Genomic DNA, 123449 nt, shown 5'->3' with positions numbered 1-123449 from the left:
TCATGGACATCGCTAATGTTCAGTGTGTGTGTGTGTGTGTGTGTGTGTGTGTGTGTGTGTGTGTGTGTGTGTGTGTGTGTGTGTGTGTGTGAGATGTGTAAAATTTAAAAGTGAAATCTGGTGTATTGTTTGAAAGGAACAGAGGGTTGTCAGTCACGCTTGTGGCGTGTGAATGCCTTGAGGTCAGACGGCGTAGAGATCACCCTAACATTTTTCTTATGATAGCCCATGATGACAACTGGCACTTACTGCAAATACTGGGATGTTGTCATCAGGGACAGTTCACCAGCAATTAATTCAATTCATAAACCGTAGTTTGGAATAAAATCAGAACAGCTGGAACAAAGTTCAGGGACCTCGTCGAGAGACAAGCTTAGACAAAAACCTTTCTAGACACATTTAATATTTTTAAAAGGTACAATCCTTAATTACATAAAGCACGCACTGGGGTGGTTTGAAGCTGAGTGTGAAATGGCCGGGATGAGAGTCAGCACCTCCCAGTCTGAGGCCATGGTTCTCTACTGGAAAATGGTGGATTGCTCCCTCTGGGTTGGGGACGAGTTGTTGCCTCAAGTGAAGGAGTTCAAGTATCTCGGGGTCTTGTTTGCGAGTGAGGGTAGGATGGAGTGTGAGATTGACAGGCGGATTGGTGCAGCATCAGCAGTAATGTGGACGTTGTTCCGGACCGTTGTGGTGAAGAGGGAGCTGAGCCGGGAGGCAAAGCTCTCAATTTACCAGTCAATCTTGGTTCCAACCCTCACCTATGGTCATGAGCTTTGGGTAGTGACCGAAAGTATGAGATCGCGGATACAAGCGGCTGAAATGAGTTTCCTCTATAGGGTGTCTGAGCTCAGTCTTAGAGATAGGGTGAGGAGCTCGGAGTAGAGCCGCCGCTCCTCCGCGTTGAAAGGAGCCAGTTGAGGTGGTTCGGGCATCTGATTAGGATGCCCCCTGGGTGCCTTCCTTTTTCCTTTGGAAGTTTTCCGGGCACATCCAACTGGGAGGAGACCCCCAGGGTAGACCCAGACCCAGAACTCGCTGGAGGGACTACATGTCCAATCTGGCCTGGGAACGCCTTGGGATCCCCCAGGAGGAGCTGGAGGGCGTTGCTGGGGAGAGGGACGTCTGGAGTGCCCTACTTAGCTTGCTGCCACCGCGGCCCGACCCCGGAGAAGCGGCTGATGATGAGATGATATGAGATCCTTAATTCAAATGCGAACAAAAGGCGACCATCAAAACACAAACCACAGGACAGGAAGCTGCTGTCACTCCCAGATTGATTGATAGGTCTCTTAATACAAGGACTAACAGTAAACAGCAACTAAATCTCAGTTTCTGATGCTTTCTGATGCTGAAAAAGATTTGTTCACAACTCTAATGGTTGTAAAGATGGGCGTAAAACAGACCCACATTTTGTATTACCATCTGATGAGAAAGTCCCAAATTCTTATTTTCAATCTATAACTCAATGTATATGAATATACACTACCGTTCAAAAGTTTGGGATCACATTGAAATGTCCATATTTTTGAAGGAAAAGCACTGTACTTTTCAATGAAGATAACTTTAAACTAGTCTTAACTTTAAAGAAATACACTCTATACATTGCTAATGTGGTAAATGACTATTCTAGCTGCAAATGTCTGGTTTTTGGTGCAATATCTACATAGGTGTATAGAGGCCCATTTCAAGCAACTATCACTCCAGTGTTCTAATGGTACAATGTGCTTGCTCATTGGCTCAGAAGGCTAATTGATGATTAGAAAACCCTTGTGCAATCATGTTCACACATCTGAAAACAGTTTAGCTCGCTACAGAAGATACAAAACTGACCTTCCTTTGAGCAGATTGAGTTTCTGGAGCATCACATTTGTGGGGTCAATTAAACGCTCAAAATGGCCAGAAAAAGAGAACTTTCATCTGAAACTCGACAGTCTATTCTTGTTCTTAGAAATGAAGGCTATTCCATGCGAGAAATTGCTAAGAAATTGAAGATTTCCTACACCGGTGTGTACTACTCCCTTCAGAGGACAGCACAAACAGGCTCTAACCAGAGTAGAAAAAGAAGTGGGAGGCCGCGTTGCACAACTGAGCAAGAAGATAAGTACATTAGAGTCTCTAGTTTGAGAAACAGACGCCTCACAGGTCCCCAACTGGCATCTTCATTAAATAGTACCCGCAAAACACCAGTGTCAACATCTACAGTGAAGAGGCGGCTGCGGGATTCTGGGCTTCAGGGCAGAGTGGCAAAGAAAAAGCCATATCTGAGACTGACCAATAAAAGAAAAAGATTAAGATGGGCAAAAGAACACAGACATTGGACAGAGGAAGACTGGATAAAAGTGTTGTGGACGGATGAATCCAAGTTTGAGGTGTTTGGATCACAAAGAAGAACGTTTGTGAGACGCAGAACAAATGAAAAGATGCTGGAAGAATGCCTGACGCCATCTGTTAAGCATGGTGGAGGTAATGTGATGGTCTGGGGTTGCTTTGGTGCTGGTAAGGTGGGAGATTTGTACAGGGTAAAAGGGATTCTGAATAAGGAAGGCTATCACTCCATTTTGCAACGCCATGCCATACCCAGTGGACAGCGCTTGATTGGAGCCAATTTCATCCTACAACAGGACAATGACCCTAAACACACCTCCAAATTGTGCAAGAACTATTTAGAGCAGAAGCAGGCAGCTGGTATTCTATCGGTAATGGAGTGGCCAGCGCAGTCACCAGATCTGAACCCCATTGAGCTGTTGTGGGAGCAGCTTGACCGTATGGTACGCAAGAAGTGCCCATCCAACCAATCCAACTTGTGGGAGCTGCTTCTGGAAGCGTGGGGTGCAATTTCTCCAGATTACCTCAACAAATTAACAGCTAGAATGCCAAAGGTCTGCAATGCTGTAATTGCTGCAAATGGAGGATTCTTTGACGAAAGCAAAGTTTGATGTAAAAAAAATCTTATTTCAAATACAAATCATTATTTCTAACCTTGTCAATGTCTTGACTCTATTTTCTATTCATTTCACAACATATGGTGGTGAATAAGTGTGACTTTTCATGGAAAACACAAAATTGTTTGGGTGATCCCAAACTTTTGAACGGTAGTGTACCTCCCTTTGATATGGTCACATAAATCACATATATATAAACACACATACAAGGAAGTTCATCAGTGACGCCGCAACTCAGACCAAGGATGAATTTCAAGTGGTCACAATTCAAACACCAGTTCACAATAAAAGCTCTCTCATGCAAATGTGAGTGCCCCAACATGTCCAGGGCTTGTCGCTCCTTGTTCAAAACCACTGATATATCAAATATGTGGAGATTGATCAGATACAGGTATTTCTCGCTGACCAGATGATCCACTCACCAATCAATCAATCAATTAATGAATTAATCAACCAATCTGTGAAGCAGTCAATCAATCCATAATTCCATTGTCCCAAACGGGACGTTTGTTGCACCGTCAGGATTAAAAACATACGTGACAATCACGATACACTTGAGGACATCCACATACGATAAAGGTTCACAGTATCAAAAGGAGAAAGGAGCAGCACCACATTTTACAGTAACTGTGCAAAAATGCATCATGTGCAACGTAGCAAGACAGTAGTATTTACAGTTGAGGAGGTTAATTCTCCTGATCCTGATCCCTAATTGTCCCTGCCTCCAAACCAGCAGCCTGCCAGGTGGTGAAAACACTCCTCGAACAGATGTAAAATGCAGCGTTGATATTGAAATATTAGATAATTTAAATCAGAGTAGAGGCTAATGGATGCCAAAAACATTAAGTAATTGGGGATTAGTTGTTGCATCAGATAAAGGGGTTCAAGTATCTCAGGGTCTTGTTCACACGTGAGGGTAGGATGGAGCAGGAGATTGACAGGCGGTTTGATGCAGCAATAATGTGGACGTTGAACCGGACCATTGTGGTGAAGAGGGAGCTGAGCCGGAAGGCAGAGCTCTCAATTTACCAGTCAATCTCCATTCCAACCCTCACCTATGGTCATGAGCTTTGGGTAGTGACCGAAAGGGTGAGATCACGGATACAAGCGGCTGAAATGAGTTTCCTCCATAGGATGTCTGGGCTCAGCCTTAGAGATAGGGTGAGGAGCTCAGACATCCGGAGGGAGCTCGGAGTAGAGCCACTGCTCCTTTGTGTCAAAAGGAGCCAGTTGAGGTGGTTCAGGCATCTGATCAGGATGCCTCCTGGGCCCCTTCCTTTGGAGGTATTCTGGGCACATCCAACTGGGAGGAGACCCCGGGGTAGACCCAGAACTCGCTGGTGGGACTACATGTCCAGTCTGGCCTGGGAACATCTTGGGATCCCCCAGGAGGATCTGGAGGGCGTTGCTGGGGAGAGGGACGTCTGGAGTGCCCTACTTAGCTTGCTGCTACCGCGGCCCGACCCCGGAGACGCGGCTGATGATGAGCTGAGATGAGATGAGCATTAATTAGTTTGTCGTCATTACTTTGCAGTTGTCATGTGAGTTGAATGTAACTCTGTTTAAAGACTACATCTATCTTTATACCCAAAAGTAAGGAAAATATATCTAATTCAGCCTCCACTGAATCAGGTGGGGTGTGAAAGACCCTGCGGTACCAGGTGAATGATTGTAGATGATAGCTGTGTTATTGGCTGTGCTTCTTTTTTATCGAATTTGCCGAGTTTTGTCCTGAAATGACATGTAAAAGATACTGACAAGTATTTGTATAATATAATTACTGGTATAAAAGTAAAAAGTCACAATGGATTATTTTTTACAAGTGCCAGGGAAGTTCTGCTGCGCCTTTACTTTGAAATGTTAAACACATCTCTGCTTTTACTTTGTTGAGGGATGAATTTCAGGCTTGTTTTTACAAAAATGAACATGTACCTTTTAGAAGGAAACTCCATTTGTGGGGACTGGAAACACTGCAGTGTTATGAGAGATTTTTCTGTTATCTGCTAACATCTTTACCTAGATATTTTGTCAAGAAATGGTTTCCGATTTGAAACATCCATATCTGTTTCTTTAAAAAAAAAAACACTTTATCGGATGCATGGCTTGATTTAATCACATATATGTCGGTTTAGAATTATTTTACATGTTCTAATGTCAAAAATTAGTCTTTCTACATATGAAAAGGGGCCTTGAGTTCCCTTCCAAGAATGTTAAATTAGACCGTCTTCTCCATGTTTTATCCTTTTTAATATCGAAGTTGATGTCTGATGTTATTTTCCTAAAGCGTGTAGAGGGGATCCATCTAGCAAAGGAATTGGTAGGGAGTTAGTGGAGTGCCTGCCTGAGGAAATGGGGGTTAATTCAGTTTTTGCTGTTGAGAATTTTGCATTGAAAGCATCACATTACAGTTATGATACAGTATAACATTACAGTGTGTTGACCATGTCTAGTGTCATCTGATACTTCACCACACTTGGATATGGATTTGGATTTGGGTATCGTCGATTAACACCGCGTTAGTTACCATTTTCTTTAGAGGCGTGACCCTCATTCCTTATGCTGAAATACATGAAACATTTGCAGGTATAGCAAGTGTTATTAAGTGTTGCCATGGACATGTATGAAAAATCAATTTACGGCACATGTTTTACTCTGACTACTATAAAGTAAGAGCATTACGACTCAAAGTTTAAGAAAAAGGTGGGGCGTCTGATTTTTCTTTGCAAGTGAGTGAATAAAATGCTCTTATGAATAAAACACCATTTGGGATACATATACTGGTCTCTAATTGGCTGGAGGGTGTGCGTTAACCCTGTATAATACACAACTATTATACACAACAACACCAGCTTCCGGTGTGGGAAGATGGCAGTGCGAATTCACATTTGTGGCGGCCTCACCCAATACCGTCCATGCAGTGTTTTTGTCCACGTCTGTGTTTGTGTTCGTTTGACGGCTGGGAGAGCTGGCGCTGGATCGGCTGGGAGAGCTTGGTCTGCTGCATCCTGTAGGCCCAGGGACCACGGCTGAGGGCGGTCTGACAGGATGCGGAAGCGGGGCAGGCTAAGCTAACTGCTAGCCCATGCAGACCAGCAGTTCCGACAACACCGAGGGCGATCTGGCAGTGGCCTCGCCTAGCCTTGACTTTGTTTTTGTTGTCGTTGTGTGGAGTGCGGGGAGGTGAGTCGAAGGTGTCTGGCTGGGAGAGCTGGCATTGGATCGGCTGAGGGAGCTTGGTCTGCCGCATCCTGTGGGCCCAAGAACCACAGCCCTGACCGGAGCTGCGCCCAAAGAGGAAACACCGAGGGCGGTCTGACAGGACTTGGAAGCGGAGCAGGCCAAGCTAACGGCTAGCCATGCAGACCGGCAGTTCCGACAGTCATCCTGGCTGGCGTTCGCTCCCCTGGACAGTGATTTTTCTTTTTTTTGTTTGTTTAGTTTAGATATATGTGTTAGTTTGGAAATATGTGTTCTTGTAGTTTTTGTATACATTTATTTCTAGTTTTTCCCCTTATCCCACCCGATTAACCCAATGGCATATGGCCGGAACTCTTGTCGAATAACTCCCCTGGCTCACGTTTCCACAGGAAGGAAATAGGCGTAACACCAGCTTCCCTCAAACTCGTGTCGGCTGCTCTCGCTCTTTTACGCGCTGAAGCCTCCTCGCATGGACTGCATCACCTTCAGGTGGCGAAGGAGGCGTAGGGAGAAGGCTTTCAGTTGCTTGGCTGCAGGCGCCCGGATGGGCCAGAGGGGTCGCTGGAGAACGACGAGTCCCCGAATACTACACCGATCTACACCCACTAATCCCTCGGGTAAGGGTGGCCTAATCAATGCCTTACCCCGTGGACGCTCTGGCCGTAACCGGTTATGGCGAGTCTGGGATACGAACCTCCCAGCCACGTGACGAGCGGGTTGCAAGAACGGCGGTTTATTCCACTCGGCCACCAGAGCGGCGTTCTTGTAGTTTTTGGATGTGTTTTTGTCTTGCGCTGCGGGAAACGTTTCGTTTCATGTCAAGTGCATGAAATGAAATGACAAAGTGTTTCGGCTCAAGTTTGTTCGCTGTTCTAAATTCATACGCCGGACACCACGTGTCTATGTAACCACAGCAACACACTGAAGCAGCAGCAAGCCCAGTGGACAATCAAAGCTAGCTTAGCGGCTAACTTCTGCTTCGCAATGCAGCGAATTCGGGGGGCAGTCCGGGAACCGCCACAGCCGGGACGCGAACTCGTATCTCCCACTCCGTAAGCGACGACGTTAACCAGTCGACTAAAGCAGTGGTTCTCAACCTTTTTGGGGTCCTGGACCCCCTGCGTATTTTTGATCTAGCCTGAGGACCCCTCCACCTGATCTTGGGGGAGGGGGGTTGCAATTTGATAGAAACAGTAGAAACTGCATTTTAAATTGCATTATAGCATTTATTCACTCTTTGGGGCAAAAATAAGAGCTTTCAGTTGTAACTTAGATATAGTTAACAAAACAGAATCCTTATGCAGTAACTTTCAGATATATGTAACAAAACAGAATATGTATTCAGTAACTTTCAGATATATGTAACAAAACAGAATATGTATTCAGTAACTTTCAGATATATGTAACAAAACAGAATATGTATTCAGTAACTTTCAGATATATATAACAAAACAGAATATGTATTCAGTAACTTTCAGATATATATAACAAAACAGAATATGTATTCAGTAACTTTCAGATATATGTAACAACACAGAATATGTATTCAGTAACTTTCAGATATATGTAACAAAACAGAATATGTATTCAGTAACTTTCAGATATATGTAACAACACAGAATATGTATTCAGTAACTTTCAGATATATGTAACAACACAGAATATGTATTCAGTAACTTTCAGATATATGTAACAACACAGAATATGTATTCAGTAACTTTCAGATATATGTAACAACACAGAATATGTATTCAGTAACTTTCAGATATATGTAACAAAACAGAATATGTATTCAGTAACTTTCAGATATATGTAACAACAGAATTTTTATGCAGTAACTTTTAACAATGCAAACGGGAGCGAGATCTCTTATTAAAATACAATAAATTACACTTGTGAAACAGATGTAATTAGAGAAAAAATTCCTGTTACCCTTTATAGTTTAGGTGGATAAAGGTCTCGGTCACATTTGAGTAAAATAATCCTATTTCTATAAATGTCATAGGATCTTTTTTTAAAGATATTTTATTTTCACGGACCCCTTGCAATTACACCACGGGCCACTAGGGGTCCGCGGACCCCCGGTTGAGAAACACTGGACTAAAGGGTCCGACCCGTTAGCCAAGGACCAACGTGTCTACTTCCCCATGCACGTTACAGTAACCTTTTAATTCTCTAGTCCAGAATGTTCTGACAAGGTCCCGTCGTGAACGCCCCTCTGAATCGGTCCTTTTAGGCCGCATGTGCATATGGAGCTTCAGCAGCTCCCACAAAACATCCTCAGCTGAGTGGGTTCGAGTCTCGGCCGTGTTGACTCGCTTCTCCGCTTCTTCCACCCTTTTGTACATTTTATTAACATCTTGTCTTATCGCATTTAATTGCGGACTGCGGTCCTTCCTGAAACCACGTAGCTCTTTCGGGATCAGGCCCAGGTTAACGTCGCTGTTCGGCTCCAAATCCGTGACCGGCTGCGCGTCGTCCTCCATATCGGTCCTTCGCTCGTGATGTCACAAGGCCTCTGATCCTCGATTCAAAAGGATGTAGAGACGTGTGAACGTCTGGGCCCCGAGGCCCCGAGGACACAAGTTATTCATGTCCCACAGCAGGGAGGGGATGAACTCCTAAAAGGAGAACAAACGTCTGGCTGAGGAGTTCCCGGTGAGACGAGACGCTCTCACACGTTGAGATGCTGTCAAAACACCAAACGATGGCTCACACACACACACACACTTGTTCTCTCCATTCCCACTTCACCTTTAAAAAAATCACACATCCGCACAGACACGCACACTCCATCCTACCTTAAAGATCACACACCAACAGCCTCCAGCATGTGAAAGCAAAACCGGTGTATTCACAAACAATCACACTTCAGTTGCTGGGACATTTTTTCCATTATGCGAACCGCTTATCCTGCTCTCAGGGATGCTGGAGCCTGTCCCAGCAGCCATTGGGCGGCAGGCGGGGAGACACCCTGGACAGGCCGCCAGGCCATCACACACACACACACCTAGGGACAATTCAGTACGGCCAATTCACCTGACCCACATGTCTTTGGACTGTGGGAGGAAACCTCCCACAGTCCAAAGACCACCCGGAGGAAACCCACGCAGACACGGGGAGGACCTGCAAACTCCACACAGAGGGCCACCTGGGACGACCCACTCCACACAAAGGACGACCCCGGGGCTCGAACCCAGGACCCTCTTGCTGTGAGGCGACCGTGCTAACCACTGCATCGCCTTGCTGGAAAATGTTCTCCACCGTCCCCAAAGCTGTTGCAGGCAGAACCTGCAGCGGGAGGACCGGCTCTGTTCACATGGCGTTCAGACAAGACTCTGACAGTGGAGGCCGGGGGGGCGTACTAGGATCAGGATGTTAGGATACGCTTTATTTGTCCCCAATGGACTCTGACAAAAACAATGACACAAACGCAACAAAGCAGCATCAGTAAAAACAAACAAAACAAGACAAACAAACAAAACCGTGACATCCATTTGTAACAGTTGTGTGCCCAGACACAATGAGTCATGTGATCACTCTGTTTTTTTTAATATACTTTATTGATCCATTCATTCATTATCCAAACTGCTCATCCTGCTCTCAGGGTGGCGGGGATGCTGGACAGGCTGCCAGGCCCTCACAGATTGCTCTCTGTGGGGAATTTCCTGTCTGCATTTAACCCGTCCTAGCCGGGTAGCTAGAAGCAGTGGGCAGCCGCCGTGCAGCGCCCGGGGACCAACTCCAGCTCATCTTGCCGTGCCTTGCTCAGGGGCACAGACAGGTGTATCAACCCTAACATGCATGTCTCTTTGATGGTGGGGGAAACCGGAGCACCCGGAGAAAACCCACCCAGGTACGGGGAGAACATGCCAACTCCACAGAGAGGACGGCCTGGGACGACCCCCAATGTTGGACAACCCCGGGGTTCCAACCCAGGACCTTGTTGCTGTGAGGCAACAGCGCTAACGACCGCGCCACCGTGCCGCCAAACTAAAAGCAAACGTTCATTAAAAGTCTCCTCTAGCTCTGGCGTCTTCGTTTGGGGTGTGGAACCAATTTCTCTGTCCTGAGTTAACGACCAACTGGTCCACACCCCGCTCTGCCAAAACCACCGTCACCACTTCCCCACTCTGCCTCAGAGTCGTTCCACTTTACCCATTCAGTCTATTTACACACTTGTACTTCTATTGTACGTAGCAGCTGCTCATTGTATATGTGTATTTATTGGGATATACCTTCTATAAACTCCCTGGACTTTTTTTTTTCAAGTTTGTTTCAAATTGTGTTCTATTTTCATCTTATTCTGTATTATTATTGTTATTCATTTCTCTTGTTGCACACTTTTGGAGTTGCCAAAAAAAAATGTCACTGCTTACTGTACTTGTACATGAATCTTGAATCCTAAATACGTCAAAATCGCAATTAGAGTCAGATTTATTGGCCAATTATATTTCCTCACAAAAGGAATTTGACTGACTTTGGCTCAGATAGATCACGCTAGACAATACACAATAGAATATACAATACACAACAAATAGACGACAAACAATATTCAGCCCGCAGCACACATGATACACAACTGCAGCAGCAGCAAAAAGGCTGAGGCTAAGGCAGGTTAGACGATGATAGTAAAGGCTGGAAGCATGAGGAGACGGTGCCAAATACACGATGTTAAGGATTTCTTCTCTAGAAGAAGTGGTTCTGTTTTACTCACCACGCACAAAACTAGCAAATAATAACAAGCAGAGCAGGTTGGAGCAGTTTAAACCGTGGCTGCCGTCATTTCTGCCACGTTGCTCCCATATTTATACTACAGCGCATTTGATATTCAACCACCACATCACCCCTGGATACCACCATGCCTTATGCTTTATAATGGCTAAATGCTAAGTGTGCACTTGTCTTTTTACTTGCAAAGAATCCGGAATGACGCCATGCGTTTGGTTTTCAAACCTGACAAGATGGGCACACGTCATCTCTATTTGTACCCTTTTACCGGCTCCCGGCTCACAAAGTTCAAAACCGCCTGCTGCAGGCAGAGGCTAACAGTAAGCACTTTATGATATTCCTATCAGTCTCACGTCAGCCTTCTTTCAATTTCTGCAATTCTTACAGCAGACCTTGAAATAACTTGTTCTGAGCTTGCCTCTAGATATTTCATTATTCCACTACAGAGCTGTCTGCAAACAGTAGGGCTGCGTATTGGCGAGAATCTGGCGATACATATCACGATGCAGGGTTATGATTCGATATATCGCGATATATCGCGATACTGTAAGAAAGGCGATTTATTGTGACTTCACAGGCCTGTGTTCTTTGTGCTTCTGCTGCTTCCTGTCTCAGTTTACGTTGTTGGGTTGGAGTGGAAGAGTCACATGGCTGAAGATAGATTACAACACTGCCATCTAGCGGTCGTGGGATTACACGCAACACAAAATGTTTGTCACAAACTTTTACATGTAAACAATTGAAAATCGATACAGTGGTTTTGAGAATCGATACAGTAGCACACAAGATAATATCGCGATACTCCAGTGTATCGGGATTTTCATACACCCCTAACCGTCATACATTAAACAAACAATGCTGATGGATTGAGTACAATGTTTTATATTCTTTTGAATTTGAACAGGATTATTCATTTATCAAATTAAATAATTTGCCAAATGATGTCTCCTTCACTTGATTGCACAATCACATAAGCTGCAGGTGTCTTATAGAATATATTGCACATTTAAGAGAACATTTGAGTGTCTCTCCCCAAAGATCATGTAGTACTACAATGATACGATTCCTATGGAGCCAATGTAGGACTACTGTAACCGGTTATTTTCTTGCCCGGTGCGGGATTCGATACGTGTGTATTGCATCACAAGGCGACATCGCTAACCGCTCGGCGAAAGGGTCAGACCCGTTAGCAAGGGGCTAACGTGTCTTATTAGCAGTTTACACTACTACTACTATTTCATATAGTACTGTAATGCCGTGAGTACTACTACGTAGCGTTCTCTGCGTGGGGTTCTGTGAACGCTGTTGCTGCCGGTAACAGTGGAACTTAACCGCTAATTACCCTCTGGGTAATGTCGTGTAGTCGGTTCATTCATTGCTCATGCGTTGCAATACCACCACGCCACCAGAGGGCGCAGTAGCCTAACGATTGTTGCTGAGTGTAGTACGGTGCTGAGGGTGATGAAGAAGTGAGATAAAAAAGAAAGGAGTTGAAAACGTACGGCGCTCGTCTCTTGCCTCGTTATTATTTTACAGCTATGCTAATGTGATAAAGTCTAGTATAGGACGGGTAATTTCATTTCATTTCATAAATAGGGAAACATAACCGCCAATAACAAATCTAAACGCAGACGTACACGTCTTTTTTTTTGTCGTCTTCGTCGTCGCCTCGTCCCAGGCCAGCGGGGGGCGCTGTGACCATTCCGTTGACTCCGTCTCTGTTTACGGAAGTCGGCGTGACGTGTCAGCGTTCGGCGCCGAGGCATTGTGGGAAAAGGTAGCGGAGCTGGGCGACGGTGACGGCCGACGGGGCACGAAAGGCGCCGCTGAAATTGCGCGGAGACCCTCGGTGGCGAGTAGACGTTGCGAGCCGGCGAACGTGCGGGAATGTGGCGGTGTGACGAGGCGGAGGAGGCCGGCGGGGTGTGACGCGGAGGAGGAGGAGGAGGACGGGGCGGAGGAGAACGAGACGCCGGTGTCGCCGCTGCGTCTTTACGCACACGGGCGGTTAGAAAGGGAATATTGTTTTGTGTGTGTGGCTGGACGCCGGCCGGCCGGCCGCCGATGACCGCGGCGTCCCTCCGGCCCTCTTCCGGGAAGGCGAGCACGTCGGTCGGGTCGCGGGACTGCACCTTCTAGCCTTTTCGGCGCGCTCCCCCCCCCCCGTCTCCCGTCCCCCCCCCCCCCCCCCGTCCGAAGCGGTGTTCCGGGCTCCGGTGGAAAATGTCGCCCAGCAGCCCCGAGGCGGTGAAGAAACTGCTGGAGAACATGCAGACGGATCTGCGCTCCCTGTCCATGGAGTGCAAGAAGAAGTTCCCTCCGGTTAAAGAGGTTCGTGTGTCCGCCGCCGCCGCTCTCTGTGGCGTTCGCTCGGCTGTTTGTGTGTAGATGGCGGGTTGTTCGCCACCAAGTGTCGTCGGGTTTTCCCCCGTCGTCACTTCGTATCTTGTGGGCTAGACCCGCTGTCCCGGGCGGCGAAGCTGTCAGGCTGTCAGGGCTGTAAGGGCTGTCTGGGGTGTGTGTGTCCGTGTGTGTGTGTGTCTGCGTGTGTGTCTGTGTGTGTGTCTGTGTGTGTGTGCGTGGCCTGAAGGCACAGACAGCCACTTGTTCCCCCGTACGGTTAAAAACGTGTATGTGTGTGTGTGTGTGGGGGGGGTTAACAACACAAAACTATACAGTAAAAACGGTGTGTGTGTGTGTGTGTGTGAGGGGGGGTTAACAACACAAAACTATACAGTAAAAACGGTGTTTGTGTGTGTGTGTGTCCGTGTGTGTGTGTGTGTGTCCCCGTGTGTGTGTGTGTGTGTGCCCTGAAGGCACAGACAGCCACTTGTTCCCCCGTACGGTTAAAAACGTGTATGTGTGTGTGTGGGGTGTGTGTGGGGGGGTTAACAACACAAAACTATACAGTAAAAACGGTGTGTGTGTGTGTATGTGTGTTTGTGTGTGTGTGTGTGGGGGGGGGTTAACAACACAAAACTATACAGTAAAAACGGTGTATGTGTGTATGTGTGTTTGTGTGTGTGTGGGGGGGGTTAACGACACAAAACTATACAGTAAAAACGGTGTTTGTGTGTGTGTGTGTGTGTGTGTGGAGGTTGGCTAGTCAGACAGCAAGCTGTCCTCTTATACCGGGGGGGGGGGGGGGGTCGACAACCTTTACTATCGTAAGAGCCATTTTTGGCCAAACAAATGTGTCCGGGGCTGCTTTGCATATTTGAGCATCACAATGAAGGAAACACACACACACACCACTAAGTCTTAATTAGCCCGTTGACATTAGTAATAGGTCTAAATGAGCATCATTAAGTTTCACCACATGTGGCTGCTCTGCAGTGGGCTGTTTAAGATTATTTGGTGCTTTTTTAGCTTTGCGTTTCCTTTACAGTGATGCCGTGTTTTGTTACATTTATGAGATTATAGAACTGCGGTGTTTAAGAGTGTTGTGTTATTTTCATTGGGGGGACGCTGTTACCAACAACACACAGAAGTCCAGCTCAGGGCGAGGTAATCCTCTTCCTGTCTCCTCAGCCACGTATCAGCCATCAGGCCCGAGCATCAAACACAACTGCTGAGGGTCATTCACTTCATCGCAACAGAATCACAACTTGCTAAAACAGACACTTGGTTGCTAAATAACAGCCTATTAAATAACAGCATACTAAATAACAGCCTATTAAATAACAGCATACTAAATAACAGCGTACCAAATAACAGCGTATTAAATAACAGCCTATTAAATAACAGCCTATTAAATAGCAGCATACTAAATAACAGCCTATTGAATAACAGAATACTAAATAATAGCATGCTGTTATTTAGTATGTTAAATAACAGCCTATTAAATAACAGCTTATTAAATAACAGCCTATTAAATAACAGCATACTAAATAACAGCCTATTAAATAACAGCTTATTAAATAGCAGCATACTAAATAACAGCCTATTGAATAACAGAATACTAAATAATAGTACGCTGTTATTTAGTATGTTAAATAACAGCCTATTAAATAACAGCTTATTAAATAGCAGCATACTAAATAACAGCCTATTGAATAACAGAATACTAAATAATAGTACGCTGTTATTTAGTATGTTAAATAACAGCCTATTAAATAACAGCTTATTAAATAACAGCCTATTAAATAGCAGCATACTAAATAACAGCCTAGGAAATAACAGCCTATTAAAGGGCGGCGTTCTCACCTGTTCAGTGTGATGTCTGTTTGTGAGCATCACTGCAGAGCTTCTGTATCAGGGCCGTCCTGCAGCCTCTCGTCTGAGAGCCGGAGGCGATGTTTGGATTGTGGAGTTCATGGTCGAGGTGGGGAGACTCGAGACTAGCCCCGGCTATTCAGGTTTGGCAAAAATACGCCGGCCGTAGACGTAGGCTATGGTTACACTTCAGTTAACGATTTAGTTAACGGTGGTTACACTTTAGTTAACGATTCGGCGTGGAGAAGAGACTTTACGCCCACAACAATGATGTATTAAAATGATAAGAAATAAGCGTTATTCATTTCCATATAGCTTTTGTCAAAGCTATACGGGAGCCTCGGGAGAGGAGGGGGGGCACATGTGGCTCCGGAGCCTCAGGTTGCAGACCCCCGCGGTACACATATAGAAAAGGGGGGGGGACTTAAGATCAGGTGGCTGCAAGGCGTCCTGTCAGTGTGTGTGAGTGAGTTGTCAAGAGAGGCTGGGGTGATGTGCGCCTCCACATCACACGTTGTTGGGTTGTGTGGTAATGTCAGATGAAGCTGCATGTCTTCCAGTGGTCCTAATAGAAGGGAGTCCAGGATGGGATGTGGGATACTGCATTCCCACCAGGGAGGGGTGAGAGAAACGTGTCTGCTCAACACTGGAGCAACTCATTTTAGTGGGGAGCTGTTTCGTGAGGGCACATCAGAGGCAGTATTCCAAGTGACCTTTTTGTCGTTTGGTCCATATAGACGCAGTATCTCACAGGACAGAATAGTTTTCTAACAGTCTAGTGAGTTTTGAGCATTTTTGTTTGAACTGCATCTTGGCAGTATTGGAGATGTGTGAAGGCTGCTGACTGACCTCACCGTCCTGTTTTGTTTTTTGTGTGACGTCATGGCTAACCCTCAGAACGGCATGGGACATGTGACGTCACCAGGGCCGCTTTCTACAGCACACTCACTGTGAGCTGTTGGTCATTCAGAGAAGCCAAGCGTCAGAAAACCTTTTACTTTGCTCCGCTTTGCCAGAGCCACACAGCCCGCTTCATGACGTGTTCTGCAGGTTTTATTTAACCAGACTACAATCCAGTCTACAATGTTCAGTCAGTGCGTCAACGTCACAAATGCCTTCACTTCTAAACCTGAAATTGTTGGCCAGAAAATAAAGGTCTTGATGTTATTTTAATAGAGATTATTACTGGTGTGGTTTGGCCCATGCCATAAAGACGTGCAGGTGTTTTTTTGGGCGGTATTACTATCTACACAATATGCTGATGATAATCTGCACAATATGCTGATGATAATCTACACAATATGCTGATGATAATCTACACAATATGCTAATGATAATCTACATAATATGCTGATGATAATCTACACAATATGCTAATGATAATCTACATAATATGCTGATGATAATCTACACAATATACCTATGATAATCTACATAATATGCTAATGATAGTCTACACAATATGCTGATGATAATCTACATAATATGCTGATGATAATCTACACGATATGCTGATGATTATCTACACAATATGCTGATGATAATCTACATAATATGCTAATGATAATCTACATAATATGCTGATGATAATCTACATGATATGCTGATGATAATGTACATGATATGCTGATGATAATCTACATGATATGCTGATGATAATATACGTGATATGATGATGATAATCTACATAATATGCTGATGATAGTCTACACAATATGCTGATGATAGTCTACACAATATGCTAATGATAATCTACATAATATGCTGATGAACACAATTGGTCGTCTCTGCAGGTGGGAAGCCGGATATGAGTATGTGTCCTGGTCGCTGCACTGGCGCCTCCTCTGGTTGGTTGGGGCGCCTTTTCGGGGGGGAGGGGAAACTGGGGGGAATAGCGTGATCCCCCCACACGCTACGTTCCCCTGGTGAAGCTTCTCACTGTCAGGTGAAAAGAAGTGGCTGGTGACTCCGCATGTATCGGAGGAGACGTGGTAGTCTGCAGCCTTCCCCAGATCGGCAGAGGGGGTGGAGCAACAACTGGGACGGCTCGGAAGAGTGGGGTAATTGGCCAAGTACAACTGGGGGGGGGGGAAATAATTTATTTTCATAGTTTTTGCCATCGTGCATATCAGCTGTGGTATCATGTAGTCACCAACTTGTAAATACGTGGTTAGATAACTGGGTTAAATTGGACTTGTTGAAAGATGTTGGGCACTTGTTCATTTGTCCCATATGACGCTGTTGTAAAGCTGAGTCCAGCCGTGGTCCCTCATCCAGAATCTCCCAAATGAAACTAGCGAGTAAAATGATATCACGACCGATATGCAAGACCACACAAGCTGTGAAAACAAGACCTAGGAAACAGAACGATCCCATCACGTCACACAGCAACACACTGTCATCCTGGTGCTCCATCAGTGACTCCACACTGATGGAGTTATGAGGAACCAGGAAGGCTCTGATTGATTTTTCAGCATCGTGGCATCACGCTCCACACCCCTCCTCCTCTTCTGAGGGCTGGTCGGTGTGAATGGGGGAGTTCTGCACCGTCTTGCACTGATTGCTTTTGTACTGGAAAACTTTCTCTCTCTCTCTCTCTGTCTGTCTGTGCTTCGTCTGTCTTTGTCTCTGAGATGAGCGAGCTTCCCACCCTGAATATACCTGTAGTCTTGACGATAAAAGCATCTTGGAGTTCTATTGTTTGGCACACTAAAGCTCTGCTGGCTTTCCCACACAAGTTGCGTACGCCGCCGGTATCAGAACAGCTGTCTTGAAGGGAGAACCACAATGATCTGACAGTAATTGTTAAAAGGTCGCCTTTAACGAGGCTCTTAATGTTGCGCATATTCATTTCCAAAAAGCTGCTGACCTCACGGAGTCTCTCCCAGCGTGTGTCTAAAAAAAAAAGAAGAAGCAGTCTTTGAAAAAGATAAAATAAAAAATAAACCGCTGCGCTGACATCGCTTTGCAAAGGAATGAGCTGACATTTACTTCACAGGTCAGAACTTCTGAGAGGATCTCTGCACAAATCAAGGCTTTGAGAAAGCACCGAAATTTGGTTCTGATGTGCCAGTGGCTCTTATCAAATAATATTTCACTTGTTTTTTTAGTCTGTCAGAATTGCAATCATGGGCATCCGGGTGGCGTGGCGGTCTATTCTGTTGCCTACCAACACGAGGATCGGCAGCTCGAATCCCTGTGTTACCTCCGGCTTGGTTGGGCGTCCCTACAGACACAATTGGCCGTGTCTTTTTTAGATACTTCTTCAGCTCACATTCATTTACGTGTCCCCAATGCACCGACTGTAACTACAGACATGCGAGTTGAAGATCATCATCTTTCGGCTTGTTCCCTGTTTCTCAGGGGTTGCCATAGTGGATTTTTGCCCTCCATAGCTTTCTGTATGATGCATCCTTCTCCCGCAGTCCAATCCTCCTCGTGTCCTCTAAATGGTCGCCATATTTCCCTTGGTCTTCCTCTTTTTCTTTTACCAGGTATTTCCAGGTCCAATACTTTCTTTCCTATATAGGCTATATGTCTCCTCTCTATACATGTACAAACCATGTCAAACTAGTCTCTCTCAACTTCTCATCCATTCCTCTGGTCTTGAACGTAGCTCACACTTCTTAATTTCTCTTCCAGTCTTTTCTAGTAACTCCAAGGACCAACACAGCATATTCATCTTTGCTACCTGTAATGTAGATTCTGGCCTCTCTGTTGTTGTCACTGCTTCCATACCCTACAGCAGGGGTGCCCAACTCCAGGCCTCGAGGGCCGCAGTGCCGCATTTGTTCCAACCATGCACTACACCACCTGATTTATCTAATTGGCTCACCTCTTGGACCAAGGAGGGAAAGGAATTAGTTAAATCAGGTGGTATAGTGCATGGTTGCAACAAATACCTGCAGACGCTGCAGCCCTCGAGGCCTGGAGTTAGGCACCCCTGCACTATACCACCTGATTTAACTAATTCCTTTCCCTCCTTGGTCCAAGAGGTGAGCTAATTAGTTAAATCAGGTGGTGTAGTGCATGGTTGGAACAAATACCCGCAGACACTGCGGCCCTCGAGGCCTGGAGTTGGGCACCCCTGCCCTAGAGCTTGGCAGGCGTGACCATTGTTTTGTATACTTTGCCCTTTACCCTCAATGGCATTCTTTTGTCACAAAGTACTCCAGCTACTTTTCTCCATGAATTCCACCCAGTTGTGTCCTCCTCTTGACTTCCTTCTTAACACAATCTTCTGTCTGTATTGTTGATCCTCAGTACTTGAATTCGTTAACTTCTGGGACATCTTCTCCCCCTAAGGTCAATCCTGGACTTTTTACTTGCTTATTTATACACTGGTACTCAGTCTTTGTTCTGCTGATCTTTAGTTTTCTAATCTCCAGCGTTTCTCTCCAGTCTTCAAGGTCTCTCTCCAACCATTCCTTGTCCTCGTTTGCTAGCATGATGTCATCAGCAAACATGCTCCATGGTGGCTCTTTCTTAAGATGTTCTGTGAGGCTGTCAATCAGTATCACAAACAGGAAAGAGCTCAACGCCGATCCTTGATGCAGTCCTACCTTTACCTCAAACTCACTTGTTGTTTCCACTGCATATTGAACTACGGTCTTACAGTCCCTGTGCATGTCCTGAATTATGCTGATGTAATTATCTGCCATTGCCTTCACTCTCAGGCAATACCACAACTCCTCTCTTGGTACGCTTTCATGTGCCTTCTCTAAATCAATAAATACGCAGTGCAGTTCTTGCTGTCCTTCAATGTATTTTTCAGCTAAGTTCCTGAGTACAAATATTGCATCTGTAGTACTTCTTCCAGGCATGAATCCATCTTGTTCTTTCCCTATAGTCACTTCTTTCCTAAGTCTCACTTCAGTCACTCTCTCCCATAACGTTATTGTATATCCCATCAATTTTATCCCTCTGAAGTTGTTGCAACTTTGAGCATCACTTTTTTTTCTTGTAAATTGGTACCAATATGCTGTTTCTCCATTCATCTGGCATTTTCCCAGTCTGTATTATGTTGTTGAAGAGTCTAGTCAGGAACTGTATGCCAGTGTCGCCTAAGTATTTCCAGACTTCTGCTGGTATATTGTCCGGTCACACAGCTTTTCCATTTTTCATTCGTTGCAACACTTTTATCACCGCATCCCTTGTAATCTCTCCCGCGTCTTCTTTATTCCTTGGTGGTTCATCTGTCCTTCTTTCTTTGTTATTGTCTTCATTCATTTGGTGATTGAAATAATCCTTCCCATCTCTGTAAAATATCCTCATCTTTTGACAGTACTCTTCCATCTGCATCCTTGATCAGTTTTACTTGTTCAACATCCTTGCTTGCTCTCTCTCTCTCTTTGTGACTGTTCTAGTATATATCCTTCTCTCTTTCCTTTGTATCTAGCCTTTTGTAAAGGTCCTCCTATGCTCTTGCCCTTGCTATCGCTCTCTTAGTTTCGTTCTTTGTTTTCTTGTATTCATTCTTGTTTTGCTCTTTCTCATTTTTGTCCAGCTTCATTTTGGCCAACTTTTCCTTCTTTATGCGGTGCTGCACTTCTTCCTCCTTCCTTCCTTCCTTCCAACTTTACTGTCCCATCTTTTTATCCCCTTGAGATTCTCCTAGCGCTCACTTGCCTGCTTCCCTTAGTCCTTCTGCTGTTCTATCCCAATCTAGTGGCAATCTATTTCCCAACAGCTCTCTTACCTTCATCCCAAAGCTTTCTCTATAAGGTTCCTCTTTCATCTTCCACTATTGAATCGTTCATGCTGCTGATCTTTGCATTAGATTACATTACATTACAGTCATTTAGCCGACGCTTTTATCCAAAGCGACTTACAATAAGTGCATTTAACGTTTGCACTTTTCTCAGTTTGCTTCTTGTCTTTATTTGGCATATCAGTGGTCTGTGTTGTTTTATTACACACTCGCTTGGTATTACTTGGCAATTTACAGCTTCCCTTAAGTGCCGCTTTTTGCATAAAATGTAGTCTGATGTGTAGTTCTACCTCCACTCTTGTAGGTTGCTGTCTGATTTTTCCTCCTTTTGAAATATGTATTAACTATAGCCATATCATTCCTTTTAGCAAAATCAACTATAGACTCCCCACCTGCATTTCTCATTCCAAACCCGAATTTTCCCATGACATTCTCATCGCCACCATTTCCTTCTCCCACGTGTCCATTCAAGTCTGCTCCAATGAAAAGTCTTTCATCCCCTGGTATGCCTGCCATTACATCGTCCAGTCGTCTCCAGAAATTCACTTTTTTTTTTCCTCATCGCAACCCACCTGTGGTGCATAAGAACTTACACAATCTCTCGACCATTAAAATCCGCAGATGGAGCCCTGCTGGTTATTCCCAGGTCTCGGTTTGTCACAAAAGGGTGATCGGGCTTTTGCTGTTAGAGCCCCCACACTATGGATCTTTCTTCCTATTGAACTAAGACAAACCAAGCCTCTAGCTTCCTTTAAATCTCTTAAAACTTTTCTTTTTGTGAAAGCTTTTACAAATGTTTGATATTTGTTTTTTATTTATTCATACTGTTTTTATTTTTACTCTCATTTAATTTTGTGTTATTCTTATTTTTGCCTTGTCTGGTTTTATTGCTTTGCAAAGCACTTTGTAACATTGTTTTAGAAAAGTGCTATATTGTTATTATTATTATTATTATTATTATGTTTGCCAGAAGTCCATCCAAATCAGCCTATCCGATTCCCTGTTTACTGCTGTGACTTCCTGTTATAGGTCTCTGTGTATGATTATTCCCACACCATTCCTTTTACTGTCTGTCCCATGGTAGTATATCTTATAATCTCCTCCAATCTCTCTTGCCTTGCTTCCTTTCCACTTTGTCCCCTGAACACACATCACGTATATTCTTCCCCTGTCCATTATGTCTGCTATTTCTCTCCCCCTGCTTGTCATTGTCCCAACATTAAGTGTGGCCATTCTAAAGTCTTTCTTCTTCAGTTGCCTCATCTCTCTTTTCTGTCTTGCTTGTACCCCTCCTCTCCTCTGTCTTTTTTTACGTTCCCCATCAGGCATATAGTTTCCGTTAGTACCCTGTGAGGGCACAGCAGCAATGGCAGTTGTTAACTCGGGCCTCGACCGATCCAGTATGTCATTCTTTTTTTTTGAACCCCCCCCCCCTTCTCCCCAATCGTATCTGATCAATTACCCCACTCTTCCAAGCTGTCCCTGTCACTGCTCCACCCACTCTGCCGATCCGGGGAGGGCTGAAGACTGCCACATGCCTCCTCCGATACATGTGGAGTCACCAGCCGCCTATTTTCACCTGACAGTGAGGAGTCTCACCAGGGGGACGTAGCGCGCGGGAGGATCATGCTATTCCCCACAGTCACCCCCCCAACAGGTGCACCGACTGACCAGAGGAGGCGCTAGTGCAGCGACCAGGACACACCCACATCCGGCTTCCCACGCACAGACACGGCCAATTGTGTCTGTAGGGACACTCGACCAAGCCAGAGGTAACACGTGGATTCGATCCGGCGATCCCCGTGTTGGTAGGCAACGGAATACACTGCTACCCTACCTGGACGCCCCAGTGTGTCATTCCTGGTCTTGTCAATCTGCAAAATAATTTGGCAGAATTTTACATCAGATGCCCTTCCTGACACAACCACTAACTGTATGGACGGGGGCACAGGCGCTGGATGCCATCCCAGTATTCATGGACTTAGCCCATGCCTGTCGCCTGCGAGTCACAGATATATTTACAATTGTTTCATTTAGGCAGAATAAGTTAAATGCTATAGTTTAAATGCCCGTTAACGTTAGCGGTCTTGCACTGATATACATGGCATTAGCTAGCTTCGTGGGTAACCTAATTTAGCAATGGACAGCGTTATAAGCTGCTGTGAGGTTGCCAGAGAAATTTTAGAAGTGACAAGGGATAAATGATAGGACCGTTGCTTGTTTACTCTCTAAAACTGCCACACTGTTTCATAAATAAACTTACAATCAAGTCTGTCAACAGCTTAGCCTACACCGCTCAACTACTGTAACGTTAAACGTAATTTTGACGTTCGACCGATGGTACCAGCTTTCACATTACTGCAGCAAAACCAGGCATGGCTGTTGTCAGGCTTATGTAGGCCGAGAGGAGACGTGATGAGGGATATTTATTATTAAGTAATGTATTTCACGGGACAATTATCAACTTACCATGAACACAGATGATCATGTGTTGCCACTGGGGAGTTGCAAACTACGCAATGAGCACACTTATAACATGGTTGACGGATCCATTTTCTGTCTCTCTGTTCCTTTTTTAACCCATTGACAACAGAATTGTCAGTATTCACTAAAACGGCCTACTAACACGAGGATCGTCGGTTCGAATCCCCGTGTTACCTCTGGCTTGATAGAGCGTCCCTACAGACACAATTGGCCGTGTCTGCGGGTGGAAAGCCGGATGTGGGTATGTGTCCTGGTCGCTGCACTAGCGCCTCCTCTGGTGGGTCGGGGCGCCCCCGGATTGGCAGAGAGGGGGTGGATAAGCGAACGGGACGGCTCAAAAAGTGCGGGATGATTGGCCGGATACAAAGTGGGGAGAAAAGGGGGGGAAACATTGAAAAAAAAATTTTTTTTTCTTGGGACTCACTTTTTGAAAATGACAAACCATCGTGACCCAGTTCACAATAGACCTCCTTATCTATAAATTGTGAGAAGAGCAAATTTGTGCATAAATGAACGTTCCTGGCCATTTTTACTGCCATTTCCACACCCCCTTATGTTGAGTAGGTGAACCAGCCAAGACATACACGTCTGATAAATCACAACTTTGTTTTATGTGTGTTATTGAAAACACACACACATGTAAAATACTTTATAGATGAGAACAAATAAATGCATGCAGGTGGAGTTACCAGGTTATCTCACTGTATTTATTTCCTCTCATCAGTAAAACAATGTACACGTTTTAAATACTTAATTATGTCCTCTCATCAGTAAAACAAACGGAATGGACGCCAGCCTGGAGTCGTGTTATAAGTACAAACATTCAGTACTGTCAACAACACACTTCTTGTTGAACGTTTTTTGAAATGATCATGACTACTATCAGAACAAGTAGGCTTGTGTTTAAGTGCAGCTATTATCAAACAGTCAAGCAGTCAAATCCAACAGCCAACAATCAGTTGGTTAACCACATCGGGTCTTAGGACAGGATGTCGTGTTGCTGTAAAGCCCCCTTGGGCAAATTTGTAATTTGTGATATTAGGCTATACAACTTGACTTGACTTGACTATTCCACATCAAATCTCATTAGGCCCATTATGTGCTATTTGATTATCCTGAATATTATCTCTTTAGGCCTACTCAAAATATCCAATTGTGCGTATTAATTGTACTTACATCTTGCTAATGTGATGGGTGGGCATGCTTGCTTTTTAGTATTGCGTTCCTGTCCGGCGGTGTACAAGAGGCGATTGCAACGTGCATGCATGTCAGGGGCAGCGTTCAGGTTATTTCTGTTATGGTGGAAACCGTGAGTGTGGTAGAAATACCAACGAGCGCCGTCATGTGGCTCAAAGATGTACTGCAGCTAGAGGAGATTGTGCGAGTTTTATTTGGTGACCCGTAGCAGCTCCGAACCACCTGTGGGTTGTGACCCAGTCTGTGGGAATGACTGACCTAAAACACACTCATGTCACATCCGGCTCTAAAGGGAGAAGCACGCAAATGTTGCACCCGGTCTTAATGGGATATACATGCAAATGCTGAATCTGTTCTTAACGGGTTGTCATTTAACGGCCATTATAAATGCCGATATAGATTTATCTGCAATTGGCTTATATCGGCCGAAAATTTCGGCATACCGAAAAATTCTTTTATTGAATTCATCATGAGGACAATCCATTTTAGGCCCATACCAACAAGTTTCCAGATCAAAACATGTAAAAAAAAAAAAAAAACTGATTTACTTAATCTTTAAGATGAGACCTTCCCATCCTGTGGACAGTAGATGGGCTGTAACGGGCTGCTAGAAGAGGCCATATCCTTACTGGGCATTGGGGTTTAAAGTAAAAATTTTCCAGTGTTGGTAAGCCTGGAGGAATTAGTTGGAAACGGAACATCTGAGCTGCTCTGCTCAAATCTAACAAGTGGCATGACAAGGGATGAATCCATGTTAAAAAATGTACTCCTTGTTTCCTGTCTGCCATTTTAGCAAAAAAAATTTTTCCCTCAAAATGTCTTTTATTAGTTGCCCTTCTGCACAGCGTCAGAAATTGAATTTTTCCTCCTCTGGTGGTGATGTGTAACACTACTGGCTTTTACGCCTGCGCTGTTCTGGTTTTGATATCCTACAATACTTGAGAGCATAAATCAACATATCGACTCAGCATATTGAGTCCGTATTATTGATTTATTTGTGCATAATAAACACTGCTGCAGGATTCATGGTTAGGAAAATGCGCTGTAGATCCCTCCAGAAAACCTTGTAAATCAAGCCATTTGGTGATGATGTCACACAGAACTTTGGGCTGTCTTTCTGCTCAAATGCATTCCCACTGAGTGGTGGTTTAACTTGGACTGAACAGGAAACCAGTTACTCACAGCACAGACTGTAACACGTCATCCTGTTTTTCCTGATCTACATACACTATAAAAACTCAAGACAAGTGTTGAGTTAGTGTGCAGTGCTGACTGAACAAGGGAAAACACAGCCACTTTAAAATTTGCTCTGTGATCCTTAAACCAGAGAATATTGGATCAGTGTGACAGAATAAGTGATGCTCTGTATAGTTTCATTTAAGTCACTGCTGTCCAGTTTCCTATTCCCATAAGAACGGGGAACACAGGGCATCTGGGTGGCGTGGCGGTCTATTCCGTTGCCTACCAACATAGGGATCGCCGGTTTGAATCCCCGTGTTACCTCCGGCTTAGTTGGGCATCCCTACAGACACAACTGACTGTGTCTACGGGTGGGGCGGCTGGATGTGGGTATGTGTCCTGGTCACTGCATTAGCACCTCCTCTGGTCGGTTGGGGCGCCTATTTGGGGGGGGGGGACTGGGGGGAATAACTTGATCCTCACACGTGCTACATCCCCCTGGTGAAACCCCTCACTGTCAGGTGAAAAGAAGCGGTAGGCGAACTCCACATGTATCGGAGGAGGCATGTAGTAGTCTACAGCCCTCCCGGGATCGGCAGGGGGGGCTGGAGCAATGACCGGGACGGCTCAGAAGAGTGGGGTAATTGGCCAAGTACTATTGGGGAGAAAAAAGGGGGGTGGGGTGAGGAACACATCTGGTGTCTGATCAGCTGTTTTTGGCCAAAGCCTATGTGAGAGAAAGCAGGAATAGTTTATTATGGGAGAGAAAGTCTGCATCTCTAGGGCCCTGAGCTGGGATCCCAAAGGACGCGGCTGTGTTTTAATTCAAATTAACACATTCAGTGCCCCTGTTGTCTTCTTCAAAGAGAACTGTCTGCTGAGGAACTGTGCTGCAAATGAGTCAACACCTCTTTCTCACAAAGGAAGAGAGGTTAAAGGTCCCAAGAAATTTAGAGCACTGCAAAGGTCAACTGAAAGGCAGTAATTTGGGTGGGATTTATGAGAAGAGTTCAATTGATTTGACTGAATGCCAGTAATGACCAGGCATTTTTAGAAAAGTCAGGATGTCCATATCCTATTGGCTAGTTTTGGTTTGGTGGTAAAAGACCATTGTCTTCTCAGTCTCACTCCCATTCATTCTTTCATTGAATATTTTGAGTGTGTGCCCGCAAGTGCAGGATGATGAAGAGAAAAACCTAATTCTTCTGAACACAAAAATAATTTAAACTTTTGTTGTCAGTTACTAGAAAATACAGTTGAATTGATATGAATTAAGTGCAGATAAGCTGTAAGAAGAATGAAAATACAATTTTCATTTCAGAGGATCTTTAAACAAAAACACCCCTTAACAAGAGCTCAGGCAAGAATCCTACTTTGACTGGTGCCGTCTTTAATACAGGGGATGTTGTGGATTCCCACCTTCACTCAATGGAAGCCAAAATCCAAAAGGACGCTTTGTAATATTATCAGTTTGAACAGACCTTGACCCAGATGTGGCATCATTGGGCTGATATAATTTCCTTCTCAGGCCTGTGGCGGCTCTCAGTGCTGACACAGCTGTTGTGGGAGAATTAAGTCCTTTGTATTATTCATCAAAATAAACCTTATTTTGAGAGCACCATCATAGTTGTGACAAAATTCTTTATAAAACAATATTCAACGATGAAACTATAGAAGATCGAATAGTAAAACATGAAGGAATGAGAACTAGTGGACATATGGAAAGGAATGAGTCAAACACCACTTTATATGAGAAAGCAGGTGGAAGAATCGCTAAAAGAGTAGAAATTAAATCTCACCTTCATTTATGTGGTTCTCCCTCGTTACCAAGGCTGGGCTCAGGGATTCTCTGCGTAGAGAATAAATAGATTCCTCAACAAATAAGCACTTTAGAGTCCTTGGCTTTAAGATGGCCACAAACATCTGGTCGCACTCGGGGCCAACAAAAAGGAAGTCTTGTCCGCCTGCCTCTAATTAGAAATCTTTTCCTTGTTAGAGTCAGCTTCTCTTTGTTTCTGCTGTAGAGAGACACGGGAGCAATAAAATAGATTAAATTGTTTGTTTCGAGAAGACTTTTCCAGATATCGTTTAAAATCTTTGCCTTTACTTAGAGAGGCGTACCCCTGGAGCGGTTTAGGGCTCAGTGGCTGCTCAAGGACACTGCAGTAATGCATGATACAGTATGAAGGCAAGTTTTTGTAGAGCACATTTCATACACAAAGGCAATTCAAAGTGCTTTATATTAAGGCATGAAAGAATTTAATAAGAGCTTAAAAATTAGATTAAAGGAATATGATACAGAAATATTAAAAAAAAGAAATTAAAAGATAAAAACCTAAATGGTACTAGAGGAGTGCACTCAGTAGAATACAGATCTCCACCAGGTGTACATATCGCCCCCTTCTCCGCACACATGGACAGAAAAAAGTGTTTTTCCATTATAAAAGACTTTTGCGCAGCGCTGAAGTCCATTGAAAGGGAAATATGGGGGGAAAAGTTGTTAAGATGCAGCACTCAAGCTAAAAAAAACTACCTAATAAAAACGTTTTGCCTGTCAGTCTGTGGATGTGCAGCCTCCTAGGTGGACCCTCGCACGAAAGTGACCAAGTCCGACATGAAATGACAGAAATTAGGCTATCATAGTGATTTCAAAAAGACTTCACATATGTTTGGTTTTCATGATATAAATGAATGAAGGTGAACGGCTGCTCTGCTGACTGACTTTCATTCATAAAACAACGGTAAGAAAACATAGCTCAGCTGTGGGACATGTTTTACTGTAGCTGCTGAGATGACTTCCAGCTGGGACTGGGATTAATCCTACTGTTTATAGCAGAGTTTTAACATCTGAGGTTATGGCACTCCTGCGTGGCGGTGAGGTGAATAAGGTGGATTATTGTTGGTTCATCGGTGTTCCACCAGTTCTCCTGTGCTGAGATCAGCAGTGAATGATTTGCTGGCTTGTGAAATGATGGAACTCTCGTTTACTTTCAACACTCGCACCCGAATCCATAATGTTTAGGTTTTGACTCTGTCGCTGCCCGATCGGACTCAACCGTAGATGAGTCGCGCATGGTTGATTCAGAGCCGACAGTGACGGAAAGCAGCGTTGCTCGAGTGAGCTAGAGTGAAGGAGGAGAGGGAGCGGAGGTAGTGAGAACAAATGTTTTTCAAAAGGTTTTTTACCACCGTAACCACAAGAGGTTCTTCATCATATCATCATAACTGTGCACAAAACATTTTAGACTGATAGCTCCAGTAGTTTGCAAGATTAGCAGCACACACGCATGCATACACCACCAAACTCAGTAGCCCCTCCAGGCTACCGCCTGCCGGAGGTAATAAAATGGCGTAAAGTGCAGGATCAACGTGCAACCTGGTAAATGGTCAAAGTACAACAGTAGGTAGGCTGAAAATCCAGTTACAGTGGCTTGCAAAAGTATTCATACCCCTTGAACTTTTCCACATTTTGTCATGTTTCGACCACAAACATAAATATATTTTATTGGAATTTTATGTGAAAGACCAACACAAAGTGGCACACAATCTTGAAGTACAAAGAAAATTATACATGATTTAAAAATAAAAAACTGAAAAGCGCGGTGTGCAAAGGTATTCAGCCCCCCTGAGTCAATACTCTGTGGAACCGCCTTTTGCTGCAATTACAGCTGCAAGTCTTTTGGGGTATGTCTCTACCAGCTTTGCACATCTAGAGACTGAAATGTTTGCCCATTCTTCTTTGCAAAACAGCTCAAGCTCAGTCAGATTAGATGGAGAGTGTTTGTGAACGGCAGTTTTCAGATCTTGCCACAGATTCTCAGTTGGATTTAGGTCTGGACTTTGACTGGGCCATTCTAACACATGAATATGTTTTGTTTTAAACCAGTCCATTGTAGCCCTGGCTTTATGTTTAGGGTCGTTGTCCTGCTGGAAGGTGAACCTCCGCCCCAGTCTCAAGTCTTTTGCAGACTCCAACAGGTTTTCTTCCAAGATTGCCCTGTATTTGGCTCCATCCATCTTCCCATCAACTCTGCATTCAGTTTTGCAACGACGCTCTCATTTTGTCTCGTGTTCTAAATCCAGCACACCCCTTTCCTTCACAGCAGTGCGCTTTCGTCCCTCCCTTTAAGCCGAAACTCGCTCAGCTAGGCTGAGGCATGTTTAGTCCAGCTCGAGCCAAGATGGCGGAAGAGAGCCTTCGGTCAACAAGAAAGGTAAAACCACTTCAGCTGTTTGGAAACACCTCCGTTTCCAGGAGTGTGACGAGGAACAACAAATAGTGTGCAAGTTGTTGCACAGTGGTGTCTGCACCACAAGGCAATACAACCAGTTTGTTCAGTCATCTGAACTTCAATCACTAAGCGGTCTATGATAAAACAAAAGAGTAATAAACAGAAACGTAAAACCCCCTCGACTTGTTCCACCACAGCACAGTCATCGATTCAGGATACTCTTTATAATTCCGACTGCCTACCCATCCAGCTCTTTCAGACATAATGAAATAACAGATGCCATCACATTTCTCCCAGCAAAAGACATGTGTGGAGTTGGCACTGTTAGCAAACAGAGATTCAAGGAGCTGGTAAACACTTAGGACAAGCGTTACACGATGCCATCTCATCGCCATTTCACCAGAGTTGCACTGCCTGCCCTGTTATAAATATTTTTATATAATTTATTTAAATGTGTGTGTGTGTGTGTGTGTGTGTGTGTGTATATATATATATATATATATATATATATATATATATATGGTAACACTTTAGTATGGGGAACATATACACCATTAAGTAGGTGCGTACTTTATAAGGTGGTAGTACCATAAGAAGAAGATTTATTCTCCCTTACTAACACGTAATGAATATGGTCTGTTCTTACATAACAAAACACAAAAGTACAAGTGTTAATTTTGTTAAATTACTCTAAATTAAGTTTTTGTTACATAGAATATGTTCTCCATACTCAAGTGACATCTATGTTCCCCATACTAAAGTGTTACCATAATAAAGATGTAGGGAAAAAACTTGAATACATTGCAGCATTTAATCTATAAATAATGTTTTTAATATATTAACATATAAATTTAATATATACATTTTTTGTTGATCTAATTTTTTTACATTTTCTTTATTTGTTTTTCAGTTGAATTTTTTTAATTTAAATAAAATCCCGTTGAAAATTTTTTTTAAAGTTCAGTAAATGCACGATGTTTCCAAAGTCAATGAGTCATCATGTTAAATAATCTTGATCTCAATATTGACCAAAATAATCATGATTATGATTTTTGCCATAATTAATCAGCCCTACCATGTTGTTCTTAAACTCTGGGACTAGTTAGCAGACCATTTCCAGATGACTTTAGAGGTCGAGGAGATTCGCATGGTAAAAGCAAGCAGAGATGTATTTTGTTACTACACCATTAAGAGGTTTGTTGATGACTAATATTATTTTAAAGTCTATTCTACACACTGGATGACATGATATATGTTATCATACTCATCAGCTCACCTGAACTACCCCCTCTTGTTACTGCCGGCCAACATTACAAAGTCAAAAAGAGCTGACGACTAAAAGGACCGCTCAGCGCCGCCTCCACCCTCGGCTGCAGTAAAGTTGAGAGTTCACTATCCTTCTTACCCTAGCCATCATTGGCACTGCCATTATCCATCACCCACATCCTCATCATAACTGCTCCAAGGGAAATACTTTTCCTCTTATTAACTTCCTGTGTCATCCATCCTGTCATTATTAGCAAGGCCGTTCATTTTACACACAAGGTCAGTTTAGTAAGGTTCAGCTCACAATGAGCTGAATGAATGTTCCTTGTAAGAAGTGTATAAAGATAACATCAAGGACTATTTATTATCTAGCCCATGCAGAAAATGCACTCCTCTCTTTCATTGCCCTTGAGCCAAATGCTGCAGGGCACTCTGGGTGGCAAATTTCAGTTGACAGGCTGACAGTAATTCCACGGTCGGATGCTTAGGAAACTCCGATGTGCGTGCACAGGTTGCAGGTCCGCTGATGTTGCAAACAATTCCTCAGGTCACTGGAGCAGAACTAGACTCTCCATGACAGTAACTTATCCATATCACTCTTCTCTCTGTACTGTCTTTACTTGAGTTGTCATGGTCGAACCATTTTTTCACTGTCGGTGCTGCTGGTTGAAGTCATTGACATCTGGTATTACCATATTTCGTCTCTCGACCTGTCATATAGTGCATAGCAAATCCTCCATCGTGAATCTTAAAGTTTGGAAACATTTTCATCTATTCAGTCAAAAGACACCACATTGCTGGTCAGCGACATCATTTCTTTAACATTTTTGTTGAACAGCAATCCTCACGTTAGACACATTGTTACCCATGTTTATTAATTTAACCTAGTGACCAAATTTCAATCTTGATGCATTGATATATACTTGTATTATGTAATAACATACGGTTTGACACTGTTGAGACCATTTTTGTTGCTTTGATGCTTGTTCGCTAAAATAATAACTGCAAGACTTGTCTTTACTACACAGCTCAGCCAGACAAAGACTAGATGATTTTTGCCAAAAAGATGAGTTTTTACTTTAGATATACAGGACTTAACGGACTTATCTGACGGCAGCAGGCAGGTTATTCCACAAGAATGGGCCCAGTAGGAAAAGGCCTTGCCACCAGCTGACTTCTTTTTAACGTTGGGTACACACAGGAGCCCTGTATTTTCAGAGTGGAGAGCTTGGGATGGATTATACAGTTTAAGGAGATCAGACAGGTATGATGGGACAAACTCATTTAGGATTTTATAAGTCAGCACAATCACCTATAAGTCTGATGTAACAGGAAGCCAATGAAGGGAGGCAAGAATTGATGTAACATGGTCAAATTTTCTAGTTAGGATTCCAGCTGCAGCATTTTGAACCATATGAAGACCTTTAGTATTAGCATGTGGCAGACCTGAAAACAGAACATTACAGTAATGAAGTCTGGATGGAACAAATGCATGTATTAGTATTATTAGCATCAGACAGGACAGGAAAGACCACATTTTAGCTATGTTATGTAAGTGGAAAAAAGGCAGTCTTGGTGATTTCTTTAATGTGCTTATTAAAGGAAAGGCTGGGATCAAACTTACCAAGATTTTTGGCTGTCACACTTTGTGCAATCACAGAGTTGTCGATTGTTATTGTTACTTGATCAAATTGGTGTCTTGTGTCAAAGCCAATGACCAGCATCTCAGTTTTATCTGAATTTAAAAGCAGGGAATTTGGTGACATCCAATTTTTCACAGCAGCCAAGCGGACCTCTAAATTAGTAATTTGAGTACGATCATCGGCACTTATAGGCACATACAGCTGAGTATCATCCGCATAGCAATGGAAATTTATTCCATGACTTCGTTTAATTTGGCTAAGAGGTGAAACAAAGAGAGAAAAGTAGAGGACCAAGAAACGAGACTTGAGGTAAGTCATATTTACCATCATAGAATTTCGATTTAATATTATAGCAGACACACTTTGTTCTTCCAGATAAGTAGTATGCAGTGATCAGTGGTGTCAAAGGCTGCACTGAGGTCCAGTAGTAGAAGCACAGAAGTGGAATTGGAGTCCATAGCTAATAGAGGATCATTAACCACTCTGGTCAGAGTAGTTTCAGTGGGGTGACAGGCCCTGAAAACTGATTGAAAAGGTTAATAGTTGATAGTTTTCTTCTATATGGATCAAAAGTTGTTGATACACATCTCTCCTAGTACCTTAGAAAAGAATGGAAGATTAGACACTGGTTGATCGTTATTAAGAGACCCTGGATCGAGGTGCGGTTTCTTACGTAGAGGTTTGACAACAGCGGTCTTAAAATTGCTGGGAACAGTGCCAGTAGTAAGTGATAAGTTAACAATGTCGAGTCCCAGGATAGGCCAGAGGTCTTCAAAAGGTTTTGTTGGTAGAGGGGGCAGTAGGCAAGTAGTTGGTTTAGAAGCTGGCACGAGCTTAGTCAAATTATCAAGAGATCTTCTCAAAAGCTGTAATAACAGGGACTATCAGTGACTCATTTTGTAGATATGAATTTGGTAAGATAGGATTTGCAGGAGTAGCTGTAGCTGAACTAATTTTGTTTCTGATCTCAACCTTATTGCAGAAAAGTCTAGAAACTCGTGGGCCATGACTGGTGAGCAGGCTTACATATCAAACGCCTCAAAATATTATGTCACTTGTAGCGAATTTGGGGGGCCAGCTGGGAACCGCCACAGCCGGGACACGAACCCGTGTCTCCTGCACCACGGGCAACCACGTTAACCATTCGACTAAAGGGTCCGACCCGTTAGCCAAGGACTAGCGAGTCTATTCATCCGTGATCGTTACACTACCCCCCTCCTTCGGGAAGCTTGTCCCCACGCTTCAGCATACCAGCTCCCTCAGGCCTCTGGGCGCACGCGCTTCCGGTGGCCTCATGGTCTCACCATCCCACTACTGACACCAGCCGACGGGTCCCAGCCGGGACGCAAACTCGGGACTCTCGCACCACGGGCTACTACGTTAACAAGTCAACTAAAGGGTCCAACCCATTAGCCAAGGGCTAGCGAGTCTACTCATCCGTGATCGTTACACACTTTTTTGTCCTTGGCTCCGCCTGACCTCCATTATTCGGACTTTGTCTTTCTAGCTACTTGTCAGGTCTGTGTTACTACCTTGCCCTCCAGCGGTGGTAGAAAGGCTGCGGTGATGGAAAGAGGGGTGGATTGAGGGATGAGCTCTCTCTATGGTTGATATTACACGTTAGAGTGATACCAAAGAACAGCTACACTGTGAGGGTGAGGAGATTGTACTGCAACCTTGACCTGGACAAACCAAAGAATGTATTCCTGTCCGCTGAAAAAACAAAGCAAAAACATGAAACCTCTTGTGAAGAAATGGCACTCGGCTGTCTTCAATCTGGTTCTGTCAGAAAGGGTTTCAGTCTGCGCACACTGCCTTACTCTGCTTTTTAATATTGTACACCAGGGCTGCACAAAAAAAAAATCGATACGGCTCAGTGTTGGAATTTTTTTCACGATACTTTATCGATTTTCCAGCCCCTTGTATCGATACATTAAACAAATTATCGGTGATTTAAACATGTTCAGCGTGTTCGGTGACACAAGAATACTTAATATGCACTTTATGATGTGGCATCTATGTTAAAGTTGGGTTCAGTGTGTTCTGTGCAGTGCAAATACCGCTCTAACAAATTGGAATGGAAATTCTGAATTAATTTGGACTCTTATTTGTCCAGAGTTATCAAAATATAATGTGATGTACACATTCGACGACCCAGGTGGTACACGGCAAGTTGTGTTTTCAGCTGTTTTTAGATTTTAAGTAAATTATGTATCATATTGCAGTGTATCGTAATACAGTTGTATCGTGACCCATGTATTGTAGCACATATGGTATCGTGAGGTCCTTGCCATTACCCAGCCCGATTGTACACGCCATGCAGCAGCTCATGAAAAACAATGCATTTTAGATTAGAGAACAACACTGGAACAAGAAGGCCCATTGTCCGCCTGTCAGTTAACTAATCCAATATCTATTGTTTTCCTTCGACTGCGTGCGACTGGAACTGGAAATGGTTCCTCAGACAACAGCTCAGTGTCAGAATTTGAATTTTGTTTTGGCCAGTGGTCAGCGCTCCAGGCCGCGGACTTTATGGCTGATTTGCTGAGAGAGAGAGGAGTCGTGGTAACGTCCATGTCACTTGTTACCGTGCGTGCATCTGGTGGGCGGAGACGGGTTTTGTGATGGCTGTATGAAAAATGCATCAGGGTAATGCCGGTCTGTGAGTGGTGTGCTTGACTTAGGATGTCGGTAGTCACTGATATCCCTCCTGTGAGTAGAGAGGGTTATTAACGGAGAGAGAAAGATTAAGTAGAAAAGAGGAGAAGAAGAGGAAGAAATGTGTGTGGGGGCTGGCAAGCTATGAGGAAGGGATGATGGAGGAAAGCAGAGAGGGAGAGCTATAGACGGAGTGATGTTTTTCCTCAGAAAGCAGAGCAGGCGGGGAGGCGTCTCTTTCAGAAGTGAGTGCTCAACTCCACAGTGGAAGAGGAAGGGGATGAAGAGGTACCCCACTGTTCAAGATGGAGCAGGAGGAGGGTCGTGGAGGAGCACCAGGTGATGGAGTAGCGAGAGGAAAGAAGAGTTGGTTGATTGAAATCGAGAGAGTGAGTGAGGGAGAGAAAGGGAGACCATTTTGAGGCTGTTTACACCTGGCATTAACATGCGTCCTGAGTGAGACGATCACAAGTCGACAGCTCTAAACACAAGTGTGAACGCACCCAATGAGTCTTGAGATCTGATCGCTCAGGCTCAGGATGCTGAATAATATGGAGCTGCCAGGGAAGAGGAGAAGAGGAAGGCCAGAGAGGAGGTTTATGGATGTGGTGAGGAAGGACATACAGGTGGCTGGTGTGACAGGGGAAGATACAGAGGACAGGAAGAGACGGGAACGGATGATCGGCTGTGGCGCCCCCTAACAGGAGCAGCCGACAATAGTAGTAATAGTAGTAGACTATTTTTAAAATGTTATATATCAGGTCATGGGTGTGAAGGCTTTCATGCAGATCTTCATCATCATCATCATCATCAGAATAATAACATTTATCTACACAGCACCTGTTGTGCTTCACAGCAAAGTGGAATGGAAATAAAAGAAAGGAAGTGCAGGCGGGACATGGGATGATTTATTTCTTTAAGAGCCCTTCAAATTTTGTATGACAACATGATTTGTTAGAATAATTAAGAACTTACAGATGTGAAATACGTCATACTAATTGACAGCACATTAAAATGAGGCTTGAGTGAGCAAGGATGTTTTACTTTGTTAAATGCCTGTTGCTTTGACTCGTCTCGTGTTTCTGCACGTGTTTACATGTTTATTTACGTGATTGTGACACGTCGGTGCCACGGGGAGGGTTCGAGATGACGGCGGACACGGTTTTAGGTGAATAACACCGGCTTTACTTAATAATGTCTTTGATTCCCGTGTTACCTCCAGCTTGGTCGGGTGCCCCTACAGACACAATTGGCCGTGTCTGCGGGTGGGAAGCTGGATGTGGGTATGTGTCCTGGTCGCTGCACTAGCGCCTCCTCTGGTCAGTCGGGGTGTCCGTTTGGGGGGAAGGGGCAACTGGGGGGAATAGCATGATCCTCCCACGCGGTACGTCCCCCTGGTGAAACTCCTCACTGTCAGGTGAAAAGAAGCGGCTGGTGACTCCACATGTATGGGAGGAGGCATGTGGTAGTCTGCAGCCCCCCCCCTCCCCGGATTGGTAGAGGGGGTGGAGCAGTGACCAGTATGGTTCGGAAGATTGGGGTAATGGGCCAAGTACAATTGGGGGGGGGGGATCCCCCTCCAAAAAAATGTCATTGATTCGTTCACTCGCACGGGTCGTTCTGCTGCTCTTCTGCGAGCCACGCCCCCTCTCTCCACCTGCAGCCGAGGCTAAACCACACCCCCTACCACCGTGATGTGCGTGTTTGCTTACAGAGTGGGGAAGTGAGATCCAATCACAAGTGGTAACTCGAGACGCGTTTGGAGACGCATTCTAATGCCAGGTGTGAACTGACATAGTTAGAGCTGTCCACTTGTGATCGCATCACTCAAGACACATGTTAATGCCAGGTATGAACTGACGTAGTTAGAGCTGTCCACTTGTGATCACATCACTCAAGACACATGTTAATGCCAGGTATGAACTGACGTAGTTAGAGCTGTCCTCTTGTGATCACATCACTCAAGACACATGTTAATGCCAGGTATGAACTGACGTAGTTAGAGCTGTCCTCTTGTGATCGCATCACTCAAGACACATGTTAATGCCAGGTATGGATAGCCCCGGTGACAGCTTTGCAGCTGCTGTGCACAATTTACAAGGACCTCTGTGGAACAGTATTCTCTCTCCCACACACTGACTATGCACTCCCCCGCCACTCTCTCTCTCTCTCTCTCTCTCTCTCTCTCTCTCTCTCTCTCTCTCTCTCTCTCTCTCTCTCTCTCTCTCTCTCTCTCTCTCTCTCTCTCTCTCTCTCTCTCTCTCTCTCTCTCTCTCTCTCTCTCTCTCTCTCTCTCTCTCTCTCTCTCTCTCTCTCTCTCTCTCTCTCTCTCTCTCTCTGACTGTGCACCCCCACTTCCTTTCCACCGTGTAAATCATGGCTCTCATGGTGGAGTGACCCCGTCATGGGCTGCTGGCCATCTCCTTTCCTGTGTAGACGATGATCCTCCTTGCATCTCTCCTGCGAGCTGCGTCTACCTCTGGTACTGCAAAGGTTCCACGGGGGGCGATAGTGCGCCGTCAGCAATAGAAAAAAAAAAGCGGTAGTTTATTTGGACTTAATGGTTTCTCTTTCTCTCTGTCTGTTTTTGTCTTTTCCAGGCTGCCGAGTCGGGCATTGTCAAAATCAAGACCATTGCTGCAAGGAACACAGACATACTGGCAGGTGAGCAAGAGGTCACGATGTGTGTGTGTGTGTGAGAAACATTTGAGGCATCCTAGCTCCATTTAATCACAGGAGAGAAAGAAGAGGGGATGATGGCAGGGAGAGGTACTGGGAAATGAGAAGAACAGATTTTCTAGCGAGGAGAGCAGAGTTGGTGTTTTCAGTCTGCAGTCGGCTGTTAGAAGAATTATAAAAGAATATATATATATTCATAAAGTATATGTACACCGATCAGCCAAAACATTAAGACCACTGACAGGTGAAGTGAATAACATTGATGGTCTCGCTGCATCCTGCAGAAGAACCTCTGTAGCTCAAGCTGGTGAAAAAGGTGATGCTGACTATGACAGACAGCTGTCAGAACAGTGCATCACGGCTTGCTGCGTGTGGGGCTGTGCAGCTGCAGACCAGTCAGAGTGCCCATGATGACCCCTGTCCACTGTTGAAGGCGCCTACAATGGGCACATGAGTGTCAGAACTGGACCATGGAGCACTGGAAGAAGGTGGTCTGGTCTGATGAACCACGTCTTCTTTTACGTCATGTGGACGGCGAAATATCTAGCGAGACTGCATCACATACAGGCAGAGAGATGCGGTTTTCGACTGCCTAGCTTGTAGTTAATCTCTCACTGGCCCGTCCACCTCAGGTGTGTTATGTATGCTAGCAGCCTAGAGCCCAGGCGGGGTTAACTACATTATAACTACATTATTATTGATGATTAAAAGTAACCCAGGCGGGGTTAACTACATTATAACTACATTATTATTGATGGTTAAAAGTAACCCAGGCGGAGTTAACTACATTATTATTGATGATTAAAAGTAACCCAGATGGGGTTAACTACATTATAACTACATTATTATTGATGATTAAAAGTAACCCAGATGGGGTTAACTACATTATCACTATTATTGATGATTAAAATTAACCCAGACGGGGTTAACTACATTATAACTACATTATTATTGATGATTAAAAGTAACCCAGATGGGGTTAACTACATTATAGCTATTATTGATGATTAAAAGTAACCCAGATGGGGTTGACTGCATTATCACTACATTATTATTGATGATTAAAAGTAACCCAGATGGGGTTAACTACATTATCACTATTATTGATGATTAAAAGTAACCCGGATGGGGTTAACTACATTATAACTGCATTATTATTGATGATTAAAAGTAACCCAGATGGGGTTAACTACATTATAACTACTTTATTATTGATGATTAAAAGTGACCCAGATGGGGTTAACTACATTATAACTACATTATTATTGATGATTAAAAGTAACCCAGATGGGGTTAACTACATTATAACTACTTTATTATTGATGATTAAAAGTGACCCAGATGGGGTTAACTACATTATAACTACATTATTATTGATGATTAAAAGTGACCCAGATGGGGTTAACTACATTATAACTACATTATTATTGATGATTAAACGTAACCCAGATGGGGTTAACTACATTATCACTATTATTGATGATTAAAATTAACCCAGACGGGGTTAACTACATTATAACTACATTATTATTGATGATTAAAAGTAACCCAGATGGGGTTAACTACATTATCACTATTATTGATGATTAAAAGTAACCCAGATGGGGTTGTCTGCATTATCACTACATTATTATTGATGATTAAAAGTAACCCAGATGGGGTTACCTACATTATCACTATTATTGATGATTAAAAGTAACCCGGATGGGGTTAACTACATTATAACTGCATTATTATTGATGATTAAAAGTAACCCAGAAGGGGTTAACTACATTATAACTACATTATTATTGATGATTAAAAGTGACCCAGATGGGGTTAACTACATTATAACTACATTATTATTGATGATTAAAAGTAACCCAGATGGGGTTAACTACATTATAACTACTTTATTATTGATGATTAAAAGTAACCCAGATGGGGTTAACTACATTATCACTATTATTGATGATTAAAAGTGACCCAGATGGGGTTAACTACATTATAACTACTTTATTATTGATGATTAAAAGTAACCCAGACGCGGTTAACTACATTATAACTACATTATTATTAATGATTAAAAGTAACCCAGATGGGGTTAACTACATTATAACTACATTATTATTGATGATTAAAAGTAACCCAGATGGGGTTAACTACATTATAACTACATTATTATTGATGATTAAAAGTAACCCAGATGGGGTTAACTACATTGTAACTACATTATTATTGATGATTAAAAGTAACGCTCTGTGCAGACGTAAGAAAATAAAGTAATGTTAAGTCTGTTCATTTGTTGTTTTTTCTCTTAACAAAAAAAAACTGATAAGAGTACCGTTAAAGTACCTGATTGATTGGGCCGTCCGGGTAGCGTAGCAGTATGTTCCGTTTCCTACCAACACAGGCATCGCCTGTTTGAATCCCTGTTTTACCTCCGGCTTGGTCAGGTGTCCCTACAAACACAATTGGCCGTGTCTGTGGGTATGTGTCCTGGTCGCTGCACTAGCGCCTCCTCTGGTCGATCGGGGCGCCTGTTCAGGGGGGAGGGGGAACTGGGGGGGGGGAATAGCGTGATCCTCCCACACGCTACGTCCCCCTGGTGAAACTCCTCACTGTCAGGTGAGAAGAAGCGGCTGGCGACTCCACATGTATGGGAGGAGGCATGTGGTAGTCTGCAGCCCTCCCTGGATCGGCAGAGGAGGTGGAGCAGAGACCGGGACGGCTCGGAAGAGTGGGGTGATTGGCCAAATACAACTGGGGAGAAAAAGGGGGAGAAAGAAAATCCAAAAAAAGAAAGAAAATCGGTGGAAGGTGGAACATTTTATTTTGATATGGTTTTCTATAAAATACATTTGATCCTGTTTTGAACCAAGAGGGCGATGGGAATTAAACATTTTGTACACTTAAATCTCCGGTTATCCCCCTGCTTTCTAGATATGAGCAAGTCATTGTTGGTAAGACAGAAACTCGGCTTGGTAAAAGTCTACCGCCGTGTTGTTTTACATCATGGGCTGAGTAAACTAATAGCAAGCCGAGCTGTAGAAGTTCCAGCTGAGTCTCAAACTAACTGAAACAACTCAGTCTGTCCTCTGGGGTGGATTTGCTTCTGGGGTGGATTTGCTTCTGGGATGGATTTGCTGGTTGGCTGGCTGACATTGGTGTAGGCCTTACCAAACATCTCAAGGCAGAGCCCTAAACGCAGGTGAGGGGTAATTGTAAAAAGTAAACGTAATAAAGAGAAAATGACCTGCTACGAGGCAGTCCATTAACATTCTCCTCCGGCAGCGCCGATAGCTCGAGTTCTCGAGCCTCATTGTTGAAATTGTTTTTCGATTTACTTTTTTCACTCTGAGGATTTTATTACTCGACCCATAAGAGTTATGACCGTGACCAAGCCTTGGTGCGACACGGAGAGGAGGAACGCAGAGACTGGATGTAGAAACTCAGCTGGTTTATTCTAGAATAATTATTACCAGGTGTACACCAGCTTCTTTTTTTAAAGCTCATCTGCATTCAGTCCGTAGGTCAGTTTTGCAGCTCGGCGACATCTGTGTCTCACTTTGTGCACATCTCTTATCAGGTTCCGGTTCTCACCGCATATCTATCAGGTTCTGGGTCTCACCGCATGTCCGTCAGGTTCTGGGTCTCACCGCATGTCTTATCAGGTTCCGGGTCTCACTGCATATCTATCAGGTTCCGGGTCTCACCGCATGTCCGTCAGGTTCCGGGTCTCACCGTATGTCCGTCAGGTTCCAGGTCTCACCGCATGTCCGTCAGGTTCTGGGTCTCACCGCATGTCTTATCAGGTTCTGGGTCTCACTGCATGTCTTATCAGGTTCCGGGTCTCACTGCATATCTATCAGGTTCCGAGTCTCATCGCATGTCCGTCAGGTTCCGGGTCTCACCGTATGTCTGTCAGGTTTCGGGTCTCACCGCATGTCTGTTAGGTTTCGGGTCTCACCGCATGTCTTATCAGGTTCCGGGTCTCACCGCATGTCTTATCAGGTTCCGGGTCTCACCGCATGTCTTATCAGGTTCCAGGTCTCACCGCATGTCTTATCAGGTTCCAGGTCTCATTCCATATCTATCAGGTTCTGGGTCTCACCGCATGTCTTATCAGGTTCCGGGTCTCACCGCATGTCTTATCAGGTTCCGGGTCTCACCGCATATCTATCAGGTTCCGGGTCTCACCACATGTCTGTTAGGTTCCGGGTCTCACCGCATGTCTTATCAGGTTCCAGGTCTCATTCCATATCTATCAGGTTCTGGGTCTCACCGCATGTCTTATCAGGTTCCGGGTCTCACCGCATGTCTTATCAGGTTCCGGGTCTCACCTCATATCTATCAGGTTCCGGGTCTCACCGCATGTCTGTCAGGTTCCGGGTCTCACCACATGTCCGTCATGTTCCGGGTCTCACCGCATATCTATCAGGTTCCGGGTCTCACCGCATGTCTGTCAGGTTCCGGGTCTCACCGCATGTCTTAACAGGTTCCAGGTCTCATTCCATATCTATCAGGTTCTGGGTCTCACCGCATGTCTTATCAGGTTCCGGGTCTCACCTCATATCTATCAGGTTCCGGATCTCACCGCATATCTATCAGGTTCCGGGTCTCACCGCATGTCTGTCAGGTTCCGGGTCTCACCGCATATCTATCAGATTCCGGGTCTCACTGCATGTCTGTCGAGTTCCGGGTCTCACCGCATGTCTGTCAGGTTCCGGGTCTCACCTCATATCTATCAGATTCCGGGTCTCACTGCATGTCTGTCGAGTTCCGGGTCTCACCGCATGTCTGTCAGGTACCGGGTCTCACTGTATGGTTAAATGCAGATATTAAGCAGCAAACTGCCCATTAACCAGATTTACAGCAGGTGAATCCATGGGGCCTGGAGAGAGACTCCCTGGTTCCTCATCTCCCGATGCCCGGCTGTCGCACCGAGAAACCAATTAGGATTTTATTTCGAGACATCCCTCGTGTTCACAACTCGGATAATGATTAAAAATAAGGTTTAATTATCATCCTGAAATCATTAGACGTTGGAGAAAACTAATGTAACCCAATCATTTTTGGCAAAACTTGTAATTTTAACTGTTATTGTTTTTACTATTTTTATTAGAACTAGTATTAGGGGCGTCCGGGTAGCATGGTGGTCTATGGTCTATTCCGTTGTCTACCAACATGGGGATCCTGCTTCAAACCCCCGTGTTACCTCTGGCTTGGTCGGGCGTCCCTACAGGCACAATTGGCCGTGTCTACAGGTGGGAAGCCGGATGTATGTATGTGTCCTGGTCGCTGCACTAGCGCCTCCTCTGGTCGGTCGGTCGAGGCGCCTATTCAGGGGGGAGGGGGAACTGGGGGGAATAGCTTGATCCTCCCACGCGCTACGTCCCCCTGGGGAAACTCCTCACTGTCAGGTGAAAAGAAGCGCCTGGTGACTCCACATGTATCAGAGGAGATATGGTAGTCTGCAGCCCTCCCCGGATCGGCAGAGGGGGCGGAGCAGCAACTGGGACGGCTCGGAAGAGTGGGGTAATTGGCCAAGAACAATTGGGGAGAAAAAAGGTGTGTGTGTGGGGGGGGGGGGGGACTAGTATTAAATCTGAAGTGTTAGAAATCGGTTCTGGGACACCAGAGCTGCATGTTGAGCCTTCTGGAGGTGTCTTGGGCAACTCCACCCAAACATCTGGGATGGAAGGTGCCCGTTTGATAACCTCGGTGAAATATTCATGTTGGGTTGTTGTAGTTTGGTAGCCAAGGGTTGCTAGCAGGCATTTGCTTTCCGACCTGCTGAGCGGGCTGTTTTCAGCCTGCAGTGTCAGCCGTCCCCTGAGCCTACAGCTGTTGGTATCAAGAGGGAGGCTGCACATAATCGTGTTGCTGCCCTCATTGGTTGCTAGTTTGGTCGCCATCTAAGCTGTCTGAAACCAAAAGTCTATGGAGATTTATGACAGCGCTGCCTGTTCTCTTTTAAAATGCAAGGACACATATGTTAAAGTGGTTGAATAGTTCTGCCTTGATTATTTATGAATTGGGTTGGTTTGGAGCCAAGCTAAATATCAGCACAGGGGATTTAACATCAGACGCTGTGTACTGTTGAGTGAAAGTGTATAGAGATTCAACGCTTTTTCCATGTTTTTCAACGTCTTTTTCCCTTGTCTGTCTCTCTTCCCTGCAGCTCTGAAGGAGAACAGTTCGGAGGTGGTGCAGCCCTTCCTGATGGGCTGTGGCACCAAGGAGCCCAAAATCACCCAGCTGTGTTTGGCCGCCATCCAGAGGCTCATGTCCCATGAGGTGGTGTCTGAGGTGAGGACGATTGGCCTGTACTGCCCCCCCTGCTGGGATGCAGTGCCTTAAATATGATGACACAAACTTTATTTATCCTTGTGAGGAAATTTGATTAGATTCAGTCAGTCGTCCCTGTGGCTCAACCGGTTAGCATCCGCCATGTTGGCTCAGGCCGAAATGTAATGTATTCAGTTCACATCTGGCCAAGAACACTTTTTTTTTTCTTCTACCCCTCTGTTCCTGTCTGCTTCTTCAATGTCATAATTTAATAAAGACAAAAAAACATCACTTCAATGTAAGGCCTTAAAATGTCTTTCGATTACAGCTAAAAATATTTCTTGTCCTTAGGCCGTGATCCTCATTTTGCTGTCTTTTGGGTGATGGTTTTACTGGGGGGGGGGGGGATAAATCAGCCTAGTGATGCAGAAGTATATTCATACAGGTCTACTCGTGCTGGGCATTAATTCAGCTCTATTGTTTATCTTTTTCAGTCAGGATACACAGTTTAATGATAATAAAAATCTGACCACTGAAATTTCTCACAAATGAGTTCTGAAATATCTGAGGGACACATAAGATGTGAGTCTACTGTCCACTTGTCAACACAGGAACACTACCTAATATTCCAAGGTAAATCCATTGGGGTCAGCACAGCAATATTTACAGATCAATAAATAGTTTATCAAGTAATGCAGGGATGAAGGGTCAGTCAAACCTCGTTATCAGCTAACTGCCCCACCTCTGATATAGATAGGGCTGCAGTGTGCATTCGTCATTTAAACGTCTTTATGCTTGCTCAGTAGTCAGTAGGAGCAAGATAGAATACATATGCATGAACGAGAGGGAGGGCAGTGGAGTGGTGAAGATGCAAGGAGTAGAGGTGACGAAGGTGTATGAGTTTAAATACTTGGGGTCAACTGTCCAAAGTAACGGGGGGTGCAGAAGAGGTGAAGAAGAGAGTGCAGGCAGGGTGGAGTGGGTGGAGAAGAGTGTCAGCAGTGATTTGTGACAGAGGGGTACCAGCAAGAGTTAAAGGGAAGGTTTACAAGATGGTAGTGAGACCAGCTATATTATATGGTTTGGAGACAGTGGCGCTGGTGAAAAGACAGGAGGTGGAGCTGGAGGTGGCAGAGATGAAGATGATAAGATTTTCATTGGGAGTGATGAAGAAGGACAGGATTAGGAACGAGTATATTAGAGGGACCGCTCAGGTCTGACGGTTTGGAGACAAAGCAAAGAGACAAGATTGAGATTGTTTGGACACGTGTGGAGGAGAGATGCTGAGTATATTGGGAGAAGGATGCTGAAGGATTTCAGTTTAGGATTAGTACTGGTGCTGGGATTCTGAGGCCTGTAAATAGCCCAGCGGGAGTCAGACCTGTGATCATAGCGCTGTCAAAGCCAGCGCCCTGAAGCCACTTCATAACTGCTGTGTTAATACACCATAAAATAGCGATCTATTGTTATCAAACACTCACCCAGCGTTCACCCGTTTTGGGATGTCAGGGGCTTATATAAGCCGGCATATGTGGGTTTTAAAGCTCTCCTTAGGAAGGTTCAGTTTTTCAAACTGCCACAGCAGCAAATTAGCAGTCGTTATGAAAGTAGAGGGTGAGCTGCCCTCAGTAAAGGCACAATTACAAACACGTGTTTTGTGTAAATGCTTAAAAGTTGCTTTTGAAGTGTCTGTTTTCAGGTCAAGTGGGAGAAAATTCCACAGTTTAGGACTGTACACACAAAACCCTGCTCCACAGTGAGTCTGATGCCCCTTTTCCACTACTGGCTCGACTCAACTCGCCCTTTTTTCATTTTCCATTACTGGAAAGTACCGGCATTTTGGTAACTGTTACCACTGTTCTGGTACCACCTTTGTCGAGGTTCCAAAAAAAAACTGGAGCCTGTACCAAAATCAATGCAGACCTCTGATTGGTCAGAGAAACACGTCACTGGGTCATCATGGGATATCACCCGGCATTTTTAAATATCGAAGCGGAGTTATCTTAGAAGTACATTTTGAAATTGAAAACCAGGCATCGCTATGACAACCAGCTACATTGAGGGGGGTACTGTTAGGATAATGGAAAACGACACAGAAGCGAGTCGAGTCGAGTTGAGCCGGTCCCGTGCAGTGGAAAAGGGGCGTTAGTTTGTGTTCTTGGAATAAACCGGAGAAGATTGTCTGTTGGTCTGAGGGTTCTACCAGAACCATATTTATTCAGCATGTGATGATTATAGACTGCTGCAAGTGTGTTAAAAGATTTAAAAATAAGTCCAAGGGTTTTAAAATCTACCCAATGACTAAGTGACAGCCAGGGAAGAGGTTTCAGAATAAAAAGTGATGTGACATTTTGTCTCTGTTCCTGTTAGTGCACTCTTCCCTCAGACTTCTGGACCTGTTGAAACTGTCTTATGATGTTCTTGAGCAATCCTGACAGCGATGCATTGCAATAGTCCAGCCTGCTGTTAACAAATGCATGGACCGATTTCTAACCCTCATGTGGGGGGAGGAAAGGCTTAACCTTTGAGGTGTTTTTTGTGACCGTCTCACAGTCAATTATGACTAAACGAATAAATCGATACATAAAAGAATATTGAAAAAAATCCTTTCATAGGGGTAAATGAATGTGGCAGTTTTTTTTCTTGTATCTCTGTTTGTAAATGCGGTCCCTGTCTGCACAGGAAAGTCGGAGTCTATTGCCCTTGTAGTTTATTGTGTAGTATAGTCCGAATCAGAAACACTTTGTCATTTCGTTTCATGCACTTGTGCACATGAAATGAAACGAAACATCATTTCCCCCAGCCCACAGCAGTGCAACACAAAGACAAAAACACATATCCAAAAACTACAAGAACACACATATCCAAATTAACACACATATCTAAACTAAAAAAAAAAAACACCATCCAGGAGAATGAACGCCAGCCAGGATGACTGTCGGAACTGCCGGTCTGCATGGGCTGGCAGTTAGCTTAGCCTGTCCCGCTTCTGCGTCCTGTCAGACCGTCCTCGGTGTTTCCTCTTCGGGCACAGCTTTGGTCAGGGCCGTGGTCCCTGGGCCCGCAGGATGCAGCAGACCAAGCTCCCTCAACCAATGCAACGCCAGCTCTCCCAGCCAGACACCTTCGACACACCTCCCTGCACCCCACATAACAACACTAAAAACACAGTCAAGGCCAGGCGAGGCCGCCACCAGACCGCCCTTGGTGTTATTGGAACTGCCAGTCTGCATGGGCTAGCAGTTAGCTTAGCCTGTCCCGCTTCCGCGTCCTGTCAGACCGCCCTCTTCTTTCCTCTTCGGGCACAGCTCCAGGCAGGGCCGTGGTCCCTGGGCCCACAGGATGCAGCAGACCAAGCTCTCCCAGCCAATCCAGCGCCAGCTCTCCCAGCCATCAAACAAAGACAAAACTTAGACGTGGACAAAGACGCTGCATGGATGGTACTGGGTGAGGCCGCCACAAACAGGAATTCGCGCTGCCATCTTCCCACACTGGAAGCGGAAGATGCAGTAGCGGAAGATGCAGCGGAATGCATGACGTTGGGCATGAACGCACACTTGTGGCTTCAAAAAAGGCTCTTCCGAAACCCATTTGGGGATGTCACAGACGCTTCGTCCATATATAATTTTTTACATTTATTTCTGATTTTTCCCTTTTTCTCCCAATTTAGTGGCCAATCGATTCCTATTTTAGTTCAAACACCACCCTCGTACTGCATGTGTTCACCAACTGCATCTCTCCGGCCGGCAGTCTCGAAGGAGACGCCTCCCCACTTTGGTGACAAGGCGAATCCAGGCCGAACCACTGCTTTTTCCCAAAGCACACACACAGAGGAACACAAGGAACACAAGCCGACTCTGCCCCCCTCCCGAAGACAGCGTTGCCAATTATTGCTGCTTTATCGAGTCCGCCCATAGTCGGATCTGACGAGACCGGGGCGCGAACTCCGGTCTCCGGTGTGCAACTGCATCGACACAAAGCCGATGCTTAGACCGCTACACCACCGCGGACCCGCTTTGTCCATATTTTGTTGAGTTTAGCTAGTGTACTCAATAATCAAGTCTCAATTCAGTGGTGATATACTTCTTACCTTTTTACAAGGTTATTACCTTGTTCTTGTGCTGTAACCGGCGAGTTTTCAGGACTTCTGCAGGCAATAAACAAACACACCTGGTCCCAACCACGGGTATGGTCATACCTCCAGAGAGACTCCCTTGCCGCCACGTGTCAGCAACCTTCAGCCCTCTCAGCAGACCTGAGACCGAAGCTTTCAAATCCAGCCCAAGGCTCCAGCAGGACAAAAGCAGAGCACAGCTTTTCGATCGTACCGTCTCGCCTTGGAGGAGGAAAATGTCTTACTCTCTGCTACGGGGAGGATTTGGTCACATTTAATCTCGTTTGCAGTCACCTCACAGCAAGAAGGTCCTGGGTTCGAGCTCCGGGGTAGTCCACCCTTGGGGGTCGTCCTCTGTTCTCCCCGTGTCTGCGTGGGTTTCCTCCGGGGGCTCCGGTTTCCTCCCACAGTCCAAACACATGAGTGTGTGTGTGTGTGTGTGTGGGCGCCCTGTGCAGGATAAGCAGTTTGGATAATGGATGGATGAATGAATAATTGCTTTTGGTCCTGAGGTAGGCAAGGCACACCTGAACTGATGTGGACTTTAATTCTGTCTTTAATAGAAGAGAAGACCCTGGTTGTACCACTTATTAGCAGTGTGGCTTCATGAAAGACAAGACCTGCAAGAAGGCAGACAGTACATTGAATAAGCCCATTTATATTCTCATAATCCTGACTTCAGTCTCCATCCTCAGAACAGACCTCTCGTGACAGGGCAACACACCTTTTAGCCAAATCCTGCAAATCTGCAGAAGCTAGAATGAAAGATGTATTACCGATGACTTGTTTTCATCAACTGGATTTTTCAAATTTCATACGTTGGCTTTTCCCGGTGGCTGATTTTACAGTTGTGCATAGTTACCAAATGAATGTCACAATGAATCCATAACCATCGGACCAGAAGCCAAACAACCGAGAGGCCGCCAGGCCGCAGAAGCCCCGGGGAGGGAAAGTTGAAACCTGTTTAGTTTTGAGAGGCTCTGGAGGGAAGTGTTGAGGACAGTCATGGCCTGCAACATGAGACTGGAGCCCGTGGAATCAGACTCACTGTATCTACAGAGAGAATAATCCTCCTCTAGGGGATTTGAAAATCAAACTGAAAATATCCAACCAACAGACGTTTAGTGGCACCAGAGAGGAGAATTAAAGACAGCATGGCACACAGATAGAAGACCTGGCATCCCAAGCAGAGGGACAGACATAGGCATACAGCTGGAGGTGGGCTGCACGTATTGCCCATCAGTCAATCCGTCAATTTCAAACACTTTTGAGAACCAGATGAAAAAGGGAAGCAACACTTCCACATATAATAAAAACTAAGGATGTGGGCGTCCGGGTAGAGAAGCCGTCTATTCTGTTGCCTACCAACACGGGGATCGATGGCTCGAATCCCTGTGTTACCTGCGGGTGGGAAGCCGGATGTGGGTATGTTTCCTAGTTGCTGCACTAGCGCCTCCTCTGGTTGGTCGGGGCGCCTGTTCAGAGGGAGGGGGAACTGAAGGGAATAGCGTGATCCTCCCACGTGCTACGTCCCCCTGGTGAAACTCCTCACTGTCAGGTGAAAAGAAGCAGCTGGCGACTCCACATGTAAGGGAGGAGACATGTGGCGGTCTGCAGCCCTCCCCGGATCGGCAGAGGGGGTGGAGCAGAGACCGGGACAACTTGGAAGAGTGGGGTAATTGGCTGGATACAAAAAAAAGAAAAATATCCCATTTTTTACTGCTGACACTGATTCCAAGTACAATCAGCATTACTCTTGCTTAACTGTGCAGACTTAGACCAGTCCATCAGCTTGGGGTCAGTGGGCAAAGTAATTGATACAGAATCAGGTTTTAACATCGGTAACAAAGTACGGGCCTCCGTGTGCCGAAAACGCCGTGACTCAAACCCTGTTGCTTTTACTTACGATACCTTACTTCTGCCTTTCGGTGTCAGATTTTAGCCTTGGGTAAAATCTCCAATACCAAGTCTCCGTTTTAACCTGGCACCGACACCATCGGTACCGGGCTGAGCATGTATGTATGTGTGTACTTGATGTGATTGTGGCAGTCAGCGGTGTGGTGGCAGGATCAGAGCCCCGGTCTGGAAATGCCAGAACGGAAAACGGCGTTGGACGTGGACAAGTTCTGGGTTCTCTGACCGGAACCGTGTGAGGTAAAAACAGCAGTTGCTCAAGTGCAGGCAGGAGGTGCTGCGTGAAGAGGAGTTTGGTCTCCATCTGCATCGTTCAGCGTGACCTGAGACAGGACAGAAGGACAGAGACTGTCGGTCCCAGTCCCCGTCAGCGGACTCTCCCCGTCCCCGTCAGCGGACTCTCCCAGTCCCCGTCCCCATCAGCAGACACAATGTGAGCTAGCAGCCCCGTTTTGACAATGATGAGACCCCACAATGCAATCACCCCTGAGAAGCAGGACCAGCTGCTCTCCACTGTCTGCAATTGTGTGTGTGTGGGTGTGTGTGTGTGTGTGTGTGTGTGTGTGTGTGTGTGTGTGTGTGTGTGTGTGTGTGTGATTTCAGGCATCACTGTCACTCCAGTAATTAGCTCTACTGGAGCCATCAGGGGGAAGGGCTTTGCTCAAGGGCACATAAGCAGTACTTGTTGAGGGAGTAGAAAGTGAGAATCAGGGCGCCTGTTCAGGGGGAGGGGGAACTGGGGGGAGTGGCGTGATCCTCCCACACGCTACGTCCCTCTGGTGAAACTCCTCACTGTCAGGTGAAAAGAAGCGTCTGGCGACTCCACATGCATCTGAGGACGCGAACCCGGATCTCCGGCTCCACGGGCGACTGCGCTAACCAGTCGACGAAAGAGTCCGACCAAAAGGGTCTGTAGCCCTCCCCGGATCGGCAGAGGGGGGTGGAGCAGCCACCGGGATGGCTCAGAAGAATGGGGTAATTGGCCGGATAGAATTGGGGAAAATCCAAAAAAAGGAAAAGAGAGAATCGTGTTCACCTATGACATCTTTCAAAACCGCTGATTTTCTGATCACAAGCCTGTCCAACACCGCTCCTCTGGAGCTTATAATGTAATGTGTGTTCTAATGAAGAATTTTGTGCTTTCTTGTGTGTGTGTGTCTGCGTGTGTGTCTGCATGGGCGTGTGTGCATGCTCGCCCTCTGCAGGTGGCAGCAGGGAACATCATCAACATGCTCTGGCAGCTGATGGAGAACGGCCTGGAGGAACTCAAACTCCTACAGACGGTTCTGGTTCTGCTCACCACCAACACCGTGGTACATGACGAGGTTCTGTCCAAGGTACTAGACCCCACTGAGCATGCTAGCGCCCTCCATTTTAATATGCTGTCTGTTTTGACCCCGTTATATCCAGTCACACACACACGCAACAGACACACAAACGTCATCACAAGATCGGTTCCTCACAGCGTCCACGTAACTCAGAACCATCTGTTTTCATTCTCTCCCTTTCCTCCAAGTCTGCCTCTGTTTTAGTTTAAGTCCCATAACTCTTTTTATTTTGCAATTCAGTACGTCGTCTCCATCTGTTCCCATTTTGAAACGGGACAAGCTATCTTTGTGTGTTAACTTAAAAAACTGACTGTTCGTTGTTCTGTTCAAGTAATTCAGCTACTTGTGATTTCGTTATGCCCTCACTGAGTTGTTCTTCAAATGTCAAGTTTTCTTCATCTTTAAGTTTATTCACAATTTATTCTAAAGTTAATATTATATTAATATTATAGATTTTCTTTTTTTTCTTCTTTATTGTCTTTTATCTGTGAAGCACTTCAAGAGCTGTCTCTGCAGATGGGGAGCGCTATACAAACTCAATTTATTATTATTATTGTTATTATTATTATCACAAAACAGCAAATACCAGGAGCTAATCAACATTGGCCAGTGCCTCTGTCTACTACTACTACTACTGCGTGAATGAGAGGGAGGACAGTGGAATGGTGAGGATGCAAGGAGTAGAGGTGATGAAGGCGTATGAGTTTAAATACTTGGGGTCAACTGTCCAAAGTAACGGGGACAGGATTAGGAACGGAGGTGGAGCTGGAGGTGGCAGAGATGAAGATGATAAGATTTTCATTGGGAGTGATGAAGAAGGACAGGATTAGGAACGAGTATATTAGAGGGACAGCTCAGGTTGGACGGTTTGGAGACAAAGCAAGAGAGACAAGATTAAGATGGTTTGGACATGTGTGGAGGAGAGATGCTGGGTATATTGGGAGAAGGATGCTGAATATGGAGCTGCCAGGGAAGAGGAGAAGAGGAAGGCCAAAGAGGAGGTTTATGGATGTGTTGAGGGAGGACATGCAGGTGGCTGGTGTCACAGAGGAAGATGCAGAGGACAGGAAGAGATGGAAACGGATGATCCGCTGTGGCGCCCCCTAACGGGCGCAGCCGAAATTAGTAGTAGTAGATGGAAAATATATAGCATGGTGTTACACTATGTTACCTGGCATACTTCAGTTCTTCATTTAGTGTACTAAGTAATATACTACTCACACTCAATATTGTGTATAAATTGAGCTTTAGATGTGTTTTATATTGTGTTTCCCATTTTTAGCCTGCATCCTGTAACAGGGATTAATCAGTGTTGCATAATTTTATTTTTGTAACTTGCAGTGACTGAAAATAAAACTTTTCCCCCCCAAGCTCCACATCTGGTGCTTGGGGGGTAAAGAGCATCCCTGCTGGGGTTTGAGTACAAGTGTAGTGGTGTTTAACAGGCATGCGGTGTGAGACGGGGAGATTTTGTGCGACTGCTATATTAGAGCACATCGTTCATGTTGTTTGTCAACGCTCTCCCCTTTCCCAGGCGATCGTGCTGTGCTTCCGTCTGCACTTCACCAAGGACAACATCACCAACAACACGGCGGCTGCCACCGTCAGGCAGGTGGTCACCGTAGTCTTTGAGAGGATGGTGGCCGAAGATGAGCGCTTCAAAGGTTAGAGGCCGCTGCCGAGTCCTGTGTGTTCTTTTAGTGATAAAATATATATGTGTGTGTTTGTTTGTGTGTATGTGTGTTGGCCGGGATTTATCAAGAGGTTGTGGGAGTCTAAAGTTTTTATACAGAAGTGAGATGCCAGTTCATATTCACAGGAAGTTGTGTATGCTATGGGCTCTTCGCTAAGCCTGACGTGTGGTGCTGGTGGACAACAGTCCGTTGACAGAGTCTGTTCAGAAAATGACAGGAATCGAGAGAATTTGGGGATTAAGTCTCCATTCAACGGCAGTTAAATTCTTAGAACTACACTTTGCAATCTTTTATAAATGAATTAAGTGTTCTTGAGTTTATACACAAATAATTGCACACGTTGGTGTTCCAATACACCAAAACATGTATGGAGGAGGCATGTGGTAGTCTGCAGCCCTCCCCGGATCAGCAGAGGGGGTGGAGCAGCGACTGGGACGGCTTGGAAGAGTGGGGTAATTGGCTGGGTGCAACAGTTGTTTCTACCTCTTCACACCTACTCTCTTCTCAAAGCTCATTCCAGAAAACAAAAGTTTGGCATGTTGTGTACAGAAATCAGCCAAAATGTCCTACCCCTAACACAACAGCATGAGAAAGGAGGTGGAGTTGCCATTTTGTTTAATGATTTGCTCCAATACAAGAAGATATCTTGTGAAAATTTAGCTTCTATTGAATATATGGCTCTTCAGTTGAATTCCTCTTCTCCAGTTACATTTCTAAATATCTATAGGCCACCTAAATAAATACAATGCAAACTTGTTTGATGACACTTTTTGATGACACTCTGGACTTAATTATCTCCAAGGGTCTGAACATTTCTAAGGTTGTGGTGACTGATGTCGCTCTCTCCGATCATTCCTGTGTTTTCTTTGAGAGTACTATCTCTACACACAAATGCTCAAACAGAGGTAGTCAGAAAACAGCATATCCCTGAAAACACCAGTGAAATATTTATTCAGGCGTTCTCTTCCACACCCACCCTCTCTCGAGTCTCAGTCAATGAGCTTGTAGATAATTTTAATTCTAAAATTACAGATGTTACTGATGCCATTGCACCCACTAAGGTGAAGGTGGTCTCTGGTAAGAAAAGATCTCCATGGAGACGTGCCAAGCTGTTCAGAATAGAAAAAAAAGTGTTGTAAAGCTGAAGGCAGGTGGTGAATAAAAAAATCTTACTGTTGACATTTGTAAAGAGAGACTGCACATTTCTAATTTGGAACTGAGAAATGCAAGGCAGTACGACTTCTTTGACATCATTGCCAGAAACAATAATAATGTATATGCCTTGTTTGCTACTGTTGACAGGCTAACAAACCCCCCCTGTGACAGTAGCCTCTGAATTTCTATCTGCCAGGTCCTGCAATGATTTTGCCTCCTTCTTCAATGACAAATTCAGAAAATTAGACAGGCAGTCAGTCCCTCCGTACTAGGTACAGGGCATGTGTTGTCCCTATGTGAACCTAAAATCAATTCAAATAGCATGACACAATTTGATCTCATTAACCATAAAAACTTGGAGGATATTATACATCTGAAATCCTCCTCCTGCTGCCTTGATATTCTGCCAATAGGCTTTCTCAAAAATGTTTCAAATTGCATGTCCTCAAATCTTCTACAAATTGTCAACACATCTCTTAGGTCTCTTCCCACGGGCCCTGAAAACTGCAGTCATCAAGCCACTCTCAAAAAAGGATGATACTTCACTAATGAACAATTGTAGTCCCATATCAAACCTCATGTTTATAAGTAAAATAATTGAAAAAGCTGTTTTCCAACAGCTCAATAACTTTTTGGCGCTAAACAAGTTTTGATGTCTTCCAGTCAGGATTTCAACCTACCACAGCACTGAGACTACTTTTGTTAAAGTCTTTAGTGACATCCGCTTAAACACAGACAGTGGCAGAATCTCAGTCCGGTATTGTTGGATCTCAGTGTTGCATTTGACACAGTCACCTACAACATATTAGTAGACTGATTGGAAAACTGGGTGGGACTTTCTAGCATAGCACTAAACTGGTTTGAATCCTACTTAAAGGACAGGGACTACTTTGTGTCTATAGGTACAGTGGTCCTTGAAAGTTTGTGAACACTTTAGAATTTTCTATATTTCTGCATAAACATGACCATAAATATGACACCAGATACTGAAAGCAAAGGGTCACATACTTTTGCTACTCACAGATACGTAATATTGGATCATTTTCCTCAATAAATAAATGACCAAGTATAATGTTTTTGTCTCATTTGTTTAATTGGGTTCTCTTTATCTACTTTTAGGACTTGTGTGAAAATCTGATGATGTTTTAGGTCATATTTATGCAGAAATATAGAAAATTCTAAAGGGTTCACAAACATTCAAGCACGACTGTAACTAATCTGAGCGTACAAAAATGACCTGTGGAGTTCCCCAAGGCTCCATTCTGGAGCCGCTTCTGTTTAACATCTATGTGCTCCCACTAGTTCAGATTATGGAAAACAACAAAATATGTTACCATAATTATGCAGACAACACGCAGATTTACATAGCCATATCATCAGGGGACTATAATCCCATGCAAGTACTGAGTAAGTGCATTGAACAAATTAATGATTGGATGTCTCAGAATTTTCTTCAATTAAACAAAAATAAAACTGAAGTATCTTTCTTTGGAGCCAAGGAAGAACAATTAAAAGTCAGCACTTAGTTACAATCAGTAATGTTAAAAACCACAAACCAAGCCAGAAATCTTGGTGTAGTCATTGACTCAGACCTGTATTTAGTTAGCAACATTAAGACAATTATAAAGTCAACCTACTATCACCTGAAGAATATATAAAGAATTAAAGGATTTATGTCTCAGCAGGATTTGGAAAACTTGTCCATGCATTTATCTTCAGTTGACTCAACTACTGTAATGGTGTCTTTACAGGTTTTTCTAAAAAACTGATCAAAAAGCTGCAGCTGATTCAGAACACTGCTGCTCGAGTCCATACTTAGACCAGAAAAGTGAATCACATCACTCCAGTTCTGAGATCGCTACGCTGGCTTCCTGTCTGTCAAAGAATTGATTTTAAAACTCTTCGTTTATAAAGCAGTGAATAGTGTAGGGCCAAAATGCATTTCTTTTTTTTTCTTTTTTTTGGGGGGGGGCTCCCCCCCTTTCCCCTCAATTGTATCCAGCCAATTACCCCACTCTTCTGAGCCGTCCCGGTCTCTGCTCCACCTCCTCTGCCGACCCGTGGAGGGCTGCAGACTACCACATACCTCCTCCTATACATGTGGAGGCCCCAGCCGCTTCTTTTCACTTGACAGTGAGGAGTTTCACCAGGGGGACATAGCGCGTGGGAGGATCACACTATTTCCTCCAGTCCCCCCCCCCCCCCGAACAGGCACCTCGACGAACCAGAGGAGGCGCTAGTGCAGCGACCAGGACACATATCCACATCCAGCTTCCCAACCGCAGACATGGCCAGTTGTGTCTGTAGGGACACCCAACCAAGCCGGAGGTAACACAGGGATTCGAACTGCTGATCCCTGTGTTGGTAGGCAACGGAATAGACCGCCACGCCACCCTTTGTCCCCAGCTGTGGACTCTCAGGGAAAATAGCTGTTTATAATTGCTTATTTTAATACATGAAGGATGCATCGCTTGTAGATTGGCTAAGGCAGCTTACTCTGAGACTCTTAGTCTTAGCAGCTTAGTCTGACTCCAATTCAAATGTCAGGAAACTACCTCCCTGTCAGACTCCTCCGTCTGCTAGCCCTCCTGTGAATTAGCAAAGGAGAGAAAAAGCGGAGGAGATAGGGAATGGCAGCCTTATCATGTAGGCGTAGAAGAACGATGGTTTCAGCCAACCTCTGCGTTTGTGTGTGTGTGTGTGTGTGTGTGTGCGCGCGCGCGCGCGCGTGCGTGCACATTCGCACCTTCCAGCATGACATTGTGCATGTCTGCATGTCACTTTGTTTGTTTGTCATTGTGCAACTGTTTTTGTTTTGTGTATGTTTTAATGGAACACAGCCGGCGCCCCTGGGGGCCCCTAGTCACAGCTGGCTCATATCTCTATTCCCCCCCCCACACACACACACACCCAAACCCCTAATCTATCATTCATTCTCTGTCCATCTATCCTTAACTCATAACCTCAAAACTACCTGTTTCCAACCCCTCCTCACGCTCTCTCTCTCTCTCTCTGTCTCTCTCTCTCATTGTCTCTCTTCCTCTCGGTGTTCGTATATCCTAATTCCTTTCTCTCTCACCCCCAGGAATTGTGGAGCAGCCTCCCCCTGTTCAGGGCAACACCAACCGGAGGTCCGTCAGCACTCTGAGACCGAGCGCCAAGGATGCCTACATGCTTTTCCAGGTACGGCCACCAGGGGGAAGCAGCCCTCCATGCCACCCAACGCCCCTTCCCTCTATGGCAGACAAGTCAGCTCATGTCTGTTCACGCGCAGATAGTGTTTAGGATTACTCTGTCAAATCACACACGTCTCTTTTTAACACGGAAACGGATTCCATGTCAGATGTCAACTCCAGCGGCTCTGTAACCCTCCCTTACTGACAAGCAGCGTATTATCCATCCATTATGCAAACCGCTTATCCTGCTGTCAGGGTCGTGGGGATGCTGGAGACTCTCCCAGCAGTCATTGGGCGGCATTATTATAGCAATATAATGACGAGAATGAGAAGAATATACAAATCTGTCTCCTTGCTGTAGTAAAGGTCAGCTGAAGTTGTTTTGCTCTTGAATAATTCACAGCAGGGGAAGTTCCCTGACATATCAGCCTCAACCTTTCTACCGGAGGGGCCATCTCTGTATTCACCAAATCTCCTTTATTGATACAAATGTAATTTCTTTCCTTTTTGTGCTTTTCTTTCAAAAGGCAAGAAACGGGAGAAGGTTTTTTTTTCCCTATCCTATTTATTTATTTATTTATTTATCTCAGAGCTGACGTTTAGAATTTTACATCTGTACTGATGGGTGGCGCAGTGGTTAGCGTGGTTGCCTCACAGCAAGAAGTTTCTGGGTTCGAGCCCTGGGGTAGTCCAACCTTGGGGGTCATTCTGGGTCGTCCTCTGTGTGGAGTTTGCGTGTTCGCCCCGTGTCTGCGTGGGTTTCCTCCGGGGGCTCCGGTTTCCTCCCACAGTCCAAAGACATGTAGGTCAGGTTAATCAACCATACTAAATTGTCCCTGGGTGTAAATGTGTGTGTGAGAGTTGGCCCTGTGATGGCCTGGTGGCATGTCCAGGGTGTCTCCCCACCTGCCGCCCAATTACTGCTGGGATAGGCTCCAGCATCCCTGCGACCCTGAGAGCAGGATAAGTGGTTTGGATAATGGATGGATGGGTGATGTATGAAGATATGTTGGCTTCAAACGACTGGTTGATGTGTTCTACAACTGTTCATGTTCCCCCGTGATCAGCCAAAGCCCAAAATGGGTAGAAATATTTAGTTTCCTTTTACAGATATCAGGTGTGTCTTCTGTTGCTCCAAATCCATGCTGCACCTCGCTATGACATTCCATACCATCACCCCCACCCCCCACCATACACACCATCACCCCCACCATACACACCGTCACTCCCACCCCCCACCATACAGATTCTTGACAGCTGCTGTTTCTGAGCCTCCGACGCATCTCTGACATTGTGCTTTGTTGAATCTGTATCCTATTGTCTGTGTGTCGTTTAGGACCTTTGCCAGCTCGTGAATGCCGACGCCCCCTACTGGTTGGTGGGGATGACAGAGATGACGAGGACTTTTGGACTGGAGCTGCTTGAGTCGGTCCTCAATGACTTCCCTGGAGTCTTCCTACAGGTATGCAAAACAAGCACACAACTACGGGTACGCACAAAAATACACACACCTACAGGTACTTACAAAAATACACACACTTACGGGTACATACAGAAATACACACACTTACAGGTACATACAAAAATAAACACAACTATGTACTGAAAAATTCACCTAGAGGTATGCACAGAAATACCCACACTTATAAATATACACACAGCTACAGGTACACACAGATTTCTATCAAACCTTTGTTTATTCAATTATTGCCCTTACCCAGTTCAACCACTCCAGGGTCTGGAAGAGCTGGAGTCTGTCCCAAAACAATCAAGCATAAATAGTGAAGGAATCAATAAATGAATGAAAGGATGATTGCTTCCCCCCCCCCCCCCATTTCAAACCTTCAGACTGTTCTTACAGTTATTCTACCCAGCAGGCCTTTCTTTTGCGGGCTGTCTTTGGATCATAATAATACAATAGGTACAAGCTGCAGTCCTCTCATCATGAACTCTCATGTGTTGTCTTGAAAGTTTTCCTGAAAGCGGGAACGGTAACGGGAGAAAACAAGGCTAACTAGCTCCCTGGGTACCACAAGAGTTAGTCCAGAAACTAATAAAGCACAGTTTGCAATGCCTCATGGGAACTGGAACCGTTGTAGCCATAGCACACCTTTGGCCAATCAGAATGCTGAAGTTGCCCCTCATGCACCTTACAGTACACCAGATAATGGAATTTCATATGATGTTGGATAAACTATGATGTCATCTGTTTTAACGTGTGTCTTGGCTTGCCTGCACCTCATTTGACACTGCCATCTCTCCTCCCCCTCCTGTTTTTTCCACCTCCCCCCCTGCAGCACCAGGAGTTCAGCTTCCTGCTGAAGGAGCGTGTGTGTCCTCTTGTCATCAAGCTCTTCTCCCCCAACATCAAGTTCCGTCAGGGCAGCAGCAGCGCGGCATCGCCGGCACCGGTGGAGAAGCCCTACTTTCCCATCTGCATGAGGCTGCTGCGCGTGGTCTCCGTCCTGATCAAGCACTTCTACAGCCTGCTGGTGAGACGCCCGAGCTGACAGGGTTACATTGATCTGGTCTGATTGGAAATGGCGGCACGGTGGCGCAGTGGTTAGCGCGGTCGCCTCACAGCAAGAAGGCTCTGGGTTTGAGCCCCGGGGTAGTCCAACTTTGGGGGTTGTCCCGGTCATCCTCTGTGTGGAGTTTGCATGTTCTCCCCATGTCTGCGTGGGTTTCCTCCGGGTGCTCCGGTTTCCTCCCACAGTCCAAAGACATGTAGGTCAGGTGAATCGGCATTACTAAAATGTCCCTAGGTATGAATGTGTTTGTGTGTCGGCCATGTGTGATGGCCTAGTGGCCTGTCCAAGGTGTCTCCCCGCCTGCCGCCCAATGACTGCTGGGATAGGCTCCAGCATCCTCGTGACCCTGAGAGCAGGATAAGCGGTTTGGATAATGGATGGATGGATGGATGATTGGAAATGGGATTGAATTGATAGTAATGTTGAATTACTTTGACACCGTTTAAAGGGAAACAACCATGCAGAATTCCCGTGTGTCCTGGAAATTTATGTAGTTTTCGAGTCATGGTGAACCTCTGGAAAATGATCATGTTGGATTATTGTAAATGTACATCATAAAGTTGTGTTTTTACCACTGAGATTGTTTTTGCCCACTGAGATTGGATATTTCCAGCATATCATTTAAGCCAGAGTGCATGTTTCTAACCGCCACTGAGACTGAGGCTTGAAGTTTGGTGTATGTGAAGTGAAAAGCTAAAAATCGCACAGCCATGTCGGCGTCCAGGTAGCGTAGCATTCTATTCCATTGCCTACTAACACAGGGATCGCTGGTTTGAATCCCCGTGTTACTTCCGGCCTGGTTGGGCGTCCCTACAGACACAACTGGCCATGTCTGCGGGTAGGAAGCCGGATGTGGGTATGTGTCCCGGTCGCTGCAGTAGCGCCTCCTCTGGTCGTCAGGGCGCCTGTTCGGGATGGGGGGGATATTGTGATCCTCCCAGACGCTATCGAAGGAGACATGTGGTAGTCTGGAGCCCTGCCCGGATCGGCAGAGGAGGTGGAGCAGCAACCGGGACGGCTCGGAAGAGTGGGGTAATTGGCCAAGTATAGTTGGGGAGAAAAAAAGGGGGGGAGGATCCCCCAAAAAATTGCACAGCCCGTTTAGTCAGTGTTGTCCTTGAAAATAATTACTTAAAAACAGCAAGAGCCCCATCATCATTTTGACATTTTCTCTTTATTTAGATATGCTGTAGGGAAAGTAGTAGTAGTGGTAGATACGCTGTAGGGAAAGCTCTCCATCAGCAACCATTATACTGAGCAGTCTTTTCATGTGAAGATGGGCTGCATTGTATAAGAAAATGTGAACAACAACACAATATACAGTTGTATAAGCCCAAAACATTCTAAAGGACACCAGCCACCACGCTGATGTTCTGTTCTCACTCCTAAAAGACGCTACCAGAGGATCACATCACACACCAGCCGTCTCGGTGACAGTTTCTTTCCACAGGCAGTCAGGTTGCTGAACAGCCGACGCACCCATATGCACCTCACATTGTTGTGGTATGGTGTGCTGTATAATGAGTATATAATGTATGAATCCATTCTGTACATAGTCTATGTAGGTCTGTAGTGTTGTCCTTTCTTTTTTTGGAGGGGGGGTTGTCCTTTGCCCTTGTGTCCCTTAAAGCAGAGAGATCCAGAGAACCAGAATGTCACTGTGTTCTAATGCACATGACAGTAAAGTTGAACTTGAATGACTCCAGCGAACATGAAAACACACCTTTGTGGACCAGTGAAGGACGTGTTTGTGTGTGTGTGTGTCGTAGGTGACGGAATGTGAGATCTTCCTGTCTCTACTGGTGAAGTTCCTGGATGGCGAGAAGCCCCAGTGGCTGAGGGCGGTGGCCGTGGAGTCGGTCCACAGGCTGTGTGTGCAGCCGCACCTGTTAAGGTAAACACACAATTGTAGCTCCAACAACACCAACACAAACGTTACCTGCTGTCGTCCGGGGAGAGTTTCCGTCTTATTGTGGAGACGAAATTAACTCTTCTTCCTGTGATCAACCGTGACGATAACCTGGGAAGGTCGTCAGGTGGTCCCATGTCTTGCTGAATGGTTCCTGGTGGGTTTCCCATCCGCAGTAGTTTGGGAATGTCACTGGATAGTCTTTGTGTCCTGTGGTGTGCAGCTAATCATAACAAAGACATGAAGCCTCTCGTCTGGTTGATGTCAATTTGGCACGCCAGTTGGGGGGGGGGTCCTTGCTGCAAATTAACAGACTTGTATTTTCCTGTTTGAGTTTGGCTGATTCTGGACGTACCTTTACCACCACTTGTGAATCTACAACTTATCTGTTGTTGTGCCTGTCCGCACAGGTCCTTCTGCCAGTCATATGACATGAAGCAGCACTCCACCAAGGTCTTCAGAGACATCGTCAATGCCTTGGGCTCCTTCATCCAGTCCCTCTTCATCGTACCCAACGCAGGAAACCCTGCAGCCGCCAGCATACCTCCCGGTCAGTCCATATGACAAACAGGCTAACCAAAGCCCCCGCTGAGTTCCACTTCAGCGTACTCATGTTAGTGAGCTTAATTAGCCTGCTGATAGGAAAGATTTTCCAAAAATGTGCGTTTAGACCTAGCAGCTCTTTTTTTCTGCAGTTGTACCTCCAAATTCACTTTCAAAAATATTCATGAAGCTCATAGGAAACTTGTGGCTTTACCAACAACCAGGCCAAGCTAAACCTGAGGCTTAGACGAGAGTGTTTTGAATATAGACCTGAAACTAAGATTATTCCTGTCATGTACTAAAGTATAATGTTGCTCTGAGATGGAAGAGCCAGTTTGTTTTATTTTTTATTTTCTATAAATATAGTCTGATTTACAATATCAAGCAGTTTGCGATGCAGACCGTCAGGTTAGTCAGACGCAGAGGCCCCTGCTGCCGATCGACCCGGTCCCGGCTCTGTTCTGTCCTGGCCCCACAGTGGTGGAATGAACTCCCCGCTGACGTCAGGACAGCGGAGTCACTGCCCATCTTTCGGCGCAGGTTGAAAACTCACCTCTTTAAGAACTGCTACCCTGTTACTTGTTCTTAGCACTTATTGTATTCACTCATTTAAAAAAAAAACTCTTTCTTGCACTTTTACTTTAGCACTGGTTTTGCTCTTAGATGCTTGTTTAGGTGCACTTATGACCTCTGATGACTAGTAGTTCTCCTGATTTCCTACGTTAAATGCGCTTATTGTAAGTCGCTTTGGATAAAAGCATCACATAAATGACTGAAATGTAATGTAATGTAATATGGGCCTTGAAGATCATGATAGATGACCATATAGTTGTGTAAATCTTACCCAGTTTTATTCATAAAGTTTAAACCTTCAGCAAAAAAAATGCATAAAGTCAAAGTTGTCACAGTTTGACCTGTGATCAGTCACTTCCTGGTCGCCTCATGAAGGAAGGTGGTACCTGTATATATGTCAATGACAATCTAGAAAACATCACGAAATAGACTGACCAAATGTGTCCCTTTGTCTTAACTCCCCGCTTTCCCTCTCCATCTCTGTAGGTGGTTCAGGCTCGGGTGTCCAGGGGGCGGTCCAAGGTGGTCCTGGGGCAGGAGGTGTTGGTGGGGGTCTGACCACCCAGGCTGCCTTTGAGTATCGGGGTACCTGGATCCCCCTCATGACTGTCAGTGTACAGGGCAGCGCCAAGGCCACCTAGTGAGTACACACACACACACACACACAACCAACCTACCTGTATTGTCTGTCTGTGTCTCTATATTCTGTCTGTTGTCTTTATTTCCATCTGTGTGCATCTATCTCTTGAGTCGTTCTTTGTCTGACTAGCTGTGTGTCTGTACCCATATCTTTGTCTATTTGTCTGCCTGTCTGTACCTGTTAGTGATGCGCAGGTCGACCCGTGGGTCGGACGGGTTCAAGTAAGCTGACTAGAAAATATCACGGGTTCGGGTGGGCGGGTCACAAAATGACAAAGCCGCTTTCAGAGTAACTTACAAATAACTTAAAGAGACACATTGTGCAATAGGCTGTGCAGTACTAGTCTGCCTCTTCCCTCTCTCTCTTCCCCTCTCTTTTTTCCTCTCTCTGTCACTCTCTTTCTCTCTCTTCCCCTCTCTCTGTCACTCTCTCTCTCTCTTCCCCTCTCTCTGTCACTCTCTCTCTCTCTTCCCCTCTCTCTGTCACTCTCTCTCTCTCTTCCCCTCTCTCTGTCACTCTCTCTCTCTCTTCCCCTCTCTGTCACTCTTTCTCTCTCTTCCCCTCTCTCTGTCACTCTCTTTCTCTCTCTTCCCCTCTCTCTGTCACTCTCTTTCTCTCTCTTCCCCTCTCTCTGTCACTCTCTCGTCCCCTCTCTTGCTTCCTCTCTCTCTTCCTCTCTGTCACTCTCTCTCTTCCTCTCTCTCTGTCACTCTCTCTCTTTCAAACACACATGCACGGAAGCAGCTTTATCGTCAGTTTATGATTGTGGTTTTGGTCAGTGTAGGAGTGTTGAGGCTTCACCTGTGAGTTTTTTCCCCTAAGTGGTGTCCGTAGCGGTTGTTTACACCGCCAAAGTACCTGTTTTGGTCAGAATTAAGCTGTGTGTGTGTGCGCGCGGGCGGGCCCGCGCGTTGGGGAACAAGAGGTTTGCCCTGGGGGCAGTGTGAATTGGGGAGGGGGGGCAGTGTTTCCTGTGGAACCAGAGGTACCCCCCCCCACACACACACACACACAGCAGACCTGTTGTTAACATGCATTAATAGACCTTTTTAAGGCGGTCTAGCGTGCCAGTTAAACAGAATGTACATTTCCGTCTCTTTAATTGAGTAAATTCTACAATATAATCATGCTACTTAACACGTTGTTGTTCTGGATTACTTATCTAAAGTGTTACTGTCCTATTTCAGTCACTGCAGGTGTTCATGTGTTAAGTTTCAAGGACAAATTGTATTTTGCAGTAACCGTAAGTGCCAGAAGACGGCATTTATATATTATATAGCTGCAATTGATGTTTCATTTATTTATTTATTTTTTAAATACATTTATTTATTTTTACCCTTCTCTCCCCAATTGTACTTGGCCAATTACCCCACTCTTCCTAGTCATCCTGGTCGCTGCTTCACCCCCTCTGCTGAGCCGGGGTCCGGGGAGGGCTGCAGCCTACCACATGCCTCCTCCGATACATGTGGAATCGCCAGCCGCTTCTTTTAACCTGACAGTGAGGCGTGTTGCCAGGGGGATGTAGCATGTGGGATGATCACGCTGTTCCCCCCCAGTTCCCTCTCTCCCCCGAACAGGCGCCCCAACTGACCAGGGGAGTTGCTAGTGCAGCAACCAGGACTCACCCACATCCGGCTTCCCACACACAGACACGGCCAATTGTTTCTGTAGGTATGCATGACCAAGTCGGAGGTAACACGGGGATTCGAACTGGCGATCCCTGTGTTGGTAGGCAATGGAACAGACTGCTACGCTACCCAGATGCTTTATTTTCAAATCTTTATTAAACATTTTCACATAAAAACAGGCGTTTTCATTGTTAAACACACCTTCAAATCATTCCAAGCAGCATACTTGAGAAAAAAAGAGAAGAAATAAAAAAACTATAAGTTAAATTAACTTAAACTTTAAGGAGGTTTTATCAATATATAACGTAAATAATTCAGAGTCTTAAGACATCCATCTTTTCCAGTTTTTTTTTAAATGCCACAAAACTTGGAGCAACTTCAAAAAAATCTACACTTGTCTATATGAAATTCACCCATAATCAAGATATCCATCCATTATCCATCCGTTATCCATCCATTATCCAAAGCGCTTTTCCTGCTCTCAGGGTGTGTGTAATCAAGATATTACTACACAAAATGTAACATGACAGATGGGTTCAAGGTGGAGGTGGGATTACATCAAGGATCGGCTCTGAGCCCTTTCTTGTTTGCAGTGGTGATGGACAGGTTGACGGATGAGGTCAGGCAGGAGTCTCCGTGGACTATGATGTTCACGGATGACATTGTGATCTGTAGCAAGAGTAGGGTGCAGGTGGAGGAGAGCCTGGAGAGGTGGAGGTATGCACTGGAGAGAAGAGGAATGAAAGTCAGTAGGAGCAAGATGGAATACCTATGTGTGAATGAGAGGGAGGACAGTGGAATGATGAGGATGCAAGAAGTAGAGGTGACTACTGAAGAATATTGTCTATATGAGCAATATATACGTATATACAATTTTGTTTTAAAATCAGTATGACTTGAAATATTACCATCTTCATACATTAAATGTACTATTACCCAAACTCCTTTCTACATCCAATCTTTATAACATAAAGATTTCCTCTTATATAAAGTAGGATATAAAGTTTATTATATAGAATATAACTTTTATTGCAGATTGTAACATTATGTGGAGTGAAATTATGCTTATAAAGCATGTTCCAGTATACTACCTGCATATGATAATCTGACAACTTAAAAGGCAATTTTAAGGGGTCAAAATCACATCTTAGAAGAAACTTAATTCCTCCTACCAATTGAAAAAGATAAGCTGGTAAACTAAACAATAAGCATCGTTCACAATTTATAAAAGTCTGCAACCGTCTTAATTTAATGATGACCTCAAAATCAATTATATTCATACCCCCTCCTTCTACTCCTTTTACCATATCACCTCTCGAATCAAGTGGTGTTTATTATTCCAAATAAAATTAAAATGAATTTAGTTTATTTTCTTAATACACCTGTCTGGTACAGCTAATATCCTTCCATCTTTGTGATCAAGATTCTTCCAAAAATTTAAATATTCTTTGTAGCCAGCGATTCATAATCTTTTTGATTCTTTTGCACACCGGCTTGGGTATTAGTGTTTTCCCTGTCAATATATATTTTACTAGTAGTTACTCCCAAATATTTGACCTTATTTTGATTGGAATGTTATGAATTAAAGTTTGCGTGTTATCATGGATAGCCAAAATCTCACCCTTTTTATATTTAAATACAACCATGAAGTATCTGAAATCTTCCATCTTTTATCCAAGGTGCTGTACATCTGGGAGGTAGTTGACTTGTACAGCATTAGGCGTCTAAGGCACAGACTCTTACTGGAGACTTGTCCCAACCGGGGTTTGGACCCCTGATCTCTGGTAGGAAAGATTAAGTTTCCTTTATTAATCCCCTTGGGGAAATTCAGTTACTGCAAATTAACCCATCCTAGCTGTGATCTGTGTAGCTAGGAGCAGTGGGCTGCCGCCTTCATACTGCCTCCGGGGACCAACTCCAGTTCTTTTCCCATTGCCTTGGTCAGGGCACAGACAGGAATATGAACCCTAACATGCATGTTTCTTTTGATGGTGGAGGAAACCAGAGCACCGGGAGAAAACCCACTGCAGACATGGGGAGAACATGCAAACTCCACACAGAGGACAACCTGGGATGACCCCCAAGGTTGGACAACCCCGGGGTTCGAACCCAGGACTTTCTTGTTGTGAGGCAACAGTGCTAACCACCATGCCGGCCCAAAAAAGCCGGCGTTCTTACCTACTAGTTCAGTCAGTAAGGTATTTTTAATATACAACGCTAGTAACTCAGCTGGTAGTATGAAAAGAAGCTGACTAACTGGGTCTCCTTGTCGTATTCCCCTCTTAACATCAAATCTCCTTGTGGTCCCTGACTGAAGTAAGACAGCACTTTTTATTCCTTGTACAACATTGAAACAACAATTAATTTTTTACCAAAACCAAAGTGTTGCTGTGACTGTAAAATCAAGGAGTGTTCAAGCTTTTCAAGCTTAAGAAGTCCAGAAATAATATGATACCATCATCTTCCACTGAACGTGCATAATCCAACAAATCTAAAATAAGACGGATGTTATGTATTAACCGATTTTGAAGAAAACCAGATTGTGTATCACTGTTAATCTTAGTCATTCCACTTTTAAGTCTACTAGCTAATGCATGAGTAAATATTTTATAATCAACATTAAATAATTGGCCTTTAATTATCAATAATTGTTTTATCCTCATTTGTTTAAAGTCTGACTCAATCTGAGGACTAAATGGTTGTACTTTGTTAAAGAAATTATTCAAGTTTGTCTCCGAAAATGATGATGAATATATGTTTTGCTAAAACTTAAATACTTCATCAGCTGTATCTTTTGGGTTGGTTACAACTTTATTTTCTACATTTAGAATGGGGATTGCATTTCTTTTCTGTCCTGTTTTCTCTAATCTACTGAAATGGGAACTATTTTTCTCACCATCTTCAATCCATTTTGCTCTGGATTGTATACATGTCCTTCATGCTTTATTCACACATGACTCATCTAATTTAGCTTGCCAACCAAACAGTTCTTTATTTGTATCCTATAACAAGGTCCTTTTACAACAACCATCATCATTTATCAGTTTTCTTTCTAATTCTTTTTGCTTTTCACCTATACCTTTACCGTAATGAATACAGTTTGTATATAAAAAAAATATATCATTTCTTTCCATAAGAAAGTGTCATCATTTGTCGTAACTGAAGATGAGATTTTTCTCACCATTCTACAGTATTGCTCATGGAACAACTCGTCTGTTTATTTAGTAGCCTTGACCCGGACACTTCGGCTAAGATAGTACAATAGGCTATGCCTTGCAGTCAGTGTATGATGCTGGGCAAACAGCCCAAAAAGGAAATAGTGCGACAGTGCTCACTTTGCTGTTGCCTAGGCTAAACTTGGAGGTTTGCGGGTCGGGTTCGGGTGGTTAGTTAACACATATTTTAATGGGTCGGCCGCCGTGCGGATTGGCTCTCATAACGGATCAGGTGGGTGTGGGTATTAAAAGAAACCTGACCTGTGCATCACTAGTAACTTATTTTGGTTTGTCTTATTGTTTGTCTATCTGTGCTTCTGTTTGTATCTTCATCTTTCTGCCAGCTTGTGTCTGTCCTTTGGTCTTCTATCTGTCTGTCTGCATCCGTCTATTTGTCAGTCTGTATATCATCATTCAGTCTCGACCAGTCTTTCTCCATTGGTCTGCCTTTGTCTGTCCATACACCCACCTTTTCTATTTACATGTCTGTGTGTCTGTTAGTTTGCCTATCTACCTGTCTGCCTGCATCTGTCTCTCTGTCTTGTTGCCCATTTCCTAAACTCAGCCACATATACACAGAGAGTAAAAGCCCAAGGACGTGGGTTCTTCCCTTTCATCCACTAATTTCAATATAAAATACATCTGGAAACTGTCTTCACTTAAAAAAGTCCAAATTATGTTTGCTGGATCCTTTCACCAGCCGCCACTTTAATCCTAGACCCAAACACTGCCAAAGAAAGCCTGTTATTAGCCCGTCAGTGAAAACAGTTTACAGGGTTCTTCAAATTCATCATGGCCTACCTGGTTTCAATTACACTTCTAACTCGAAGGAGTCAGCCAGACATCTCTCCGTTGTTGGCTGAGATGGACGGTATAGCCTTGCAACATGTGTCTTTCAGTTTAATTAAAGATTTTAATTAAGGATTCTGTTGTTCTACAGTATAGTTGTTTGTGTTATTTGTTAATAAAAAACATTTTCCAAAAGGTTTGATGCATTTTTTGCATGTTTGTAATCCCTAGGGATTTGGTTGAACGAGGTCCTGGTGATGTACTGCGCTGTTTTCACCACCCTCTGTAGAGCCTTGTGGTAAAGGGCAGCACAGCTACCATACCAGGTGGTGGTGCAGCCAGTCAGGATACTCTTGATGGTGCATCTGTACAAGTTGTAGAGTATCCTGAAGTTCATGCCAAACTTCTTCAGCCTGCAGAGAAAGAAGAGCCGTCGTCTCAGCGGCTTGACGACGATGCTGGTGTGGTGTGACCACGTCAGGTCCTCACTGATGTTCCCTATGAGGAACCTTAAGCTGCTGACTCTCTCCACTGCTGTCCTGCTGATGTAGATGGGGGTGTGTCTTCCCCCCTGCAGCTCCCTGAAATCCACTATCAGATCCTTAGTTTTGCTAATGGTGAAATGGAGGTTGTTTTCCTGGCACCATGCAGTCAGGGCTCTCACTTCATCTCTGTAGGCCGTCTTGTCATCATCTGTGGTCAGGCTGAATGACGGTGGTGTCGTCAGCAAACTTAATGATGGTGTCGGAGCTGTGTGACCATGCAGTCGTGTGAACAGGGGGAGTGTAAGCACACAGCCCTGGGGCCACGAGTGCTGAGAGTCAATGTGGAGGAGGTAGTGATGCACATCCTCACTACCTGTGGTCTGCTCGTCAGGAAGTCTTGGACCCAGCTGCACAGGGTGGTGTTTAGTCCTAGGTCTCTGAGCTTAATGACAAGCTTAGAGGGCACAGTGGTGTTGAATGCTGAACTGTAGTCGATGAGCAGCATTCTCACATATGTGCTGCTCTGTTCCAGGTGGGAGAGGGCAGTGTGGAGGGCGACGGCATCATCAGTTGATCTGTTGGCCCTGTAGACAAACTGTAGTGGGTCCAGGGTGTCAGACAGCAGTGAGGTGATGTGAGTTTTGACTAGCCGCTCAAAGCACTTCATGATGACTCATGTGAGTGCCACCGAGTAGGAGTCATTTACACAGAGCATCTTTGGCTTCTTCAGGACAGGGACGATGATGGTCGTTTTTGAGGCATGTGGCGACTAGAGACTGGAACAGGGAGTGGTTGAAGATTTCTGTGAACACATCTGCCAGCTGGTCTGTGCACACCTTGAGAACCTGGCCTGGGATACCATCTGGACTAGGAGCCTTGCGTGGATTAATCCTTTTGAAAGATTTGCACACGTCTGCCCTAGTTATTTCCACTGGGCAGGAGTCCTGACCATTTGTATATCCGAAAAAATGACAGAGGCAGTTGTGACGTCCACGTCTCCTCAGTGGACTCCTGACAAAGGAGTCCTGCCTCGTTTTCCCCACTTTCTCTGCTGGCGGCGCTTCTCGGGATTTTTTTCCCCAGGTAACCCAAACAGTTGATTGTCTGTGATCACTGTTGTTGTTCTCAAGGTAAAATCTGAATCTATTGTGTTCCTAATGTTCAGTAGTGTTTGCCCATCACAGGTAACGAGAGCCGAGTTAACATAACCACTCAGCAAAACCACTAAATAGACATAAAAAAGCTAATTTGAGGCAGAGCTACATGCATGGCAGCCGGAAGTATAATGATGCAATACTGAGGATAAGGCAATATGGAAAATTTGTCTGAGAGAAGGGATCAGAACAGGTGGCAAATGTACATCCATCCATCTTGGTAATCAAGGCCAACAAACTCCTGTGGGAGCAGAAGGTGTTGATACCAGTTATCAGCAGCACACAAGGGTAGAGATGCTAATATAAAAATGACACCATGACAACTCTAGTGATGAATCAGATCAGTGGAAAGAAACTGAGCAAACATTCAAGCTCCAGCAGCTCCATCCATCTAACTCGTTCACATGGGATAAAAGATCAGTACCCAGCCACCAACGTACTGAACCTCACCAAGTCTGTCGTTTTTCAGCAGTGTAACCGACATCACCAACGGTTCCCCTGATAATCGCACTGCTGGAGCAAATCAACCAGGCGTTTGTTGACCAAACAGTTTTTCTCAGACGTCAAGGCCCAGAATGTCGAAGATGGGACAAGCGGCTTTATTCAGAACCACAGGAATCGTATTACCGGGCCAATGAACAAACTTCCACTCTGAGGACCGTAAACACAGCTGTCATTAGCATGCACTATTTACAGAGAACAGGGGATTTAAAGCATGGGGAGATCAAATAAAAGTCAAAGGCCGTTTTTCTGTCAAACCAGAGGTGATATTTAAATTGGCGTTTTCTTTGGAGGTTAATGTGAAGCATCTGTTGTAATAGGAAGTAGTGGTGGTAGTTCTGGGGCTAGAGGGCAGAGGGCTTTTTGAAGGGGGAAAGTCAGGTGTGACCCTGTCATGTTCTCCCCCTCCGGGTAGAAATGATGAGGGCATAGTTGTTCTGTTTATATTCAAATCTTTTATTACCAATTATTTTAGGGGCAATTTTGCTTCATTAGGTAGGGTAATAGAGACCAACAGAAAATCTGGGGAGAGAAATGAAAAGATGTGCAGCAAAGGTCCTGAATCCTGAGGGCAATTAGCACCAGGACGCCTGTTCATTAATTATCCCCAGTTAAGTGGATTCTGATGAAAGCGAGGGTACCCTTCCTCACCTTACTTATTAAAGCCAAATTCATAGATTGAATCGTGCAAATTGGGAGCGACTGTGTATTAGACGGTAAATAGTTTGTACATTCAGTGTCCTGCAGTATTGGTTTTTTTTGGGGGGGGGGGGTGTAAGGTGTACACACACCTACCAGTGAGGGAAGGTCACGGGATGTGTTGTATGGTGACTACTGAGAGGACAGGACACAGGTTGAATGTAATTATAATTGTGTTTGTGTGTGTGTGTGTGTGTATATCCATATCTATCTATCTATCTATCTATCTATCTATCTATCTATCTATCTATCTATCTATCTATCTATCTATCTATCTATCTATCTATCTATCTATCTATCGATCTATCTATATATAAACTTAGCACAAAAAGTAAGGAAATGTGTGTTTGGTAGATTATGTCTTTGTTGTAACAATGCTTCTTGGCAATAAATCTTCTATCAGGCAGCTTATGGGCAGCACCTGGGGTACCAGAAGCTCAAAACAAGAGTCAATAGCAACAGCAAAATAAGCTGTTTAGCACTGGCAGAGAAGATTTGGCAAATTTTTCATGGGCGCAACCCACATACTCAGCTCTGCTGCTCATCCCACAGATGCATGTTCCTTACACATGTGGCCCCATTTAAAAGGGAAATAAACAGGCTTTCCAACGGCATAAGATTTATTGCCAAGAAGCATTGTTACAACAAAGAGATAATCTACCAAACACACATTTCCTTACTTTTTGTGCTAAGTGTGTATATATACATATACATATATATCTCTCCATATCTATATATCCACGCATATATATATATATATATATATATATATATATATAGAGAGAGAGAGAGAGAGAGAGAGAGAGAGAGAGAGAGAGAGAGAGAGAGAGAGAGAGAGAGAGAGATAATATGCTATATAGCTAGCTAGCTAAAAAGGTATGTATAGGGGTATCATGAATTACTATTTTGGTAATTAAATAATCTGTTGATTACTCTGAATAAAGTTGCCATCAGCGAATTTTATTAAGAGCTCTTTTTATATTTGGTCAAACTCTACATGCCGACAGATATCAAGTCAGTAGATGTACTGAGAAATAAACCCGGTCTCTGTGACCACCCCTAGACACTGTTAACAGACACAGAACACATTCTCTGTATCCGCTCCTCATCAGCCAATCGGAAGAGTTCTTTGCAAGCAATCGTCTCTATTGGTTCCCACTTGCTGTCAATCAATTTTCACATTGACAAGGCATTTAGACAGAAGTGAGGCGACAGATCCTTTCCCGGAATGTTTTCAGAATAAAGCTAGCTCCTGCTAACTTCTGCTGAGGTGAAGAGGAGAGGTGATGAAGAGGAGAGGTGATGATTCGCGAGCAGCAGTATGGTTTCATGCCATGAAAGAGCAGTAAAGATGTGATGTTTGCTTGAGAATGTTGATGGAGAAGTGTGGAGAAGGTCAGAAAGAGTTAAACTGTGTGTTTGTGGATTTAGAGAAAGCATATGACAGGGTGCTGAGAGAGGAGGTGTGGTATTGTATGAGGAAGTCGGGAGTTGCAGAGAAGTATGTAGGAGTGATGCAGGAAATGCATGAGGGAGGTGTGACAGTGGTGAGGTGTGCGGTTGGAATGACGGATGAGTTCAAGGTGGAGGTGGGATTACATCAAGGATCGGCTCTGAGCCCTTTCTTGTGTGCAGTGGTGATGGACAGGTTGACGGACGAGATAAGGCAGGAGTGTCCATGGACGATGATGTTTGCAGATGACATTGTGATCTGTAGCGAGAGTAGGGTGCAGGTGGAGGAGAGGTGGAGGTATTCACCGGAGAGAAGAGGACTGAAAGTCAGTAGGAACAAGACAGAATACATATGCGTGAACAAGAGGGAGGACGGTGGAATGGTGAGGATGTAAGGAGCAGAGGTGACTACTAAAGATATTGTCTATTTCAGAATATAAAATTTTGTTTTAAAATCAGTGTTACTTAAAATATCACCATCTTCATCCATCCATTAAATGCTTTAACTGGTGCTGCATTAATTAACTAGATTGCCTCTGGTACGATGAAGTATTTATTTTAATCATCTAAACATATCGTACTTCTGTTGGAGGGTTGCGTAGAGAAAGGAAAATAGACCAACTGTACAAAAATAGCAATCAGCAGCGTGGGCGCCTGTGCAAGTGCATGTATATGACTTCCATGGTCAGTTTAGCAGCTTCAGTTGATTTTACAATGAACACAATCTGCTGCAGCAGAGGGCAGTAAAACAACAGGTTTCTGTTGTAATGAACGACTGAACAGAACGAAATGTAACCCGGCTGTATTGTCCTCCTCCACCAGCCTGGAGATGCTTGACAAAGTGGAGCCTCCATCCATCCCAGAGGGCTACGCCATGTCGGTGGCCTTCAGCGCCCTACTGGACCTGGTCCGCGGCATCACCTCCATGATTGAGAGGGAGCTCACCAAGGAGGAGGAGCAGGCCGCCGAATACAGGGAGTCCCACCCCGACCAGGAGTGGCAGCCCCAACCTGGTGAGACCACATCGCATTTAACTACCATTCACCCCCCCGGCTGCCATTATGGTAATGTCTGATCTGAACCCACTCAGTATGATCAGCGGGCAGGTTGGTGCGGTTTGTGAAGTTAGAGGATAATGCTGTGTTTACAGCCTGGGTCTTATTTCCATAGTTTTGGTTTTTTTTTCCCCATCGTACATATCAGATATATTTCATTCTGCTCACCCGCTTCATTCAGTACATGTTGGACATGGACCGCCGCTGGACTCAGCTTTACAGCGGTGTCTTATGGGACAAGTGAACAGAAGTCTTAAATGAGGGGCGTCCAGGTAGCGTAGCGGTGTATTCTGTTGCCTACCAACACAGGGACCTCCGGTTCGAATCCCCGTGTTACCTCCGGCTTGGTCGGGCATCCCTACAGACACAATTGGCCGTGTCTGCGGGTGGGAAGCCGGATGTGGGTATGTGTCCTGGTCGCTGCACTAACGCCTCCTCTGGTCAGTCAGGGCGCCTGTTAAGGGGGGAGGGGGAACAGGGGGAATATAGCGTGATCCTCCCAAGCGCTACGTCCCCCTGGTGAAACACCTCACCATCAGGTGAAAAGAAGCAGCTGGTGACTCCACATGAATGGGAGGAGGCATGTGGTAGTCTGCAGCCCTCCCCGGATCAGCAGAGGGGGTGGAGCAGCAACCAGGATGGCTCGGAAAATAGGGTAATTGGCCAAGTACAAATGGGGAGAAAAAGGGGGGAAATCCCCCCAAAAGTGCTGTTGGTTGTACTGTTGGTGGTGCTGGTCAGAATGTGAGGGGTCCTGAAGCTTCTGACCCCCGGCTGCCAGTATTATGCCTGCATGTGCTTTAGCTACTCAACAGCAAAGGGTTTAATAAAGATGAAATAGATGATTTAACAAGGATAAATAGAATATCATGTATCATGTTAAGTATTGTAAAATGAAATGAAGGCATTATTGAATGAAGTGTGTGATGTTTTGTGTGTTTGTGTCAGGAGCTCACCTGGTTTGGGAGGAGATGGTGAGTGCCTGCTGGTGTGGTCTGCTGGCAGCACTGTCTCTGCTGCTGGACGCCAGGTGAGTATCAACACGTCACGCCGATCATATTTTATTTATTTACATCAGACGTTTCAGTGCAGCGGGGGCGGTGCAGTGGTTAGCATGGCTGCCTCACAGCAAGAAGGTCCTGGGTTCGAGCCCCGGGGTTGTCCAACCTTGGGGGCCATCCTTTGTGTGGAATTTGCATGTTCTCCCTGTGTCTGTGGGTTTCCTCCGGGGCTCCGGTGTGTGTGTGTGTGTGTGTGTGCCGGACCGTGATGGTCTGACAGCCTGTCCAGGATGTCTCCCCCCACCTGCCACCCAGTGACTGCTGGGATAGGCTCCAGCATCCCCGCGACCCTGAGAGCAGGATAAGCGGTTTGGGTAATGGATGGATATTGCCCAGGGGCTTGGGGTTGGCCCTGGTTGAATATGAACCCTGGTTGGCTGGGGCAGATCGGCGCTTTCTGCCTTCTCACACACTCCGCTGGTAGATTTACACATCTGTAGTATAAACTGGGGGGCATTAAAAGCCCCGCAGGGATGATGAATCTTGAATTGTGAAGGGATTGATGACATTGTTTGGCACTGTGCTCACACCATCACTTCACAGCACCAACACTGCCTCTCTCAAACTGGCGGTTTAAACGTGGCGTGAACCGTCTCGGGCAAGGTAGAACTTTGCCTTCACATATCATTGCGTGGAGACTGGAGATATGAGCTAGTATCTCCGCTCAGTCAACACCACGGCCATTGTTAAGAAGGCCCAACAGCGCCTCCACTTACTCTGGAGACCAACGAGAGGAAGTCTCCCAATCCCGGCCCTCATCACCTTTTATTGGGGGCACCACCCAAAGTATTCTGACCTACTGCATCACCTCCTAGTTCTGTCACGGCAAAGTGACCGAACGGCACCAACTAAACAGGATAACAAAGAAAGCGGGGAAGATCATTGGCTCCCCTCTCCCCTCCCTCCTGGAGACCCAGGCCCAAGGAGTTACTAGCATCACCAGAGACCCCGATCACTCAGCCTACAGCCTGTTTTGCCTCCTGCCATCTGGGAGGAGATACGGGTGCATGAAAACCTGAACAAGTAGGAAAACAGCTTCCTCCCCCAGATGGTCAGAATCATGAACATATTGTGGCCCCTGCGAGCAGCCCCCCCCCCCCACACTTAAACTGGTCCTTGGTTTCGGTCGTTATGCCACTGTATATTGTTTGTTTGTTTGTTTATTTACATTTTCCACCTTTTTCTCCCCAATTGTACTTGGCCAATCACCCCACTCTTCCGAGCCATCCCGATCGCTGTTCCACCCCCTCTGCTGATCCAGGGAGGGCTGCAGACTACCACATGCCTCCTCCGTCACACTATTCCCCCCAGTCCCCCCGGCCCCTCCCCCGAACAGGCAACCCAACTGACCAGAGGAGGCGCTAGTGCAGTGACCAGGACACATACCCACATCCGGCTTCCCACCCACAGACATGGCCAACGGTGTCTGTAGGGATGCCCGACCAAGCCGGGAATCTTGAATCTTGAATGCTGTTCCAGTCAAATCCTGACCACAGACGTGACCGTGTCAGTTAATGCTTCAGAACCATTTATGGTCTGCAGTGGTTTGCTTCCGTGTGTTCAGAGTGCTGGGTAAACAGTTTGTATAGGCACAGGTCGATTCTGGCTGGCTGTAATCAGCCCAGAACCACATGCAAATTCCTGTACTTGTACTTTAACTAAAGCTTCCACTTTTGAACTGGAGTCCCTTTAGTCAACGAGTACTCTCATTCATTCAGATATTATCTTTGCTCCCTTAACCCAGCTCGGGGGGTGAGGGCTGGAGCCTGTCCAGCATGCTTTGGGATGAAACACTCGGCATCACATGGTAACAATTAGTGGTTGGCACTGTTGGCGCTCGCCGTTAGGGACCAGTCCTGACCAGTAAACCCACCCACCGAACCTCAACCCACACTCATCTGACAGTTTTATAAAATCTCCTGTCAGTCATGGCACAGCCACAGCAGGACCTCATACACATGATACATAAACAGTGGGAGACGTCCGGACGGTGTGGCGGTCTATTCTGTTGCCTACCAACACGGGGATTCGATCCGGGGATCGTCGAGTCGAATCCCAATGTTACCTCCGGCTTGGTCGGGCGTCCCTACAGTCACAGTTGGCCGTGTCTGCGGGTGGGAAGCCGGATGTGGGTATGTGTCCTGGTCGCCGCACTAGTGCCTCCTCTGGTCGGTCGGGGTGCCTGTTCGGGGGGAAGGGGGAACGGGGGAATAGCGTGATCCTCCCGTGCGCTATGTCCCCCCTGGCGGAACTCCTCACTGTCAGGTGAAAAGAAGCGACTGGCGACTCCACATGTATAGGAGGAGGCATGTGGTAGTCTGCAGCCCTCCACGGGTCGGCAGAGGAGGTGGAGCAGAGACCGGGACGGCTCGGAAGAGTGGGGTAATTGGGTAGATACAGTTGGGGGAGTAAGAGGGAGAAAAAAACAAACAGTGGAAGACACATTGTGGATATAAGACTCCTCTTTTCTTTCCCCTCCCCTGTCCTTCCTCCTCCGCAGCACCGACGAGACCGCCACGGAGAACATCCTGAAGGCAGAGTTGACCATGGCGTCGCTGTGCGGCCGTCTGGGTCTGGTGACGCCGCGCGACGCATTCATCACGGCCATCTGCAAGGCCTCTCTGCCCCCCCACTACGCCCTGACGGTGCTCAGCAGCAACGCGGCCAATCTCTCCAGCAAAGGTATGCGGGCGGGGAGCCGGGGCTCATGGGTAAATTGCCTGTGTGAAGCGGAAGTGACTGAAACCAACCTGCGATTGAGCAGTGAAGCAGTCTTGCCGTGAGCTCCTCACCGCAGTCAAGTCTGCTTTATTTGTGTAGCCCAGTACCAGTCTAAACAGGAAGTTGCTCCATCCCCACTTCCTTCACGTGACCTTTCAGTTCATATTGCATTTAGAATGGGTGGCTGGGATTTAGCGGTCAAACGCCGCTGCAGTTACCAAGTATGACAGTAGGGGTCAGTAAGTGGAACCAAAACCATGATCTCCAGGACTGCAGCTTCTTGAAATGTGTTACCACACTCACACCAACACACACCAGCACACACCTAACATAGCCTTACATCCTTCATAAGCAGGGAATAGAGACTCGGTGTGTGTGCGTGTGTGCGCACACCTACACACACCATGCCCCGCCAGAGACCACAATCCCCTGAGCGGTGGGTGTAGTGTGTCTGTGGCCACGTGTTCTTGTGTACACTTAATGAGCGACTCTGGTGTCCCCGATGTTGTTGACGTGTGCGCTGTGGGTCTCAGTTTAACCAAGTGTTAACCCCCCTCCTAACCCCCCCCCCCTTTTTAACCCCACCCACTTCACCCTGCTTCTAATTAGGAGCGCCGACTGCAACCTGCCTAGGGAGTGCAGGCATGTACACACACACACACACACACACTCACTCACTCACTCACTCTGTTAGTACACACACACACACAAACACACACACACACTGTTAGTACACACACACACACACACACACACACACACACACACACACACACTCACTCACTCTGTTACTACACACACACACACACATGCATGTTGTTTTCCTCACAAATATTTGCCAACATTCATGAACTCTGTTTCACACACACTCACATGCACATACATGAATAAATACACACACACACATCTCACACACATACCATCTCTCTCTCTCTCTCACACACACACACACACACACACACACACACACATACACACACACACACACACACACACATACACACATACCACCTCACACACACACTCAGATGCACACTCAGATGCACATACGTGAATAAATACACACACACACACACACTCACACATACCATCTCACACACACACACATCTCTCTCACACTCACACACACACACACACACACACTCAGAATGAACTGCTCGTGTGAGAGACAGGGTGTCAGTGTTTGTGTGTTGTTAGAGGAGGAGATAAAGCTGGGAGTTGTGAGTTGGCTTCAGTATTCAGCAGGTGCTTGGCTTGGTGGAGGTCTTGATGGGGGTCTTTGTGGAGGTCTTGGTGGAGGTAGTGAAACACACTTGTCTCGCATGTCTTAGGACTGTCATGCAGCCAGCTGCTCTGCATTACACACTCCCACAGCAACTCTTACCCTGGTGTGTGTGTGTGTGTGTGTGTGTGTGTGTGTGTGTGTGCTCTTCACAGCCTACTCCATCCAGGGCCAGAGCGTGCAGATCATCAGCCCCTCCAGCGAGTCCCATCAGCAGGTGGTGGCGGTGGGTCAGCCTCTCTCTGCCCAGCCCCAGGGCACCGTGGTGGTAAGCACCCTCCCCATGTGTCCTGGAAGACCTGGACATCTGTAGACTAGTTCTGCAGCCATGGAAAACAAATGGAAAGTTATAGGATAGATCCAATGTCCTGGAAGGTCATGGAACATTGTAGTTAGGATATAAAATTGCTGAGATGAGATTTTTTTTTGAACCCCCCCCCTTTTTTTTTTCTCCCCAATTGTATCCGGCCAATTACCTCACTCTTCCCGAGCCATCCGAGTCGCTGCTCCACCCCCTCTGCCGATTCGGGGAGGGCTGCAGACTGCCACATGTCTCCTCCAACACATGCGGAGTCACCAGCCGCTTCTTTTCACCTGACAGTGAGGAGTTTCACCAGGGGGACGTAGCGCTTGGGAGGATCACGCTATTCCCCCCAGTTCCCCCTCCCCTCCGAATGGGCGCTTTGACCGACCAGATGAGGCGCTAGTGCAGCGACCAGGACACATACCCACATCCAGCTTCCCACCTGCAGACAGCCAATTGTGTCTGTAGGAATGGCCGATCAAGCTGGAGGTAACGCAGGGATTCGAACCGGCGATCCCCGTGTTGATAGGCAACGGAATAGACCGCCACGCCACCCAGACGCCCCTGAGACTGCACGTTTTTATGTTGCTGAGATGTGACATCAGTGTGACGTTTGGGCAGGCTTCCACTGATAGTTGATACTGAAGCTTTTGTCAGTAAAGCCCGTCATGGATTTCCAGGTAAAGTCCATGGATCAGTCCTGGGAAGAGGGTGAGCCCTGCAGCAGTGGCTCTGACACACTTAACACACGAGTTAGACCACTCACTGTGACTCATACGCCACCGGTAACACTTCAGCAGCATTTCTGAGATGTGATCCTGTGATTCCATTTAGGTAACATGTTTGAGTCACATAGGAAAGTTGTGTTTGGCAGTAGCACACAGACCTGCAGCAGGGCAGAAGAGGAAGGAAACAGTGTAGCTGCAGGATAACTGTTCTACCTTTACGTATCAGAAGAGGAAGGAAACAATGTATCTGCAGAATAACTGTTCTAGCTTTACATGGTTATCGGCACGTCGCCACTTATGTACATCCAGAATGATGATCCCATCATACAGGTTTTATCGTAGGTAGTCTTCCTGTACATGAATCGCCACTCAGCATGTGGACACGATGATATTCTTAGGTAAAAGTCTGAGTCCGGGTGGCGTGGCGGTCTATTCTGTTGTCTACCAACACGGGGATCACCGGTTCGAATCCCTGTGTTAACCTCCGGCTTGGTCGGGCGTCCGTACAGACACAATTGGCCGTGTCTGTGTCCGTGTCCTGGTGTCTGCACTAGCGCCTCCTCTGGTCGGTCAGGGCGCCTGTTCGGGGGGCGGGAATAGCGTGATCCTCCCACGTGCTGCGTCCCCCCTGGCGAAACTCCTCACTGTCAGGTGAAAAGAGGCGGCTGGCAACTCCATCTGTATCAGAGGAGGAGGGATGTGGTAGTCTGCAGCCTTCTCCAGGTGCAGCAGCAACCGGGACGGATGGGAAGAGTGGCCGGGTACAATTGGGGAGAAAAAGGGGGAAAAATCCAAAAAACAAAAAATCTGAGTCTGTGCATTTGCTGGTTATGAGGGAGGAGCGTTCTTTATCCACTTATGGCGTTCAAACAACCCTGTTTATTATTTCACTTGAGGTGTGATGGAGGTAAATGTACTTTCATCATAATCTACATTTAACTGCCTTGTCAAATATGAGTTAATTGTTCAGTAACCTGGCATCTCCCAATCACTTTACAGTTTGCAGCCCTACACCAGACACTTGAATATTCACAATTACAATCTAAGGCTCACCAGCGCCATATCTGGATTTGGTGATTCGGACTCGATGTGAGCAGAATTCAGTTCCTCCTGTTGAAGCGGCCTGAGAGTGTTTGAAACGAGAGGCATACATGAAGCTGATTGGCTGATTGGCTGAACTGTGATGTCAGCAGCATGTTATTTATCGGGCAAGCGTGTCAACCTGATGTCTGACCCACGATGTTGTGTGTTCCTGTGTTTCTCTCTCGGGCAGCTGACCGCCAAGAACATCCAGTGCATGCGGACGCTGCTGAACCTGGCCCACTGCCACGGCGCCGTGCTGGGAACCTCCTGGCAGCTGGTGCTGGCCACGCTGCAGGTACCGCCACCGCCTGGCACCGTGCACGCTCGCACACGCCTGTACACAAACAAAGCAGTCACTTAGTTCACCAAGCAAGGTCAATAAGAAGGGTTAGTTACATGCATGTGCACAAACCTGTCCAGTAAGTGGGGAATTGATCTGGAATACAGTCATACACACACACACACTAGATATGTTTTTTGTGTTATAAAAATGAAACCAAGATTAACTTTTCCCACCATTTATTTATTTATTTGTTTGTTTGTTTATTTAGAAGGTGCGACCTATAAAATTCAGCTGAAAACCAATCAGAAACATTTTAGGGGGGAATCTGGTGGGCGGCACGGTGGTGCAGTGGTTAGCGCGGTCGTCTTACAGCAAAAAGGTCCTGGGTTCGAGCCCCGGGGCTAGTCCAGCCTTGGGGGTCCCTGCCCTCCCTCCTCTCCCGCTGCCTCTGGACCTGCCTTCCCCCCTCTCCTCCTCCTTTGTCCAACAGTAGCATAGTTGGGCGAGGAGAAAAGGGGGGAAAAATCCCCCCCCCCCCAAAAAAAAGACTCCTGTTGAGTTGTCTCATAAGACAGCGTTGTAAAGCTGAGGCCCGTCATGGTCTCGTGTCCAAAATCTCCAGAATGAACCCGGTGAGTAAGATAATATCATACCTGATATGATAACACACTTGTGCAACCAGGTTCTTGTAAGTTTTGTATTTTTTCCCCCTAAAATTTTTTTTTTCACTTTGTTTTTATAGGATGCAATTTCCCCCTAAAAAGTGGAAAAAGTTGTGGCACGGTTTATCTTGATTTATCTTTATCTATAAAAATATATTTATTTATTTACTTATTTATTTATTGACATCACAAAAACCTGCCGTTTTAACAGGGCGTGTAGTTATATCCACTGTACATACAGATTCTTATCTGTCTAGTTCAGCAAGATCACATATTACATCACACACACAACCACATGCTGGCCAAGCAAAAACTGTCTCACACACACACACACACACACCGCACTCATGGATGGTTTCATAGGGTTTTTTTATAGTTAATTCGGTTTTAAAGTGATTTATGGTTTCCAACATTTTAGACCTTCATCCTGTCTGTTCTCTCCTCCTCCTCTCAGCACTTGGTGTGGATCCTGGGGCTGAAGCCGGGTGCGGGTGGTGCTCTGAAGCCTGGCCGGGCAGTAGAGGGACCCAGTACGGTGAGCGCTCTGACTCCCATGTCTGTTCATCCCACTGTGTTTACCACACGTGCACACCCATCACACGTGCACACCCATCACACATGCACGCTCAGCTATTGGCGACCGCACTCTTTCTTTCTCTTGACAGTCGCACACTTGGACACACTGGGCCTCATGCAACAGGTGATGGTCCCAGAAGGTCTGTAGGTTAAGTTTTCATACTATGTAGAGATCTCAAGTCAGTCACCTATTTTCTCTTATTTTGGGTTTGTTTGTACAGTCAAAATGTTAGTGCAGCGTAGAACCTGCAAGTATGCACAATATTCTTGTGTCTTTATGCATGCTCAATAATCCAGGTCAGAAAATCACCAGATTGAGTCCCCGTGTTACCTCCGGCTTGGTTGGGCGTCCCTACAGACACAATTGGCCGTGTCTGCAGGTGGGAAGCCGGATGTGGGTATGTGTCCTGGTCGCTGTGCTAGCGCCTCCTCTGGTCAGTCGGGGCAACTGTTCGGGGGGGGCTGGGGGGAATAGCGTGATCCTCCCACGCGCTACATCCCCCTGCTGAAACTCCTCACTGTCAGGTGAAAAGAAGCGGCTGGCGACTCCACATGTATGGGAGGAGGCATGTGGTAGTCTGCAGCAGCCCTCCCCAGCAGAGAGGGAGGAGCAGAGACCGGGACGGCTCGGCAGACTGGGGTAATTGGCCAAGTACAATTGGGGAGAAAAAGGGGGGGATCCCCCCCCCAAAAAAAATTGTGTGTATATAGTATATGTGTGTGTGTGTATATATAGAAACAGCTTGACAACGGCATTAGTCCCGCCCATGGTGCTGATTAGCTTATCATTACCCCCCGTAGCACTCATTGGATAAAACCTTTTTCAACTGAGAAACTGCTGTTTCATGCCACAGTGCCAAACCAGAAGAATCAGCCAGCTCGGTGAAGTGAGCAGATTCAAAGGTAGGGACCCAGGCAAATTAAGGTTTAAAGTTATGCATAATTAGGGGCGTGTCTGCTTTGAGTGACAGGTGGGTCAGGTCCCTTCCAGACCTGGGGCCTCGTGTGTCAATCTTTGCTGTGTGCAGATCAAGATTGTCTGACACAGCAGCAAAGCATGATGAGTCTTTGTAATTCCTTCCTCCTAACATCTGTTGACTCCCTCTTGCAGCGAGCAGTCACCCAGGCCTGCAGAGACATCAGAGTTAGCCAGCCAGTATCTAAGTTCAGGGCTTACCCGGGTTCTACACTGGTCTCTGAGACAAGCTTCAGGGCTGGGGAGTCCCATGGGTGTGTGCGCACAGATTTGCCCATGGTGGCAAGTGATACATGAGGCCCCTGGTCCCAAATGCGTGTCCATTGGACCATGTAAATTTAAATAACTTGTTTTTGGATGTTTTGCGGTTGATAAAGCTAGCCATGAGAAAATTATGTATTTCAGCGACTCTCTCCGTTACTCTGATATTGTTCACATGAAGCAGCCGTTTTGAGCTGGTCTTGTTGTCTTAGTGTGTGATAAATTTGGAATGAGAGGCAGCCAACCAAACAGTGTCCTGTGATGGCCTGGCGGCCTGTCCGGGGTGTCCCCCGCCTGCTGCCCAGTGACTGCTGGGATAGGCTCCAGCGTCCCCACGACCCTGAGAGCAGGATAAGCGGTTGGGATGGATGGATAATGGATGGATGGATGTTAATAGAAGGTTCGAAGGCACACATGCAGTTGACAACAAGTGGCGTTCAGCATTCAAGACACGTGACTAAGATGACATTTTGGCGGTGAAGAACATTTGGTGGATCCGATGTGGATTTCTCAGAAGGTTTGCAACAAGGACAGCATGTTATTGAGACCCTTCCTGTCACAGTTGTTCAGTCTCACACACACTCACGCTCTTATATACCGCTCACAAACACAGATACCCACAGACTCACACAGATACCCACAGACACACACACACAGATACCCACAGACACATTCACACAGATACCCACAGACACACACACAGATACCCACAGACACACACACACACAGATACCCACAGAGACACTCACACTAAGCAGTAACTTAACTGTGTTTGTGGTTCTTTTCAGGTTCTGACCACAGCTGTAATGACGGACCTGCCTGTCATTTCAAACATCCTGTCCCGACTGTTCGAGAGCTCACAGTAAGAAGTTGCCTTGTATCTAGTAACCAAATCCAGAAGCTGGAGCGCTGAGGTGCTCCCACTGTGATGTCATCCGATGTGAAGAGCAGAGCGGCTCTATTGAAAATGAATCGGGCATGAATTGAGCGAGGGGCTCTTTTTCTCTTTTTAATCATGTTGGTGGTGGTGATGGTGTCACATTTTCAGCTACACAACTGAAAACAGTCCGACGGAGGAAAGCAGACATCTGTGTAAAAACTCGTCACTTTTTTATTTCCGAACCATCAGCCCTCCCACTGTTTATCAAAAGAGGGGTGGCAGACGCCACACACGATGACATCACACATTTCCCCCTCACTTACCTGTGTGTGTGTGTGTGTGTATGAGTGCGTGTATAAGCTGCTAGGATATTGAACTGACGAACGCCTCGGTACCTCACAGGTATCTGGACGACGTCTCCCTGCACCACCTGATCAACGCCCTCTGCTCCCTCTCCCTGGAGGCCATGGAGATGGCCTACGGAAATAACAAGGTACGTGCTCCCTGTGTCACGTGACGTGCACTTGTTGTGGATTAACATATTTACTGCATGTGTCATCCGGTCTTTGTAACAGTGGGCACTTTCTGCTGGGGCTCCGCAGGTCTCTGTAAAGGTTTTAAAATATGATGAATTATGTTATCTAAACTCCATCACACATGGGATCACTGGTTCGAATCCCCGTGTTACCTCCGGCTTGGTCGGGCGGCCCTACAGACACAATTGGCCGTGTCTGTAGGTGGGAAGCCGGATGTGGGGTGCCTGTTTTGGGGGGGAGGGGGAACTGGGGGTAATAGCGTGATCCTCCCATGCGCTACGTCCCCCTGGTGAAACACCTCACTGTCAGGTGAAAAGAAGCGGCTGGTGACTCCACATGTATGGGGGGACGCATGTGGTAGTCTGCAGCCCTCCCTGGATCAGCAGAGGGGGTGGAGCAGCGACCGGGACGGCTCGGAAGAGTGGGGTAGTTGGCCGGGTACAATTGGGGAGAAAAAGGGGGGAAATCCAAAAATAAACAAAGTCAATCACACACACACAGCCCCCACATATATACAAAAATAGAGATGCACACACACACAAACACACACATCCACACAACTTTAACCTACTCACCTCTGTGTCTTTGCCTCAGGAGCCGTCTCTGTTTGCTGTGGCCAAGCTGCTGGAGACGGGCCTGGTCAACATGGACCGCATAGAGATCCTCTGGAGACCCCTGACCGGCCACCTGCTGGAGGTGAGCTCAGCACATGGCCACACCACAACTACACCACAACTACATCACAACGACCCACAAGATGCAAACAATGAATAAAAGAATGAAGACGGCATCCGAACTTGTTTGTTGAAACATTTATCAATGATTTGAACAGAAAAATGGTGTTGACCTCCTTTTTTCTGTGACGAATAAAAAAAAACTCTTCTTTATAAACGAAACATATGATGAAATGTAACATAAGAATTTTTATTTAGTTACCACCTCATTTCTACCATGGAAAAAGGGTTTTTGGCGAACACGGTAGTTTATGGTAGTTTTAGCTGTCATTACTAAGAAAATCCTGTTCTCTTTTTAAACAGTTACGTTTATAATCAGAAACACAGGAAATCTGACTTTGGGTAATATTGTTTTTATTTTTTGGGATAAGTTGGAGTGTAGCAGTCGTAACTGTCACATCTTATTTAGGAACAAAATCTAACAATGTAGGAAATGGTCTTTCTTGGAGATTGACAGGCGAATTGGTGCAGCCTCAGCAGTAATGCAGACCTTGTGCCAGACTGTTGTGGTGAAGAGGGAGCTGAGCCGGACGGCAAAGCTCTCAATTTACCAGTCAATCTTCGTTCCAACCCTCACCTATGGTCATGAGCTTTGGGTAGTGACTGAAAGGGTGAGATCGCGGATACAAGTGGCTGAAATGAGTTTCCTCTGTAGGGTGTCTGGGTTCAGCCTTAGAGATAGGGTGAGGAGCTCGGACGTCCGGAGGGAGCTCGGAGTAGAGCCGCTGCTCCTTCACGTCGAAAGGAGCCAGTTGAGGTGGTTCGGGCATCTCATTAGGATGCCTCCTGGGCACCTTCCTTTGGAGGTTTTCCGGGCACGTCCAACTTGGAGGAGACCCCGGGGTAGACCCAGAACTCGCTGGAGGGACTACATGTCCAATCTGGCCTGGGAACACCTTGGGATCCCCCAGGAGGAGCCGGAGGGTGTTGCTGGGGAGAAGGACATCTGAAGCTTGCTGTTCCAGATGATGAGATGAGATGAGAAGATCTTTCTTTAACTGCCAAACCTGTAAATCTGCTAAAACCAGGGCGCCATGTTGATTTTATCTGGCATGATGTGCTCCTGAAGTGAAGTATTTGGAGCACATGACCGGAATGAAAATAATTGAAAGTGCTTTTATGGACTGAAGAATCCTGAATGGTGCAGCATGAAAATTAACATCCTTTGAATCTTGAGCTAGACAAATGAGTTGTTGGCTTACTGAAATTTTTAGAATCATGTGATGCTGAAATGGTGTCAGGTGATGGGATGGACTGGTCGTGAGAGAGGTTTTCCCTCCGTTTGCGGACCGAAAAAAGCGAGAAATCAGCAGATGGTCCAAAGTTGAGCAGAAATTGCATTTTGAGGTCGCAGAAAGGTGAATCAGTTCATCTAGACAGTGACTGCAGGTGTCCCCACCCTTATAAACAATACAGTGGCATAACGACCCAAACCAACGATCGGTTTCATATGCAAATATGTTAACTGGCGTTACAATGGCCTTGTGTACTATTCACAGAGGATTGGGGAATAGTTGCAATCTCAGCATTGTAAGATGGTGACAGATGTACTCTTAGCCCCCCCCCCCCTTGGCTCAGGGATGGTCGTTCCCTCGTCACATAGATGGCCTCTGACTCCCCATTCAAACCATCATCCCTCCGTGTCAAGGATGTGCACATCCTCATCCTTGAAAGAGTGGCCACTGGTCTGTAGATGGTGTAGACTGTGTAGTCCTGGTCTGTAGATGGTGTAGACTGTGGAGTCCTGGTCTGTAGATGGTGTAGACTGTGGAGTCCTGGTCTGTAGATGTTGTAGACTGTGGAGTCCTGGCCTGATGTGTTAGCTCTCCTGTGTTGTGTCATCCTCTTGGCCAATGTCTGTTTAGTTTCCCCAATATACAAGTCACGGCAATCCTCCTGGCACTCAACAACGTACACTATATTGCTCTGTTTGTGCCGGGGGACCCGATCCTTGAGGTGGACCAACTTCTGGCGCAGTGTGTTTTGGGGTTTGAAAGCAACTGAGATGTGGTGTTTGGAAAATACACGTCTCAACTGGTCTGACACTCCCGCCACAAATGGAATCACCACTGGTTTACGCTTAGAGGTCCTTGCTGATGTGGACTCCAAGGAATCTAAAGCTGGAGACACACTCTACTTCTACTCATTGATGTGTATGGGGGAGTGGCTGCAACTTCTAGACCTCCTGAAGTCCACAATCAGCTCCTTTGTCTTCTGCACATTGAGGACAAGATTGTTGGTGGTGCACCATGATGTGGGGTGCTGAATCTCATCCCTGTAGGCTGTCTTGTCATTGAAGGTGATACGGCATCTTCCTGGCTTTGACAAACGCCCAGTTAGGATAACCACACTTAACCAGGGCCTGTTTAATGTGGGATTTCTTCCCTTCCCCGGTCGCTGTGTCGGTGTGGACGTTGTCAGCTCGGTGGTCCGGCGTCCTGATGACTCCTAGTTTGTGGTCCAGCGGATGATGAGATTTTTGCATTTTTGAAAGCAGCTTTTTTTTTCTCGCTCTGTGACCGATTAAATCAGAACATCAGGGCAACAGAACAAACTTATTCTGTTCCCTTAAAACTGATGAAGTGTAATCAACAGAACAACAAACGGGTAAAAGAACAGGTTTCAGTGGTGGACCTTCTTGTTTCATCACTGCTTGACGGCTTCCTGGCAACAGTTCAGAAGGAGTAGTTGGAGCGACAGCACAGCCTTGTTGCATATAGCTTCTGTGATATTTGCACACAGAGAACTTACCATCACAAAAACATTTATTTCAAAGGCAAAAGAACCAAGTGTAATGCAAAAGTACTGAGCAATGTTTGTAATTTGTGTTTTATTTATTTTAGAAAGCTCCCTTGGTCATCCGGTGTTAGATAGCACAGGGTTAATTGGTTAAATGCATCAAAGAGACATTTCTTATTTGACCGTAGCGTTAATCCCCAGAGTGACATAGACGTCTCTCTGCTGCGGGGGGCCACAGTGATTGGCCAACGCCACATCTAAAAACTCCAGGGCAAAACGAGACTTGCCCCACTGGAACGTTAATGGAGAATTTCAAATGATTAAAAGAGACAAGATAAAACGGGGGCGGCACGGTGGCGCAGTGGCTAGCGCGGTCGCCTCACAGCAAGAAGGTCCTGGGTTCAAGCCCCGGGGTAGTCCAACCTTGGGGGTTGTCCCGGGTCGTCCTCTGTGTGGAGTTTGCATGTTCTCCCCGTGTCTGGGTGGGTTTCCTCCGGGGGCTCCGGTTTCCTCCCACAGTCCAAAGACATGTAGGTCAGGTGAATCGGCCGTACTAAATTATCCCTAGGTGTGAATGTGTGTGTGTGTGTGTGTGTGTGTGTGTGTGTGTGTGTGTGTGTGTGTGTGTGTGTGTGTGTGTGTGTGTGTGTGTGTGTGTGTGTGTGTGTGTGTGTGTGTGTGTGTGTGTTTGTTTGTCAGCCTTGTGATGGCCTGGCAGCCTGTCCAGGGTGTCTCCCCGCCTGCCGCCCAATGACTGCTGGGATAGGCTCTAGCATCCCCGCCATCCTGAGAGCAGGATAAGCAGTTTGGATAATGGGTGGATGGAAGATAAAATGGTAGGGGGCGTCCGAGTGGCATAGCGGTCTATTCTGCTGCCTACAAACACGGGGATCGCCGGTTCGAATCCTCGTGTTACCTCCAGCTTAGTCGGTCATCCCTACAGACACAATTGGCCGTGTTTGCGGATGGGAAGCCGGATGTGGGCATGTGTCCTGGTCGCTGCACTAGTGCCTCCTCTGGTCAGTCGGGGCATCTGTTTGTGTGGGGGGAGAGACTGAGGGGAATAGCGTGATCCTCCCACACACTACGCCCCCTGGTGAAACTCCTCACTGTCAGGTGAAAAGAAGCAGCTGGTGACTCCACCTGTATGGGAGGAGGCATGTGGTAGTCTGCAGCCCTCCCCGGATCGGCAGAGGGGGTGGAGCAGCGACCAGGACAGCTCGGAAGAGTGGGGTAATTGAATGGGTACAATTGACAATTGGGGGAAAGGGGGGGACAAATGCAAAAGATAAATAAATACACGAGTAAATAAATGGATAAATAAATGAATAAAATAAAATAAAATGGTGGTATTTAGTGGCACCGTGGCCCATACACGCAGCAGGTCCTCCTGACCTGAAGGGGTCTAAGTGGTTTTTAGCAGAACAGTGTGTCTGGCGGGCTGCTGTGTGTAATGCATTTGGAGAATGGTTTTCTTCATCCTGTTCACTATGTCTGTCTCCCTTCTCTTTTGCACTCCTGTTTCGCAGAAGGTAAGCCCCGACACTCCCCCCTCCCCCCAAATCATCCTCACCTCTCTCTCTCTTTTTCCCTCCCTTTCTTTTGCCTTCCTGTCGGCACGTTAACATGTTGAAATTGAGAGATTGCATTGTTGAAGGTTATCTACCTTATATTTTTATCATGCTGCTAATTATTTTTTTTATCTTTGACCTAATTTTCTTGTGCACCAGTTGCATTGTGGGGGTTTTCTTGTTTACCAACCGATGCAAATTTTGCTGCTCAGCAATCGTTCTTGGCACAGATAAAACGTTGACTCTTCACTCCAGTGCAGCACCGTGCTTTTTAAATGCTTTTCTTAAAGGAAATCTTTCACCACTCTTGTGATGTTTCACTTAAAAATCTGAATGTAAAAACCGAGGCTGTAAGTTTCACCAAGAGCTACGAAGAGGTCCTGTAGAGACACACGGGCCTGGCCAGCTTTAGTTAGCTTCAATTAGCTTTAGCGTCAGCGATCTTTTTCAGTCGCTCTGTCTCAGTTTCTGTTCACTTCACCCGAAGTGACCCTGCTGTTTTTAAGCCTTCTGGCAACCGAGACGGCCAAACATGTCAGTGTTGGCATAGCCAAAGTCTCTACCGGTGAGCAGAAACACAAACTCAGTGTTTCAGCTTGGCTCCAAGACACGCTGAAAGAACATATGTGTATTTGCGGAGGGAGATTACCTGCTGGTGAGCTGGTTCAGCCTGGCCTCTCTGTGTGGATCTACAGTGGCTTCTTCAGTTCAGCTGTCTGTCACAGAATAACATGTTTCTCCCTTCACACACACACACACACACACACACACACACACACACACACACACACACACACACACACACACACACACACACACCGGTTAAAGGATGATTCCGTATTTTATAACCTGGGTCTTGTTTTCATAGTTTTTTTCGATCATACCTATCATAATATCGCTTTACTCACCAGCTTCATTTTGTAGATTTTGGACATGGGACCACCGGTGTCTTGTGAGACACCTGAACAGGAGTCTTAAACCTGTCCTTTAAGCACCAGACTCCGGTAGGGCTCCATCTTACACCTGCCGCAAAGCCCCAACGTAAGGGTCTTTGCTAGTTTCAGACGGACGTGGTTGTCATTTCCCCATCCAGCGTCCGCTTCGTTTAAATAGCAGATGTACTTGCACCCATCTGAGCGCCGTGAGCATGTTGGTGTGGTCAGGTGCATTGTTGGTGCATTGTTATCATGAGGCAGTGGGAAGTGATTGTGTGCTTGACCAACAAAAACCTGGTTTTAAGTCAAAGGCCCAATGCGGTTATTTAAATGGTGCATTATTAAGATGGGGCAGCATGGTGGCGCAGTGGTTAGCATGGTCGCCTCACAGCAAGAAGGTCCTGGGTTCGAGCCCCAGGGTAGTCCAACCTTGGGGGTCATCTCGGGTCATCCTCTGTGTGGAGTTTGCATGTTCTCCCCGTGTCTGGAAACCGGATGGGAAGCTGGATGTGGGTATGTGTCCTGGTCGCTGCACTAGCGCCTCATCTGGTCGGCCGGGGCGCCTATTCAAAGGGGAGGGGGAACTGGGGGGAATAGCGTGATCCTCCCACGCGCTACGTCCCCCTGGTGAAACTCCTCACTGTCAGGTGAAAAGAAGCGGCTGGCAACTCCGCATGTATCAGAGGAGGCATGTGGTAGTCTGCAGCCCTCCCCGGATCGGCAGAGGGGGAGGTAATAGGGTAATTGGCCAAGTACAGTTTGGGAGAAAAGGGGGGGGGGGTCCAAAAAAAAAATAGCCCCTAGTGTGTCAGTCAGGCTGTGTCCGTTAGCTGTGACTTCTCTATTGTGCTGGCCGGCTAGTTTATGAATGGTTACTACTAGCTACGGTAAGTATAGGCTGCTCCTTGCTGCTGATTGAACCAGGAAGTAGATCAGCAGTGTCCTCCACCATTGATCATATTGGACATTTCAGATAATAACTTTTAATTTGAACGTTGGTTTTCACTTCCAAATACGTTGTATTCAGTGGTTCTAACCTTCTCGAGTCACAACCCCCAGAATAATCAGGTTGGTGTTCGCGACCCCCCCACCCCACCCCACCCCACCCATAGCACTGGATATTTAACTCACAACACCCCGATGCAAACACATGGATGGCTCACAAACTGTCTGCGTGAGACTGTACAGGGATTACTGTAATAAACACTCGAAAGCGACCAGACACACACAGGAAGACCATCGCTTTGCCCACAGACAGACCAACAGCTGATTCCGTTTTGGCTTTAATTAGTGTTTTTATATTTACCGAAGTAATGCCACCTCATGTGCACACACAGTAACATCTATTCTGAGGCAAATTATATCAGTGGTACAGGCGATGTAATGTAAAACCCACTCCCCAGTCTAAAATATGTTTTTGTTTTTTTTCTCCACAACCATCTGGCGACCTCCTTGGGGGTCCGGACCCCCAGGTTAAGAACCAATGGTTTAGATAATTGGGTTAAATTGGACTTGTTGAAACATGTCTGGCACTCCTCTCCAGTTGTCCCATAAGACACCTGGTCCAGCGGTGGTCCCGTGTCCAGAATCTACAAAATGAAGCTGTGAGGAAAATCACATAAGTGATGTGTATGATGGCAGGAAACCACTAAAATAAGACCAGGTTGTAAAAACACGGAATTATCCTTTAAACTCACCCACCCCTTTTCCCACCTGCCCTGCTGTTACCACCACTGGGAGCTCTGTCCTGTACAGCCTCTAGCTCACATCTGTCTTCTCTCCCTGCAACACACAGACACACACACAGTCACACACACACACACACACACACACACACACACACACACACACACACACACACACACACAGACACACACAACAGAGTAATAGACATGCACTTCGGCACACATACACAGTCACACAAACAAAAGAGAGGAAGAGACTTTAACACATAGTCACTCACTGACCTACACACACACACACACACACACAAACACACACACAACAGAGATGAAGAGAAACTTAAACACACACAAATGCACAAAGACAGACAAACACAGTCACACAATTAGAGTTGTTTTGATCTTTCGCCCTTTCCGTGCTGTGTGTGTGTGTGTCTTGTGTGTGTGTGTGTGTATCTGTGTCTGTGTCTTGTGTCTTGTGTCTGTGTCCACTTGCATCTTGCAGGTCTGTCAGCACCCTAACTCCAGGATGAGGGAGTGGGGGGCCGAAGCCCTGACGGCACTCATCAAAGCGGGCCTGGCCTACAAACACGACCCCCCGCTGGCCCAGAACCAGGTAACCTTTCCTCCCACCCCCTCCCCTCCTAGTACCTCTATCTCTATGGAATATCCTCACCGGCACAAAACCAGAATCTCCAGGCAGTGATGGAGGAGGGTTGTTAGGCGTACCGAGTGGTAAAATCCACCTCCTGAACAAAAACCTGAGGGGGGAAAAAGGAAAACCTGTACTTTATGTCTTGTGCTCAGGTTTAGCTAGCACATCTTCTCTGTAGAGTGTTAGTACATCTTCTCTGTAGAGTTTTAGCACATCTTCTCTGTAGAGTGTTAGCATATCTTCTCTGTAGAGTGTTAGCACATCTTCTCTGTAGAGTGTTAGCATATCTTCTCTGTAAAGTGTTAGCACATCTTATCTATAGAGTGTTAGCACATCTTCTCTGTAGAGTGTTAGCACATCTTCTCTGTAGAGTGTTAGCACATCTTCTCTGTAGAGTGTTAGCATATCTTCGCTGTAGAGTGTTAGCACATCTTATCTATAGAGTGTTAGCACATCTTCTCTGTAGAGTGTTAGCATATCTTCTCTGTAGAGTGTTAGCACATCTTATCTGTAGAGTGTTAGCACATCTTCTCTGTAGAGTGTTAGCACATCTTCTCTGTAGAGTGTTAGCACATCTTCTCTGTAGAGTGTTAGCACATCTTCTCTGTAGAGTGTTAGCACATCTTCTCTGTAGAGTGTTAGCACATCTTCTCTGTAGAGTGTTAGCACATCTTCTCTGTAGAGCGTTAGCTACACGCCTGATATGAGTCAGGATCCAGTCTGGTTAACATGTGTCCAGTACACATGGATGAACATTAAACCTTATACCTAACAACTCATACACTCAGAGAAGAGAGAGGGAAGCACTGCACATCACTTACAGCAGGCTGTCTATGCCTTACCTCTCCCTCCCTCCCTCCCTCCCTCCCTCCCTCCCTCCCTCTCTCCCTCTCTCTCCCTCTCTCCCTACCTCCTTCCCTCTCTCTCTCTCTCTCTCTCTCTCTCTCTCGCTCTCTGTCTCACACACAGGCACACACACACACACGCACAAAATGGTATGGCCAGCTCTCTCACCATCTCTCTATCTCTGTCTCTCTCCCTCCCTCTCTCTCTCTCTGTCTCTCTCTCTCTGTCTCTCTCTCTCTTGCTCTCTCTTTGCTACTTCAAAATGATGGATGATCTGGAAAGTTTTCGCAATGTGTGGTGTTGTAAGAATGTACTTTGCTGTATTGTGGATGATGAGCTGATCTTGGGGAGTGTCCTGAGATGATTTAGATTCTGTGAATCTGATGTTACTGGCCATGTTGGTCTTTGTGTTGTAATTTTCTTGTGATTTTTATTAAAATATTGTGAAAAGTCTCTTGCTCTCTCTGTCTCTGTCTCTCCCGCTCTGTCTCTCTCGCACTCTCTCTCTTGCTCTCTCTGTCTCTCTCTCCCGTTCTTTCTCTGTCCTTCGCACTCAATTCAATTCAATTCAATTCAATGATGCTTTATTGGCATGACTGCATTAATTACAATGTTGCCAAAGCAAAACAGGTCAACAGAGAACTAAAAAAGAAAAACTCTAGTTCTCTCTCCCTCTCCCTCCCTCTCCCTCTCCCCCCTCTCGCTCTCTCTCGCTCTCCCCCCTCTCTCGCTTTCTCTTTCTCCCTCCCTCCCTTTCCCTCTCCCCCCTCTCACTCTCTCTGTCCCTCTTGCTCTCTTTCTCCTTCTCTCTCCCTCCCTCTACCCCTCTCCCCCCCCCTCTCACTCTCTTTCTTGCTCTCTCCTCTTTACCAGAATGGTAAAAAACATGCCCTTGCTTTCATATTATTATTATCAATAATACTTTGGTATTCTAATAATAAATGAAATCTCCACTGCACCATTGAATCCATTTTTTTTACCACTTTGAGAATGTTCATGTAATATATGTGAATATCTTCAGGTGAAGTGGATCAAAACACCCTCACCTGATTCATGTTTGTTTTGCTTCTAAAATTGATTGGCATTAGAAAAAAAATCAATTCAGTTTACGGCTTTGAGAAAAATAAGGTTACAGACTGTAGTTTAATTGCCTTAATGAGCTGGGTGTTTTTTTAGTGGGGTAGATAAAACTTATCAGAGCAGGGAAGAGGAGCCATGTGCAGGTTAACTGAACAGCTCAGAGCCAGAAGAAGACTGCTGTCCTGTGAGTGTCTGTAGCAGAAAGGCTTCCATGGCCTTTTCCGTAAATATCCTGCAGATGTGTGCCGTTCCACATTCAAACAATCAAATCTAGTCCGCAGACGACCAAAACCGCATCCCATACTGATTCACATGAATGCTCAGTATAGACCACATCTAAGTTTTTTCATTATCTCAAGATTCATAGACAATTATTCCTCCTGTCTCCTCCTCCTTCATATAACCTCTCATCATAACCTCTAATCATAACCGCTCATTATCACCTCTCATCATAACCGCTCATCATCACCTCTCATCATCACCTCTCATCACCTCTCATCATCACCTCTCATCATAACCTCTCATCATCACCTCTCATCATAACCTCTCATCATACCCTCTCATCATAACCTCTCATCATAACTGCTCATTATCACCTCTCATCATAACCTCTCATCATCACCTCTCATCATACCCTCTCATCATCACCTCTCATCATAACCGCTCATCATCAGCTCTCATCATAACCTCTCATCATAACCGCTCATCATCACCTCTCAACATCACCTCTCATCATCACCTCTCATCATAACCTCTCATCATAACCTCTCATCATAACCGCTCATCATCACCTCTCAACATCACCTCTCATCATCACCTCTCATCATAACCTCTCATCATCACCTCTCATTATACCCTCTCATCATAACCTCTCATCATAACCGCTCATTATCACCTCTCATCAACACCTCTCATCATAACCGCTCATCATCAGCTCTCATCATAACCTCTCATCATCACACCCTCTCATCATTGGATTGTGGATTTATTTTGGTGAAGTCAGGTAGTGATTCTCACACTAAACTGGATTCTTTTGGTCTTTTTAGCAATGAGCACACCTTGCTCATGTTTTATTTGTTCAGTGTGTGCATGTTACATTAGCTATGACTACTACTACTGCTACTTTCGGCTGCTCCCATTAGGGGTCGCCACCGTGGATCATCCGTTTCCATCTCTTCCTGTCCTCTGCATCTTCCTCTGTCACACCAGCCACCTGCATGTCCTCCCTCACCACATCCATAAACCTCCTCTTTGGCCTTCCTCTTCTCCTCCTCCCTGGCAGCTCCATATTCAGCATCCTTTTCCCAATATACCCAGCATCTCTCCTCCACACATGTCCAAACCATCTCAATCTTGTCTCTCTTGCTTTGTCTCCAAACCGTCCAACCTGAGCTGTCCCTCTAATATACTCGTTCCTAATCCTGCCCTTCTTCATCACTCCCAGTGAAAATCTTATCATCTTCAACCCTGCCACCTCCAGCTCCACCTCCTGTCTTTTCATCAGTGCCACTGTCTCTAAACCATACAACATAGCTGGTCTCACAACCATCTTGAAAACCTTCCCTTTAACTCTTGCTGGTACCCTTCTGTCACAAATCACTCCTGACCTTCTTCTCCACCAACTCCACCCTGCCTGCACTCTCTTCTTCACCTCTCTTCTGCACTCTCCGTCCGTTACTTTGGACAGTTGACCCCAAGTATTTAAACTCATCCACCTTCATCACCTCTGCTCCTTGCATCTTCACCATTCCACTGTCCTCCCTCTCATTCATGTATTTAGTGTTACATTAAGTGTTTTATAAATACACTTAGTAAAGGCAGTTATCTCTGAGGAAATAACCTACCCTGTCCATTTACCATTTCATCAGGTTACAGTTGGTTTTCTCTCTGTCTTCACAGCGACTGCAGCTGCTGCTGCTGAATCCTCTGAAGGAGTTGTCCAACGTGCTGCACGCCGACATCCGGCAGAAGCAGCTGGAGAGCGTCCTGCAGATCCTCCAGAGCCAGGGGGACGGCCTCGGCCCCGGCTGGCCCCTGGTCCTGGGCGTAATAGGGGCCATCCGCAATGACCAGGGGTGAGACAGGGGGGAAGAGAACACGGGGACGGAAGAGAGGTCTGGCCTCTGGGGTGGAATTACAAAGTGGGAGAAGCCTTTAAAGGACAAGTTCAGATAGAGATTTAAATGCCCAAATATACGTTTTCTCTCTTTGCTTTGTTTTCTATGTTGGTTGCAATACTCTGTCTTAAATGTTTATCCTAACTGCGTGTTGACACTGTGGAGGATTTATTATCTAGAGCAGCGCCAGTTATTGTTGCAGTTCTTCGAGGTTTTCAGCATAGAAATGTGTGTTTTGAGTACTACTGGTACTAAATCAAGTACTTTTCTGCAATACTACTGGTACTAAATCAAGTACTTTGCTTAGCTACCTTATTGTCGGTCATCACAGTTTAGCACAGAAATGAAATAGTGGTTTATATTTGCACACTTAGTGGCCTGGAAAAAAATCTCTACGAGGTTCACGACCAGTTTTAGGAGATCATCTCCCAGCTGGAGGAGCTGGGTCAGTTCTTACTCGCCATACCTGCCAGTGTGTCTTTTTTTTTTTTTTTCTTCACCGTTTTTCTCCTCAATTGTACTTGGCCAATTACCCCACTCTTCCGAGCCGTCGCGGACGTTGCTCCACCCACTCTGCCGATCTGGGGAGGGCTGCAGACTACCACATGTCCCCTCCGATGCATGTGGAGTTGCCAGCCACTTCTTTTCACCTGACAGTGAGGAGTTTTACCAGGGGGACGTAGCGCGTGGGAGGATCACACTATTCCCCCCAGTTCCCCCTCCCCCCGAACAGGCGCCACGAGGACCAAAGGAGGTGCTAGTGCAGCGACCAGGACACATACCCACATCCGGCTTCCCACCCGCAGACACAGCCAATTGTGTCTGTAGGGACGCCCGACCAAGCCGTAGGTAACACGGGGATTCGATCCAGCGATCCCTGTGTTGGTAGGCAACGGAATAGACGGCTATGCCACCTGGACGCCCCTGCCAGTGTGTCTTTAAGCCAGATAATCAACGCTGCTTTCTCTAGGAGTGCTGTGTTAGCTGGCTACCCCAAGAGAACTCCCACTCCTAGAGTATTAACTAAGTCCACCTTCCTCTTTCCCTTTCTTCACCTTCTTTCTCCTTCCAGTGAGTCACTTATCAGAACCGCCTTCCAGTGCCTGCAGTTGGTGGTGACGGACTTCCTCCCCACAATGCCTTGCGCGTGCCTCCAGATCGTAGTGGATGTAGCTGGCAGCTTCGGCTTGCAGAACCAGGAGCTCAACATCAGCCTCACCTCCATCGGCCTTCTGGTAACTTCTGGGGTGGCTATAAGCCCATAATTACTCTAATGGGGTTGTTTTTATTAAAGGGGGGTGGTTGTGGGTTTATTGTTTTAAAAAACAAGATGAGCTGTTTCTGGTTAGTGGTGAGTCGGAGTAGTAGATGAGAAACTCTGGTGGGGGGGGGGGGGGGGGGAGTCATAACCGAGTCCTCTCCGCTGTGATCGAGACATTTCGCCCCCTGTACCAGCGCTGTTACTCAGACAGCGATGGTTGAAAACCGTCGAGCAGGTGAATGTGAGGCAGAACACTGTTGAAACGAGTCGTCCACCAAACGCTCACACAAGAGATGCAGGTTAGAAGAGAAATATAGAGGACAGCTTGATCTCCTCTGTAGAAAACCTTGTTTTTGGAACAAACTGTGTTCATCGTAATAATACAGGGTGACACATCTTTGAGAAGAATATAAAAAAAGCTATGGAATCACAAAAACAAAGGCTGCATAATCGGTAGTTCTCGGTTAAACCTCACCGCTGTCCTCTGCAGAGGTTTCACTGATGAACTGGGAGGTATTCAGGTCATGCAAGAACCAATATTGATCCAGGGTTTGCTGGATTATCTTTCTCCGAGTGTGGCAGCCGCTGTGAGGTTTCTTTATGGTAATGGGACTGCTATACTGCCCGAGGCGGTTTCATCACCTGCCCCCTCCAATCAGTCGCCGCCAAATTTTATTTTTCTTCTCTCCCACAGTGGAACATCTCGGACTACTTCTTCCAAAGGGGGGAGGCCATCACGCGGGAGCTGGAGCGGGAGGAGGCCGCCCTGCAGAAGCAGGCGCAGGAGAGGGGAGAGACCCTCAACAGACCCTTTCACCCGGCTCCGCCCTTCGACTGCCTCTGGCTGTGTCTCTACTCCAAGCTGGGGGAGCTGTGCGTGGACCCACGGCCCGCTGTGCGGAAAAGCGCCGGGCAGACCATGTTCTCCACCATCGCGGCTCACGGCACGCTGCTGCAGCAGCCCACCTGGCACATCGTGGTCTGGAAGGTAAAGTGAACGAATCGCCAAACGCCCTGTCGGGTGTCCTGTGACCAGCCGGGGAGGTACATGCAATGTTGGCTCAGGCCTGAGCGCTGTGGTCTGGGTTCAAATCCAGCCCGGAACCTTTTTCTGCGTGTCTTCAACGCTCGTCACCTCTTTCTTCACCCCACACTCCACTTTCTTATCTGATAAAGGCAAACTTGCCACCAAAGTATATTTAACAAGAAGGAATGAAGTGTTTCCTGATAGTTGTTACTATTGCCAATAAGTTTCACAGGAAACGCGGGGTCTGCTGAGAAAAGGATGGCGCACAAATTTTGCGCTTACATCAAAAGCAAAGTAGTGATTCGGGAACAGATGATTTTAATTCCATAAATCCAGCGATCAGGGTCCACGGTGGTGTAGCGGTCTAAGCATCGGCTTTGTGTCGATGCAGTTGCACACTGGGGACCGGGGTTCGCGCCCCGGTCTCGTCAGATCCGACTATGGCCGGACTCGACGAAGCAGCAATCATCGGCAGCGCTGTCTTGGGGAGGGGGGCGGCGTCGGCTTGTGTTCGTCACATGAACGCGTCTCTGGGTGTGTGGGGGGAAAAGCAGTGGTTCGGCCCGGATTCACCTTGTCACAAAAGTGGGGAGGCGTCTCCTTCGAGACTGCCGGCCGGAGAGATGCAGTTGGCGAACGCATGCAGTACGAGGGTGGGAGTTTGAACTAAAATAAGGATCGATTGGCCACTAAATTGGGAGAAAAGGGGAAAAATCAGAAATAAATTTTTAAATCCAGCGATCAATTGATTTCACTCTGATTTTAAAATAATAAAATAATAGATAATAATAATAAATAAATAATAAAAGATCATAAAAGTAATTTCTGCCATGGTTCCTGGGATGATGGCTGCAGATGCGTCTCTATTATTCATCCTTTTCTAAGACACAAAAGGAAAATCAAGAAGGAAAATGGTAAAAGAGGCCCTGTGGGGGATTCCCCCCCCCCACATTTTCTCCCCCGATTGTACTTGGCCAATTACCCCACTCTTCCGAGCCATCCTGGTCGCTGCTGCACCCCCTCTGCTGATCCGGCAGAAGGGGTGGGCTGGGGAGGGCTGCAGACTACCACATGCCTCCTCCGATACATGTGGCATCGCCAGCTGCTTCTTTTCACCTGACAGTGAGGAGTTTCACCCGGGGGGGGGGGTCCTAGCACATGGGAGGATCACGCTATTCCCCCCAGTTCCCCCTTTTTACGGCAATTTGCATATGAAACTGGTCGTTGTGTTGGGTCATTCTGCAACTGTATTGTTTCTGGGGGTGGGCACCCTGACGTCAGCTGACCCAGGAGGTCATTTGGATGAAACGTTTCTCCCAATAAATCTTGTGTCCAGATGAACTGATTCACCTTTCTGGGAGTCCATCGCTATCCAACCTTACTTTTTATCCTTTTAAAAAACCTCACAACCAAAAATAAAGTAACTTTGTTTGTAAACGATTGTAAATTAGGTTTTTATTATTTTCACTCACACGGTCATGAAGATCTATTATTTTGTATTATTTATTACTTGTCGGGGAAAAAAAAGAAAAGGATTCACGCTGCACTGCAGCTAACAATTATTTTCATAAGTGATTGATCTGTCTTATCATTTTTTCAATTAATTGATTAATAATTTAGTCTGTTAAAGGTCAGAAACACTGATGGATGCCCAGTTTTCCAGAGTCCAAAGTGACGTCTTAAAACTGTTAACTCAGTCTGACCAACAGCCAAAAAAATCCTCAAGTTCTTTTTATAATCAGAAGAAGGCGAGCAGGGGCGCCCGCGTGGCGTAGCGGTCTGTTCCGTTGCCTACCAACATGGAGGTTGCCGGTTCAAATCCCCGTGTTACTTCCGGCTTGGTCGGGCGTCCCTACAGACACAATTGGCCGTGTCTGTGGGTGGGAAGCCAGATGTGGGTATGTGTCCTGGTCGCTGCACTAGCGCCTCCTCTGGTCGGCTTGTTCGGGGGGGGGGGGAATAGCATGATCCTCCCACATGCTACGTCCCCCAGGTGAAACTCCTCACTGTCAGGTGAGAAGAAGCGACTGGCGACTCCACATGTATGGGAGGAGACATATGGTAGTCTGCAGCCCTCCCCGGATCGACAGAGGGGGTGGAGCAGAGACCGGGACGGCTCGGAAGAGTGGGGTAATTGGCCGGATACGGTTGGGGACAAAAAGGAGAAAAATCCCCCCCCCCAAAAAAAGGAAGGCAAGCAAAACTTGACCTTTATGAACCTGCAGCCAACAAATGTTTGGTATTTTTACTTGATGAATGACTCGTGGTTAATCAACCACCAGCATTTCTGTCTATCCACTAATTGTTTAATTGACTGATTGTTTAATTGACTGATCATTTCAGTGCTAAGTCGTATTTGTCTCACAGATGACTGTTGACTGAAATAGCGTTGTGCTTCAACCAGGTGTTGTTCCACTTGCTGGACTGTGTGAGGAGGTCCTCCACCACCGCCGACAAAGAGAAGATCGAGTCCGGGGGCGGGAACATCCTCATCCACCACTCACGCGACACGGCCGAGAAGCAGTGGGCAGAGACTTGGGTGCTGACGCTGGCCGGGGTGGCGCGAATCTTCAACACGAGGAGATACCTGCTGCAGCAGCTTGGTGGGCCTCCGCTGACACGTGTTCTGCTGTTCTTTCTCATGCTGTATTGCATTTTGCGTTGAGTTGTTGTCTTAAATTAGGAATGTACATGGATTTTACATGTATTTTACATGTTTTCAGTACATTGTGTGCGATTAGAAAGATTCAGATTTTAATTTTCTTGGGTTTTACATGCCCAGTAATTATCATTGTACTAATTTCCACCAGTATCAGATAGGCTTGGGTGTAGGTGGGCCATTTCCTCCCTTCTGTTGTGTGATGTTCAGTAGGGTCGTAACAGTACACAAGAATCACGGTTCAGTAAGTACCTCGGTTCTGAAGTCGCGGTTCGGTACGTTTTCGGTACAGCGGGGGAAAAGAAACAAAACATAAAATTGCTTCTTTTTTTTATTAAACAGTGGTTTACTGGGCGTCCGGGTAGTGTAGCGGTCTATTCTGTTGCCTGCTAACACGGGGCTCGCCAGTTCGAATTCCCGTGTTACCTCCGGCTTGGTCGGGTGTCCCTACAGACACAATTGGCCGTGTCTGCAGGTGGGAAGCCGGATGTGGGTATGTGTCCTGGTTGCTGCACTAGCGCCTCCTCTGGTCAGTCGGGGCGCCTGTTCAGGGGGTAGGGGGAACTGGGGGGAATAGCATGATCCTCCCACGCGCTACATCCCCCTGGTGAAACTCCTCACTGTCAGGTGAAAAGAAGCGGCTGGTGACTCCACATGTATGGGAGGAGGCATGTGGTAGTCTGCAGCCCCCCCCAGATCAGCAGAGGGGGTGGAGCAGAGACCGGGACGGCTCGGAAGAGTGGGGTAATTGGCTGGGGAAAATTGGGAAGAAAAAGGGGGGGAAATCCACACGCAAAAAAAAAGTAAAATTTAGGTAAAGGTAAATCAAAATAAATATTCTCTCCAATAAATAAAAAATATAAAATGAACATACATAAAGGTGCAGCATTTAGAAAATTTGAATTGTGAAATTTGAGTTGGGGGCGGCACAGTGGTAAGCGCAGTCACCTCACAGCAGGAAGGTCCTGGGTTCGAGCCCCGGGGTAGTCCAACTTTGGGTGTCGTCCCGGGTCGTCCTCTGTGTGGAGCTTGCATGTCCTCCCCGTGTCTGCGTGGGTCTCCTCCCACAGTCCAAAGACATGTATAGGTCAGGTGAATCGGCTATACTAAATTGTCCCTAGGTGTGACTTGTTTGTGTGTGTCAGCCCTGTGTGATGGCCTGGCGGCCTGTCCAGGGTGTCTCCCTGCCTGCGGCCCAGTGGCTGCTGGGATAGACTCCAGCATCCCCACGATGCTGAGAGCAGGATACGCGGTTCGGATGATGGGAAGGAACTGTTTGAATTGTAGTGTATTGTATTCACATCAGCCGCTTTCAGCTTCACATTGTGCCTGTACCACAGTCCCAGCTCCTACTGGGATTCCTGGTCTTCTCATGTCCTTTGCTTAGTAAACTAACATGGTCTACATTATTTGTGGGAAGGGCAGATCTACTGGCTAGGCTCTGGCTAGGCTCTGGTTTATGTGCATTTGCCATAACTACGAGGCTGCGCTGTGCCAAATGAGTGAGTGTGTGCGCGCATGCTTAGTGGGGGGCTGAAGGTTCAACATCTGGCCCTTTGCTGGGGGGGAAACTCGGAGTGATAAATTAAATCCCGCACATGCAAAAGTTCCACAAGTGCAGTGGGTAAAACAACGCTGCGTTCGTTCGGTACACAGGCGTGCCGAACCGGAAGGCCGATACCCAACATGTTCGGTACACAGGCGTGCCGAACCGGAAGGCCGATACCCAACATGTTCGGTACACAGGCGTGCCGAACCGGAAGGCCGATGCCCAACATGTTCGGTACACAGGCGTGCCGAACCGGAAGGCCGATGCCCAACATGTTCGGTACACAGGCGTGCCGAACCAGAAGGCCGATACCCAACATGTTCGGTACACAGGCGTGCCGAACCGGAAGGCCGATGCCCAACGTGTTCGGTACACAGGCGTGCCGAACCGGAAGGCCGATGCCCAACGTGTTCGGTACACAGGCGTGCCGAACCGGAAGGCCGATACCCAACGTGTTCGGTACACAGGCGTGCCGAACCGGAAGGCCGATACCCAACATGTTCGGTACACAGGCGTGCCGAACCGGAAGGCCGATACCCAACATGTTCGGTACACAGGCGTGCCGAACCGGAAGGCCGATGCCCAACATGTTCGGTACACAGGCGTGCCGAACCGGAAGGCCGATGCCCAACATGTTCGGTACACAGGCGTGCCGAACCAGAAGGCCGATACCCAACATGTTCGGTACACAGGCGTGCCGAACCGGAAGGCCGATGCCCAACGTGTTCGGTACACAGGCGTGCCGAACCGGAAGGCCGATGCCCAACGTGTTCGGTACACAGGCGTGCCGAACCGGAAGGCCGATACCCAACATGTTCGGTACACAGGCGTGCCGAACCGGAAGGCCGATACCCAACATGTTCGGTACACAGGCGTGCCGAACCGGAAGGCCGATACCCAACATGTTCGGTACACAGGCGTGCCGAACCGGAAGGCCGATGCCCAACATGTTCGGTACACAGGCGTGCCGAACCGGAAGGCCGATACCCAACATGTTCGGTACACAGGCGTGCCAAACCGGAAGGCCGATGCCCAACATGTTCGGTACACAGGCGTGCCGAACCGGAAGGCCGATACCCAACATGTTCGGTACACAGGCGTGCCGAACCGGAAGGCCGATGCCCAACATGTTCAGTACACAGGCGTGCCGAACCGGAAGGCCGATACCCAACGTGTTCGGTACCAGCACGTGAACCGTTGCGCCCCTGACGTGTAGCTCGTGCAGCTGCTGCCCAAGTGTTCCTTATTCTAAAGGGCATTTTGGTTGTTCGAGCTGATCAGCGTGAACCGTGTGAGCACAGGCTCAAACGCAGCAGCATCCTAGACTCAAGAGCGACCTTTGACCTATGTGCACGTGTTCCTCTTCTCTCGTCCCGTCTCGTTTCGTTGTACTTGTAAAGGCTAAAGTTCCCCGTGCTGAATCTTACATTTGGAACGGGTTTTGCCGGGCCTGTACAGAAGTAACTGGGCTATCGGTGTGTACCGGACTTTCTTGTCCGCCTTTGGGCGGCGTCCTCTTGTTTGGAAAGTAAACAGTGAAACAAAAGTAAACATGACAGGCTTTTGTTGGGTGTCGCCCTTTTCCTCTTCATTCTCAACGTCCTTCTTCAGTTGTGGAATTGGATGTTTTGCTGTTTCATTACGGTACATACATGCTCCTCCACGTCGTCGGGCAGTCTTGGTTATTTTCTGTTTTCAGAACATGTTTGTGTGCTTGTGTCTGTGTGTTGACATAAAGACAAGTTCCTGCTGTGAGCGTATTACCTGGCTTAACTTCAGCTTCCCTCTGCTGTGTTTGGACAGGTGACTTCTTCAAGGCGTGGGAGGTTCTGCTGGACCACGTCCAGTCAGCTGCCCTCAGCAAAAACAACGAAGTTTCCTTGGCCGCGCTTAAAAGCTTTCAGGAGATCCTTCAAATCGTCACGCCCATCAAAGACTCGGACAGACCGGGCGACGCCCTCGCCGCAATGGGCGTTCCCGCGGTCCTCATCGACCCGCTCACCGCTGCCGGTCCCGGAAGACCACTGGTTCGCTCCGATTCACTGGTGGAGCGTCTGACGCGCTACAACGGCGCGGAGCTGCAAGCCCCGCCCCCAGGGGAGGAGTCGGCCCTGGAGGACTCCGTGCTGTGGTGGTCAGCGTGGAACACGTGGTACCGAACAGGAACGGAAAGCACCCGACCACCCAGCAGCGGCACGGAGAAGCTCTCCTTCATCCCAAGCCAGCCCTTCCTCACGGCCCTGATCCAGATCTTCCCGGCTCTCTACCAGCATATCAAGTCTGGCTTCAGCATGGAGGACCTGAAGAAGCTGGGGGTCATCCTCCACGGCGCTGTGTCGGTGCCCATCAGCAGTGACGCCTCGCCCTTCATCCTGCCCTCCTACACCGAGGCCGTGCTCACCAGCCTGCAGGAGGCCGTTCTCACCGCCCTGGACGTCCTGCAGAAGGTCGGCAGCGGCAAACTGATAAAAATAAAACAGAATTAAGAAAATAATCAACACATATTACCACACTGTGTCTCACACACACACACACACACACACACACACACACACTGCTGTAATGAAACAATAACATAAAGCCTTGCACCTCCTTAGAATACTGAGACTCCCGGGTTCAGCCTTCATCTTTATTCCATATTAAATAAACTTAAGGGGAATGATGCTGAAGGATGAACACACAAACCCCCACCCACCCACAGACCGCCGGAGCCGACTCTCCAGTTATGTCATGCCTCAGCACATTGGCTCGGGCCGTGAAACAGTCTGGCATCGTGCTAAATTGTGCAGCGCCCTTTGTGCAGCACAATCTGCAGCTCCCCTGGTAAATGTCAGCAGTGAGTAAGTGTTTGTTCCTCCTTCTCCCTCCCCGCCGCAGGCCATCTGTGTGGGCCCCGAGAACCTGCAGGTCATGTACCCGGCCATCTTCGAGCAGCTGCTCCTCTTCGTGGAGTTCTCCTGCAAGCCGCCGCAGTACGGCAAGGTGGAGACCAAACACGTGGCCAACGCCAAATACAACCAGGTCTATAATTTTTTTTTTCTTTTTTTCGGGCGGTGGGGGTCCTGTGAGAAGTCTGCCGAGAATTTTCATGTCGTTTGGTTTTATCCCCCTCCGAGTTTGTTTTGACTGGAGTTTGTACGTTTAGAGTCGCCGGTTCTCTCTTCAACCTTACCCCGAACACGTTCACTCCTCCTCGTTGGTTAGAAACCAGACTCCCTTTCCTCTTTTGCCTCATTCTGGTCATTATGTGACCCCCCCCCCCCCAATTATGGTTATTTCGCAAGGTTGACACTGTTTTGACCCGCCCCCTCCATTATTACCCACAAGCCATCTCTTGTCTCTCTCTGGAATTTGCTCATGGTTTATGGTTCCATCTGTGTTGTTGCTCATGTTTGTGTCTTTGTGAAGCCCTCTGGAAGCAGGCTTTAGAAAGGAAAGGTGCTCTGTCATAAAGGTTTACTTCCTACATTCCTCACGTTCGCCGAGCTTACTTCCCAGCATGCCGGAGAGGGTTTTGTTTAAATTGTTTAGTCTTGTTTAGCTTGTGTAGTATTTAGTCCTCGGTGCCAAAATGTTCGGAGGAAAAAAAGACCCCATTTCAAAGAAGCCAAGAAGGTTTTGAGCTCTGCCTGATTTATTCACAAAACCACGAACTCCCTCCTCCCAAACCTCTGTCCTACCTCGGCAGCAAGAGCCATTTTTACAATTTATGTTTAGACCTCGGTGTGTTTTTTAGAATTACCGTTGCAATAAAGGCAAAAGTCAGTCGGTAAAGAAGGGCTTTGAGGAAAGTAATAAAACCCCAACAGCTGCTCTGCCTACCGGGGAGATGCCAAGAGTGGTTTTGGATCCAACGTTAGCGGGCTGATGAGATTATACTAACGAATGTGCTACGCGCTAACCGCCGAAGCCTCGAATCCCATCTGCCGATTTAAAAGTCGTGTGGGCAGGGGCCCCTCTTAACACCACACACTTTTTGTACATCCAAACTTGTTTTCCTAAGTTTTTAATGAGTCGGTGTCCAGACACAAACATCTGATCACTTCAGTTCAGAGCAACTCACATGTCCAGAGAGCAGGAGTCTAGCAGAGGATTTTTTTTTTTAAATCAATAAATTTAATTTTTTATCTTGTAGGGTAGGCTTAATTCCTGAATGTTGCCAGGCACCTCATTTAGCCCAGTAAGCCATTACTGATTTGCCCTGACCCAGACATCAGTTTAATTGCGATCTTCTCTCGTTCTTTCTTCGGACTACTAACGGGATTTTAGATCCAACTGTTTGCACCGGTGAGTTTCACCATCTCCTTCAGACCCCCCCCCCCTCTTTATAATAAACCCACTAAGCTGTGTTGACTGGTAACTGTCCGTCCTATGCGGTAGATGAGGTGTTTCTCCGCATGGTCGGGTCTCATGTCTACATATCCATCTGTCACTCACCTCCGTCACGCTTGTCTTCCTCTCTGCCTGCCACTAACTTCTGGTCCTGCCTCTCTCTGTGTGTCCAGCACCGTCCTGTGCTACTCCTCCTTTCGTAAATTTCATGTTTCGGTGGCATCTACGCACGTACGTGGTGGTTTGGTTGCTTTTGTTTTTATTGTTTAATGCTACAAAGGCACACTTTGTAATGTTATCCAGAGTCGGTGGCTGGGCTCCAATAGTTTGGTTATCTGCATCAGTGGTCCTGGAAAACCTGGAAATTTGATAGACTAGTTTTCCAGTCATGGAAAACACCTGGACAATTACAAGATCGATCAGATATCCTGGAAATATTATCGAGTTCTTGGAATATGGAAAAATTAGGTTATAAAGTCATATTTTTAGCATATTTTCAGTGTGACATTTTGGCGGTATGTTCAGCCACACAGTTCATGTAGAGACTGTTGAGACTTCCACTGATAGTTCATACTGAATGATATGACCCTCTGCCAGCGATGGCTGGCATGGATTTCCAAGCTAAAAGTCCTGGAAAATCTCCTTGAAAAGTCCTGGAAAAGGATTTCCTACAAAGAGTGGGAAGCCCGCTATGTTAGACAAAACTCAGGAGAGGAAGAATTTGTGTGATTTGAAGTATATTCATGTTGTCACTTGGTGCGCTTGTACAGAGTGTGCCTTTACTGCTACTTTGAATGTGGTTTTGCCAAAGAAAAAAGTGTGGGGGCGGCGGGGGTGGTTGGGATAATGGTTATCAGCTGTGTTTTGACCGATATCCAATTTGTCTGCTTATCTTCCTGCCCCCAACCCCCAGGCTGAATGGGTTGCCTTAAACTACGTCCCCTTCGCTGAGCGCTCCCTGGATGTGGTGGTGGATCTGTACCATAAGACGGCATGTCACAAAGCCGTCATCAACGAGAAGGTCCTGCAGAACATCATCAAGGTGGGACATCAACAGCAGTCACCAGTGTTTAGGGATATTTTTCTTCTGAAAATGTATTTAGTTGTCTTTTTGTCTTATTTTTCTGATATTCTGTCTTCACCTGCTGTGTAATGTTTTTACAGAGTTTGTTTGAAAAACCTGTTATTTAATTGAAGCTATAGCTCTTCGGCCAGGTTTGTCTTTACAAAGGACATCCCAGGAATTTGAATCAGTTCATCTGGACACAATCTTTAGTGGGATTATTCACCAAGGCTCAGCGTTTTCGGTTTTTATTTTTCAAAGCAATCCAGCATGCCAAATTTCACCACAAGAGGACACTGTTACATAACCTCACACAAACAGGAACAACTTTTGGATCCGTGGAAACATAAAATCCGGGTGAAAATCAGTTTAAACCGATCTGCTCCTTTTAAAATATCTGGGTATTTTTCGGTGAAAATCAGTAAAAACCGAAAACGCTGAGCCTTGTTCATCACTCATCTAAGTGACTTCGTCAGTCTGACAAGGAGACTGATGAAGTCTGTTGGGACCGATGATGATAATGTCAGATTTATCACAATTTAGTTTGAGGAAGTTGGCTTGCATCCATGATTTAATGTCAGTGAGTCAGTTGGTCAGACTGGAGTAAGTCATAGTGGTGATGGATTTAGTGGGGATGTAGAGTTAGATGTCATCGGCGTAACAGTGGAAGTGAAGACCATGACGACGTATGATATTACCAAGGGGGGAGCATGTAAAGAGCCGCGCATGGCTCCTGATGCAACTGCCGCCGCTCCGTCAGCTCTCAGAGCTCTTGATGATGAACGCCTTTAGTGGTGCCGCCGGAGCAGAGGGGACCCCTGCAAGCCCGGTCGGGATCGAAGTCCAGACTAGAATAGAGGTTCACATTGCACACCGCTCTGTTTTTCGAGTGAAAAACGACGCACCTCTGGCTCCTATCATTGTTTCATATCGCTGAACATTTAAATGTTAGCTAAATACATAGTTTAGAGTTTTACTATTACCAAACAAGTAGCAGCAGCTAGCTAAACGCTAATGCTGTTAATGCTACTTATAAGTCACAAAGGAAATATGTTACATGCAGAAAACTTTCATTTGACAGTAGTTGAGTGAAAGAAATACATAACTTACATACTGACTCCTGCTTGCTGTGGCAGACAGAGGATAAATAGTCGGCACAGCATCGGACTTCAAAACTAACTTCTTGTGAAAACCCAGTGACTTTTGCATTAGGTTATGGAAACACTCTTTGCTGAAATGACGTTTCTTTTTCGGGCTGGGCCCGACCGGGCCCCACGGGCCAAGGCCCGGCTACCAGACACTCGCCGGCGAGCTCCCTTCCCAGGTCTGGCTCCAGGAAGGGGCCCCGGTTTCCCTTTTCTGGGCGAGGTGCTGTAGCTCTGCTGTTAATTTCATTGAGTTTCTTGGGAATTGCTCTTAAACTGGCCCCTCCCCTGGGACCAGTTTGCCTTGGGAGAGCCTACCAGGAGCTATTGCCCCTGACAACACAGCTCCCAGGCTCCCCGGGACACCCAAACCCCTCCACCACGTTAAGGTGGCAGTTCTGGTAAGGGTGAAATGAGCATTGCAGATATGCAGTGTAAATAAATTCCAACCCTTTCAGCAGCATAGTAGGATTTTTTGGTAGATAGTGGAAGGACGCTCCAGGGCCCGGTTTACATCCCAGAACTGCACTCTACCATGTTTGCTGTCAAAGCCTTCACTATGCTAATGCAAACTCGCTCTCTGTACTGACAAGTTCGCTCTGCACAGGAGGTCTCAGGTTTCTTTGCTCGCCCTACATTTGCATATTAGACGGTGATTGGCTTTCGGATTTATGACGTACCAAATCAAGCTTGCCCAGGGTACGTTTGAATCTCAGATTTTAGGGAAGTGCACAGACAGCTCCTCTTCCAGGAGAGGAACGTGAAAACACCGCTCAAGTGACAAACTTTGCACAATTATAAGTCAGTAAAACCAAGGCCACACATTTTAGGGGACACAAACATAAGAAAAACAAAGTTTCGAGTTTTTTTTTTAATTTAAAGATGATGGCTGGTCAGCTTGTTTTGTTTCAGAAGGACACCTGCGTTAAATGCTTTTTCTCCATTGCTGATGTATAAACTGGAGGAATAATTTGCCAAGTGACTTTTAATAAAGTTCCCCCGTGTACGTCCAAATCAGTCCCTCAGCCTTTCCTCTCTCCAGAGAAAGAATGTTGTTTTTATAAAATCTTCACCTTGGGGAGCCCAGCTGTTACGTGGAACGATTTGTTTTGTCAAAAGAAGATGGTCGAAATTCCTTTCCAATTGGATGTTATTGTGAGTTTTTGAAAAGGATATATTCATCTTTTTTGTTGGGCAGCCCACAGGCCCATTACTTAAATCTTTTTAACTGCCATTCAACCCATCACTCGTAGCGTTTAGGAATAGTTCATTCACAATACAGCCTGAAGCCTCTCTGCATGTTCCCGGTACTTAAATACTTTTGTAGTTTTTACCTTGAAGTTTTGTATTGAGTTCTGTTCTCTTGAACTGTTGCTCTCCATTTTCCCCTGCCTCTCTTCTGCTATTCCTCCTTTCCCTCCAGACTCTGAGGATGCCCTTGGGTTTGAAGTACGCCTGTCCGTCAGAGAGCACCTGGAGGCTGGCCGTCTCCTCGCTGCTCAAGGTGCTCTCCATTGGGCTTCCTGTGGCACGCCAGCATGCCTCCTCCGGGAAGTTTGACACCATGTGGCCGGAGCTGGCCAACGCCTTCGAAGACTTCCTGTTTACCAAAAGGTAAACCTTGTGCTTTGAGAGGGTCCTCCATTTTTAGACATTTTAAATCCCTTAAATCTGCAGTCCTCAACGTTTACATGCAAACCAAATGTGTTCAGTGCACTTTCTGGCACTGGCATGTTCAAGATAATAATAATAATAATAATAATAGTAACAATAGATTGAGTTTGTATAGTGTTTTTCATCTGCGGAGACAGATCTCAAAGCGCTTCACAAATAATAACATCGACTTCCAAAAAAAAGTATTCAATTCAATATGGCACGTTGGTTTACTTTACTTTACAAACTACTTCAAAGTGGCGTAGGGGGTAAAACGTATGACTTAATAAAATCCATGTATGCAACCAATATGTGCAGCGTCCAGATTGGACACAAGAGAACATAATTTATTTCTCAAGAATGTGGGATGAGACAAGGCTGCTGTTTATCACCATAAATATCCATATCATGAAGGCTTTAGCAGTACGTGATGTGAAAGATGAGTGTGTGGTGGAACTTTGCCAGGAAAAATGAGCAGCCAAATGAGGAAGAAGAAGGCAGGTAGTGTTGAGTGCGAAGAAGTGAAGTTGTTGTGTCTAACCAGCAGATATGACAGAACAAGCTGGAAGAAGACCTTTACCAACAGATAATAATACATCCATAAGTAGAACCAATACCAACCTGTTATATTCTGATTTCATTCTTATTCTGTATCATTTTGAATGGATCTCAGAAATATAGATGGTGGTCAAACACGAATGCAGGAAGGCATATTACTTCAGTAGTCAGTATTTTAAACAAAAAACACAATCTTCAGGATTGAAACTTTAATTTGAAAGATGTTCATGAGGAGCTGTGTGCTGATATTGTTTTTCTTTTCAGCACACCCCCGGACAACTTGTCCATCCAAGAGTTCCAGAAGAATGAAGCCATTGACGTTGAGGTGAATGGGATTTTTTTTTCATGGTGTCCATATTCTTGATTTTTATCTAGAGTTTCCTTGTCTGACCTTTGTGTCCTGTGTTTTTGGAAGGTGGTTCAGCTGATCAGCTCAGAGATTTTACCGTTTGCCAACTTCATCCCCAAAGAGTTTGTTGGTCAGATTATGGCCATGCTGAATAAGGGATCCATTCACTCCCAGTCCTCTTCCTTCACAGGTACGGTGTGACCATCACATATTCATAAATAAACACAATGGGATAAAACGCTCATCAGCATTCTCAGTTACATTTAGTTTGTCGTGTATAATGTGGTGTATAATACTTTGTGTTTTTACAGTACGTTGAGCACTCCGCTAAATTGACTTACTTGTCTGTGAAAATGTACTCGACTAACAATCCAAACATGATGGAACTTGAACATACTCATATTTATACTTTTCTTGATTTGGTTTGTAAAGAGTTGAGGTGAAAGTAAATATTTCAGTATTTAAATTTTATTTCATCTGGTTTGAGGGGTGGCGTTCGTGTTTTTTCCTTTAAGCCCCCCCCCCCCTTCAATCCAGTTTATATTTTATTAGTGACATACAAAAATGATTTTTCAGGGCATCCGGGTAGCGTGGCGGTCTATTCCGTGGCCTACCAACACGGGGATCGCCAGTTCGAATCCCTCCGTTACCTCCGGTTTGGTCAGGCATCCCTGCAGACACAATTGGCCGTGTCTGTGGGTGGGAAGCCGGATGTGGGTATGTGTCCTGGTCACTGCACTTGCACCTCCTCTGGTCGGTCAGGGCACCTGTTCAGGGAAACTGGGGGGAATAGCGTGACCCTCCCACGTGCTACGTCCCCCTGGTGAAACTCCTCACTGTCAGGTGAAAAGAAGCGGCTGGCGACTCCACATGTACGGGACGAGGCAGGTGGTAGTCTGCAGCCCTCCCCGGATCGGCAGAGGGGGTGGAGCAGCGACCGGGATGGCTCGGAAGAGTGGGGTAATTGGCCGGGTACAATTGGGGAGAAAAACACACAAAAGAAAACAAAGATTTTTCATGCCTCATTTTGGTTTGACTTTGACAACCATTAATTTTTCATACTATTCTCTTTTCATACTTGGTGTTCATATCATGTCTGGCTGTAACTTTTTGTTTAGCATCGATAGCCCTGGTTTCCTCTTACGCTAACCCCTCATCTCTGCCTTACAGAGGCGGAGATCGACATGCGGATGCGGGAGGAGTTCTCCAAGGTTTGCTTCGAGACGTTGCTGCAGTTCTCCTTCAGTAACAAGGTGTCAACGCCGCAGGAGGGCTACATCTCCCGCATGGCGCTCTCCGTGCTCCTCAAGCGCTCCCAGGATGTTCTGCAGCGCTTTGTGGAGGACGAAAGGCTGAGCGGCCGATGCCCCCTGCCCAGGTACGTACCGCCACGAGGACGACTTGTGGATGAGGATGTGAGAACTACACAAACTACATGAACTACATAATCCAACCAGGAGTGTATGTTGTGTTACCATGACAATGAAGCTTAGAGATCCAGTCCAATGAAAATCGTGTTTTCTAGTTTCATTGTATTTATTATTAATAGAAGGTTTGTTAATTTGAAGTTATCCAAAACATCAGAAGTGCTGTAGTGAAAATTTGACGAAAGCCCCTTGAGAAACTCTCCTACTGGTTGTCAACATAATTAATCCATCTGAGAAAACCAGTCAGCTGCTGGTAAGAAATGACATCATCTAACACTCAGATTTGATTGGACAGTCAGTGAATTGTCATCTAAAATCTGTTTTGGTTTTTTTCTAAATTTATTTCTGATTTTTCCATTTTTTCTCCCAATTTAGTGGCCAATCGATCCCTATTTTAGTTCAAACACCCACCCTCGTACTGCATGCGTTCGCCAACTGCATCTCTCCGGCCAGCAGTCTCGAAAGAGACGCCTCGCCACTTCCGTGACAAGGCGACTCCAGGCCGAACCACTGCTTTTTCCGACACACCCAGAGATGCATTCATGTGACAAACACAAGCCGACTCCGCCCCCCTCCCAAAGACAGCGTTGCCAATTATTGCTGCTTTATCGAGTCCGGCCATAGTCAGATCTGACGAGACCAGGGCGCGAACCCCGGTCCCCAGTGGGCAACTGCATCGACACAAAGCCAATGCTTAGACCGCTACACCACCGCGGACCCCTCAATCTATCTGTTTTGAATGGTCGCCTAGCAACATCATGCAAGGTAGCAACTAGCTAGCTATCAGTGAAGAGTCCTGTGAATTTCTTGTAAACCTCCTGAGAATTGGCTGTGCTCAGCCGATGACAATTATGACAAATCAAATGATGGGGAGAAGTGAGACGTCTAACATAAATATTCGGTAAAAAACTTGTCTGACTGAATTAAATTGTTGGACTGGATCTTAGGATTTAAACCAATAAAAAAGGGGGGGCATGGTGGCACAGTGGTCAGCGCTGTGGCCTCACAGCAAGAAGGTACTGGGTTCGAACCCCAGGCCGTCCCAGGTCCTTTCTGTGTGGAGTTTGCATGTTCTCCAAGTGTCTGCGTGGGTTTGCTCCGTTTTCCTCCCACCATCAAAAATACATGCATGTTAGGGTTAATACTCCTGCCTGTGCCCCTGAGCAAGGCGAAGGAAAGAAGAACTTAAGTTGGTCCCTGGGTGCTGCAGCTGCCCACTGCTCCTACACAATAGGATGAGTTACATGCAGAGAACACATTCACTGTAAACAAACAACTGGACAATGACAAGAAAGTGGCTTTCTTTCTTCTGAATCGGTTTTCTTTATCAGGCCTCCTCGGCTGTAGGGCTGAGAAGGAGCAGACTAGAGAGGGAACAGGCTAGAGAAGGACCAGACTAGATAGGGAACAGACTAGAGAAGGACCAGGCTAGAGAGGGAACAGGCTAGAGAGGGACCAGACTAGATAGGGAACAGGCTAGAGAAGGACCAGACTAGAGAAGGAACAGACTAGAGAGGGAACAGACTAGATAGGGAACAGACTAGAGAAGGACCAGGCTAGAGAGGGAACAGGCTAGATAGGGAACAGACTAGAGAGGGAACAGGCTAGAGAAGGACCAGACTAGATAGGGAACAGACTAGAGAGGGAACAGGCTAGAGAAGGACCAGACTAGAGAGGGAACAGGCTAGAGAAGGACCAGACTAGAGAAGGACCAGACTAGAGAGGGAACAGACTAGAGAAGGACCAGACTAGATAGGGAACAGACTAGAGAAGGACCAGGCTAGAGAGGGAACAGGCTAGAGAGGGACCAGACTAGATAGGGAAAAGGCTAGAGAAGGACCAGACTAGAGAAGGAACAGACTAGAGAGGGAACAGACTAGATAGGGAACAGACTAGAGAAGGACCAGGCTAGAGAGGGAACAGGCTAGATAGGGAACAGACTAGAGAGGGAACAGGCTAGAGAAGGACCAGACTAGATAGGGAACAGACTAGAGAGGGAACAGGCTAGAGAAGGACCAGACTAGAGAGGGAACAGGCTAGAGAAGGACCAGACTAGATAGGGAACAGACTAGAGAAGGACCAGATGAGAGAGGGAACAGGCTAGAGAAGGACCAGACTAGATGGGGAACAGACTAGAGAAGGACCAGACTAGAGAGGGAACAGACTAGAGAAGGACCAGACTAGAGAGGGACCAGACGAGAGGGAACAGACTAGAGAAGGAACAGACTAGAGAGGGAACAGGCTAGAGAAGGACCAGACTAGATAGGGAACAGACTAGAGAGGGAACAGACTAGAGAGGGAACAGGCTAGAGAAGGACCAGACTAGAAAGGGAACAGGCTAGAGAAGGACCAGACTAGAGAAGGACCAGACTAGAGAGGGAGCCCGAACACCGTGTCCCCGACAGCTCTGATAGCATATCCAGTGTTTCAGTGTCATGATACTTTGTGTTGGGGAGTATTATTGTGTGTCTAACGGACTTGTTTGTCTTCCTGTAGGCAACAGGTGACAGAGATCATCTTTGTCCTGAAAGCAATCAGCACTTTGATGGACTCACTGAAAAAGACCCAGCCTGAAAACGGTGAGTTTACACATGGTGTCAGTGATTATCCAGGGTCTCAGAAAGAGGAAAAGAGGTGCCGACGAAAAAATAAACACAAAACCTACAGTGGTACTTTATCATCTATTCATTCCAGAAAAAAACATCATCCTACAAATTTCTTCTTCTGTCTTTTGATCTGAGGGAATTTATCTTTACACGGCCGCCAGGTCGATTCCCTCGAGACATTCTGAATTACAAAAGAACAAAGTGAGACGTGAAGAAATGAGCCTTTTGAAACGACGTTTGGCGTGTTTTTGTGTCGGCCATTTCCGATCGGTCGCCTCACTCCTATCAAGGAAATTATTCATTTGATTGCCTTTTATCACAAGTGATTCTCTTTTGTTCTTCCTTCCTGTCCCACCCCACTCCTCCTCTCTCTCCACCACCTGTCTCTCTCTCCTCATTTTCTTACCTTCCTGTCCCACCCCACTCCCCCTTCTCTCCACCACCTGTCTATCTCTCCTCATTTTCTTACCTTCCTGTCCCACCCCACTCCCCCTTCTCTCCACCACCTGTCTATCTCTCCTCATTGTCTTCCTTCCTGTCCCACCCCACTCCTCCTCTCTCTCCACCACCTGTCTATCTCTCCTCATTTTCTTACCTTCCTGTCCCACCCCACTCCCCCTTCTCTCCACCACCTGTCTATCTCTCCTCATTGTCTTCCTTCCTGTCCCACCCCACTCCTCCTCTCTCTCCACCACCTGTCTATCTCTCCTCATTGTCTTCCTTCCTGTCCCACCCCACTCCCCCTTCTCTCCACCACCTGTCTATCTCTCCTCATTTTCTTCCTTCCTGTCCCACCCCACTCCTCTCTCTGCACCACCTGTCTCTCTCTCCTCATTGTCTTCCTTCCTGTCCCACCCCACTCCTCTCTCTGCACCACCTGTCTCTCTCTTCTCATTTTCTTCCTTCCTGTCCCACCCCACTCCTCCTCTCTCTCCACCACCTGTCTATCTCTCCTCATTGTCTTCCTTCCTGTCCCACCCCACTCCTCCTCTCTCTCCACCACCTGTCTATCTCTCCTCATTTTCTTTCTTCCTGTCCCACCCCACTCCTCTCTCCACCACCTGTCTATCTCTCCTCATTTTCTTACCTTCCTGTCCCACCCCACTCCTTCTCTCTCTCCACCACCTGTCTATCTCTCCTCATTTTCTTCCTTCCTGTCCCACCCCACTCCTTCTCTCTCTCCACCACCTGTCTATCTCTCCTCATTGTCTTCCTTCCTGTCCCACCCCACTCCTTCTCTCTCTCTAACACCTGTCTATCTCTCATTTTCTTCCTTCCTGTCCCACCCCACTCCTCTGTCTACTGCTCTCCTCATTTTCTTCCTTCCTGTCCCACCCCACTCCTCTCTCTCTGTCTACTGCTCTCCTCATTTTCTTCCTTCCTGTCCCACCCCACTCCTCTGTCTACTGCTCTCCTCATTTTCTTCCTTCCTGTCCCACCCCACTCCTCTCTGTCTACTGCTCTCCTCATTTTCTTCCTTCCTGTCCTACCCCACTCCTTCCCTCTACTACCTGTCTATCTCTCCTCATTTTCTTCCTTCCTGTCCCACCCCACTCCTTCCCTCTACCACCTGTCTATCTCTCATTTTCTTCTTTCCTGTCCCACCCCACTCCTTCTCTCGCTCTACCACGTCTACCGCGCTCCTCATTTTCTTCCTCCGTCTCACCCCACTCTCTCTACCACGTCTATCTCTCCTCATTTTCTTCCTCCGTCTCACCCCACTCTCTCTCTACCACGTCTATCTCTCCTCATTTTCTTTCATTCTCTACCCACCACTCCCTTCTGTCACTCTTTCTATCTTCCTCTTTCTCTCACTTTCTTTCATCTATCTCTCCCTCTCTACTCTAATGCTCTTACTTCCTGTCACCATACCCTTCTATCCCTCTCTCTCCCTCCTTCTCTGTACTCTCTTCCCTTCTTCCGCCATCTTTTTCTCTCACACTCCTTTTTTTTTTTACCTCGCTCCGTCTCTCTCTACCGTCATCTCTCACTTCTTTCTCTCCCTCCTGTCTTCCATCCCCCCTCCTCCTGTCCTCTCTTCCCTTCTTCCTCCATCTCTCCTGTCTTCCACCCCCTCTCTCCCTCTCCTGCCTTCCACCCCCCCTCTGTCTTCCACCCCCCACCTCCTCCGGTCGTGCGACAGTGGATGGGAACACGTGGGCCCAGGTGATCGCCCTCTATCCCACGCTGGTGGAGTGCATCACCTGCTCCTCCTTGGAGGTGAGCTCGGCGCTGAAGGAGGCGCTGGGCCCCTTTAAAGACTTTATGCAGCCTCCCGTCTCCCGAGTCCACAACGGAGAGTCCTGACCACACTAACTCTCTATTTTATAAAAAAGAAAACATAAAAAAAGCATTATTATTCTTTTTTTTTTTTACTATGAAGAAGTCATGAATGTGTCTTGACCCATACACTTTACATACTCCACGAGGGGACGGACGTTAGAAACTCCATTTGAAGCCTCATCTGATGGACAGACCTCGGTAACGGAGGTGTGGGACGCTGTCCTACACACAGACACACACACACACACACACACACACCTCCATCCCCCTCCCATTCTCCTTCCAACCGACTGAGTTTGTGTGTTAACAGAGTAAAAGGAGAAGCGGCAGCGGGTATTTGCGGTGTCTTCTTCGGGGGTTTGGGTGGTTGTGATGAGGGCGGCAGGTGTACATAGTGTTGACAACATAAGTTAAAGAAGAATGCTAACGATAACACTCTGGCTTTCATCAGTCTTAAAAATTAAAGAATGAAAGGGGAAAGACTTGTGCGACATTTTCAACAGTGACGATTTTATGCAAGAAGAGGAAGTGTAACCGGAACATTCCATGTCATCTGTGGCCAGCCGCCTGAGAAGGGATGTACTTGTCTGTAAAAAAGAAAATGAATAAACGGGACAGTTCTACTAACCGCTGTGCTTTTCTGTGTGTGTGTGCTCGGTCATGGTTATTCATGAAGTCTGTTTAACCTTTAAAGTTCCCCTCCAGAAACGTGTTAAAGTTTAAAAATACTCTCAGATGATTAATATATATTAATACTCTGAGATGATTAATATATGTTAATACTCTGAGATGATTAATATATGTTAATACTCTGAGATGATTAATATATATTAATACTCTGAGATGATTCATATATGTTAATACTCTCAGACGATTCATATATGTTAATACTCTCAGGTGATTAATATATATTAATACTCAGATGATTAATATATGTTAATACTCTCAGATGATTAATATATATTAATACTCTGAGATGATTAATATATTAATATTCTGAGATGATTAATATATGTTGATACTCTTGAGATCATTCATATATGTTAATAATCTGAGATGATTAATATATGTTAATACTCTGAGATGATTAATATATATTAATACTCTGAGATGATTAATATATATTAATACTCAGATGATTAATATATGTTAATACTCTGAGATGATTCATATATGTTAATACTCTCAGATGATTAATATATGTTAATACTCAGATGATTCATATATGTTAATACTCTGAGATGATTAATATATATTAATACTCTCAGATGATTAATATATGTTAATACACTGAGATGATTAATATATGTTAATACTCTGAGATGATTCGTATATGTTAATACTCTCAGATGATTCATATATGTTAACACTCTGAGATGATTAATATATGTTAATACTGAGATGATTCATATATATTAATACTCTCAGATGATTAATATATGTTAATACACTGAGATGATTAATATATATTAATACTCCGAGATGATTAATATATGTTAATACTCTCAGATGATTAATATGTTAATACTCTCAGATGATTAATATATATTAATACTCTGAGATGATTAACATATATGTTAATACTCTGAGATGATTAATATATATTAATACTCTGAGATGATTCATATATGTTAATACTCTGAGATGATTAATATATATTAATACTCTGAGATGATTCATATATGTTAATACTCTGAGATGATTCATATATATTAATACTCTGAGATGATTAATATATGTTAATACTCTGAGATGATTTATATATGTTAATACTCTGAGATGATTCATATATGTTAATACTCTCAGATGATTAATATATTGTTTAACGTGGTTTCCCCCTGTAAACAGTACAGAAATAAACCTGAAAAGAGGCAGGAAGCACATCTTCTCTTTCTCCCTCAGAGACACTCAGGATATATGAATATGCAAATATCACAAGCCCCGCCCACCGCCGCTGCTCGCTCTGGGTCAGCGGTGGCTGACCATGTGCCGAGGAGCGCCACGTGTACTGTGCGGGTTTTCATTCCAGCCAGACTCCACGCCAGGTGAGTTCACCGAGACATTCTTCCTCTGTGGTTGAAGGGCTGCTAATCAGTAAAATCACCAGGGGCCGCAAGTATCGGGTCGTTGCTAGGGGCAAATGTGTGCGTGCACGCCTATGGAACGTTTTCGCCCTCTAGACCGTCTGGCGGTCAGCAGCAAAGCATGACGGGTATTTGTAATTCCTCCCTCCTAACGAGCAGTCACCCAGGCCTGCAGGGACATCCGTGTTCGCCGGTCGGTGTCTAAATTCGGGGGTTGGCCAGGTTCTCCCCCGGTCTCTGAGACCAACCCCGGGGCTTAGAAACCGGCTGTATGGCTCACTGTCTGCACACGCTGGTGGAAGCTCGCTCTGTCATGGATGATGTTTTTTTTGGGGGGGGGCGAAGTATTCGTCAAACTTCCGCAGCGCCTCGTCCTAACTGTCTTAGTCTCTTCCTTCACCAAAGCGGGATGAATTAAAGATGGCTTCCGCTTCACCGCCCGTAGCGGACATGAGGGTGCTAGCTGGCGCAACGCCGCCATCTTGGTCTAGCTGCGTGGCTATGAAGCGCTGGCCTCGCAAAGTGGGACATTTTCTGGTGGATGAAATTTAGGCATTTTCAGTTCTTACCCCGTTTCCCTTCTTCTCTACAGGACCGCTTCTGACACCATGTCAAATAATTAAACCTTCGGTTATTTCATTTGGTTTATTTAACGAAGCAAGAGACATTCGGGCGAGCGAGTTCACACTGACTTCAGGCATGCGCAGTACGGTAGACGAGTACGTCAGCGTTCCCACGCAGGCCTATGATAGGATGCTTCAGCTGTCAGTCATGAATAA

At 46.2% G+C, this 123449-nt stretch overlaps 1 protein-coding gene across 2 annotated transcripts; it reads left to right on the top strand.

Annotated features, from left to right (window-relative positions):
• The first annotated feature begins 12601 nt into the window (after positions 1-12601).
• Positions 12602-121207, top strand: mon2 (MON2 homolog, regulator of endosome-to-Golgi trafficking). 2 transcript variants are annotated; one of them, XM_056282727.1, is made up of 35 exons: positions 12602-13205; positions 38059-38122; positions 44301-44428; positions 51641-51772; positions 53298-53427; positions 57698-57795; positions 59125-59250; positions 60086-60280; positions 62089-62213; positions 62639-62778; positions 63831-63984; positions 74730-74920; positions 75911-75992; positions 78524-78705; positions 80182-80294; positions 82332-82436; positions 83541-83621; positions 85688-85761; positions 86182-86272; positions 86910-87011; positions 94482-94592; positions 98457-98632; positions 99747-99909; positions 100630-100923; positions 103367-103565; positions 106974-107617; positions 108048-108191; positions 109440-109457; positions 110416-110544; positions 113134-113324; positions 114186-114246; positions 114337-114460; positions 115441-115648; positions 118194-118276; positions 120447-121207. In XM_056282727.1, the coding sequence occupies exons 1-35, from the start codon at positions 13098-13100 to the stop codon at positions 120608-120610; spliced, it is 5130 nt and encodes a 1709-aa protein (XP_056138702.1). In that variant the 5' UTR covers positions 12602-13097; the 3' UTR covers positions 120611-121207. The 2 variants fall into 2 exon arrangements, with proteins under 2 accessions (XP_056138702.1, XP_056138703.1); XM_056282728.1 differs by lacking the exon at positions 109440-109457.
• Positions 121208-123449: the final 2242 nt, after the last annotated feature.

The sequence above is a fragment of the Lampris incognitus genome, chromosome 6 (assembly GCF_029633865.1).
Source record: "Lampris incognitus isolate fLamInc1 chromosome 6, fLamInc1.hap2, whole genome shotgun sequence".
Taxonomy (NCBI): Eukaryota; Metazoa; Chordata; class Actinopteri; order Lampriformes; family Lampridae; genus Lampris; species Lampris incognitus.
The sequence above is the reverse complement of the archived record's forward strand: the minus strand, read 5'-3'. Positions and strand labels throughout refer to the sequence as shown.

Excerpts from the sequence above, each read along its gene's own strand:
- mon2 (XM_056282727.1), top strand. The coding sequence starts at position 13,098 with ATGTCGCCCAGCAGCCCCGAGGCGGTGAAGAAACTGCTGGAGAACATG. Across the intron at positions 62,779-63,830 it reads AGCCGCCAGCATACCTCCCG|GTGGTTCAGGCTCGGGTGTC; the intron begins GTCAGTCCATAT and ends CCATCTCTGTAG. Across the intron at positions 98,633-99,746 it reads GCCATCCGCAATGACCAGGG|TGAGTCACTTATCAGAACCG; the intron begins GTGAGACAGGGG and ends TTCTCCTTCCAG.